Source organism: Ilyonectria robusta (genome assembly GCF_021365365.1).
Source record: "Ilyonectria robusta strain PMI_751 chromosome Unknown BGZ61scaffold_68, whole genome shotgun sequence".
Taxonomy (NCBI): Eukaryota; Fungi; Ascomycota; class Sordariomycetes; order Hypocreales; family Nectriaceae; genus Ilyonectria; species Ilyonectria robusta.
Window position 1 is genome coordinate 1 of NW_025764502.1, and position 111,652 is coordinate 111,652.

The 111,652-nt window shown below is 45.2% G+C and overlaps 27 protein-coding genes across 27 annotated transcripts; 12 read left to right on the forward strand and 15 right to left on the reverse strand.

The window, feature by feature from the left end:
- Positions 1-15,484: 15,484 nt before the first annotated feature.
- Positions 15,485-17,999, reverse strand: BGZ61DRAFT_573662 (uncharacterized protein; the record flags this gene model as incomplete). The annotated part of the gene is made up of 6 exons (XM_046256137.1): positions 15,485-15,520; positions 15,598-16,323; positions 16,533-16,606; positions 16,641-16,927; positions 17,119-17,685; positions 17,923-17,999. 6 exons carry the CDS (start codon positions 17,997-17,999, stop codon positions 15,485-15,487), a joined length of 1,767 nt encoding a protein of 588 aa, XP_046094053.1.
- Positions 18,000-26,051: 8,052 nt separating this feature from the next.
- BGZ61DRAFT_487257 (uncharacterized protein) lies at positions 26,052-26,618 on the reverse strand (the record flags this gene model as incomplete). The annotated part of the gene is made up of 1 exon (XM_046249947.1): positions 26,052-26,618. One exon carries the CDS (start codon positions 26,616-26,618, stop codon positions 26,052-26,054), a length of 567 nt encoding a protein of 188 aa, XP_046094054.1.
- A 2,492-nt stretch (positions 26,619-29,110) lies between these two features.
- BGZ61DRAFT_374168 (uncharacterized protein) lies at positions 29,111-29,272 on the reverse strand (the record flags this gene model as incomplete). The annotated part of the gene is made up of 1 exon (XM_046242311.1): positions 29,111-29,272. A coding segment is annotated over one exon (162 nt), but the record flags the coding sequence as incomplete, so codon positions are not given.
- Positions 29,273-31,445: 2,173 nt separating this feature from the next.
- On the forward strand, positions 31,446-33,344 carry BGZ61DRAFT_594841 (major facilitator superfamily domain-containing protein; the record flags this gene model as incomplete). Its single annotated transcript, XM_046256870.1, has 4 exons — positions 31,446-31,664; positions 31,713-31,870; positions 31,937-32,081; positions 32,169-33,344. The coding sequence occupies 4 exons, from the start codon at positions 31,446-31,448 to the stop codon at positions 33,216-33,218; spliced, it is 1,572 nt and encodes a 523-aa protein (XP_046094056.1). The 3' UTR covers positions 33,219-33,344.
- A 642-nt stretch (positions 33,345-33,986) lies between these two features.
- BGZ61DRAFT_500691 (uncharacterized protein) lies at positions 33,987-35,685 on the forward strand (the record flags this gene model as incomplete). The annotated part of the gene is made up of 4 exons (XM_046251601.1): positions 33,987-34,183; positions 34,246-34,576; positions 34,616-35,017; positions 35,068-35,685. The coding sequence occupies 4 exons, from the start codon at positions 33,987-33,989 to the stop codon at positions 35,683-35,685; spliced, it is 1,548 nt and encodes a 515-aa protein (XP_046094057.1).
- Positions 35,686-36,883: 1,198 nt separating this feature from the next.
- Positions 36,884-37,735, reverse strand: BGZ61DRAFT_573691 (beta-lactamase superfamily domain-containing protein; the record flags this gene model as incomplete). Its single annotated transcript, XM_046256138.1, has 2 exons — positions 36,884-37,522; positions 37,703-37,735. The coding sequence occupies 2 exons, from the start codon at positions 37,733-37,735 to the stop codon at positions 36,902-36,904; spliced, it is 654 nt and encodes a 217-aa protein (XP_046094058.1). The 3' UTR covers positions 36,884-36,901.
- A 1,058-nt stretch (positions 37,736-38,793) lies between these two features.
- Positions 38,794-39,448, forward strand: BGZ61DRAFT_573695 (uncharacterized protein; the record flags this gene model as incomplete). Its single annotated transcript, XM_046256139.1, has 4 exons — positions 38,794-38,901; positions 38,959-39,032; positions 39,101-39,172; positions 39,222-39,448. Exons 1-4 carry the CDS (start codon positions 38,864-38,866, stop codon positions 39,446-39,448), a joined length of 411 nt encoding a protein of 136 aa, XP_046094059.1. The 5' UTR covers positions 38,794-38,863.
- A 1,729-nt stretch (positions 39,449-41,177) lies between these two features.
- Positions 41,178-41,942, reverse strand: BGZ61DRAFT_374139 (uncharacterized protein; the record flags this gene model as incomplete). Its single annotated transcript, XM_046242309.1, has 1 exon — positions 41,178-41,942. One exon carries the CDS (start codon positions 41,940-41,942, stop codon positions 41,178-41,180), a length of 765 nt encoding a protein of 254 aa, XP_046094060.1.
- Positions 41,943-43,922: 1,980 nt separating this feature from the next.
- On the forward strand, positions 43,923-44,497 carry BGZ61DRAFT_374135 (carbonic anhydrase; the record flags this gene model as incomplete). Its single annotated transcript, XM_046242307.1, has 3 exons — positions 43,923-43,980; positions 44,051-44,273; positions 44,368-44,497. Coding segments are annotated over 3 exons (411 nt in total), but the record flags the coding sequence as incomplete, so codon positions are not given.
- A 432-nt stretch (positions 44,498-44,929) lies between these two features.
- On the reverse strand, positions 44,930-45,973 carry BGZ61DRAFT_405674 (uncharacterized protein). Its single transcript, XM_046243140.1, has 2 exons — positions 45,302-45,973; positions 44,930-45,253 (listed from the first exon to the last, which is right to left on the reverse strand). The coding sequence occupies exons 1-2, from the start codon at positions 45,932-45,934 to the stop codon at positions 45,059-45,061; spliced, it is 828 nt and encodes a 275-aa protein (XP_046094062.1). The 5' UTR covers positions 45,935-45,973; the 3' UTR covers positions 44,930-45,058.
- A 1,326-nt stretch (positions 45,974-47,299) lies between these two features.
- Positions 47,300-48,068, forward strand: BGZ61DRAFT_374140 (uncharacterized protein; the record flags this gene model as incomplete). The annotated part of the gene is made up of 2 exons (XM_046242310.1): positions 47,300-47,945; positions 47,974-48,068. The coding sequence occupies 2 exons, from the start codon at positions 47,300-47,302 to the stop codon at positions 48,066-48,068; spliced, it is 741 nt and encodes a 246-aa protein (XP_046094063.1).
- A 7,887-nt stretch (positions 48,069-55,955) lies between these two features.
- On the reverse strand, positions 55,956-56,549 carry BGZ61DRAFT_468129 (uncharacterized protein). The gene is made up of 2 exons (XM_046247845.1): positions 56,506-56,549; positions 55,956-56,449 (listed from the first exon to the last, which is right to left on the reverse strand). The coding sequence occupies exon 2, from the start codon at positions 56,310-56,312 to the stop codon at positions 56,052-56,054; it is 261 nt and encodes an 86-aa protein (XP_046094064.1). The 5' UTR covers positions 56,313-56,449; positions 56,506-56,549; the 3' UTR covers positions 55,956-56,051.
- Positions 56,550-58,253: 1,704 nt separating this feature from the next.
- BGZ61DRAFT_468131 (uncharacterized protein) lies at positions 58,254-59,096 on the forward strand. The gene has a single exon (XM_046247846.1). The coding sequence runs from the start codon at positions 58,297-58,299 to the stop codon at positions 58,867-58,869; it is 573 nt and encodes a 190-aa protein (XP_046094065.1). The 5' UTR covers positions 58,254-58,296; the 3' UTR covers positions 58,870-59,096.
- Positions 59,097-59,305: 209 nt separating this feature from the next.
- Positions 59,306-59,560, reverse strand: BGZ61DRAFT_374174 (uncharacterized protein; the record flags this gene model as incomplete). Its single annotated transcript, XM_046242312.1, has 1 exon — positions 59,306-59,560. A coding segment is annotated over one exon (255 nt), but the record flags the coding sequence as incomplete, so codon positions are not given.
- A 1,260-nt stretch (positions 59,561-60,820) lies between these two features.
- BGZ61DRAFT_468133 (oxidoreductase) lies at positions 60,821-62,152 on the forward strand. The gene is made up of 4 exons (XM_046247847.1): positions 60,821-60,940; positions 61,001-61,080; positions 61,150-61,379; positions 61,454-62,152. The coding sequence occupies exons 2-4, from the start codon at positions 61,034-61,036 to the stop codon at positions 62,080-62,082; spliced, it is 906 nt and encodes a 301-aa protein (XP_046094067.1). The 5' UTR covers positions 60,821-60,940; positions 61,001-61,033; the 3' UTR covers positions 62,083-62,152.
- Positions 62,153-65,667: 3,515 nt separating this feature from the next.
- On the reverse strand, positions 65,668-65,996 carry BGZ61DRAFT_299006 (uncharacterized protein; the record flags this gene model as incomplete). Its single annotated transcript, XM_046238667.1, has 2 exons — positions 65,668-65,758; positions 65,824-65,996. Coding segments are annotated over 2 exons (264 nt in total), but the record flags the coding sequence as incomplete, so codon positions are not given.
- Positions 65,997-67,757: 1,761 nt separating this feature from the next.
- Positions 67,758-70,425, forward strand: BGZ61DRAFT_468144 (uncharacterized protein). The gene is made up of 7 exons (XM_046247848.1): positions 67,758-68,005; positions 68,062-68,130; positions 68,190-68,732; positions 68,786-68,974; positions 69,034-69,305; positions 69,356-70,186; positions 70,244-70,425. The coding sequence occupies exons 1-6, from the start codon at positions 67,854-67,856 to the stop codon at positions 70,042-70,044; spliced, it is 1,914 nt and encodes a 637-aa protein (XP_046094069.1). The 5' UTR covers positions 67,758-67,853; the 3' UTR covers positions 70,045-70,186; positions 70,244-70,425.
- Positions 70,426-70,472: 47 nt separating this feature from the next.
- BGZ61DRAFT_468145 (uncharacterized protein) lies at positions 70,473-71,627 on the reverse strand. Its single transcript, XM_046247849.1, has one exon. The coding sequence runs from the start codon at positions 71,125-71,127 to the stop codon at positions 70,804-70,806; it is 324 nt and encodes a 107-aa protein (XP_046094070.1). The 5' UTR covers positions 71,128-71,627; the 3' UTR covers positions 70,473-70,803.
- A 1,279-nt stretch (positions 71,628-72,906) lies between these two features.
- Positions 72,907-74,952, reverse strand: BGZ61DRAFT_205837 (heterokaryon incompatibility protein-domain-containing protein). Its single transcript, XM_046237958.1, has one exon. The coding sequence runs from the start codon at positions 74,931-74,933 to the stop codon at positions 72,975-72,977; it is 1,959 nt and encodes a 652-aa protein (XP_046094071.1). The 5' UTR covers positions 74,934-74,952; the 3' UTR covers positions 72,907-72,974.
- A 15,963-nt stretch (positions 74,953-90,915) lies between these two features.
- Positions 90,916-91,731, reverse strand: BGZ61DRAFT_374138 (uncharacterized protein; the record flags this gene model as incomplete). The annotated part of the gene is made up of 1 exon (XM_046242308.1): positions 90,916-91,731. The coding sequence occupies one exon, from the start codon at positions 91,729-91,731 to the stop codon at positions 90,916-90,918; it is 816 nt and encodes a 271-aa protein (XP_046094072.1).
- Positions 91,732-93,357: 1,626 nt separating this feature from the next.
- On the reverse strand, positions 93,358-93,618 carry BGZ61DRAFT_301235 (uncharacterized protein; the record flags this gene model as incomplete). Its single annotated transcript, XM_046238686.1, has 1 exon — positions 93,358-93,618. A coding segment is annotated over one exon (261 nt), but the record flags the coding sequence as incomplete, so codon positions are not given.
- Positions 93,619-94,562: 944 nt separating this feature from the next.
- Positions 94,563-94,877, reverse strand: BGZ61DRAFT_487272 (uncharacterized protein; the record flags this gene model as incomplete). Its single annotated transcript, XM_046249948.1, has 1 exon — positions 94,563-94,877. One exon carries the CDS (start codon positions 94,875-94,877, stop codon positions 94,563-94,565), a length of 315 nt encoding a protein of 104 aa, XP_046094074.1.
- Positions 94,878-98,852: 3,975 nt separating this feature from the next.
- BGZ61DRAFT_300249 (uncharacterized protein) lies at positions 98,853-99,302 on the forward strand (the record flags this gene model as incomplete). The annotated part of the gene is made up of 2 exons (XM_046238679.1): positions 98,853-98,912; positions 98,937-99,302. Coding segments are annotated over 2 exons (426 nt in total), but the record flags the coding sequence as incomplete, so codon positions are not given.
- A 934-nt stretch (positions 99,303-100,236) lies between these two features.
- BGZ61DRAFT_374200 (uncharacterized protein) lies at positions 100,237-100,401 on the forward strand (the record flags this gene model as incomplete). The annotated part of the gene is made up of 1 exon (XM_046242313.1): positions 100,237-100,401. One exon carries the CDS (start codon positions 100,237-100,239, stop codon positions 100,399-100,401), a length of 165 nt encoding a protein of 54 aa, XP_046094076.1.
- A 1,451-nt stretch (positions 100,402-101,852) lies between these two features.
- On the forward strand, positions 101,853-102,558 carry BGZ61DRAFT_487274 (uncharacterized protein; the record flags this gene model as incomplete). Its single annotated transcript, XM_046249949.1, has 3 exons — positions 101,853-102,030; positions 102,065-102,309; positions 102,433-102,558. The coding sequence occupies 3 exons, from the start codon at positions 101,853-101,855 to the stop codon at positions 102,556-102,558; spliced, it is 549 nt and encodes a 182-aa protein (XP_046094077.1).
- Positions 102,559-102,872: 314 nt separating this feature from the next.
- Positions 102,873-103,923, reverse strand: BGZ61DRAFT_573759 (uncharacterized protein; the record flags this gene model as incomplete). The annotated part of the gene is made up of 5 exons (XM_046256140.1): positions 102,873-103,126; positions 103,177-103,452; positions 103,508-103,560; positions 103,613-103,739; positions 103,807-103,923. 5 exons carry the CDS (start codon positions 103,921-103,923, stop codon positions 103,073-103,075), a joined length of 627 nt encoding a protein of 208 aa, XP_046094078.1. The 3' UTR covers positions 102,873-103,072.
- Positions 103,924-104,255: 332 nt separating this feature from the next.
- On the forward strand, positions 104,256-105,969 carry BGZ61DRAFT_468157 (uncharacterized protein; the record flags this gene model as incomplete). Its single annotated transcript, XM_046247850.1, has 5 exons — positions 104,256-105,124; positions 105,170-105,227; positions 105,261-105,277; positions 105,410-105,713; positions 105,825-105,969. Coding segments are annotated over exons 1-5 (1,385 nt in total), but the record flags the coding sequence as incomplete, so codon positions are not given.
- Between the last annotated feature and the right edge of the window lie 5,683 nt (positions 105,970-111,652).

The window sequence follows — 111,652 nt, forward strand, 5'->3', positions numbered from 1 at the left end:
GAAGATTATAAGAAGGTTTACCTTAAATAAGCAGTAGGAAATTACCTTTCTTTTAGTATATTGCTATCTTAATATTATTAGAAATGAAGATAATAGCAATAATATTAATAATAGCAATTCCAAGAACAATTATAATATACAATTATATAAGTTTCTAGATAGAGAGGGTAGCACCGGGAAATCTAGGGTTATTAAGGTATTAGTAAAATTATTTACTAGTAAAGGCATATTATATAGGCTGCTAATAATAGCAATATCGGAAGTTATAGTAGTATATATAAATAGCATAACTATTTACTCTACCTATAGAATATAATCTAGTATATCTAGCAATATTAATATAGATAATAATAGTATAGTAACTTATGTAGATAGTAATGCTTAAAGAAAATAAAAAGAAAAATAGCTGCTTATTATTAATAAGATAAGTATATTAAGCCTATAAATACTCTATAATATCAACAAGCAACTTTATGCCTTTTGAGGATTAAATAATAACTTTAGTAGAATCCTAATAGTATTACTATTAGAAGATTTCTACTAGTTTTGCTTGGTGTAGAATAGGTTATTATTAATACTATAATCTGCTCTTAGGATTGTAAATAAAATAAGGGCATATATACTCTAGGCTTGATTTATTACTGTTATTATACTTATTAAATAGGTTTATATAGTAGGGGACCTAGAGCTGTAATAACTGCTAACTTAGATTTAAAAGGGAGAGTAAGATAAGTTTAATATAAAGCTTCTTAATAGCTAGTACTTTAGGAAAAGACAAGCTATACTATAGAGCAAGAGTATTATAGTAATTATACCGCTTAATAACACTAGGTAGTATCTGAATATAGATGCTATTTTAGCCTTCTAGAGGAATAAATAAAAGCCAGTCTGGATATTTCTATTTAAGTATTATTAGGGCAAACTTAATATATTACTAGTAATAAAAAAAGAAGCTATACTTATAGCTAGTATCGGGGATAATAGTAAGATCTATATACTAACTATATTTATATTTATGCCTGGTATACTAGTTATAATAACTATAAATATAAACCTAGGCTTTAAGTTTATAAATAATACTAAGTATATAATACTAGAAGTTATACCAAATAGCAAAAGATTCCCAGGCTATTAAGTCGCCCTAAATATCATCCTCTACTTTAAACTAGCTACTAGCATTATCTTATTATTTAAGTTAACTAAGAAGTTTAAATTTAATAAAATACTACTAGGCATAATCCTACTTACTCCAATAAGTACCCAAATACCAATTAAAAAGAAAAAGAGGGTTAAAAAGAAACCTTGATAGAGGCATAATATAAGCCACCGAGAACTTCCCTATACTGCGGTATTTACATATACTAATTATAAAATCCAAGGCAAAACCCTTCTTGAAATTGTACTAGAGCTATAAGAAACTGGAATAAAGCTAAATACTAAGACTAGACAACTTAAGCTACGAAAATACAATCCATATAGCCTATATATATAGCTATTGCAGTATAAATTGCTAGATAGTATTATATTACTATTAAAGGCACATATAGAGGATATAATCAGAAATAGAATACTATAGGAAATATTTAATAGCAAGGCTAGACTAGAGCAATTATATAAGAGAATATTAAATAAGGCCCGGTTATTATTATTATACCTATCTGCACAATACAAGCAATAATATAATTTATAATTTAAATAGTAAATCCAAGCAATAGTTAAGTATATATTATTATATAATGGGGGTTTTATATTAATTCCATTACCCTATTATTCTGGCTCTTTTATGTAGGGGACGATAATATCCCCCGCCTGGAATGTCTAGTTTGCGTTCTATAATAATGATAACGTCTAAAGCGGGGTTTGCAGCACTAGATATCCACTACAAACCAAAAATCCCATGTAATTCTTAATAGAAAAATCCCAGCCAATAAAGACTTCTTTACACTTGATCTCGGGGGGGCGAGGGTGGATTCGAAGTTCATTCATATATGCCAAATGAGAGTGGGAAGATTAGGACTATATATACCAAATGATAGTGGGAGAATTAGGACCATTAGAGGGACCCGGATGTGGTATTAATCCGGGCCAATAAGAGGTGCAGTTGGGCTTTCGAATCGGGTAATTTTGCAGGGGGGGGGGGGGCCAAATTTCAGGGGTGAAAAATCCCAGAGCTTAAGAAGACCTTTCGTACCGAAAGGCATAGGATAGGATAAGATAAAGGGAAAACTGCAATAAATATTAATCCGGACAGATGCAACCCTCATCCCAGAAGGCGCCTCTTTATTTCCTTCATGATTGAGAATAATTATTGCCCAATAAATATCCTAGATTGAGGCACCGAAGGTTTCGCGTTTGTGGATAATTTCTCTTGGACTTTCGTAGGTGGCTGGAAAAAAAAGCAAGCAGGTCGGTTGACGATTAGATATGTCAAACGGTCCAGGGGAAAATCAAAGTAAAAGGGGCTGCTATATCACAACTCTAGCCATCGTCATCGTGGACGAGCGATGAAGTGAAAAGGGTTGCGAACCCAGAAGATTGTTGAGGATTGACAAATTGTGCGTGAGGAAATATTCTGTTGCATTCTCGGAAGATAGGTCGCCGGGCACTTTCACTTGAAGAAAAGCGAGCACGTGCTCGAGAACGCAGACGAAAGCAGAGGCTCAAGCAACAACACCTAAACCAGCAGATCGGATGTGTTCAACACTATTCGCATCACTCTACAGCCTGCCAGATGAACAACGCCAACGATACACTCCTAGTTACCGAAAGTATGGTTTTGCCTGGTCCGATGAAGCTTTCCCCTATCATCGTTGCCCTTCGCTTTCTCTTTTCTCATCCTCCCGCTCAAATGATTGACATTTTCTTCTAACTCGACTTTAGTCGGAACGAGCATGCTTCATCCTCGGGAGGCTACCCTGTATCCAGGCAGCGAGCTGGAGGAACCATCATGCCCAACCTTGACATATCCCCCTGTACCAGTCTCCAGGCTGTGATCAATTATGCAGCCAAGTATTGCAGTAAGATGGAGAAGCGGACTGACAGCTATGCCAGCCTGGGGCGACAAATCTTGCCTTATGTCTCACACCATAACCCGCTTCTCTCTTTTGCTTCGCGTCTGATGAACAAGTTGCTTGCGGAGAGGGACTTCTCGAAGCAAGAGATCTGCCACGTCTTGCTCAACTGCGAGCTGCAGGAGGGCACCCGTGTTGTCAGGGTTGTTGATTGCCGTCCGTACGAGCAGCAGGGACGGTCTCTTCGCCTCCAGGGTGGTGATTATGATGACGCCGAGGTTGTTGGGATATATGATAAGTATCTTTCTCGCCCTCCCCTCCACGAAGAACTCACCTATCTTGACTTTCTAGCCAACTGGAATACAAGCAAGAGGGACGGGACAAAGTGGACACGTTGGGGTCGTCAAGCCAAGCCTCGTGTTCTATACTACTTCCCGCGGTACAGCTCTAACCGTCAACATGACCAATACGATGATTTTTGCCGCGTCAAGCTGATGCTGGCCCATCCACATCGCGATCCCAACTAACTACGCAAGGTCGACGGTGTCGAGTACGCCACTTACGCACCTGCCGCCGAATTCTATTACGGGAACCACTAGCACCCTGACGATTACTACGGCACAGCCAACACCAAGGAATGTCGACCAGATCCGGATCAGTTCGAGCAGGAATTTCACGAACCTGACCTTGTGGAGGAGGACTGGCTTGAGCTTGCCCGCCAGCTTCCCGACTGCCCACCAAGCCAAGAGGCAATAGATCTTCTTGGCAGACGGGATATCGACATCCAATACGGTTGGACACCCCACGTCGGCCGCTACGCCGACCCAGGAATCGTCCAGGGCGATTACTGGCGCCGGCGGATTGAGCAGAACCGTCTCGGTATGGATGTTGAAGACCTTCCTCTAGAAGCCCGCGATACGCTCAACCGAGAGCAGCGGGTAGTATACGATACATTTGTTGGACACTTTCAATGCGGCAGCGAGGAGCAGATTCTGCTTCACGTTAACGGTGGTGGCGGGATAGGCAAGTCCTACATGGTCAAAGTCCTATCTTCGCATCTTCAGAGGCTCGCTGGTGACCGGCCCAGTCCGATCTGGAGAACTGCACCCACGGGTGTTGCAAGCAACCAGATCATGGGGACAACTCTATACTCCCTTCTCCGGCTACCCGTTGATAGAGCTTTTACAGAGCTATCGCCAGCAGATGCTAATGCTATCCAGAAGAAGCTGCGGGACGTTCGGTATCTCGTGATTGACGAGAAGAGTATGCTGGGTCTGCGCCAGCTTTCGTGGGTTGACAAACGCCTCCGCCAAGTCTTTCCCGGCAGAGCAGCCGACTTCTTTGGCGGCATGAGCATCATCCTCGTTGGCGACTTCTTCCAGCTCCCGCCGGTTGCAAACAAGCCCCTCTACTTTGATGGGCCACTCAAGGACCTGCATAAGGTCTCTGGCCAGACGGCATATAGGGCCTTCAACCACACTGTCTTCTTAAAAAAGGTCCAGCGGCAACAGGGCGACGACCAGGCTAGCTTTCGAGTTGCGCTTAAAGAACTACGTGGTTTAAAGCTATCCATAGAGTCATAGAAACTTCTAAGCCAGCGTGTGCAGGCCAAGCTAAGCCAGTGCGAGGTAGATACGTTTGATGCTGCTCTTCGTATCTATAGCAAGAAAGCTCATGTTAACGAGTACAACTACGAGCATCTCGTCCGTCTAAAGCACCCAGCAAACCAAGCCATGGCGAAGAACATTGGTAACGGTGCTGACAAGGCAACATCTGAACAAGCTGGCAACCTGGCTGGCCAGTTTCCGGTATGTATAGGTGCTCGTCTCATGCTAACCCAGAACATCTGGCATCCAACAGGCCTAGTTAATGGGGCCCAAGGAACAGTATATCACATCGGTTGGGCCCCTGGCGCTGATACGCATCGTGACCCGCCATCTGTCATTATGATGGTGATGGATAAGTATACCGGGCCATCATATCTAACCACGGATGATGGGCGCGAGGTAGTACCCATACTTCCAGTGAGGCGAGACTTCTTTCTTGGGATGTCCGCCTGTACACGAAAGCAGTTCCCACTCATGGCATCATATGCCATTACGGTTCATAAGTCACAGAGCATCACAGTGGACAAGATGGTGACAGATCTATCTGAACGGGACTTCCAGACAGGGCTCAGCTATGTTGCTATGTCTAGGGTCAAGATATTAGACGGGTTAATGATCGATACCTCATTTGAACGGGCATCTCTCCACTATGAGAAGCTACCTGATGGCAAGTAGAGTTCCATCATGTGATTCACGCTTGAGGCTCTATAAGTCCTAACAGAGTAGCAGGTGTTTTGATGAAAGTCCGCGACCAGGACCGGCGCAAGAAACAGCAACTTGACCAGCCACTATTCCAACCTCTTTTATCTTGATGACGTCGCCATAGTACAGTGTGGGCGTAAAAAGGTCACGGTCATGTACGCACCGCTCCGTGGAGCGCCAGCACATAGCCAGAGTTATTAGTATGAAATATCATGTCATAGAGATATATCCTTCGGACTGTATTACACCCTCCCCACCATCGGTGAGGGTGTCAGCATATTTTACAGCGCTTCTTTGCTGGTTTGATCAGACAAAAAAACAGCAGCTAAGCGACGATAGGAACATCTAGAAGGGCTTGAGTGCTTATGAAACGGTTTAATATCAGCTATGAGTCACGCCAAGAGTTCCGGATTGGTTACGCATAAGATATTAGGGTATTACGTACAATAAAGAAAAGTGACCACATCAGATTTACTCCCTTTTCCTGGTCGCCATCTCGTTTAGGCGCTGGTGTAACTCCGCCTGTTCTCTTTCAATCCTGTCCAACTCCAAAATCCGTTGCCTGCGAGCTTCAAGTTGTGCATATTGGTCCATTAGTAATGCCTTGTTTGATGGTTGTGGGACAAACGAGGCGAGTTCGGCGGGGTTGAAGGCGGAGGCAGGCTGCTCGGCCCCGATAGCTGACGTGGTAGCCGCTCTTGTATTGGGGGCAGAATCCGATGGAGAAGTCAGCGACGCGTCTAGCTCCGACGGCCGCTGGACAGGGCTCGATGGCAGCTCTGGCGGGTCAGGAGAAGGCTGCTGATTGCTGTCCACCTCGTACTTGAGTGTCTCTGGCGGCAGCTCGCTATAAGGAGATCGATCCTGTTCGTGCAGCTCTGCAGCAGTGATTTCCGAATATCCTGCCTTCTTACTGTCTTGTTCCGTGTTAGCCAGCTCCGTTGTTCGGCCCTGGCTCGACAGCCCCGCTGCTTGTGGCAGTTGAGTCAACCCTCCAATCTCAGTCAGTGACTTGGAGATGGTGGCCGGCAATTCAACCCTTGCTTTCACCTCTAACTCCGGCACTTGTGGACGAGATGCATCTTCTTCGTGTCTCTGGCCTGAAGTCCCAGCTTTTCTCCTTCGCCACTAGAAGAACATGCTAGCTAGGAACAACAACACGCCACCAACAACGCCCACAACGATACCAGCCAGTGACCCAGAGCTCAGTCCATCTGATCCTCCATGAGGTGAGCTTGAACGGGTCGCTGTGTCAGATGAAGTCCCAGATGTTTTCGTGACAGAGGTCTCCGAGTTGGTGACCCTCAGCGACCCGGACTCGATAGCTGAAGTAGTTGAAGCAGAATCGGAGGCGGACGAAGTAGAGTCTAGGCCAACACCACCGCCATCGCCAGCAGTGTATTGGAATTGAGCGAGGGAGCCTACTTCCCCAGATTTATTATCGATCACCTCGAAGGCGTAGAGAGCAGAAGGTAAGCCTTGGTCCATAGTGAAGGTGAACGAATCACCTTTAACAGTTGCTTTTGAGGCATGTGAGGCATGTCATATCGAAATATGGGGGTTAGGGATGACGGGTGAGTTCCGAAAATAAAATTTGCTCGGAACAGAGCAAAAATGATATGGACAATAGAGCAAGAAAATTGCAATCGAATGAGACTAGTCCCATATTTTTCCCTATCCTGTGGAATAAGTTATCGTGGTTTGGAATATTTAATGGATTGAAGTTTGACAAGTGGGTCTTGATACATGCACCATCGATGGTGCAAATATCCTCACGTGACTCGTGCACCACCGGTGGTGCAACTATCATCCGTTATGTAAGAGGCATCATGTGTGTGCAAGAGATATCTCTTTTCTATCTACAGAAACAGCATCTAACGCAGTGATACAGCAGAATAGGCTAATAAATGCAATATCGTGTTGTTGTTGCTATTCCTGCGGTTATCGTATGAGTGACTACTAAGCAGGGATGGACATCGAACGAACGGGAATCGAATCGATAGATTCATTCGATGCCAAGTCTTACGAATGTCGAATCGAATTTCTTGGCATTCGATTCGATGTCGAATCTGCGGCGTGCCCATTCGATTCGCATCGAATCGAATGTGACATGTCCTGTTCGATGTTCGAATACATCGATTCGAATGTGGGGCATCCTATTCGACATTCGAACCGTACAGGTCACCATATGATTCGACATCGAATCGATCGCCCCCACCCGTTCGATCGAAAATCGATCGATTCGGTCGAACAGAGAGACGCGATGTGCGAATCATGACCAAGGGGTGGATTCAGCGCGATTCGCAGACGCGTTAAGAGGCCCCTGGCACTCTCCTCGACGCGAGAAGTGCAACGCGATCAACACTGACAACAATTCATCTTAATGCTAAGATGTGTTAGCAAGTACATAACATGACCCTAAAAGCCCATAGCATACTAGGTACCCTGCAACTACAGCAATCATCCCTGTCACGACCCTGTCTAACCGCCCCCCAGCCCGGAACGGATTAACGCGCCGGCCACCGCGAATTGCCAACAGGTTTACCAGTTGGGAATGACTCCCATGGTCACAATCCCGACAAACAACCCACCAGCAGGTGCTTTACAGGAATGTAACGGACAACCCAATTTAATCTTGTAATAAAACACTGAGTCGGTTTCTATGAGGAATATATATTTGTCGCGTGGGGGGTTGAAGTATGAGTTATTGTTGCTGTAAAATACAACCTCCCAAGTTAGGAGGTACCAAGGTCGTCATATAAAGTAGGTGGGGCTTACAGTAGTTTTTAACGCAGGAGTATAGGGTATGTTTGTCCCAGTAACAGGCCGCTATACAGAGAGGGGGATCACCAAAAACACGCCGCTTTTTCTGCAGAATAATAGGAAGGAAGCAAAAAGAAAAGAAAAGGAAACCAAAAAAAAACTGTCTCCGTATTTCTCTCTACTAAAAAGTTTTTACTGATGCCAGCTTTGGCATGATCAGATGAATATGTCCGGCTCGAAGTTTTCACGCATTGGCGAGTATGGGATTCATGATCTTCCTGCCCCCCTCTTTAACTTTTTGGTTGTCTCGGGGACCTGCGCCTAAAGCCAGCTTTGCCTGTGAACCGATGTACCAGCGACTTCACAGGTGCATCCACTTAGAGCCTCAACTTCAAGTCCCCACCGTTCCGCCCCCTCACGTGAACGGTTTACGAAAATCTCAAGAATCCATTCTGAGTTGACGCCAGATTGGAATGAGCACAAATGCAAAGCCGGTATGGGGACTCGGCTGAGGAACGGGATGGCTTTTTTTCAAGGTTGGCCCGTAGTGATGCGTCTGTGCTTGTGGCATGAGCCAATAGGAGCCTCTGACGCAAGTGGAACAGGGAATATATGGAATCTTACCCCGCCGTCTGTGGACCTAATCAACGAGACCCCGATTTGGCTGGTTGCCAAGTACTGAGAGCTTGGTGGAGCGGCACTTGGGAGAATCTCCGTACACCAATGGTCGGAACAAAGTTTGGCTTCTTACATACAATGGCGGCTTCACGCGCGACTCTCTCGCCTTGGGCGCGCCAGGTCGTCGTTCGCGCTGCTCGCGAATGCATCATTAATCGCACAAGACTTTGCATGTTTAGCGGCAGTGGAGATGTCGCGAATTTCGCGTTGACGACAAAATGGGCGTGATATACGCGTGTTATTGGCCTCAATGCCTGTCCAGTCAGTGATGGATGGATGGATTTAAGTTGAGCCTCAGTGCAGTCTCAATGGCTTCCAACAACCTCGACCCACGCGACCCATCTGTCCGACTAGCTAAACTAACTGCATCATGATGTCCTCCGAACCATTCTCTTTGAGCCCTTCGTCCTGGAATCAACCAGGTGTGATGGAGCGCGATGAATTCTCTTCTTCGCCAGCCGCCCCGTCTCCAGGAACCTCGTTACCAACGACGCCATCGCTCCGTCCTCGCGGGACTGCCGCCGATTTTATTCAGGTCGATTGGACACTCTGGGGCCGCCAAGAGTGGGCCAAATGGCCCGGATTCGAGCTTTATACTGGCGGCCAAGACACGAGGGCATGGTGGCAACAATATGGGTATCGCGTTAAGGACCGTTCCACCTCGCGGCAGGGAAATAAGCTGAAGTGGATCTGCGCCGACTGCTTTGCCCGAGGTTTCAAGAAGAAGTCGGACTTCTGTTTCGTCTGCTCGACAGGAGTCGCCATCAGGAAACACCTACTCAAAGCCCACGGGATTCTTGTAAGTGTGTGCCTCTCATCTACGGTTTGATAACGTGCTGATTTGGCAGGCCCCGAACAAAGTTGCCAGCCCCGTGGGGGGCTCATTTCTAAATGACAGGACCATCACCGACTTCATCGATGCCGACTTCAATAATCCCCACGACCAGTTTCTTCTCAGCAAGCTGCGTGGAAGATTCAGCAGCAAAGGCCTCCGAGTACTCCTCCTCGACTGGATTACCTACCATAACCTGCCGTTCAACATTGTCAATACCGAGCGGTTCCAGCGGATCCTTCTCTACGGCAATCCCCTCCTTGATGTGACCCACATTCCCTCTGCGAAGACGCTGCTTCGCATGCTCGAATCCGAGTATAGGGGTGCCGTTGGGCCGGTAACCGAAGTATTGCGCAGCGCTCGATCCCAGATTCATTTCTCCTTCGACGGTTGGACATCCAAGTCGTACACTTCGTTTCTTGGGATCAACGCTCAATTCATTGATAACCACTTTGTCCAACACCGAATCCTCCTTGGGCTTCGACCTCTCTCGGGCAGACACAACGGTGCTTCACTTGCCGATGAGGTCGCTGATACGCTCGCATTCTGGCAAATCAACAACCCGGACAAGGTTGGCTACTTCACGCTGGACAATGCTGCCAACAATGACACCTGCATGGACGATCTTGCCTTTGAACACGGCTTCTCAGCTGAAGAGCGACGGATCCGCTGCGCTGCGCATATCTTCAACCTTTGCGTGCGGGCAATGCTATACGGTTCGAAGCGAGAGAACTTCGCGGCAATCATCGCTGCCGATGGTGACGATCAAGATGACGATGAGGAGCTAGTTGATCAAGCTATCGACGAGGCCCTGGATGTAGAAATGGAAGACGGCACGGATGAAGACTTTGAAGCGAACACTGCCGTTGGTATCCCAGAAGAGGACTTCCTATCATCCCACCCAGCCCCGGAGGAGATCAATGGAGCCACTTTCAGGGAGTACAGCCAGAACGGCGCCCCAGGAATGCTTCACAACATCGGGATTCAGCTGCGAGCGACTACACAGCTGTACGAGCAGTTTCTTCAGTCTCAGCGCAAGGAATCCGGCCATGAATCAACACTTCACTGGGTCTTCAACAATGCCACCAGATGGAACTCGGATATGCGGATGATGGAGAGGGCCCTTCGTCTCCGCCCGGCTCTCAATACGTTCTTCAATGACGTTCAGAACCGTTGGGAAACTGAGGGTCTTTGTGACAAACCGAAACCGGCAGTTCTGCAATACCGCTTAAGTGCGTACGACTGGAAGGTTATCGAGGTGCTTGTCAAGCTTCTGAAGCCTTTTGAAATCGCCACCAAGCAACTTCAGGGCGACGGTATTCCCGACGCGAGGTCGACTTGCGGTAGTTTCGATGAATACTTCCCTGTCTTCGAGATCCTACTTGACCACCTCGAAGGAGCTATCGAAGGCACAATCTTTGAAGAAGTTGAGGATCCAGTGAGCAAGGAGAAGAAGGACGTCGAAGTCGCCATCTACGACGGGCTCGATAGCAGAACCCGTAGATTGCTCAAGGTCTTTATCAAGCTCGGATGGAAGAAGCTGCACAAGTACTACAACTGTCTGACTAGCGCAGCTTATGTCGGCGCTGTTGTCTTCAACCCGGCGAAGAAGTGGCGCCTTCTCGATCAACTGTGGTCTCGAGTGCCTTCTCGTAAGGCCAAGGGTTGGCGATTAGAGTACGAATCCCAGCTCTTGGAGATCTGGGAGAGTTACAGGGAACGCGAAGTTGACTACGAAGTCTTCGCTACATCTGACGAGGCCTCAATGGATTACATTGAGCGGAGACTTGCCAGGAGTGTAGCTGGGTCGCCATGCGCCCAGGGTTCGTCCTTGGCAGTGTCCAGTGCCCGCAAGAGCACCCGAAAGACGAAACACACGACAGCAGGAGCGACTGCTGATGACGAATATGCTTGGTACTGTGCTGAGGATGTTGTCAACAGTCACCACTACAGAAGCAGGCCGATTGACTGGTGGAAAATCAACAGGAATCGGTACCCGCGACTGTCTCTGATGGCGGTTGATATGCTCACCATCCCATCGTCGTCTGCGGAGAGCGAGAGGACATTTAGCAGTGCAGGACGTATGACGGCACCGTTGAGAAGTCGGCTGAGGAGGGAGATAGTGGCGATGGCTCAGTGCATTCGATCATGGAGTAAAGCTGGGATCTACACGCCTTCACTGCCGCTGGTTAGCCTCAGTGATGATCAATGGGTTGACGCACTTGCGTCGCTGAGGGGGACGAGTGACATTTAATCTGCCTAGTACCTGCCTTTGCACAATTGACGATGTTCTGCGATGTCTTATCTGAAGCCGTGATACCTTCTAAACCCGCTCTGCACCTCTCACCACTCTTCTGTCGGGGTATGACGGCATGACGGCCTGGTGATGATGACGACGGTCCATTTGGTTCTAGGTCCTATTGGTGTTTCGGTCTCCGCCGGGATTAGTTCTACGTTCGATCGAGTTCGAATCGAATTCGATCGAATCTTGGCATTCGATAGATATCGAATCTACGGAAGACATGTTCGATTCGAGTCGAATCTACGGCACAAGAATTGTGGCGCGTTCGATTCGATACGAATCTGCGGGAGATGTGTTCGATTCGAGTCGAATCTACAGGACAAGAATTGTGGCACGTTCGATTCGATACGAATCTGTGGGAGATGCGTCCGATTCGATTCGAATCTACGGGGTCACATTCGATTCGAACGCCAAGGCTTGGCGTTCGATTCGATAGATTCGTAAGATGTCCATCCCTGCTACTAAGCCTGCTCAACCCTACATGTGAACTCAGCTACAACGTTGTTGAATCAAGCCATTGGGTCACCATAACTATTCTCGTAGATTTACGTTTTCTTTCTCTTTCTAATGATATATAGAAATCACAATTTCCTGTCACTCTTGTAAATGTTAGTTGGGGGGCGGGGTTCCCACCTCCGTACCATTCCTCCTGTAATTCGAGATCTCTTTCCGCAGCATCCCAGATATCTCGCATGCCTCGCCGCCCTGAGAAAGGCTGCTTCGCCATCTCTATCCCTACATTCTGTTCAACCCGCTCGTTCTCAGCCCTATCCCAATCAAGATAACTCATCTTCTCCTCTGTAGTCCAGTCCCTGAAGCTATTTCCTACCTTGCAACGAGGCCCCATTCGCTTGTAGTCAAGGCACCAGTTATACTCTGTTTTAGAGTAGCGTGTAGGCAGACCCTTGGCCTTCCGGTATTGTTGATTGGTCTTGACAGCTCCCCGATCCAATGTAGCATACCAGGCCTCTCGTGCTTCTTTGTATCGTTGGTAGATAGCACGGGGGTCATCAGGTTGTAATGAGGGCACTGCTGCAGTGACAGTTGCTGGCCTGGTTGCTGGTGGAGATAGCACACGAGTTGTTGTGTGTGTTGTCGTATGTGTCGTTGTGTATGCTATAATCTCAGATACCACAGAGTCTCCTGATGGGGATAACGGGGACAGTGAGCGAGTTACAGAGCGAGTAGATGTATGTGCTGTTGTACGCGTCGTCATAGAGGTTTGGGCAGGAGCCTGCAATAGCTCTTCGTAATGTAAGGGGCATGATTTCGATTTCCTAGTGTGGCCTTGTACACCACATCTCGAACACTTCGGTGGTGCCTTTGGTTGTGCTGCTTTCTCAACAGCTTCAAATGCACAAGGCTCATGTTGTGTGCTTGTTGGTGGCAGCGTTGAACGAGCTGCTAGACGATCAAACTGCTTGTGAGGCTCAATAATAAGCTGGGGGGTTCCTGAGCGTTGGAGATGCCAATGTGAATGGAAATGATATAGTTGAAGGGGCTGACTCTGCACCAGTAAAGGCTGAAGGGTGTGAGCACAAGGCAGACTGAGGGTCCTAGAGAAGGCCCCTGTACACGCAGGAAGTTCGTTCAATAGTCGTTCCCGTTGAGCCTCAACCTTCCGTAGGGCTTCATGCGAGATCCAACCACGGATATTGCTGTACAATACCCCAGATAGCTGAAGAGGTACACTGGTATGCTGCTTAGCCTGGTTTGCTTCGAGCTCGGTAAGCTGGTTTACTAGAACGAGCTTGATGATCCTCCAGGTCTCGAAGAGGTCAACTTGCGAGTTGTTGTTCATATGAGATTTGACGAGCTTATGAATACCCTCGCACCGTGATGTAACATATTGCTCAAAGTGAAGGTATTGGTTAACCCACGCCTTGACAAACCTCTGCTTATAGGGATCCAGCCAGGTCTCTATGATATAGCCCACCTCGTTGATGTAGTCAGGGATGTAACGCTTCTTGAACTTCTCAAGCCTCTCGTTGTAGATATCCTCAGTCGTTGAGGCTACAATCTCATGCCAAGAGCCATAGAACTCCTTCCAGTCTTTCTGCCCTTGGGCTTCGGGTTTATCTCGAGTGAATACAGGCATACAATGGGTCAGAACTGCCTTGTTGATGTGCCATAAGCATAGCATCGAGCTTGACTCGGGGAAACAAGAGGAAACAGCATTCATACAAGCAAGGCAGCGATCTGTAAGTATCACAGATGGAAGGGCTGATCCACAAAGCTCATATACACTCCGTAACCGACCAAGAGCCCAGATGAAGTCATCCTCTTCCTCGCCACTAAGGAACGCAAATGCAATACAGAAGGATCGATGACAAGCATCAACACCAACTATATCGAGAAGAGGCATCTTGTACTTATTGGTCTTGTATGTACAGTCCAATAGAAGCACCTCGGGATATAATTTGAGGTATCCCAGTGACTTCGGATGTGCAAATAACACAGCTGTAACTCTGCCACTCTCGTCAAGGTGAATCTGACTCCAGAAGCCCTCGCTCTCGAGGTGGTCAGCAAGGGCATGCATATGGCTTTGACCCTTAGCAAGCTCCCGTTTGCCCCGTGCAATACAATTGTAGATATCTCTCTGTGTAGCAAGTGTATCTGAGTTCATGCGTAAATAGGATCTGATCTCCCTTGGCGCAATGCCGGCATTGGCAAGTTGATGGACAGTTGATTCCTCTGGACCGGATAGTTGACGAAGCGTTGGATGTGCTAGTTGGCTGAAGCTTGGTTCATGATTGTGTTGATCAAAGCCAGCTCCAGGACGATGCCTCAGACTCCATATAGTCTTGCACAAGCTTTCCTTTGCTGTGACAGAGAAGAGGCATCCTGTACGTCGTGTTGTAGTATCCCGCTGCTTCTTCTTCGAGGGATTGAGGGAAGGAGTACGCCCTCCTCCACGGTCACAGTTGAAGTGAACTGTACTTCTTCCATTGGGAGTCTTCCTCGATCTTCCGATCACGAAGGCATAGCCTCGTGGTGCTGCCCAAGCATTGATTGCTGTACGTAGTTCCTCTAGTGAGTTGAATTGGCCTTCAGGAGGAAGGACGTCATCAGGGAAGCGAAGGGAGGTGTCAATTGGGTTCATCTTAGCAGAAGAAAGGCACGGTAAGTTGGATTGATACCGCAGAAGCTGTTGACCGTTGAATTGGGGGGTCAATTTGTAGTATGCTAGTTATCCCTTTTTGTCAGACAATTGGCTCCACAGGGATCATTGATGGCACCAGTCAATTGATGAGAATTATCTAAAGAACAAAAGAAATTGAACAGCCATGTGTTCGGGCAGAGCTATTTAAGCTCATGTCGTTTGGATTGGAATCCTTGATGCGACAAGTTGGATGTGAAACCGGATACACGACCCCAAAGTATGAGCCACGTCTCATACCCAGTCGCACGAACCTAGCGGTGATATGCGACACTTTTCAATATGGCCAACGTGGCCTTACATAACGGATGATAGTTGCACCACCGGTGGTGCACGAGTCACGTGAGGATATTTGCACCATCGATGGTGCATGTATCAAGACCCATCCCAACCAACCAAGTCAAGTAACTTGGTTGTTGGACACACTGATCAGTTCGACAATGAGGTCCACACGTCGCAGATCGCCTGGTGTATGGGTTGGTGGCTGCTGAGAAGACACAAGCCACGACTCGCCGACGAAGGCCAAACGGTTGAGGACATACTCCCACATCCTTGTTGTTGCCCATTCCGGATATGTCTGTGCGTCCTGCCAGAGACGACGCAGGGCTGGGGTGTTGATGAAAGACATTGTAGCACCCGTGGACATTGGACGTCTTGGATAGGCCTAGCCCTTCTCGCTGCACTTCAACGGTCTGCGGTTCCCCCTCCCGGGTCCGCGTACGTTGCGTTGACGTCCATCTGTCTCCCCAGAGCACTGGCTCCTTCGTGATAAGGGAGGAGTCATAGCTAAATCGAAGTCCGCGGAGTGCTGTTGCCATGACTATAGTCTCTGGCAATGAGTACTTCAGGCCGGTCTGCGCCTTGATGTGCTCGAAGAGGAAGCAGTATCGATTAATACTGGCACGGAGGAATCTAGCCATCGTTTGAGAAGGAACGGCAAAGAACGGCTCTTCCGGATCATCCTCTGACGTCTCTCTCGGTTGGGGTGGAGCTGATGAGAATAGATACGTGATACGCCGTAGGAGGGCTAGCGACACTCGGTCCTCCGCCCGGATGCCATAAGTAAATTGGTGCTGCGTCAGTTCGAGGGGCCGCACCTCATTATCCGTTTCGTCCTGATCGACTGTGGGAAGGTTACGGTGGATGCGGAGCTTGCCGAGCCTGTACGCACATTGTACCCGGGACTGATGGGCATGCGCTCCCCTCGTGGAGTTGTGTTGGTCAAGGAGATATGATGGGTCCAGGGCCATGCTCTCAGTATGGCGGTTCTAGAATGGATACTGCTTAGCGGCATCGAATGGGACCTTGATGAGGTTATAGAACTGGCTGTAGACGAGGCCGTTTTGAAGCTCCTAGCTTCCTGGTCTGGGAGTGATTGTTATATCTCTAGTATCGCGGAGCGTCACGAATGGGTAGGCGGTACGGCGAATAGGTGGGCTACGGCGAATAGGTGGGCTACGGCGCTTCCCTGACTTACTACGACTGGCGCCCTCTTCCTGGTCATTGAGACGATTCTAAAGCTGACTCCATTGTAGCCGGCGACGCCAGAGCCTGTCCAAGCAGCATCGGCGCCAGAGCAACACACGCCCATGCGGTCCTGTCTCGGCGGGCGTAAGCTGGCGGCCGATGTCGATGTACGTGGCATGTGGGTCAAGGTAGGTCTCGTCGACGGCAGAGTCCCAGTGACGCCGCCACTCCTCAAGCGTTGACTCAAGCGTGGGCCGCATCCATGTCAGCTTGGTGTTCTTGGCAGCCATGTAGAGCCGCAGGCCAGCGTACTCAGGGAAGGGAGTGTTGGAGATCACAAGTGTGAGGCGACCAAGTCGGTGGCAAGGTGTGGAAGAAGGTGGAACATTCCACAAGAGATCGTACCTGTATATAAAATAGTAGGGTTCTCCTACTGCACATTTAGTATGAATTAAGCAACTTGAATCTTCCTATTTCAACAGGGAGCGGCCCTTGCCTGGACTTCTTCCCAGAGAGCCGCAAGGTATCGAGACTGCAGTGTAACGTAAAAGTGCTTACGGTGTGGCTCAGCGGTATAGTTGGAGGAACAAATTCACTGACCGCGCCGTATGGCACGCCTCAACCTCTTTGGTGGACTCCAATCGCTGCTTGAGTCGACGGTACCACTATCGCTTGAATCGCTTGTGGCCGGGTCGGAGTCGATGGCATTGCCGATTGTTGTCAATTGACGTGCCAGTTTCTGGTTCAGACTCTGGGCTGCATCGACCTCAAGGACAGCACCTGGATCCACCATCGACGTGGATGTTTGCAATGGCGATTCGATGTTCATTGTCTCTCTTTGAAGTTCGGGTCCTGATTGTGCAGATACGATGAGGTCGCCGAATACCTGGTCAAGCTCCTTAAGCGTACGTCCTCTGATCCGATTTACTAAACGGAGGACTGGCGGTTGGCCTTGCTCGGCTAGCGGATAAATGTAACCGCTGCGGCTCCCGGGCTTTACTGCGCGACCAATCTTGAAAGAGTTTATGAATATTGTACTGCTAGTGTATTGTAAAAGGCTCTCGGGTGTCCAGTGGAAACGAGGGTCAGAGGGATCGCAATCTGGTGTCCAGCTAGATGATCCGAATTGCTTGGCGGTAATGGCGTTCAGTGCTTCTTGCAAGCTACCATGCGTTGTAATATAGCGCTCCTCGTCTTCTATAGAATATGTCAGAATTGTTGGACGCTGGAGCTGCTGGAGCTGCCTGGGTTCTGATGCGATATATATAAGAGAGACCCAGGTAAGCCGCCGCTTGAGGTTCTTATTATAGCTTTCCTTTATAGTTAAGATGAATTTAGTATTTAAAGGCCAAGGAAGGATCTAATGCATAAGAAGGAGGAGATGACTAAGTTTCATGAACCAGCCGCCCGCCTCCGCATAGCCTAATATATTGCTAATCAGCTTGATACTACGTCGGACAGCAATACAGTAAGGCATTGACTGTTAGCTCTGCTGCTATTCTAAGTGACTATTGCAGAAGTCAAACCCAAGAAGATTATAGATAAGGTTCCATATATTAGGAAAGCGGATTTTGTTGCCTATTAGGAAATAGGGTTGGGTATGGTTGATATTGCGACGACGGTTGTAGAAGTAGCTCTGAAGAATATCATAGCAATATGGCGGAGGCTGAGTTGCAGAGTATTAGGCGGCTGTCTCGTCTGTGAGGTCCGAGCCGCTCTTCCAGTCAAGACTTTTCCTTGCTGCCCGCTATATGTCATACTGAAAGGATTCGATGACCGTACTGTGTAGATACTCAAGCCAGATGCATCGGTTCTCTGGTGACTGTCGTACGGAATATTGTTGGGCCCATCTCTGCGCCTGCTACATCTGCGCATGGACGTCGCGGATATCCCGGGTCACCTTCCACTGACGACTATATTCGCCCTGTAGGATATCATTACCCACCATCAGTCAGTCGCCAACTTCTTTCTTGAAGCGCCAATTATCCCAGTCAAACTTACCCGGGAGCCACCAACCTAGCCCGTACCATGCCCCACCACCCTTTCGGACGCACCATCCTTTCAGACTAACAGCTGAGGCGATTCCCACCAAAAACCCACCAATTGAATTAACCAGGTAGCTAAACAATTTTGAGGTTATATACAAATAAAATATACCATTTTGTAGAAAATTGACTCTTCTATTCATATCGTCGTTTTTTAATGACCCTACCCGATCTGGTGGTAATTTAAGGCGACTCCGGGACCGTCGCGACTTGAATTATTAAAGCCATCTCCATATCTAATTCCACCTCCTCCTCCAAGTCAAGTTCCACCATAATAGTCAATCTGCCGTCTACAACTTCCATAATCCCTTCACCTTGGCCCAGAGCCTTGCTAAGGGCAATGAATCGCCTATTCGGGTTCGGTATGGCCCTTTTCTTCTTTCCTCTTTCCAACCGGGCTACCTTCTCCTACAGGCTGGCAATTTAGACTTTATGGGCTGCAATGAGTTGTCCTTGGGCCTTAAAGCCTTTAGCTATAATATTATATCGTCGTCGAGTGCTAGGGGTTTTGTCTTTGCCCAAATTACAAATTTGACGCCCGACTTTTAGTATATTATCTAAGCTTAAATAAGAACTAGATTCTAGAGGCCCACTCTCTAGCCTCTTTACCTTGTCTTCTTGAATTTCTAGATGCCTCAATGCCTTAGCCCGGGAGACTGGCCAATTCCCAGTTACTCTCCAGCTGGATAATACATTCTTTGGGGTCATCCCGATCTCCCGTGCCTTGGCATAAGCCCGTATAAAATTGACTTTATTAACAGGTGCGGAATCCATGAGAGAAGCCAACTTATCAAGCTCTTTTCGATATGCCGTCTTCATGGGATTAAAAACTCCGTTATCCAATGGTTGGAGGCTATGAGAACAGTGGGCAGGGAGATAACAACAATAGATGTTATTCAAAAAGCACAAAGTCATCCACTCGTCCTACCACTTTATGTTAACATTGACCTTTGGGAATAGAAGTGAAGAACGTACCGTTGCATGACTTCTATGGCCGTCTATGATGATAAGTCTGGCATTAGAGGCATCTGCAGGCTTAGTCTGTGGCATATATACCTCTTCGAGCCACCTAACGGCGATGTGGTTGTCCGTCTACCCGTTGGGTGAGGTTATATAATGCCAATCAGCTATTTTCCGAAACTCGTTCAAAAACCACTGCGATTGGAGTTCCTTGCCCTTAAAAATGATGCCAGGCCTAAGAGCACGCCCGTCTGCGGTGATAGCCTCAATGAATGAGGTCCAGGTACGAGATTGGGAGCCCTTAAGAAATGCCTTCTTCTTAGGATCTGCACTTCCAACCACCAAACTGTCCAACCCTAATGGAATCAATCTAATCAGTTACATCCATGAATAAAGGCATGAATACCCACCAAAACCGGACATAATACCTCCCTCGTCTATGTTAACGGTGTTCTCCGGTTTGATCCATCCATATTCCTTTTCTCGGATATCAAAGTACCAGTTCACGGCTTTGGGAGTGAATGAGTCAAACCTGTTAGCTTCTTGACGTTTTCCGCGCTTGGTCTTGATCTCTGGATAACGATTGATGAATCTGGCTACCCAGTTGGCCCCCAATATCCCCTTGTCGTTTTGTTGATTCAGGAGGGCCACGACGCAGGCACGAATCTGACTGTGAGAGGGAGCATAACCCAAAGACTCTTGACGAAGAATCCAGGAGACTAAATGAGCTTCTTGATTCTTGGAGAGACGTGCTTTTGGCTGAATCTGATCGGCTAAGGCACCCCGTCCGTTGAGTCTATCGGAGACGGTCTGCTTTGGCACTCCCCACTTCTGACAAGCCTTGGTGAGGGATAGACGCTTGTTTGTGACGTCTGATATAGCGTTAGCAATTGCTTCTTCTGAATAAATGTGTCGAGGCCTTTTACGAGTCATTGTGATGATATTGTTGAAGATTGAGAGAAAGAGGGTTGAGTGAATTCAGGAGGAAATTTGGTGGCTGTCAGCCAATATTGCAGGACAGGGTGCGCACGTTCCCCAGAGTTCCAATCAACCAAACAAATTGCGTATAATGATCTTCAGTCATTTTTATAATCGTTGAAGGCGACGGCTTGCGAATAACTTCAAATTTGAGCCTAATCTCTATAAGTGATGTGGTTGAGTTTTATATGGGCTGGTGGATTTTTTGCTGTTCGAAAGGGTGGGGCGTCCGAAAGGGTGGTGGGGCATGGTAATCTTTTGAGGTTTTGCACAAGCCAAGGCCCTCTCGTTCAACCTCACGGTCCTGTGGCCGGGCATCTCGTGCAGCAATTTGCCGGGTCGACTTCCAACGATCTCTCCATAGTACTGACTCTTTGGCGATGATTCCAGATATGTTCAGACGCAAGCTTCGAAGTGCCAGAATCATAACAATAATTTCAGGTAGGGAATATCTATCTGCAGTTTGGGATTGAATGTACTCGAAGAGAAAGCAATACTTGTTGATAGTGCCGTGCAAAAAGCGCGCTATTGTTCTTGATTGAATGGCAAAAAACGGAGACTCCCGATCCGGGGGCAGCCGATCACAGCCTATCTGTATCGTCGGCTGAAAAGGATCGAAGTATAAGACGATACGCTCAAGCAGCGCCAAAGATATGCAATCTTCAGCTCGAACCCCGTAAGTGAACGGGACAGAGACACCGTCCCTGCCATCCAGAGCTAAGCTCGCTCTTATATGCAGCTTGCTCAGGCAATAAGCAAGTTTAAGAGAGGCCTGGTTGGCATGGCTCCCATGGGTAGATCTCTTACAATCACCTAGATATGCGGGATCTAGGGCTATCTTTTTAAGTTGGCGGTTCTGGAATGGATATTGCTTTGTGATATCAAAAGGAACTTTGATGAGGTTGTAGAACTGGCTGTATACGAGACCTTCGAGAACCTTACGGCTCCTGTCCGTAGGCTTGATGGTTATATCCACCGCGTCATGCATTGCAAGCTTAGGGTATTTGGCGAGATGGAGGGGAATAGATCCAGGCTTGGGTAGCTCCGGATCTTTAGGTAGTCTTTGTTCAGCAGAATGCGTGGCATTATAACGACGACTCTAGCCCTGTTGCTGTTGCCAAAGGCGCTTTAAATAGCACTGCCGCCATAAAAGCATATTGGCCTCGGCAATAGAGCTAATTTAAGGGGTATATTGACGACTAATATTAATATATATAATATAGGGGTCAAGAAATATCTAGTCTATAGCAGCATTCCATTAGTTGCGCTAGTTATGGATAGTCTGCGTAAGATCGGCATTCATATAGGCAAGTTTTAGGTTCTTAGCCCCTATATACAGCCTTATGCCGGCAAATTGGGGGAATACCGCTGCATAAGATTGGACCCCTTATTAAATAGTACTAAGGTATCTTTACTGAAGAATATAGGAGAGTATATTAGTCTTCCTGCCTTAGCTGAGGATGTTGGTATTTACATTCCCATCCTTAAGGCGCTCCGTGGAGATACCCTCTTATTGGGCATAGGAATTAGATTGGGCGATATAGCGGCATTTAGGTATGTACTGGAGTATATTTGGGTTTTATATTGCTATAGTAATAGCTAATAATAGGACCTAGTTGTACTAATATGAGTAGTGCTCCTTGGGAAGATAGGTGTATTTGAGTGGATTATCCGGAACGTATTAGGGATATAGAGCTGGGAAGAATACTCAAATAAATATATCAATTAAACCTTGGATCCGCCCAAAGTAATAGTTGGGTATATGGTATAGGGGTTGTTATCGCTAGAAGGTTTCCTAGGAGTAATAGTTAGTTTAGGTAAAATTGTTGCTCGGGATATCAATCTTAAGATATATATTATTGGTGTAGTTAAAGATGGCAAAGGGCTGTAGATACTATTAAATATCTAGTTTAGTAATAGCTAAGAAAGAGGGAAAACTACAAATACTATTAATATTATAGGTTTTCTAAATTAGGTTATTTACAAATAGCTTATTAAAGCTATATTTTATTAGGAGGCAGAGGCTTAGCGGTATACTGCTACTAAGAGATCCTTCCAAGACAATCTAACAAGCCGTCTGATAATTATAATAGTATGGGTCCATTAGATACTCCGCGGCTGGATGAGTGTTGCTATTGTAGGCGGCCTCAGCCTGAAAGATATAATTAAGAAGATTAGAAGAAGAATCTATAACATATGGGAGTGGATGGTAGTTATAGTTATTATTAATTAAGCTGTCTAGCCAAGCCATAATGTCGTCTAGAGAGTTGTAGGAGTAATGATATTCGTTCTTAGCCAATTTCTTATGATTTGTTGTGTATTCTTAGCTTAAGTAGCTTAGGTGGGCCGCCCATTTTTAAGCAAGGTATTTTTTAAGTGTGGGAATTAAGTTATCAGGAGTGGATAGGTATTGATAAAGATACTTAAAGGACTTGCTACTATTATAATATTTATTGTTTTTATTATTGCATTTATTAGCTATAGTTGTAATTAGTAATTAAGGTAAATCCTAAGTATAACCTTAAGATGTAATATAAGGGGAAATAATATAAATACCTTAAGCTGGTAATGTTAATATATAAAGGTTTTTCTTAACTGCTTCTAGGAGTTCCTATATTTCCTTATTAGTTTGATGCCTTCTCTCTCTAGCTAAATAGTTTGGAAGTAATATATTATAGATCTTATTATTTTCTTCTAAAGTAGCAGATATATAACTAGTGGTGCTATTTATATTAGATAGACAATTCTAGTTATTATTTCAAAAGATATTATAATCCTGATCCTATAGGAAGTTACCAATTAAAGAAGGGTTAGGATTATCTGAATTTTTGGGATTGCTTAATGGTAGTATAGCGAAGCTATCTAGGGCTATAGGAGAAGCTGGCGTTTTAAGTTCCCTTAATGAGGTAGCTGGAGTATAAGGTACGTGCTGGTAAAACTTTATATAAAGCTTTGAGTCTATATCTTCTTATTATAATTGGCAGTGGTAATATATTTTTAAGTATATGTGTTGTACTGCTAGTTGTTCTGCTTCTATTTATACCTTTCTAGGTTGCTCTTGGCGTCTTAATTGTTATTTATTGGATATGCTTATTTTGGAAAAGATAAGGGTAATAAAAATAGAAAGAATAGGTTATTAGATATAAATAAATACAGTAGTAGTAATATAGTGAATAAATATTCTGCTAATTAATTTAGTTGTAAATAAGTAAATTAAGTTATATAATAATATTGTAGGGAATAGCTAAATATAGGTAGGGACCATTGCATTTATATGAGAAGATGAATAAATAATTATATCTTATATAGAGGAAATTACTGGTAACTATTCTATTACTGTAGCTTTTAGGGGTTACGGCAGTGTATAATATAGTTAGCATCATAATAAGGGGCAATTTCAGCAGTTATTTTCCTCGAGTAAAGAAAGTTTAGTAGCTTGATTATATAAAGGTAGGACCCAAAAATCATAGCCTGGGCCATCAACAGCACAATCTTCCAACAGCCTTGTTAAATATGCATAACTACACCTCTTTTTAATCTGCCCTAGAGCAGCCTCCGCCTGGCGCCAGATAGTATTGGGGAGCACGGAAAAGTTTTGCACGAGATTTCGTTATAAATATACTATCGTCAAGCCGTCTTAAATTGGGTGAAGGATTTACTATATTTATCCTATTGCGACGTTATTACTTTTTCCTAGGCAATAAGTTTCAGACGACCCTGCTATTATACTCTATATAATATAATAAGATACAAAACCCACCAGGATACAAAGCTATTCCCTTCTTGAATATTTCTAAGCTAAGACTTTTCGAGCGGGTCTGTACTATTCTACTTTTGATTTTTTCTAAGCCAAGACTTTATAGTGGGTCGACGCCTTTCCTATTCGGAATTTATCTAAGCCAAGACTTTCTTATATCATCAACCATTTTGTCGAGCTTCAATCCGACAATTATTTCAAACTACAATAACTTACGCCATAAGGTAGTAAAAATTATGGGACTAGATGCATTCGGTTATGATTTTATCGCTCTATTATATGTACCAATTTTACTTTGTTTTGGAAAAATTTGGTTCTCTGAACAACCCGTCATTCCCTGACCCCATGATCTCCATATGATGCTGCTGCTGATACCTATGGTGAGATAGATGGCTGGCAGTACGCAGACGGCTCCGATGTTCCTATCCTCATCATAGACAGCATGCAACAGGAGGAGCCGTCCGTTGCCGAGAAGGCGCAAACAGACCACATCGTCCCAGATACCGATTGAGGTTTGGAAGAGAACCGGGTCACGAGTACCGGTATCGAAGAGCTCGTCGAATCGGCGCAAACCCACTTTAGGCACGACTCCAGCGACGACTCCAGCCTTCCCGGGGGTACCTTGTCAGACGAACAGGACCTCTGCTTGCCCGGGGCTCCCTGTGCTTCCAATCCTGACCCAGAGGATGCCGACGGCGACGGTGAGGTCATCCATAAGACGACGCCGTCCGGAATGTTTCCCCTTGACGGGCCAGCCGCTTTCGAGGAGGCCGATAAACTTTCATTCTTAGCCGACGCTATCCAGAAAAGTCGGGCCCGGGGTGATGATGGGGCTGAGCCGTGTGTGATATAGGTACAAGTTGCAGGAGGGCAGCCGTTCATCCTGGTGGAACTAGGTGCGGACTTTGCAGGCGGCCTTTACGAGGACTTCTTCCTGCGCACCTTCCCGAAGCTTTTTGTGAAGGGTTCTAATAGTGTAAATTACAGCTATATAGTCCTCATGCGTTTTACATTCGAGCTGAGGAAAGAAGAAAGAAAGAAAGAGAAAGGGACAGAAAATCCTGCGACAAAATAGACTAAGTCGTCACCGGAGCAACAGTGCTCAGTCCAGCAAGAGGACAAGGCACTGCCTTGTCCAGCAGGGCCTAGCCCGTTACACTTTTCCCCTGGGGGAGAGGCGGCCTAAAGGCGCTGTATGTATCGGACTGCGGCTAATAACAACCTGCTCGGATGCTATCGAGCGCCAGCCAAACCACTCGCTCAGCGACTGGTCCAGATACGTGCTGCAGCGACATAGGGGCTGGTTTTCCACCAGTTCCGTCTTTTGTTTTCTCGTTATTAATATCTTCCTCTGTTCTTCTAACTGCTGTATCAGTATAGTGCGTATAATAAAGAGCTCTTTCGAGAGAGTTATTGTCACATAAGTAAGTCACAAATATAAAGATATATCAATTGATAACTTATATAAGAGTCCATGTTGAATTGAACTATCTAATGCTAGGTACAGTTATATGTGCATTTTCTATCGCGCTCGGTCTTGCTAGATTTGTACCGTAACAACAAGTATCTAAAAGCTAAGGAGAAAGAGAAAGAGAAAAACAGCAAAGTCCTAGAGGTAGGAAAATATCAGTGGGTACCGGGCTTCCTGGCCAGGGCGCGAACAGCACAAGACGTGCCACCCTCGTGCTCATCCCGTTACGGTTGGTTGGTCGTGATGGCTGCCGAGGGGTAACCAGTCGCCTCAGATAGCTTCCGGTAGCCCTCTCAACTGGTCAATAGTGACTCCAATCTAAAACCCGTTGTCGAACCTCGGCGTTAGAGTAAGCCTTAGTAAAACCTCCCCATAATTTGCCGACCAAATTTCATAAAAAAAGCCATTGGCTGGGTAATCGTCCTTAGCCGCGTAACAAGCAGCCTTTACCAGCGCCAATACAAGCTCTCGTGGCCAGTCGTGAATAGGAAAGTGCTGGTCTCCAGCCCAAGCCTCTATGAGCCAACCATCATTAATTTCGCTGGCATGCGTAGACATGGGGTTGGTTCGCGTAAATAAACGCCAAACAATCATCCCTAGTTCAGTGATGTCTTTTGCCTTTGTTGGGATGTGTGCGTGCAGTTTAGATGTAACCAATGGCGTCCATTGCTTGATGACAACAGTCCATCCTCCGCCCACGAAAGTTCTGCCAGTTAAATCGGCCTTCCACCTCGATTCCAAGTTGGCACCAGTACTGCCATCTCGTAGCACGAGCCCTGCTTCCGGCGCGGCATGGGTCTCTGCGGTGCTAATGTCTGTAACTGGAATAGCTGGCAGTGCAGTAGCGATAGCTGCAAATAACAGAGCAAAGCATCTGAGGTGCATCTTTAAGACTTGGCGGACTTGATCGGAAATTTTGCTGTAGTTTATAATAGAAGTTAATGAGTAATAAGATAGTCTTAAGAGAAAAGTAGGTCCTCTTACTCTCGAGGAGAACTGATTGAGTGATTGAAAGCAACCTGTATTTACCAGATAGGAAAAGTATTATATAGTAGGGAATTGATAGGGGGGCATAATGTTTTTAATACAGGGGCATGACCTTACGGGGGCATGACTTTTTACAACACCCTATTAGCTGATTTTTCCCCGACCTATAAATACTTTCTCACAAAGGCGGTGTAACTAGCTATCTTAACAGCACCTTTTTCTTACTTGAAGTCTTCCTGACCCTCTGGATCTTAACATATCGGGGCATATTAAGAGGTCTTACTTTCAACTATAAGATAAACGCTCTATTGCTCGCTCGTAGGAAAACATCCGACATTCTATTCTCTAACCACTATAGAAGGAAGAATATCCTCATTACTGTTAACTAGCTCCCATTGACTCCTCGTCCTCTGGATGCTAGGCTGCATCCTCCAACCACTAGTACGTACCCTTGTTATTCTTCCAGATCCGAGAGTGGCTAATTAACTATATGTCTGGCGCTAGGTTGATGTACTAACCTAACTACTGGCCTGTATGTTACTTAGTTGGCTTGTTTCTAGCGCAAGCTTGGCAAGTGTAGATTTATTTTAAATTTCAGCTGGCCGACCTTATATATACCCTATTGGCTGGCTTGCTAGTCTATTGGCAAGCTGACTGGCGGCTTGGCTGCTCCCGCCAATTGCCAGTCTTATAGGTATAGGCTGTGTAGTATTCTTTGGCCTGCTACGTAGGGTAGTGGCAATCTTAGGGTTGAGGATGCGTCGGTATAGATCTTAAGATGATGATTCTTATAGTTGCTAGCGTGGATGAACGTCCCATTTGGTAAAAGATATTGCAGATCCCAACTTTAAGTAGATCTTATAATAATAAGAAACTCTAAGCTTGATAGAAATAGAGTAGTTATTATTGCACTCTAGGAGAGGATCTGGGAAGGGATTCTTATTAGTAGGCATCGCCTTATAGGCAATATGATATTGCTTGTTAATTAACCCTAAACCCTTCAATAAAATCACTATTTAAAGTTCACCCAGGTAGTCTCTACTTAGCCCTAAGTATTCGCAGGCAGTAAGGATCTCATTCTATGTATAGGTATCGTTGAAGTCTCGTTCTTAATTTTTTATTATATTTTGTATTGCCTCGACAAGGCAAAATAAGTAGCTTATTCCATTTAGAAGATAGCTTTTAATATTGTTATTACTTATTTTTATGCTTGAAGTAATACAAATACCAAAGTTATAATATTTGTAGATGAAGTAGCATGCCTACTGGGTTCTTACAGGCAAGTAGGTGCTATAAAGATAGTATAAGATAGCTTACTGGTTATCAAACTCCTTGTAGAGGTCTCTCTATGTCTTTTTATAAGTCTCCTCAGTCTTAGCAAAGAGAATAAGCTTCTATATTATAAGAACCCCTTAGTAGCTATAAGAAATTGCATCGGCAGTTAGCATATAAACTAGCTGCTTATTTATAGTACTAAGCTCAGCCTATATCTAAGGGGTAGAATCCTCCTATTTGCTAGCATTAGAACTATTATTACTCTTCTAATTCTTAACCTACTTCTACTTTAACTTAAGTAGGATGTTTAAATTGATACAGTGAATATAAAGCTGTTGCTATACATTAGGGAATTAATTATTTAGGGTAGCTTTTATAGAGTTATTAAAGTTAGTTACAATAACCTCCAGTTTCTGGATAAAGTGCTGCTATATAAGCTGGCAAATACTCTTAGTAAGAAATTAAAACCCTTTTCTTTTCTTGTTGTTAATTAGACTGAAAGTAGTATTAAAGATAGTCTCAAAATAAGTCTAATTAGTAGCTTAAAATAAGAGAAGCTTAAAGTAATTAGTATTATATATATTATTAAAACTAATAACCTCAGGGAACTACTCCTATATTTAGAAGCAGTAGGGAAACATCCAGACAAGGCTAAGTAGATAGTTCGGCTAATCATCAGCCCACTTAACAAGGTAGGGAACCTCCATCTCATTGAAGAGCTTAATTAATGCCGCAGTAGGTGCATAGCTATTTAACTTGTCCCAATTGATAAGGGCGCGGGTGTTATAGATATCCCTCTATGTGAACTGCAATTCGGAATGCTGCTCTTCGACCACTGCATATATATCTCGGGCCCGGATATTAATACAACAGCTTGTCAATTCAATTGTTATTCTTATCGGTAAGGTAAGTCGCCTATATAATAGGTAGGCAGATAGCTTAATACTGCGTCTATAGTTATATTAACTATATTCCGGGCTCGGGTGTTATTGTAGAAGCTACTTGCCATACTCTAGAGCTTTAGCAATTACTATCTACTAATATCTATACTTCCAAGACTTCCTTTATTGAAGGCCTGTGCCTCTTGGAGCCCGTAGCTGTCCAAATTGATTATACTAAAAAGAGAATCTTATCTGCCGTCCCTTATAGGAATAAGCATTCCGTCGAACAATTCCAAACCTATTATTTTTTGTAAATACATTAACTAAGTTAAAGAGAGCTTTAGCTAATAATGCTAGGTTGCTGGGAATTAGTAGGTTAGGAATTGGGTTTGGAATAGATAAGGGGGATTGTCGGATAGGTAATGCATTAATTGCTTCAAGACTCGGCGATACCTATGGCATCTATGTGGGTGACCTGCATTGTAGAGAGTATGGCGGAGGAGATTTATAGGCTTTTAAATTAAGCAGTAACCAACCCTATCTCTCTCGCCATGCGCGCACTTATTCACACAACCGGGCAAGGTCAATAGTCAGTCTCCGGCCTTCTCCAACAACCTCTTATACTATCTTCATGGCAGATTTAAACTCGGTTCTCGTTGCGGTTCAGGGCCGTTGGGCTGACTTTAGTAGGGAGTAGGGAGGTAAGGGATCGAGTTCAGAGCCCGGAATAGGCGCTCAAACTCGTTAGCTTCATATTCGCCCCGACGGGAAGTCATTTTGGAGGTGAATCTCGTAATCGAAACGCAGGTCCCACGCAGGCTCGTGGAGACCCTGCGAGCCATGGGGCTGTGGGAAGGTTGAGAAAGTCTATAGATAAGAAGCAAAGAGATTGCCTAGGGTATCTTCATCGCCAACTCTGTAATATTGACTGATATCCGTCGCGATACTGCTTGCAGAGTGTGGTCAGTTTGCAAGTAGCAGAGGGCTAAATCTGACTTATCGACTTATTCGCTGTTGTTTTTCGCAATGTAATTGATCGCTGGGGCTAGAGCTTCGCAATCTACAAAGCCCTATACGTCGTTCAAGCAGTAATAGCCCAGGTGAGGATATCATAGAGGCAGTTGAAAGTTGGCTGATTAAAGCAGGAGAATACATCTATGCGCCTGAAGCAATTATAGCCAGTTTGGTAGCTAAAGTAGAAATGTAGAGAGCTTGAGGTACTTACAGTATCGGCAGCGGAATCCAAGTTACACTAATAAATAAAATTTAAACGAATTATAGCTCATAAAAGTCATGCCCCTATAAGGTCATGCCCCCGTATCAAAAACATCATGCCCCCCTATCAATTCCCATATAGTAATTCCATGTCGGCAAGATGACAATAGGCGGAACTGAACCAACCTTAGCTACCAGTTGCTAAGGGTCAGCTTACGGTGTATACATTCAGCAGTCCAATAGTCCGTCGGCCATTTTGCAATACCGGCCAACGAAACTTAAACGCCGAAGGCAATCGGAAACTACTCATAAGATTTGTAACTACCTCGGAAGTATTTATCAAGGCCCATGCTGGAAGTATAATGCGTAATGACCAGTAAGCTACAGGCGAAGCTTTCTAATAGAATTAATTTAGCTAATCTAAAATCGGAAATATTCAAGCCGAGCATACCTATTAATAAGTAATCTTTACGAGAGATACGTACTAATTGCTGACTGTTATATAACCGGGGTCAGGCAATTTAGTCTAGGATTTGCCGTAGTGTACCTACCGTTATTACCAAAGCGTTATGTGCGTATGCCGGTTACTAATCGTAAAATGGTTACCTTACCCCCTAACCAAGAGGCCCTTGGTAGTATGGCCATACTACCATTTCGCCATTTGTATGGGGTGATCAATGGCGTGATCTGAAATTTGGGGTGTGTCCGTAACAGAGATCCCAAACTACCACTTCTGAACTACCAATTCGCACTAATATCAACCAATATGTGCACAGAACGCTCTTTTCAGCCAGCCTAGCTACATATAGAAGGCAGGAGGTGTCACTACTGTAAAATCTAAAATCTCATTCTATCTTCAATCTCAAAAAGTCCAAGTAGTATGAAGCGTCTAATGCAAGTTAAGCGCCGAAGGCAATCGGAGATTGAGTCTTACGATCTGTCATCGGTGCAGGGGGGTTTACAAATTAAGTGCCGAGAGTCGTCGGAGGCTCCTCTAGCAACTAATAATTACTACGCAAATATGCGGAAGCGTTTACTAATCAGGAGCGCCGCCACACGACCAGGAACGACCACAATCTACCCGAGGGCGGCCGGAAATTCGTATATGGCCTATTATTTGACTGAAATTTGTCATCTCGGGCACAAGATCTGCCGACGACCCTAGACCACCTTTCTAAAAACGATTTTCGGTGCCGCTCCCCCGACCTGATCCAGTTTTCGATCAAGATTCCCGACTAGTTGAGACTCGCGGTCCTTGTTTCAAGGTGTCGGGCAAGCTAGAAGGCGATGTTGGCATTAGCAGTGCGGAAGAAGGGAGCGGGTGGATGACAACGTCACTGTAGCAAACCCTCGAATGGGCATGCCTGCTTGGAGATGGATCGTGACTCTACTGGGCATATTCTTCGGAGCCCTATTATACGGCAAGTGCTTTGCCCCCCCGCCCTCCCCCTTATTTGTTCGCGCGTCCGAGTCGCAAACTGAGAAGGCGGTATCAGGTCTGGGCATGACGATCGCCGCTGACGTTCAAGCTTCGGTCTACGAGACTCTCGGGGACATTGAGAATCCGGCGTGGGTTGGGGTGGGCTTCCCAATGGCTTCGGTGGCCGTTATCCATCTCTAGGGTCGTGCCTTCGGTCTGTTTAACGTTAAAGCCTTGATGCTCTCCTCAATCGCAATTTTCGAAGTCGGCAGTGCTGTATGCGGCGCGGCTCCGACGTCGGATGCGTTGGTCGTCGGTCGAGTGATCGCTGGAATAGGTGGATCAGGAATGTACTTGGGGTAAGTCCGTGCTAGAGAAGAGGGCGGAGATTCGGCATCCAATGTATTTGTCTGACGTGCACCTAGAGCCCTGACATACATATCTATCTTTGCGACCAAGAAAGAAATCCCTCTGTACAACGCTCTCATAGGGCTCTCCTGGGGAGTTGGGGCAATCCTTGGGCCTGTAATTGGCGGCGCGTTTTCGGTCAGCGCGGCGACATGGCGATGGGTAAGTAATCAAGCACTTAAGTGGACGTCGTATTATTATTATTATTAAATACTTTTTTTTTGGACCAGAGCTAAGAGTTGCTGTTAGGCGTTTTACATAAACCTTCCTCTCGCGGCCCTATTCGCTCCTGTTTACTTCTTCGTCTTTCCGTCGTTCAATCCCAGAAAGGACATTTCACAGGTCGAAAAGTTGCAGGAAATCGACTGCATTGGCGCGGTTCTTAATGGGGCGGTTTTTGTTCTGTTTATAATCGTCGTCACTTTCAGTGGTTCGACGTTCCCGTGGAACTCTGGGTCCGCAATTGCGCTGTGGGTTGTGTGGGGAGTTTGCCTCGTTACCTACGTCTTACAGCAGTACTTCAGTATCTTGACGACGCCGGACCGACGCATCTTCCCCTTGCATTTTCTTGGGCCCCCGTCCCTTGTCCTGCTCTATGTTACGACAGCAGGTGCCGCGGCCGCCAACGGAATCGCCCTATACTATATCCCCCTGTTCTTCCAGTTCACCAGGGGTGATACGGCGCTCCAGGCCGCCGTCCGCCTCCTGCCCCTCGTCATCGTCTTTATACTCTCCGTCATGGTCGCGGGAGCTTCTCTCCCCTTAACTGGACGCTATAGTATCTTCTACGTTGTTGGTGGGGCTTTGGTTATTGCCGGTGGCGCTCTCATGTTCACTGTCGATGTCGGGACGAGCACGGGGAAGATATATGGTTTCGAGGTGTTGCTCGCTGCCGGGACCGGTCTTCCTTTCCAGACCGCGTATGCCGTCGCTGCCAGCAAGGTTCATGAGAGAGACCGGGCTAATGCCATCGGCTTCATCAATGTGGCGCAGATTGGTACTGTCGCCATCTCGCTCACCATTGCCGGGTCACTCTTCCAGAATCTCGGCTTTAATTCGCTCAAGTCGGCCTTTGCAGGCTACGGTTTCCCCGACGACTATATTCGGTCGGCTTTGTCGGGGACTGTATCCCCTATTTTCTCCTCTGCCGATCCGGTTGTGGTCGCACTTGCGGTTTCGAGTGTGGCTGACACAATACGACGCATTTTTGGGGCTGTCACGGCTGGTGGCGCTGTCTTGTTTGTCGGCGGTCTTCTTATGCCGTGGGAGAAGCTCGACCTGGAAGCTGTTGCTGCGTAGGTTCTGTTCGTCGCGTCCATGATTTTGTTCACGCGCGGTGTCACGGGCGGACTGGAGAAGTGGTTGGAAGGCCGTTGAGGAGTGATTGAAAGGCTGTTGAGGAGTGGTTCCCAATTAGGAACAATGACAGATAGGCTGCATTGTACTGTAGTGTTTAGATTCCTTCATTCCCTTTGTCGTCATTTAGACTAGAGTCACACGATCCGACTAGGCTAGGAGGTGGTTGCCTTATAATTTACAATTCTGCGCCTTTGTCTCTGTGGACTTGACGTCGAGTTGTATCAGTCTGCTAAACTTCGTGGTTCTTAGATAAAACTCAACTGGTGATTGGTATTAAGCATCTATCGTGATCTCCAGATAACTATCTCCTCCTCGTCCTTCCGTCGGAGACACTCAATAGCTCTAATCGTAGCTGTTGATAATCGGTTCCTCTTCTTGGCCATCATGTCACCCGTCCTACTATGCAACCGCTCGTTATCCGCCTCCGTTGGCGGGATGCCGTAAATGTCAAGTGCCATTCGTGTAAGCCGAAAGCCAGCGGGATTTGCTACACACCCAGACATTGTTATCCACTAAGGGTGGAACGAAGTGCGACCAGCCCGAAAGTGGACGGTCCGCAGGATCCCGACACTCGTGCGTAAGCACGAAACGGAATGAGTACTTAAGGAGGGGGACCCTCCCGTTTTTTCGTCCACAGAAGGTTTCAAGAACAGCCACTGATATACCCACGAAACCACTTCAGATCGGCCTAACTGACAACATCTAGTCATGCAAGGTCAAGGAGAAGAGGGCCTTGGCCAGCGTCACAAGGCCGTCATTATCATTGGAGGGGGGTTTGGAGGTATTGCTATGGCCTGCCAATTGAAGAGAAAGCTAGGATGCACCGACTTCTGTCTGCTGGAACGTCAATCGGGCATAGGAGGCACGTGGTGGATCAATACCTACCCAGGCATAGCCTGTGACATGTGAGTCTTGTCTCCCCAGCCACTACATAGAGGTTGAAGGGCCCTACTTACGATGCCACCAGTCCTTCGCCGTTCTATTCCTTCTCCTTCTCCCAAAAGCCGGATTGGTCAACGTTCTATGCACCAGGCAAGGAGATTTGTCAGTACCTTGAAAAGGTAGTCCACGACTTCGAACTGGGGGACAAGCTGTACTTGGATACAGAAGTGTGCTCATGCAAGTGGAACACCAAAATCAGCCTGTGGGAGGTTACAACTCGCCAGTTGTTGCCAGGCCTCGGGGACCTCTCCAGTGCGGAACAAAAACGGATTCTAGAAACCAAAGGTCCTTCATCAGTCTTCTTGAACGAGACGACGTGGACCTGCAGGCTCCTTATCAGCGCTATCGGGGGCCTTGTTGAGCCCGCTCCATAGCCCGCCAACGTCGTCGGCAAGGATAAATTCCAAGAAAAGGTCATCCACTCGGCAAGATGGGATTCAAACACTGACTTTCGCGGGAAGAATGTTGTGGTCGTGGGAACTGGGTGCAGCGCTGCTCAGTTGGTTCCGCGGTTACTTAACAGCGACTACGGGGCCAGCCACGTCACGCAGCTCATGAGAGAGCCTCCATGGGTGCTACCCCATGCCACGCCTCCTCTGGGTAATCACTTCTACGAAAAATGGAGTCCATTGCTATGCTCGTACATACCAGCCTACATACAGGCATTTAGAGCCGTGGTTGCCTTGGTCACTGAGCTTGATTTTCAGCTCTTCGGTGCCAGTCATTCTAGCAAGCGGAAAAGACACCATCTTGAACAAAAGCTACTTCAGCACATAAGAAAAACGGTTCCGAGTAAAGTAAGCGGTTCAGCTTGGTTGCCAGAGCCTCGCTAATCAGGGTTGAACAGTACCATAACATATTGACGCCAAAGTACTCCATAGGATGCAAGCAGCGTATCTACAATACTACATGGTTCCCTTATTTACACGACTCGCGAATTGAGCTTACAACTCTGGCGATGGAAAGTGTTGATGAGAATAGCATAACTCTACGTCCAGGTCCAAAGACCCATCCGACAGAGAAGAGCCTTAAAGCTCGCAGGGTTCCCGCCGACATCATCGTGCTCACAAACGGTTTTGCCGTCAGCCAATGGTTCCATCCTCTTGAGGTCGTGGGAAGCAAGGGGACGACCTTGGAAGGGGAGTTCGAGGAGCGAGGAGGCCCACAATTGTATCGTGGCACAGCTCTTGACGGGTTCCCTAATCTATTTCCTCTCTTTGGCCCCAACAGTTTCACAGGGCACAGCAGCGTCGTGCTTGGCCTCGAAAACCAAGTAGATCATGCCATCAGGCTGATGCGTCCTGTTCTTGCTGGAGAAGCCAAGACAGTAGAGGTAAAACGGTCTGCCGTCGTCAACTACAATGAAGAAGTACAGTTAGACTTGGGAAAGATGGTATGGAACAGCGGTGGCTGCTCCAACTGGTATGTGGCTTCTAATAGCCGCAATTCCATGTCATACCCGTAAGTAAACCTAACAAGTAGCTGCGTGCACATCTCTGACTGCTTTGCAATCTAGGTACTCGATGGCCTACCAAACCATTCGCTTCATGTTTCCTACGTGGTCTGACTGGACAGTCAGCTGGACTCGGAAACGCCAGAGTGTAGGATGGCCTAGCCTTCTTTGTGCTTGTTTGGTTCTAGCTCTGAACTTGGCTACACTTTCAGGGAAGCCTTTGACTTCCATCTTGAGATATTTCGCCGGAATCCGCAAGGCCATTACTTCACTGTTACGAGACAGAAAAGAAGTTGTGCCGGATAAAGGATGGCCGAGGTGACCCTCTATAGAACGACGATTTAGAACTTATGGAAGATTACGTTTGGCAGACTCGTTGACTGTGGTTGAAACCATGCTGACGTTATTGACGAAATTACCCCAACAAGTTGACTGGTGTTTACCTGGTGGGTTGATTGAGCATGCCTAACGCCCCCACCCCCAAGGGAGAGGTGGCGTACCAACCTGTGACCGCGTCACTGGTATAAAGAGCGGCGGGTAGTGCTAAAGGACTGCCTTAGTAACATGCCAGGTGTAACGGGTCAGGCCCACTTGGCTGGCGGCTCTGCCGCCAAGCCCGAATTCTTCTCCACAGCGCCATCGAGTTGATTCTCGAATCTTCTATATTAAAGAAGATATAACGCGTCTTCACGCACCCAGTTTGTATTTAGATTCTTTCCTTTCTTCATCTTGAAAGTAAACAGCATAGGGACTAGTTAGTTGAATCAACTCACTAGAGGCCTTTCACACCAGGGGCAAAGTAGTGCTTCAGAGGAAGAGGACGAGATCGCAGCAGCATTCATCGCCGCCAGGCATCTATCAGCCAGGATGACCGACGGAAGTTGACGCTGATAGAGTGACCTGAGGTGTTCCAACGCCCATGAGTAATGTCACATCGTATCACTAAGGCGGCTCTGGCACGCGGGCGGTGTGACCCACGGGATCAAACTTCGATGCAACAGATCATTAGGAGAACCTCGCCACAGTTGATGAACAGGACTATCTCTAAGGAAGGATAAAAACAAACCAACTTCAGTCATTCATTTTGTTAGAAATCAATAGCTTCAATGCAGTTAAAATCCCCCATGGCATGTAACTGAATCTGCCCCTACTAATAACTTGCCGTTGCCGGCACAGTCATGGACCGAATTGCATGACCAATCCATCGACCCTTCCGTCACCGTCGTCTTCACACAATCTCTTGCAACACACCAGGCGTCAGCCAACAAACTCTGTCCATGACGCCTTCCGCCTCAAAGGCATGCCTGAGAGCAGGTCCATTCTCGGTAAAGTGCGTCCACGACTCGTAATGCATAGGGACCAAGACGTCTGCGTCAATATCTCGAAATAGCTTTGCTGCTTGTTTTCCATCCATAGTGATCTGGATCGGTGTGGCAGAGCCTGGGGGCGGAATCATGACTTTGCCAATGTTCAATACTGCGACAGAGATATGATATTTTTCCTTCATCTGGGCCAGTTCCTCCAGATATACCGTGTCGCCCGAGAAGTAGATGGCGTTCGGCCGTCCATCTGTTAGGCCAAATTCATCGGCCAGGATAATGAACCCGGTACACTCGCCTCCAGGCAGGTGCTGGCAAGGGGTGCCAACTACCTCAAGCTTCTTGCCACCAATGTCGAGTCCTACTTTCTCCCAAGGACGGAGACCGCGTACTCCCGGGCGCGGAGCCAGTTTATTTGCGCCGTCAATGGTAGTCAGAACCTTACGGCCATCGAGGAGCAGACGGCCCGGCTCATCGAGATTGTCGGCGTGGTCTTCATGGCTGAGAAGAACCACCTCGATAGGAGGCAACTGCGCAGGACTTAGTACAGCCTGCTCCGTATTCCTCAGGATACCGACACCAGTATCTCACTCCGTGCCAGCGGGAGAGAATACAGGATCTGTAAGCAGGTTAATGCCTAAGGCTGGGAGATGGAAAATGGCTGTCGCCGTGCCGATGTGGGTGATTCCAAAAGGCGTGGACAGACGGACACGAGAAAGACGCTTTGCCGCGTGGTTGGCCATAGTTGTTATAGCTCAGGGGATGAAAAATTGATTCGAGTATAGGATGAATACTGATCGCCTTGACATTAATTTTTTTTTTAAGAACGTCTGAGTGTGGGTGAGCACGAGTAGTCGGTACATGTATGACTTGCTTACTATGCCCTATACATCCCTCCACCGCTGGCTCGGATGGAATTATGTCATAACGACCGGCGGCAGACATTCCGCCCACCAGCTTTGTAAAGGTAACGAGCCACACCAATCGTTTACAGTATAATTACTTAAGCAATAAAGTTTACACCCGAGCGAGTTCGGACTATAGACTCCATCAGCTGATATGATGATTCCTCATCAAATCTAATCAATAAGATTGCTCACATTGAACTTCTGGCGTCTGATCCCTGGCGAATTGACCCGCTGGTCCCATCAATTTCCCCACTTCTTCTCACGCTCTTTCTCAGCTAACGCAGTCAGCCTGCACCAATTCCCAAACCGCCCTGCCACTAGCGCTTATGTCTTCCTGCACTTTGGAGAGTATATCGTTCAACGCCGGCATCCCCAACTTCACCGACGCCGTGTACCTTATATCCGAGTCCTATTCGGTCAAAATACCACGTTCTCCCGACGCAAGCCGATCCATCAACTTCACTGGCCAGGTATAGAAAGAGATAGTCTCCGATCACCTTCGGCGCTTAAGTTCCACGGCCGTGACGCTATGGAATCAGCGACGGATTAGTAGCCCTTGCAGCATCGCCTTATGATAGCTATGGCACTTCTATAATACTGATTACTAAAGAACAGAGGAGTCTCGGATGACTCGGGTGGATTGTAAAGTCCGATACAGTGCAATAGCACTCCCGATTAGTGAAAGCCCTTGTAGGCTCCCCTTGTGATAGCTATGGCACTTGCGTAATGCTAATTACGAAAGAATGGAGGAGCCTCTGGCGATCCTCAGCTTGGTTATTGGTGTAACCATCCTTCACTCGGAACAACCTATATAATAGAACTCAAATCTCCTGTTTATATTGGCGATTTGCATCATCACCAACCTCCAAATCCTGTTAAGAATTGCTTAGTCAATCGCCACGCGCCAATAAACTAAGGCTCATTGAACCGATATATCACCGCATCGTTTTCAAGGAAGACAAAATGGCCGAGACTGTTGCTGATCTTATTGCGGCCCACGAGTCTGTTATCGCAATGTTCCATTTACAAACGAAAAGTGCCTAACGCGATAAGAATAGACCCCAGGAGTTCGAACCGTTCCCGACTATCGCCGACATGAACAAGGCATCCAAGCCTCGCCTTACCATCGTCGGTATGTAACCCCGTTGGTCTGTTTTCCGCTTTGTCTGGAGACTCGCTCACCAACTTCAACACCGGTAGTGGCCTGTGTGGATCCTCGGTGTAGCATTGACCAGTTCATCGGCTTGGACCTCGGAGTGTCGAATGGTGAAAGTAAGTAAAGAAAAGAGAGTCGGCCGCAAGGAGACTAATCAGGAACCAGTGGTTATGGTCTCGCGTAATGCCGGTGGCAATATTCGCTTCGCGGTACGGGATATTCTCCTCCTAGACACGAAGTTCGTAGTCGATGAACTCATCGTCGTTCATCACACCGATTGTGGCTCGCTGATGTTTACGAACGATTGGATGCGCGACGCCGTCAAAGCGCGAGTAGATCAGAGTCATTGGGATGAAATTGACCAAATTAACTGGGGTGCGAATACGGAGTAAGTATTAAATCTATTACGGTGAGGAAGTTTGCTAATGCTTGGGTACAGCATGGCGGGCAGTGTTAGAGGTGATCTTGAGTGGCTTCGTGCCAATAAGGTTATCAGGGACGAGCTTAGGAATACAGCCCGGGGTTTCCTCTATAACATCGAGACTGGAAAGGCCGAGGAAATTAAACTTGCTTAGTTATTATGGTTTATAATGAACTAGAAGTAGCTAATCAATATGTCAATTTAAAGGAGAATTGTTTTAGTACTGGTTTCAGTTACTGTAGTAAATTATGAGACGGAGTTTCCTCCGTTTATGGGTAGGAAGTGCAGCCATTCTAGCCTTCTACACGCGATAATAGCCGATACCTCTAGCAAGTTATAACAATTCTGGATCATTTCTTGCCTGTAACACACAAACCACTGAACTGTCTCAATCGAACCACAACCCCGGATCTAGTAACAGAGGTATGGAACAATTGAACAGCTGTGGGCTCTGGTCAGACCAAAAGGAAGGTCTGGAGCAATGGTAAAAGTTGTACGAGTCAAGATACGAGACATCTACCTCGGGGAAGAGGGGCACGGAAATCAATAGATGCGAGAACTTAAAGCAGCCACATAGCCGAGGGGACCAACCCAGGATCACGGTATAGATATAGCCAACCGATCTCCCGAGGGTAGGAGACGGCCAGATTTCAATTGGTGTCGTCAGCCACTGCTTGGTTGACAGTGTGTGCAGGTGCTGTATGCAATGATCATTCCTCCATTGTATTCCTCTTGATTTCCCAGCCCCAGGGCACGCCGCGTTACATTGCCCCATCACATTCCACGTTCTCCCTGTCCCGGCACACTCTAAACGTCACTGTCCTAACCCCCCGTGGTCCCGGCACATTAGATTTCCCGTCCACACTTTGTCTTACCTGGTCTATCCTAATTGCTGTCCGCTCCTTCAACGGCGAGTTGCTGACACAATAGCCAAAAACCCCATTTATTTTCTCTCACAATTTTTAGCATTTTTCAAACCCAATGCTTCCATAGTTGACCAAATTTTCAAGCTGTTCTTACCCTCTCAACGCCTCTCCGTACTACATTCAAAAAAGTCTCACATTTAGGGAATGGGGTTGATCTCATATTTTTAATCTAACTAGTAAGTTGAGAGACTATTACAAAGCATCCTTCGCCACCTGATCTCTATTCTTAGGGAAAGCCGAATACCTACGTTGATAATTGCCAGATACGTCAGAGCGAAAGTTGCCACCTATTGCCACCTATTGCCACGAGGCTTAGCAATCAGCTTCTAACTGATTCTATACCGAAGAGAAAGGATATATAAAGCTTGCCCTGAAACCTCAAGACAGAGGGGGAAGACAGAACACACAATTTTTTCACCCTAATGTTTAACAATAATCCACAGCCACCTACCTGCTCAAATTCACCAAACCTCAGCACAGAACACATCATAATGGTAAATACTCTGTTTCGCTGTCAAGCTCTAGCTCGACAGCTAAAGTTCGCCTACGGGGCGTGTCGAGCGTAGTTGCGGTCGGGATCTGAGTTTGGCGAGCGCCGGTGCTTCGCGAAGTCATACTGGCCGGGTGTGGGCAGACAAAAACGCTTGGGTTCCATCTTACACACGTGTAATCACAGGACAGCGAGAAATAAACGTCAGAGCAAATGTCATGGTCTACTCTTCTTGCAAAAGCCGAACAATTCTTAGCCACTCCACTAGGAAACTAACCGATTGCCTACTGAATCTCGTCGCATGCAGCCAGCGCACCCGCGAACCTCTCTGCGAGATGAATCCCCTCCAACTTCCTACGGAAGTCTTCTTTCCCCGTACCCTTGCCATCGAACCCAAAAGCAAGTCCAAACTCCTTGACATCGTTGTCGAAGGTGGTCTCCGGCTTGTCCCTGCATAATCCACACATGGTCTGAACCAGTGCATCGGTGAACCCGACACGTGGAAACGCCGCGACAACCTCCTTGTACTCTTCTACGGAGACGGCGCCGCCGGGGAAATTCGGCCCAAGGAAATCGGCCATGATGCCAAAGTGCACAAGAGCAACTTCGGGCTCCTTGTACGGCGCGATTGACGCTACCCCATGCAGCGCGATGGCGTCCCAGACCATTTGCAATCGTCGGCCGCCCTTGTCCCAGCCCTCTTCTGTCTGAGAGTGGGCGATTATGAAGTCGCGGGCGATATTAGCCCCGTCGACCTCAAATCGCTTATCCTTGGAAACGAGGGACTTGGTTGTGGCCCAGCCCATGTCATGCAGGATACCACTGAGGACAACCATCTCGGTGTCGACCTCGTCGGCTATCTCAGCGAACTGCGGCAGCTTCTTGCGTAGGAGTAGCGCGAATGCGGTACTGCGGAGGCAGTGATTCACCGTGATTGAGGTGGTGTGCCGCTTGGCATAGTCAAGCGCGGCAGATATGATGTGTGAGTTGGGAAAACGTATCCCCGAGATAGGGAAGGACGGAAAGGAGGTTGGGTTTAACGACGCCATGGTACCGTCTAATCAATCATTCGAGATGTAAATAGTCAAAGATTTTTGTGACATCTGCACACAATCATGCAATTTTGCAATGATTCCACTTTCATTCCGAGGAACGCATCCATTATATTAGTATCCATCGCTTACACGACCCAGCGCTTCCTTTCATCCACACACAGGCGGCCCCGTCATAGTTATGTCATGACGGATAGCGGCGGAGACGTTCTTCTACACCGGCTTTGTAATTGTTGCTGATTAAGTGCGGCGCCATTGCATTAGCAACAAAGTTTGGCGCCGAGCAGGGCCGGAGTTTAGACTCCATCGGCATGTATCGAAAGCGCTGCCGACTGCAACTCGGCCAGCCCGCCGACCTGCAGTCGACAGCCGCCAACCCCAACCCTTCAGGCGCTGACATGGATATACTCCTGATCCTGTGGAGTGATGAGGAATCAATCTGCTAAGAAGGTCTTAGAATGAAGCCCACTACCTGGTCTAGGTGGATGACTAGTATGCAAGGTGGGGCCATACTGTAGTTTGGTATTGTCAGATCTCGTGACTCCGTAAGTGGGGTCTGACGGTCTGAGTTGGGTGCCTTTAGCACAGGGAAATGTACGATCAAATGATGCCCAGATAGGCTGATTGAATTGATGATAATTACGACCTTAATAACGTCGTTATGACTGATGGATTGACTGTTATTGATCATCTTGATCAGAGAGGGATTTCCGTTATCTACGGTCTCCGAGACCCCCGCTTCCTTAGTCATCCGGTCGGCCGGATCCCTCCGTCTGACAGGTATCCTCCGAGCATTACCAGAACTTAGTATAATGCGTCCGCGGTTGGCAGGCGGCTTTCCCCACAATGCCAACGGGTAAAGCGAATTACAGTAGTTTTTCCAGGGTTACATGCCGACCCTGGAGAATTCGATTACATACCGTAAGTCACCACAGCTTCCATATGCCCTGCTTGGAAGGATTCTATTTGATCTAATCACTAAATTTCCCAGGCCCCCTTAACCTCATTGCGACGGTTAGCAGTCATGGGTATGGCTTTACCTTAAATCTGCATGGGGAAGGGCTGATGCGGGAGAGCCTGTTGAGGTTGTGAGTTGGAGCTGCCCACCGCGAGACGTGGAGCGGTCGGGTGGCGTGTAATCCGTCCTTTTTTTCCCTTTCTTTAGTCGACTGAGACAAATATGGGAGAAGGGTCGAACAGGAAGCTCGAAAAAAGGGACCCAAATTATCGCCGTAACTACAGTCCATTTCCTATTCACCTCGTCTTTGATTTTTTGTTTCTTTCGGAAGGTCGGCTCTGCGGCAAATATCGGCGGCCCTAGTTCGCCGATGGTGCGGATATTAAGCAGTCATGAGAGAAACCAGTTAACTTCCGACCGCCCCCAGAGTTAAACATAACGAAGCTAAGAACTGCGATACGGGACTTTTGTATGAGAGGTGTTCAGTAATCCATTCAAGCCAACCATGATCGTGCCGTAGAATAGCAACAAGTGCCGCCAGCTATCTATCGCGGAAGAGTAAATATATATGGTAATTCACGTTCTTAGTGACAAATATATAAAAGGCATTGTCCCTTCAACTGGTGAGAGGGCTCTGCACACATGCACATAAACCATTTCAGAGCAGTGACCACAGGAGATTCCATTGACACGCCTCTGCTTCGACAGCGAGACGTAAGCTCTTCCTGAACTATTAGAACATAACTTTGGCAACATGGATCGCAAGCCCGCCAACTACCAGCCAGCATATCGTCCGACGGTCGATGAGCTGCTCCTGCGCAACAAGTACGACTCTTTGAACCCTAGACTTTTAACCCAGATACATGTCTCACGCCGTGTATAGGAACTATGCGCCACCGTACACAAGCCTTGGCCTGACATGCCGGAGTTACTGGAATGGACTTCGCCATCTACCGTCGTCAGTGCGTATCCTTCCGCATTAGCTCTAAATTTCTTTCCTCTTAAATTAAATCTCTGCAGTTGCCTGTGCCGACCCTCGCTGCGACCCTCAGCAATTCATGCAAGGGAGGAGGGGCGGTAAGTTTCGCGCTTATTCTTCCTTCAGGCATGCTTCCTTGACACATGATACTGAGTTGAGGATCTACAGAAATTGCTGCGATTCGAAACCTAGGCGGTCAAGCCGAGATCAGCATCCACGATGTTGCTACCCTAGACAGTGAATTCCGGTTCAAGGAGCTGGTGGTTGTTCACCACACTGATTGTGGTGTCACGCACATGACAAAGGATGGAGTCTATGCGTATCTGAAGGAGAATCTCCCTGACGCTACTGCTGCAGCATTGGAAGCATTTCCGATCCGTATCTTTTCAAAGTTCGTTCCCTGCTCCTCCGCTCCTCGCTACCAGCCACACCCTTCCCTCAATATCTTTCACTATGACATAATAATAATCGTTTTGCGGCTTTAGCATGGAAGAGGGCGTGAGACATGACTTGGAGGTTGTGCAGAAGTCGCCTTATCTCCGTAAGGAGCTGAAAGATTCGGTCCGAGGGTTCGTGTTTGACATCAAGACTGGACCTTTGAGCCCAGTTCTGTGAGCTTTACAAGAAGGAATCTGGGAAGTAAATCGCAGATGTGCCTGAGGTTGTTCAATAAGTCCAGAAGTAGGCGATGTTACGACGTTCGTGTTACAGCCCGGCGGTGGCCTGCGTCAGGACCTGGGGCGGGGTCCTAGGACTGGCTATCGCTAAAAACCCGGCTCCTCGGTTATCAATGCAACTTAATTACCTCAATCTACTCTAGCTACTATATATTGCCTATCAATACATTGACCGGATTCAAGATTTACACCCAATTGAATACTAATCCCTTGACAAGTCATATCACATGCGTAGGGAGAGATATTCCATGTAGGACGAATGGGACGGGTTGCTCCGCTCAGGAGCCCAGTAAATCTGACGACATTATCGCCCTCTGCAGCGAGTGCGCATACTAAATTCCTCAGAATCTCAGAAGTATTAAACGGCGTGCCGCAACAATCGTCGACATTATTGACGACTAACTGAACGAGTGACTCGACTAAGACGAGATCATTGGTATCTACCAAATAGAGCAAATAATTCTCTTTTCAATTTTTTTTATAAATTGAAAAGTCTTAGCTAAGCCTCATCCGCAAGCTCATCAATCGAACTCATCACTCCGTATAGATTCTTGGCACGCTGGGCATCCTCTACCACCTTGTTGAACTCTTCAACTCCAGTGCCTCTCCCATCGTAGCCCCATTCCATTCCATAGTGCACAACAGTGCTGTCGAACGTGTAGCGTCCCCTGTCCCTGCATAGGCCGCAGAAGATCTCCTTAAACTCTTCCGCAAAATGCATGCGCGGAAACGCGTTGCAAATCTCCTTAAACTCTTCCGCAAAATGCATGCGCGGAAACGCGTTGCAAATCTCCTTAAACTCTTCATTCGTCATGGCCCCTTTCAGGTTCGGCAGGTCATCTGGCAGCCCAAGGAGGTGCAGGCTCGGCCCAAGGAGGTCGCCATGAATGCCGTAGTGAACAAGCGCGACTTCGGGCTCTTTCCAGGGCGCAAAAGCCTCCATCGTATGCAGCGCGATGGCATCCCAAGCCAACTGCATGCGGCGGCCGTTTTTGCTCCAGTCGCCATCTTTCTCCAGCGTTGTGTCAATAAAGTCGCGAGCGAGGTTGGCACCGTCGACCTCGAAACGCCTTGTATTCGTCACAAGCTCCTTCGTTTTAGTCCAAGCGAGGTCGTGGAGGAGACAGCTCACGACGACAAGCTCGACGTCAAGTGCATCACCCAGCTTGGCAAATTCAGGCATCTTCTTCTGGAGGAGGAGGCAAAAGGCCGCACTTCGCAGAACGTGATTCAAGACTCCCGGGGTCGAGTACTTCTTCGCATGTTTGTAAGAAGATAACACAAGGGGAGTTGTGGGGAACTGTATCCCGGTCAAGGGGAAAGAAGGGAACGGGTTGGCAGTTGACGACACCATGGTTGTTAGTGTCGATTGCATAGAGACGAGAATATCTGAGTCGGTGACTAGAGATATGATGAATGTGTGCGACCATTCACGACGATGGAATGGCAAGGTGCCTTATATAGGAAAATATTGGGTGGTCGGATCTGACTAATCAATAAAGGGGCATGCGGATGATCAGTAATTATTCCGTCCTTAACTTCCGAGGCGCATCGGAGCTTAGGTACACATCATTGATTAGTGGCAGGATGCGTGCGCGGCATTTGCAGGTAGGTCAGTTTCCGAACTAGAGCGGTTTCAGAGTGGTTTATTAATATCAGTGACCAGCTGGTCTGTAGCAGCTATTTGAATATAGGTGCCTCTCAAATCCTAAGTGTGCGCCACCGTTACGCGGCTGGCTTTAAAATAATTGATGATAGCTAAAAGAAGGATACTGCCCTCCCCCATGAATCTGAGTGCGGTATAGAGCGGCAATACGGCTAGTAAAAGGAATTTGGAGGGCAGATATCACAGGGGGGGCGAAACCCCCAGTGATTGGTCACCTGAATTATGGTCATACGTTTTTTAAATTCCGGCCATGTACGGAATATATACATAATCAGCCCTGAAGCCATGCAAATTGATAGAAAATCCATTGGTTACAAACCAAACCATTAGCAATAATCATCATTCCGAATATCCCCCTCTGCATTCAGCCACCGACTTGTGGACTAGTGGACGGAAACTAGTTCCGACATGATTTTCAGGTACGTAATCTCCGCCGCGAGCTTCCGGAACTCAGCATCACTCGGGCGGATTGTAAGTCAGATGCTGTATAATGGTAGCTCTTGATTAGTAAACCCCCCCTGCGGCCTCCTCTTGTAATGACAACCGCCCTTGCTGACTTTACGTGGCTGATAGCGCGGTACACAGCCCTAGGCTCGGCAATGATTATGACATCTGCTGATAAAATATCCGGTACAGGTGAAGCTCACTCTCCGAGATGCTTCGGATCTTGCTTCAGCAGCGTGCACGAAAGCCGCGTGCGCAAAAGCAATATGGTGTACAGGGGCTGGGGGATTGCCTATTTGGGTAATACGTCTGATAATAAGGCCGGCCGACCCGGACGAGCTGTCATTGATTATTCATCGTAGAACCACGTCCTGCTTTTCGAGAGTTCGCATTGCTTAATCATAATTGATCATGATTACCAAGATGCTGGCTATGCTTACTAGTCCAATGAGTCATTACAGTGCAAAGCTCCATCTGTGCTCGGAAGTAATGTTTTCGCTGGCGTTTAAATAGGAGTCTTATCGTCGTTATTAGTCGCCTGTACCTAACAATACGAGCCCTTTCGCCCAAATCGCCATTACGCAGCTGTTACCGCGCGTCCAAACAGCTTATTCCGCAGGAGACAATAAAATGGCAACTCCCGACCTCGCGACAAAAGTCATTGCAGGAGTTACGGTTGTTGACACGCCGATTGTTCGAGCTGCCCAGGGGTATGCTCGTGCTCACGGTGATGACTTCGCGTTCAACCATGTGATGCGATCATGGATACTCGGTGTCGTCGTCTACCAGAAACTCCACGAACAGGGTGTCCTTCCGCAGATGGACTTGGAGGCGCACGCTATCAGCGCTGTGTTCCACGATCTTGGCTGGGACTGCACAGGCGAGCTTGTTTCCCAAGACAAACGCTTCGAGGTGGACGGAGCGGAAGCCGCTCGTAACTGGATTCAAGAGGAGCAACGGAGTGGAAGAGCGGAGCACTGGGACCATCACAGGACCCAGTTGGTTTGGGATGCCATTGCTTTGCACACTACCGGTACGATCGCCTTGTATAAAGAGACGGTCGTCAAGGTCTGTGCCTTTGGGATTAGGGCCGATATTCGAGGTCCGAATTTCGATAAAGGTGGAACAGTCTCGTGGGACGTGTTTAATGCTGTCAACGAGATGTTTCCCCGCCTGGATTTGGCCGACGGGATTCGCCGAGTTATATGTGGCTTTTGCCGGACCAAACCCGAGACTATATATGGTCAGTATATACCTTTTCTTGTTTTACTGGTATGTTCTTAACTTAACTTCTGCGGATATAGACAATTTCCAGGTGGATTATGGCAGGGAATTTGTCGAGGGCTATAAGCCGGAAGGAAGCCGGCTTCTTGATATTGTTGAAAAGACTTTTAAGTAGGTAGTTAATATTAAGAAGATTCTTGTTTTTATATACCTTGTGCTTTTAGTCTGTACTTTTAGTGTGTTTATTTTTTATAGTTAGTTAAATTATTATTGTTCTATTTTAGAGAATTTTATAATATATATAACTTAATAAGTGCGCAATGTAGATAAGTATGCAATACACTTTTCTTAACTATTAAAATAAGAACTAAGATAAAAATATAACTAAGCATCTAATTTATCAAAACTAATTATTATTCTCTTCCTTAGATATCTTAATAATAATCTGATAGGTTCTTATATTATAATCAGTCTTTCTGTAACGGTCTCAAGGTAGTGTATTGCACCTAGCTAGGCCACTCTACAGAGTATACCAAACTTAAGGAAAGAAGAAGAAGAGAAAGAGAGTAGAGGAGGTCCATCCATAAATATACTCGTCATGGTGGCTTAAAGGTAAAAGTGGGCCACGAAAGGCCGAGGGTTCCCGAGGCCACCTACGGGCACAGCCCGTTACACTTTCCACAAGTTCCACAGTAACTTCCCTTCAGTTATGCTGCCTCTCCTTAACCTCTACTTCTCGATGATTTAGTTATTATCTGCGTATTGGCATCTATCTGATTAATTGTATCCCTTCCCTTATGTACAGTTATCTTCCCTCTATTCTGCAGGCGGGTTTATTTTACTCTATATCGCTTATTAAGAGCTTTATTTACCTATTGTCACAGGCTGAAGCCTTAGTAAGGGTTCCGGCATGTGACGGTCAAGGTTCCCAACGTAGTCAACCGTAACCTGATTGGTTTATGTTGGCAGTTGTAACGGGGCGTAACTGTTACGACGCACGTCGAATAATGGTACGATTGGTTGGATCGGCGTGGCAACGCGGGACGGAGTAACCTCGAGCCGAGGGCCAATAAGGATTGGAGCGCGCTTTTTCAGGATCGCCACGATCTGGGGAGCTTCACGATCCATCAAGAAAGGAAACAAGTATATAGTTTCGCTCATTCGCACATCTCCTGTCTATCTAGTCCTTCAGCTTTCAATACAACTTGATTACTCAAGAATACTTCTTGACATCATCAGACGTGATTCGCCACTCCACGCTCAGTACGTTACGCCCCGTTTCAACTGCCAACATAAACCAGTCAGGTTACGGTTTACTACGTTGGGAACCTTGACCGTCACACGTAATAGCAGGTTCCAATATATACTATAGCAGTTATATTGCTCGGTGACACCAAGTCGAGGCCTGGCACTAAACTTAGGTCCGCGCTAATACAGATACAGTTACAAAATATGCTTTAGAGATATAGCTAAATGTTGGAATGAGACCTCGTGTGGCGGCATAATATGCCTGATCCGGACTTCCGGATCCGGACAGCCTGATCCGGAACGCCGGATGCGGAACGCCGGATCTAGTTAACAACGCCGGATCCGTCTCCCTTTGACACCCTGATCTAGATCCCTTTGAGTATAAAATAGGGCCCCTATGACCCTCAATCAATGGAAAAACAACCTTCTCAATTTACATCACTTGATCAATCACTTCTGCTATTGCATATAGCAAATTGCGTATCCAACACTAAACTTGAAATTCCTTCTCTTTGATCAATTGCCGTAATTAGTGAGCATTTTCGATCGTATAATATGTCTGTCGTGTCAAACCACAGTGGCCGAATCTCTTCTCCACTATTCAGATGCCGCGCCATTAGTCAAGCTCCGTGCCTGCTCGGGAGATAAATAGGCCAACTCCGTGCTTGCTCGGGAGATAAATAGGCCAAATACGTGTCTGGGCGCAATAGCCATACAGTCTAACGGGCCTTGGCAAATATGGTTGAATCGCTTGCTTCTTCGGCGGCCCTGGTCACGAGCTGCGAATCCCATCCAGCAGTTTTTCCCGCACATCAGTTTCCTTACGGAGTCGCCGGAGACCAAACTTTTCTATTTGGGATTCACACATACTCAGCTGGGCTCTCTCTCGGCGTTATATCTCGGTAAGTCAAGCCGCTTTTCGCACCCGGCCACCTTGTCTTGCCCTCCCCGACATGCATTCCCAAGGCCAGCGTCTCGCTCATCGACAGCAGAATGGCGACCAGAGCCAAAGCTTAATATTCCGTCATTTTTATCCACATCTCAGTCCAAAATATCAAGGGTTGAGAGCCGTTCGCCAGTATAATTAGCCTTCCTCATCCAATCCGCAACGCCATTGACGCGGGTGGGCAGTATCTTATCTAGGAACTTATAGTCCCTTTGAATTAAATCCTTATTCCCCGCGCTAGCTTTATATAAGTTCTACCAGTTAGTAAAGTTTTTGCCATAGGTCTGGAGTAATATTTTATTGTTCTTTATACTTAGAAAGCTAATGTTAGAATAGATCGTGCGCACAGTCATGCACATGATCAGGTGACCTCGGTCACTTGAGTGACCATGCCGAGCACAGCCCGAATAGGAAGGCGGTCAACTGCGCATATAATACCCCTGACTGCTGCGGGGTCAGCCTAGATGACAATATGCACAATACACATACATGTGGGCTCTCAATGACTAAGATGCTATGCATGCTGCCTAAATCCAACAATTAAGAGTCTCATACGCAATCATATCTACCAGCAATTACCGCTTTAGGCAGCAGGCTGTCCACGAGCGCCCGACGAGCAGTCGCCGAAAGCATGGCGACCGCCACAAGCATCGAGCTAGTCACAGACGAGGATTGGATCACGTGGTTCAAGACCCTGAAGACTACAGCTATGAACGAAGACCTCTGGGACTATCTTGACCCTGAGAAGAAGAACAAACCGGAGCTGATCTCAAAGGCCCCAATTCCACCGGATATCACTCAATTCAAGAAGAAGCCAGCGTTAATCACTCGCTCAAGGCTCGCCGAGCAATCACAAGTCTCTAGCGATCACACCGAGACCATTACGGCCGTGACCGATGATGAAGACCCCACTCTTGGTGATGAAGACGACATGACGCTAAAGGCTCAAGATGTCAGCGAGCTGCCCGAGAAGGGTCTCCGAGTGTACAACGCCTTATGGGCCAACTACGAACACCGCAATAAGCGCCACAAGGAATTCCAAACCAGAACAAAGAACGTAAGGAACTGGGTCCTTGAGACGCTTGATGAACCCCTCTCTCGGCATCACTGCAAGCCAGAGACCAGTTTGCCTGAGTGGATTCAGTCAATCTATGACGAGTTTGCTCTAGCAACCGAACAGCGGAAGCAGAGGGCTCGCCGAGCATACCGCGAGATCTTGGGAGAACCACTCCAAGGAAAGATCAAGACCAACACTGCTGCAGCCGATTGGCTTAAGCGATGGCGGAATGCTATCAACGAGGCTCAGGATGTTGGCCTCCAAGAGGCAATAGAACCCGATCAGTGGCTTGGAGACCTCACAACAGCTCTTCAGTCAACGCACCTACAGGCTTGGACAGATGCATACAGCGTCATGCAGATAGCTCAAGTCCGAGCAGGTACTTTAACAGTCGGCCCAGTCATGGCAGACATTCGCCGAGAGATCGCTAAACGGCCGGAGACCCCACGGCGAGGAAGAGTGAGTCAGGGAGCCTTCCACGGCGGAGGAGGCACACAAGAAGAGGCCGATAGCTCGACGAATGCTCGACGAACAAACACCAAGAAGAGACGGCGTCAGAGCATTGGATCGGATAAAGAAGCCAAGTGCCCAGCATGCTGTCAACTCCATCCACTATCACGTTGCTTCTACGCCTTTCCAGAGAACAGACCTGACTGGTTCGAACCGCGGTCCCATGTAACCGAAAGGTTCAACAAGCGGCTAGAAGAGAACGAAGACGACCTAGTCGGACGGATCAGAAAGATCAAGCTAGAGAAATCAGCCTGACTACGACCTGTCGGCACCTGTACAGCGAACGCAGCCCTAATCATCAGGGATTGCATGACGAACGCTGAACTAGTAGCCGGCATCTACTACGCATTACAAAACTGTGTTCTCCTAGACTCAGGAGCAACCCTGCATATCTTCCGAGATACAAGCCGAATGAAAAACCTGCGAGCAGCCCAAACCAGGAGAACGAATAGCCCTAGATTTCCATCCGATGACCCCAGGCTATGCAGGCTATACGTCTGTATGGATCTTCACGGACCGAGCAACAGGGTACTCATGGGACTACTATGCCGACAATCGCTCAACGCTCGCTATCCGCACAGCGATCACTCACTTCCTCAAGATGTTGGAGGTGCAATACTCCATTAAGGTCAAAGTGTTTGAGTGCGATAATGAGATAACAGAAATACATCCGCAAGTCGCTGAGCTGCTGACCGCTCGGGGAATACGCGCCGAGCCTTCGGCCCCGAATACTCAAGCACAAAACGGGGGGCAGAACGCATCGCTGCAGTCATCATACTGAAAAGCCGCGCAATGCGTGCAGGAGCTAAGTTGCCTGAATATCTGTGGCCGGAATCGATCAAAGCTGCTACCTACCTTTATAATCGTACACCCTCAATTCACAGAAACAGAAAGACTCCGTACGAGTTGTTCCATCGCCAATTCCGCGGCGACCACTCAGCGAAGCCCGACCTCTCACACCTTCGAGCATACGGCTGCAAGGTCTTTGCATTGACTGCAGATGCACAATTGCGAAGAAACCGGCTTCAAAGGCAGGCTCCGAGGGCGTGGATCGGCTTCCTAGTGGGCTATACGTCAAGCAACTCATTCAGAGTCTGGAACCCCTTGCATAAGGAAGTCTTTACAACAAGAGACGTCTCATTCAACGAGCAGCAACTGTTCGACGGACGGACAGAGAGTCTTCGAGACGATTTAAGGCAACAGAACCTCGAAGCTATCCGACAACGCATCGAAGAACTTGTAGCGATACAAGCACAAGCTGAGCAGTGGCTATCACAGCCACCTGATGAAGAAGCAGATGAAGTAATAGGGGAAGACAACGATGACCTGTTTGGAGAACACTCGCCGAGTAATTGCGAGGCTGTTGGCAAAGTGCCCGAATCTGAAGGGGCATATGAATACACCACAGCTAAGTTTGAACCTCTCCCAACACCTCCCCTATCACCGCCAGCCGCGTTTTTCCACACCTTGGCCTCTGGTCTAGGTGTGAAGGGGCGTGGGGAAGCGGCCAAGCACGAGTTGGAAGCGGGTACGCAATATGCTCCGAATAAAAACAAGGAGAGCTCCGCATACCAACTCGCAAATCGACAAAGTGAGGCTCGGAAGGTCCAAAGTGATCTCGCCGATCGACCAGCGAAGCAGCGTGAGTCTTTCAAGGCTGCGTTTCTAGCTGGGAGACTCCAGTCGCCCAAGCATCGCACGAGTAACCGCAGAGTGTTCGGCGAAGGCCTGGCCAGCCCTAGGCGAGCACTCGGCGGGGGAAGACAAGTCTGCCCTCAGATCACGAAGGATATAGGTGCGCAAAAACCTCCGAGATTAGAGAGCCCTGCGTCAGCAGTGGCACAAAAACCTCTACAGATGGAGAGCCCTGTATCTGGGGGGGAAAGGCCGCCATGCGTAAATACACCGTGGCGTCTGTTGCAGACCCTTCCCAGCTCGCACGCGACTATAGCAAGCCATCCCTACCGGGAGGCTCTTCTTGAAGCAGAAAGAATACATTTACAAAGTCATGCAGATTCCCAATCGTGGATCGAAGTCGCAAAAGCCTCGGCTAAAGGCCGACGAGTGCTCGGCTGCCACTGGGTCTACGTCTATAAACTTGACAAACACGGCAGATTCGTGAAGATAAAAGCGCGCCTCGTTATACGCGGCGACCAGCAAGCGATCGATGGCCGAGAGACCTACGCAGCAACTTTGGCGGGCATGTCATTCAGAACCCTCATGGCCCTAGCCAACCGATTCGACTACGATATGTTGCAATACGATGCAGTCAATGCATTTGTACATGCAAAGCTGGATGAGGATATTTATATGCAAATGCCTGCGGGATACAGGAAGCCAGGAAGGATTCTGAAGCTACAGAAAGCTCTCTATGGTCTTCGGCGATCACCACTGCTGTGGCAAAAGCACTTCGAAAAGGGCTTGCTGCAAGCAGGCTTTCGCCGAGTGCCTGGCGAGGACTGCTGTTGGCTTCATGGAGATATCATCTTCTTCTTCTACGTGGATGACTGTGTTCTCTGTTTCCCTAAGCGCATCAAGAGCAAGGCAATGTCGCTGATGGCAGAACTACAGACAACGTACAATATTGAAGGAGGCAAGCCACTTCAATGGTTCCTAGGGATCGAGGTCATCCGGGATCGCAGAGCAAGAAAGCTGTGGTTGTCACAGGCTGTTTATATCGATAAAATGCGCCGCCTGCTCCCCGAAGACTCGCCGAACCTGACGACGGTAACCCCCATGATTCGCGAAGAACTTCTGCCACATGACACAATAGCGAGCCCCAGCAGCGTCAACCTATACCTCAGGAAGGTCGGCACGATCATGTACGCGGCAGTGATGACTCGACCAGACATAGCTTTTGCTGCAAGCCGACTAGCTAGGTTCAACCAGAACCCCGGACCGCAGCAACAAAGAGCCGCCGACAGAGCCCTGCAATACCTCATACAAACAAAGGGTCTCTGCCTTGAATACGGAGCTGCGGCCGGCAGTGAAGAAGACGGACTGCAAGTTGCCTCAGATGCTAGCTTCGCCGATAACTCAACGGATCGTCGGAGTTCTCAGGCATTCGTCATGAAGCTCTTCGGCGGGATCACTTCCTGGAGAGCCAACAAACAGGATACAGTTACAACGTCAACAACAGAGGCAGAGCTCCTGGCGCTTTCCCAAGCAGCCAAGGAAGCTCTCTTTGCAAGCCGACTTATCTCTGCATTGAAGGTTGACCTGAACTCTCCGACTGCTCGCCGAGCAGCAGCAACACCAGCAAGGATCACAATCGAATGCGACAATAAGCAGACTATCCGCCTTGTCACTGCAGAACTAGTACAACTACGCACGAAGCTCAAGCATGTTGACATTCACAACCATTGGCTACGCCAAGAAATCATCGAAGAAAGAGTTAATGTCATCTACACGCCTACTACCCGAATGCTCGCCGACGGATTAACGAAGAACCTCTCAGGAGACGGCCACTCGGGCTTCCTCAAGCAACTGAAGCTGATCGACTTGACGGATAAGATTGAACAGAGAAGAACTGAGGAAAGGGCACAGGAGCTATGAAGCAAAGTGCAGCTCCGCGGCAGGACCGCGAAGCTGAAGGGGCGTGTTAGAATAGATCGTGCGCACAGTCATGCACATGATCAGGTGACCTCGGTCACTTGAGTGACCATGCCGAGCACAGCCCGAATAGGAAGGCGGTCAACTGCGCATATAATACCCCTGACTGCTGCGGGGTCAGCCTAGATGACAATATGCACAATACACATACATGTGGGCTCTCAATGACTAAGATGCTATGCATGCTGCCTAAATCCAACAGCTAATCTTAATATTGGGATTCTTAAGAAGCTTTATTTAAGTAGCTACTTATTATACTTCTATAAATAAGTTGATATATTAAGTAGATTTTATTATAATTTTAATAAGAATATTTATAATATTAAGTTTATTAGTATATATAGTAGCTATTTTAAGATTTAGCTTATTAAATTATTTAAAATTAGAGAGTACTTAATATATATAGCTAGTAAAGTTATTAAAATAGATAAATAAAATTATATTATTATTTAATAAAAATTAAAATATATATATTCTATTAATATTAATTATTAAAGTTATAAGTTATTATAAATTCTTAATATATAAATTAAATTAAATAATAATTTATATTATTAGTAACTTAAGCTAGAATTATATAAATTCTATAGATACTTAAAATTATATTACTTAAATTTCTTAGAAAACTTATATTAAATTCTTATCTTATTTTTATAGTAATTAATATAAAGACTAAAATTAAAACTAAAATTGCAACTAATATAATCCAGCCTGCTATAGACTAAGTATTTTATATTTACCTTCCTAAAAAGCTTAAATAAATAGATATTCTAGTAGGTTTCTACTTACTCCCCTAACTTAAAGCTATCTATATTCACAAACATAAAATAGAATCTAGATGCTACAGCCAGAAAGACAACAAGATCATAACCTTGTCGGGCAGGGTTGACGACAATCTCAACATTAGCAAGGGCTGCTAATTTAAGGGACGTAGTCGAGGTCTTACTCCTAGTAAAGACGAGGAGATGATACTGCTTGGCGGACAGCAGGTTGATGACTGCCTCTGACTGACGGCCAGACCCAACAATAAGACCGGTCTTCGACATGGCTGTATACAAGACACAGGGTTTGGTTGAGAACGCGAGTATTATTTAAGTGAAAATATCGGCCGTGGAGTTTGGCATAGCTAAGATACTTATGTCTTCACGTGGACTGTTCACTTTTAACCGGAAAATCGCATGGGCTTTGGTTGTCAATAGGTACTCGGGGTGGGGTCGAACATAGGGAAATCTGCCTTACCACCCTAAATTATTACAACCATTTGTCAGCACCATACGTACTCGTTGGTGCCCTGCCCGGCTCGTTAACGAAACAAAATAAAAAGTGACAACGGCACCTACCTAGCGAAATAGGAGAGCTTCGGGAGCCAATAGGTGCGCACCCGGGCGCGCATTTAAATATTTTCACGTTTTCAATAATAACCAAACAAAATATTTATATAAAATTCCAAAAGTTCGTTACAAGATATATATTAATACAATACATATTTTATTATTTTAATCTTTTTAGAAATAGATTTTTTAAAAATAAATATTAATTATTAAATCGAAAAATATCTTTAATACGCACCCAGGTGCGCGAATTTTGATAATAATGACTAAGCTTGAATTTTAGCAACTTATAACTTTATAAATTTTTAATATATATTGCTTGTAGTAATTTACTAGCATAGATATTGTTATTGTATATATTATAGAAGATTTTATATAATTATAACTATTTTTATTGATTTTATAGAATTTAAAACGTGAAAAAACTTAAATGCGCACCCGGGTGCGCACCTATTGGCTCCCGAGAGCTTCTTGTCTATTACGTAAGCGCTTGTCGTGCCACTCCCAGACCAACTGCCAAAATTGGCTAGATATGTCCGGGCCCTGAGACGGACAAAAAGAGGCCTGACGAGAAGGCTTCCGAGGCGGGATGGTGTGCCAATGGTACTTCTTGGCCCCACCCCACTTGAGCCGTGTTCTCGGAACGAACGGAAGTGATATGATGCGGCGTCATGCGGCCGTCATCGCGATCCCCCGTCGTGATCCCCAGCAAGCCAGGTTCAATAACCCCTAACCTCCGGACGAGGTCGGCATGCTTGCTTGCCCCACAATGCCAACGGGTAGAGCCCTTTATCGAGGTGGTCTTTTGAGCATGGAATGACGAGTGGCGGCACACCCCCCTCGACTAGCGGGTCTCGGGTGATAGCATTCTGACCTTCCTCTGCGTCACTTGAGGGGTCACGATGCAACGACCAATCAATCACTCAAGGAACGTGCCGATGTCATTCGGGCTCTCTACATAGAAACTGATCTAATCAAAGCATTCGGACCGATTCCCTGAAGCTTACAGTTTGTCAGATGACCTGAAGCAACGTTTACCCCAAGACGGCTGATGTTTGCCCTTATGGTTTAACGCTACAGCGGCTAATGTTATTTAGCCTTCACGAATACGAGTCATCAACTCATAGACCTACCTATCTGGACCCCTATGATAACGCACTATCAGTCTTCAGTGTTGCATTTAGTCCTCCCTGAGGTACTGCACTTGCCGCCACTTTATGAAGAGAATTAATTATATGTAACACCATATTATGTTGCACATACTTTACCTAACTGCCAGTTTCGGCTCCTCCTGAGCTATTATTAAATGAGTTGATCTCAATTGATGCTTTGGTCGTGTGACTTATGGTCTACGGCATATCTACTACTCAAGCTAATGCGACTGTGAGTTTGTCGCTTACAGCTTTTGAGTCCTTTTTGGGTTCCAGTTTTTTATTTGAGTTTTTTAGATTGATTTAATTGCTATTAAAGTTCGTGTCGCTCCAGAAGCTAATGAATGAACACACTATCGTTACCTTAGTAGCAATGCTACCCTGTGTAGCAAGCCGCAGCGCAATGACAATACCCTAGCGATCGCTTATTCATTCTTCACCATGCTGAGGCCTCAGTCACACCTATAAAAACCTACCGCAGGCGACGCTAGTTTCAAACCCAGACATTGGTATGTATTCCCCAACACCAATACCAACTACTACTACGCATGAGATTATATCAGCGTAAGTCGAACTTCACGATGTCTGACTTCACCAAGAACGGGCTTTTCCCTTCTATCAATGTTTCGTCCCTCAACGATGTAACATCTGAAGAACGATCTAGCGCCATCGACTTCGTCAATCGCAATAACTTTGTCTTCGAAGAGTTCAACGTGGAGAAAGTACTATCTACGTTTCTCCCAGACGGCGCCGTGTATCATATTGGTGGCGCAGTCCGCGGCAGGGCTGAAATGAAGATTTTTCTTGAGGACTACGCAAAAGTCTACATTCATGGTATCAGTCGGAATGCAATGAACCACGTTGTAGACCGTGATGACGACGGTGTTATGGTCAGGTATCATCAGCACTTAGTCAGGTATGCCTGGCCCAAAGATACTGAGAGCGTTACTGCTGGCGGGGATTTGTTAAGCGATGACGGGCTGCCGTCGACCTGGTTTTTCGCAACCGTTATCGACCGCCTGCGGAAGACGCCCGAAGGCTGGAAAGTTTTTGAGCGACACCTTGGTCCTGCGTTTAGAGATAACAGACTTGAAAATTCCAACGCTCCTCAAGCGATTTAGCTTTAGCCCGAGTAAATGCTCGGTTGGGGGGTGGGGGGCCTCTACATTACGTATCCTGTCCGTCCTTAAGTTGTATCTGACTTCCTCTAGCACCAAATCCAGTATACTACAGATCAACCTCAATGTCAAACATGTGTTCACTGCTCGGGTCGGATGGATAGGCCAATCTGTAGATCCAGGGTTTTGTGTGATCGAAGACTGCATTCGCATAAACCCGGGTACTCTAACATAACTAGAGAGCTATGCAGTCGAAGTTATCCGCATCCAGCCTCTTTCAACGACCGTCCGCTTCGGGTCGCCCCCTTGTCGTCTCACGGTCGCTCCCATGTTACCTGTAGACCCTATAAAGCAATGAGGCCGCGGCATACCCTCGTCGTTGATGTATTTGCCGGCACTATTCCACGCAGGCACACTCTCTGTCAATCTTATCCCTATCCTAGTTTAAAATTTTAAGCGTTGATAGCCGTTCGCCAGTGTAGTTGACCTTCTTCATCCACTCCGCAACACCCTTGACGCAGGCGGGCAGTATCTTATCCAAGAATTTATAGTCTCGTTGGATCAAATCCTTATTCCACGTACTAGCCTTATATAAGTTCCACCAAGCGGTGAAGTTTTCGCCATAGGTCTGGAGTAGTGCTCCGTTGTCTTTTATACTTAGAAAGCTAATTTTAATATTGGGATTTTTAGGAAGCTTTATTTAAGTAGCTACTTGCTATATTTCTATAGGTAAGTTGATATATTAAGTAGGTTTAGTTATAATATTTATAAAGGTATTTATAATATTGAGTTTATTAATATATTTAGTAGTTATTTTAAGATTTAGCTTATAAGATTAATTAAAATTAAAGAATATTTAGTATATATAATTAATAAAATTATTTAAGTTAATAAAAGAAATTATATTATTATTTAATGGAAGTTTAAATAAATATATTTTATTAATATTAATTATTAAAGTTATAAGTTACTATAAATTCTTAATATATAATTTAAATTAAATAATAATTTATATTATTAGTAATTTAAGCTAGAAGTATATAAATTCTATAAATACTTAGAGTTAAATTGCCTAAGTTAAAAGTAAGTTAAGAAACTTATACTAAACTCTTATCTTATTTTTATAGTAGCTAATATATAAGCTGGAATTAAAGCTAGAATCCCAACTAGTATAATTCAGCTTACTATAGATAAAATATTTTATATATATCTTCCTAGAAAGCTCAAATAGGCAGATCCCCCAGTAGGTCTCTACTTGCTCACCAAACTAGAAGCTATCTATATTTATAAATATAAAATCGAATCTAGATGCTACAGCCAGAAAGGCATCGAGGTCATATCCATACCTGGCAGAGTTAAAGACAATCTCAACATTAGCAAGGGCTGCTAATCTAAGGAAGTAGTCGAGGTTTTGCTCCTGGTAAAGATGAGGAGATCATACTACTTAGTAGACGACAAGAGGTTAACAAGCGCCACTAACTGGCGGCCAGACCCAACAATAAGACCAGTCTTCAACATGGCTGTATTTATCGAGCGTATTGAAAGATCTAAGTCACAGGATTAGATTGAGAATGTGAATGTTATGGAAGCGAAAAACACCAGACGAGGATCACAAGGGATGATTAAGATACTCGGATCTCTTCGTGCAAACTGCTCTCTTAAAACTAGACAATAGTACAAGCCTCAGCTGTCAATAACTACCGGTAATCAGGGAGGGGGAAGACGGGGGGACATTTGTCATTGCTCGTCATTCATCAAGTTACCCTACAGGGGCGACTGCCGATTGCCGTTAAATAATTATCTCCGTGTTAAATTAAATGATTACTCAACTGCCTTTCATCCCGCATCATTTCCATTTGTCATCCTAAATTCCCGGGCCCATTTGTCATCCCGACGCCACTCTTTAAGTTCCGACCATGCTCGGAAGTTAAAATCAAGCGGCAAACCTCGGAGTGGCTAATACATATGAATTGACGGATATGCGCCGTTCGCAAAATTCGAAAGGGAACAGGATTAGGAACGCAAAAAGATATAAAGATACCGTCACTGGAACGACGAGGAATCGGATCTCTAGGTATAAGTCAACCCGCCATATCCCATATAGAAACAGTTCTTGCATCCTTATACCAATCAGTCCTATCAATTAGCACCAAACCACTACCTCACCATGGCCAACACAGCTTCGTTTAAGAAACGAACAGTCCTCGTCACCGGGTACGTATCCCAACATTCCTCCGTAACCTACAAAGTACACCCAGAAACAAAATCTAACTTAGTTTGTAGTTATTCCGCTGGCGGGGCTGGCAACGCCCTGGCACTCGAGTTTGCTGCGCGAGGACTGCGAGTCTTCGCCACTGCGCGATCGGAGAAGTCTCTGAGCAACTTACGGGAGAAGGGCATTGAGACTTTTGTGTTGGATGTCACGGACTCTGCCAGTATTGCTTCGCTCAAAGATGAGATTAGCAAGCTCACTGACGGCCGACTGGATATGCTGTTCAATAATGCAGGCACCAGTACGTCGTGATCCTTTAAGTCGTCTGGCGGGCTGTCTGCCGTATTCCCCTATTTCCACTAACCTTTGACATAGTGTACGAAGCCCCTGCTATAGAGGCTGATCAGAAACATGTTCGTGCCATGTTTGATACCAACATCTTTGGTTTATTCGAGATGGTGTCAGTCTTCACACCTCTCTTGCTAAAGGCAGTAGTTGGTTCCCAGACTGCGCCGGCCATTATCAATGCCGCATCCATCCTTGGAAGATTGCCCTATCCGTTCGCTTCGGCGTATAACGCCACCAAAGCCGCTGTCGGTTCGTATTCGGACACTCTCCGACTCGAACTCAGCCCGCTCGGCATCAGGGTTGTCACTTTGTTCATGGGAGAGGTGTCGACTGCTCTTATGTCTCCAGGCAACGTCAACTTCGGTACCGAGAGCATATATTTCGAGGTGCAAGACAAGGTGAGAGAGCGCAGCGTGAGCCACACCAAGAATGCTCTGGCTCCTGCGGACTTTGCTCGCCAGGTTGTGAGTGAGGTTCTCCAACCAAAGAATCAATACGTCTGGAAGGGTTCAAATGCCTTCATTGTCTGGCTTCTCGATATCATTGGACCAAGGGCTGTATTCGACGGGACAATGAAAGGGCCAGTTGGATTTGCTGATTCCAGCATCATCAAGAAACTTTTTGACAGAGGCCAGCGAGGGGCGGGTGATGCTTGAGGGAGACTCTAGGTTCTAGACCGAGGGAGATTAGATGATATACTGTCTTAATTATTTATTTTGTTTATCCTCATATAACGTACATGATAAGCGAATGTCCCAGACAAGCGAATGTCCCAAAAATCCCTCGATCTCTCTTTCTTCCATTTGATCAATTAATTTACCACCACCAAACATGTCTCAATTTAATAAAGAGGCTAATATCCTTCTTGCTCTTCAAGCCCTTCAAAACAATCCATCATTAAGCATCCGACGCGCTGCATCAATCTACCATATCTGTAATAAAAGGCTAGGGCGCCGCCAGAAAGGCATGCAGTCTCGACGCGATATTGTCCCTAAGTCACGCAAGCTATCCGATCTAGAGGAACAGATCATTGTCCAATTCATTCTCGACCTAGATTCCCGAGGGTTTCCCCCGCGACTGTATGGTGTTGAAGAAATGGCTAACCGACTGCTCGCTAACTGCGATGCGTTACCTGTCGGCAAGTGCTGGGCTTCTAACTTCGTCAGGCAACAACTAGAGCTTAAGATGCATTTTTTTCCTAAATACAACTATTAAAGGGCTAAATGCAAAGATCCAACTATTATTTGCAATTAGTTCTAGCTTATAGAGAATATAATTGCAAAATATAATATTAATCTAGCTGATATCTATAACTTTAATAAGACTGGCTTTATAATAGGTATAATTGCAAGTAAAATAGTTATTATAAGTATAGATAGGCGTAGAAACTCAAAATCAATTTAGCCTAGAAATTAAAAATAGGTTATAGTTATTTAGGCAATTAATATAGAAGGCTAGGCAATTCAGCTATTTATTGTAATTATAGGCTAATATTACCTCGCCAGCTAGTACTAGAAAAGCAACCTCCTGAGTAATTAGGCTATTGTAATAACTTAAAATAGCTAAACTAACAATAAGATAGATCTTAAATAGCTTAAATACTTTAACTAGTATATAAAGAATTAATTAACTAGTTGCTATTATCTTTTAATCCTTAATAAGCATAAAAGTTACTATTCAGTTGACTTTAAGAAATATTATAAATAGAATAATATTATTATACTTTATATACTGCCTTATTTATCTTATCTACTTTAACTTCTTAATATTAGGTGCTTTGAGCTACTTAAAAAAGCCTATAGTTAAGAAATTAAGCAGTTAATTAAATACTCTATAACTTACATTTTAAAGACTAAATTCTTCCCAGTCTTTTATACTGCCCACCAAGCCGCTATAATAGAGAGTAATATCAAAGGGGGTTTTCGAGGAGCCGGATTTGCTCCTTTAAACCCAGAAAATGTTATATCAAAGCTTAATATGCAGCTACAGACTCCAACACCAGTTAAGGAGGAGGTCAGCCTCCCTAACCCTTGGGTCTTGAAGACCCCAAAGACTGTGCTTGAGGCCAGCTTGCAGTCCGAATACCTCAAAAGACGAGTTAGGAGGCATTAAAGCAGCTCTCCGGCATCTATTCTTGAGGCGCTCGAGTTATTTTCTAAGGGAATAAAGGCAATAATGTATCAGATAGTATTATTGAAGTCTGAAAACCAGATCCTTCAACAGGCAAATAAGACCCTTAGTAAGCAGCACAGAGCAAAAAGAACACGCCTACAGAATAGAGGGAAGATAACTCTAGATGAGGGAAGGGATGAGATAGATCAGAGAGACGTTGATGCGCAGGTAGTGGCTGAATCATCGAGAAGTAGTGGTCGACGAAGGTCGGCGCCGCCGAGGGAAAGGCGCTGTGGAACATATGGAAAGGCTGGTCATAATGCAAGGACCTGTCAGGCTATAATTGAGACCTCTGGAGAAGAGTATAGCGATTAGTTTTAATTGATTGATTATATTGTTGTGGTTTTATTGAGGTTTTAATCTTAGAGGTTGGGAATTTTGGGACATTCGCTTGTTTGGGACATTCGCTTATCATGTACGTTACTTTAATAACGTTGAATCATTCTTTTTTTCACTGAAATAATGATAGATGCCGCCTAATAATTAGGATGAATGTAAGCTATAAGTCCCAAAGCCCCGCTGTCTTTAACTTACGATTCATTATGAAGTGTTTCGTAGCCACAGAAATTTGCTGCATTTACACTGGCTTATCAGGAGCAGCTAATGGAAGGTCAAAAATTAATTCGTCATTCTTCTTGCCACCACCGATTCACCGCCCTGCAACCTCAATATAGTCCATTACTATGCACTATTGGGGAAGCGCCCTAATCTAAAGGGCTTCAATACCTGTTTAGGTGCTCTAACTTTGGGAAATGCGTGCATGAATCGTGATAGCCATCATGGACAGGAAGAGAGTGCATTCAAAAGCACGCAAAAAAGCCTATTAATAAATCTTATCCCAAAATAGTGAATGATACCCTGGTCCTCTCAAGATCCATCTTATTCATTGCCGGCCTTCTTGTGCCGAGAAGCAATTGCCTTAACAGGTAGGAGCACAGGTAATATAGCTATGGATATATGAATACCCTGCCGGGCGAGTGATAAATTACACCGACTGCTTTACGTGCTCATCACGCCCACCTTACGACTTATGGCGTAATTTGTAACCCATGTGCCTGCCAGCATTATGTCGCTGCCAACTCGGTCCTCCCTTACAAGAGACCAATATGATGTAGTTCTGTTAAATCTTCCTTCAGTCGACCGTTGTGACCGTAGGACTTACAGGCCGTTGAACATCTAGCCAAAGGTACAACTGCCATCATGTACCAGGTAGCTCTCTTACGTTCACAGGTCAAAGCTATACGGCAGGCAAACGAGATGCTAAGCAAGCGCCGGAGGTCTAAAAAAACACATATACGGCTTGGGGGGTTCCCTAACAGTTCAGGAAGGCAAGAGTGACAATCTCGCGCCGTTTACCTTCTTCTAGATGCTGGCCCACGATCTGCCTCTCTTCATCTTGGGCTTCTCTAGCCCCGTGTCCAGGGCCAAGGACACGCTACGCAACCTTATCGACACGAGCGAGTGTATAATTAACATCACCTCGAGGCGGCTAACACGGCGAGCGTAAAACACGTCATTCGGCGTTAGACTTGAATTTGACAAAGAGGGGAAGGGCACCGGAAAGGAAGAATTCCGAAAGCTGGTAGACGATATCCATCACGCGGAGAAATTCTCCGGGTTATTGATTGTATTTGACAATATTCAGTAGCAGGTCTGAGCTAAGCAGGCTCCTTACACCACTCACACGTACAGTGACTCAAATAGGCTTGTAATGTCACTCGTTTCGAGCCTAGAGTGGCACGACGACACCCTCTGTTGCAAGACTCTCTGGCTACATGTAGGGTTAACCTGAGGCACAAGAGAGCGAAAGCGCAGTTCCTTTCCGTAACCCTATGACGCGTCCGATAAGGGCGGGCGGCGGCGGGTTCATGGTGTTGAAAACTACAACGGACAATAGAGAAGCTCACTGCACGCTAGCACTGCTTTAACACTACCCTAGGTTGCGGAATGAATTAAAGAGAAAGACATGATTTAAGTGATCTTAACTATTGAAATAGCTGTCCGCTCTATCAAGGGTGAGCGAGTTGCTGGCACAAATTAAGTGATCTTAATTTCCTCAGCCTTACCAGTTTTAAATCAAAGAGGAAGCCTCTAGCAGTGCTCTTAATCTCTTGCCTGATAACCTTGTTGCCACGCAGCCACTCCAGGTCGCCTTTAACACTAGCCGCCATGCTACGCCTCTTAGTAATTATGCTGCTGTAGAAGTAAGCTTTTAGAGCCCTTACTCTGTATTAGCACCCCAGTCGATGTCTTCAATCTCCTCCCAATGAGCCTTGTCTACTCGTGCCTTCGTACGCTCACGCAACTCTTCGTTGGTGAATTTTAGAGACCCACAATCGGTATGGTGGACAATAACAACCTCGTCGATACCGAACGCGGTGTCTAACAGTAGAATGTCTCAGGCAGCAAATCGGACATTACCGCCCGCATTGCGAGAGATGTCACACTGAGTGGATAGGATCAGGATGATGATGATGAAAGCTCTTGATTTCTAGCTAAGGGACGGGCCTAGAGCCCGTCTTTTATACATGATGAAGACGGCTGCTGCCGGAGGCGGCAGTCCGTCGCCGCCGCACAGGGGCCGGGGCCCTGTGGGTCCCGGGGACCGGAATCGTGGTCATAGGGCCGGCGATGTGGTCCGAGAAAGGAAAGTCGCGTTGTCTAGGAAAGCCGGAAATAAGGTTATTATACGTCTCAGGATGACCCCGAAACGTGATAAGAGACCATCACCACTGTATCAGCACTGTTAGCTTCCCGAATTGGGCCTCTTCTCATTACAACTCACTCTCTCCGGTGCTACTTCCGACGTTCATGCCGATGAATCTGTCAACACTGCAGCGAGGGTCTATGCAGGCCACTAGATAGCCAGAAGGGCCTTCAATTAGCCAGAGTTGAAATACAGGCAGAAAGGGCGGAACTCGCCGACGATGGTGAGGCGAGGTTTGGACCCGGGCGTGTTAGACTCAGAGATGTAAGGAAATGGCTCAAAGTCCTTCGGGCTACGCTCCCTGCACGTTAGAAATCCGTTAGCCTGGGAAAGGGGAGAACAGACTTATGGGCCGCGAAAGCATCCGCAACGGTCTTTGCCATGGCTTCTCAGAAAAGTTATTCAAGATCGAATAGCGGCTCTCACGGTGGTATTGGTTTAAGGTTGCCTTTGAATAATAATACGCTGCGCAGGTAGCAAGATCTCGACACTTCTAGCCAGGTCTTGAGAGGTTTTGTATTCATTCTGAACGTCTAGTATATCAGCAGGATGGATTGATTGAGACAGCTTGGTGACGATCGAAGAGCTTGATTTCTATCTAATTGACGGCCTGAAGGGCCGTATTTTATCGAGGAATTGGAATACAATAGATGTCTTAGTGCAGGGATCGTGATCAGCCCACTGATAGCAGGATCAGCTGTTGGGCTGCTAGCAAGATCAGCTGTTGGGCCTATTAGTCCGTCCGGGAAAATAACAGTCCATAAGAAACATACGAAAATCGTCTGCTGTTGACTGCCGAAGTCGGCGATGTGATATCTCTGTTCCGTCTGACATAGTACGCCACCTTGATTAGAAATACAGTCTGGTGCTCACAGAACGTTTGTATTCCCTCGCGCATCCACGTAAGACCTAATGCAAGCCACGGCGGACGCCCAAAGCGCGTCGAAAGTTCGAAGCATAGTAATGGCTGACAAGGTGAAGGAAGAGTAGTGGGAGATTTGCGATAACCTCCGGTGTTCCACGGCACAGATGGGTGGTTAATAATCACATGCTACGGGCCACGATAGCCTCCGATTCCAAACGCAGAAAGGGACGATTAATAACCGAGTACGGATTACTCTGCGTGCGCATTCCGGCGAGCCGATGGCCTGCCGCCAACCATAGTTGGCAGAGCCCGCACACCTTTATCGCCGTAAAGGTGGCTCAATCTCACAGTCTAGTGCAGGCATTATGTCACTGTCCCGTGGCTGTGGAGTAGACGACAGGACGTTAACTAGACGGAGATCGTTATGTGGAGACATTTTGGTTAAGTTCCGAAGCCCATCGGCGATAATTGAGACCCATCGGCGGGTCTTTGGCCCGATCTGGGGTCCCCTGGATCTCCTTCATCTTTGTCCCTCTTTGTCCCTCTCTGTCCAACCCGGACACTATTTAATTTTGCATCGCTGTGTTGAAGGTGCTTGAACCCTGCTGAATTCCTGGGGCATCTCACTCTACTTGAGGCCGTTGGAGCGCGGCAGCCTATCGTAATCTCCACTGTCTGTATCTATGGAAATACACTTCGAGACAGACACAGGCAGTGTCTATCCTGTTGGAGAACCCAGTACCTCCGCACGGAAGATGACATCGACAGCATGTGAGGCATGCAGAGCGGCCAAGATCAAATGTCGGCCGAGCGAACAGCCTGGAGTTTGCCGCAAGTAAGACGAGAATAACGTGCCGATGGCAAAAGATGAACTGACGGATCCATATCTAGATGTCTTGAATCTAAGAGAGAATGCATCTCACGAACAGGCCCACGCACTCGCCGAAGAAGGACGAAGTTGTATGTCTCGGTCCACTACTCTGGGCTAGTTCGGGTACGAATACTGACTTGATAATCAGCCTTGGTGGTGCGGAGCAGCCTCGACCACCGCCCGCAAGCCGCGCATCCAAGACTTTCACCATCGACTTTGACGTGCCGTCTCTGCCCGAAGTCGACGAGAACTTTGACGCGTTACGTGACACTCACGAACAGTTCATCGAAAACTTATTTCCTTCTGAGCCGGACTCGGACTTTAATGATCTCCATTCCTCGCCGATGACATGCTTCCGGACGCCGCTGTCTTCTCACAGCCATTCCATCCAGTCCCTTCATGCAAAACCCCAATTCAACCTCGAATCTGCCGACGACCTACTAAAATCGTTCCGTGTAATGTTGCCTTATTTCCCCTGCATTGACCTTAAGCCCGAAGTAACGGTTTTGAGCCTTGCTGCCTCTCGGCCCTTCGTTCTGCTGGCGATCCTGGCCGCCGCGTCTGGATCGCGGACTCTTCAGGGGCATAACCTTTACGATGAAGAGTTTCGCAAGGTGTTGGGCCTCAAGGTTGTGGCTGGAGGGGAAAGGAGCATTGAACTTCTGCAGGGCATGCTCATCTACTGTGCTTGGTGATAGATGTCTCACAACCTCATCTCAACGAGTAAATGGCTTACAACTATAGGTATCCATTCCATCTCAGGCCTAAAAACAGGCAAGCTTTTCGGTATGTCCGCATGGCAGGGGATATGGTTCGCGATATGGAGCTCGATCAAGAGTTGCCCGAGCTCAACGGCGGTTTCGACTCTGAGGTGACGAAGGAACAACTCGAAAAGGTCCGCGCATATCTCTCCTGGTTTTACGTTGTATCAAAGTACGTCTTCCACTAGAACTTCGTCTACCGGTGAGCCGTTAACTTACAACCAACCCTAGCTTCATATCCGCCTGGAGGAAGATGGACGTGATGGCACCATTCACTGCTTGGACCGCTATTTGCTGTGACATTCTCCAACGGTGCGCAGCGGCCGACGGCGACTTCGCCTTGAGTTATCTCGTACGATTTGCGAGTTACACCAACGCCGCTAAAAGCGCGATCCATGAGAGCACGGCGCCAAGTGAGCAACAGAGCCAGCTTGTGTTGTTCGGCCTGGAGGCCCAAAGTCGAGAGCTTCGACAGTGCATGCTCCCTCACATTGCTCGTTCTGGTAAGAATCCTCCAATTGCACTTGCTGAAATAAGGCTAATAGCCCAAAAGTGCCAGTGAAGTTCTCGGAGCTGTTCTTTAGAATCTATCTTGCCGGCGGCCCTCTACTTCGCTTAGGACAACCTAAGAACAGGCCCTCCGGGTACATTCCCCCTTCAATACCAAAGCTCAAATGTTGCGTCGCCGAAATCAGGACGATGTTCGACTTCGTCTCTGACCTAGGGCAATCGGCATTCAATGCCTTGACTTGCAGTGACTGGCTAAAGTTCATTCTCACCATCATCGCCGCCCTTCGTCTCTCATTTCCTCTTACCGAGCTCCCCGGCTGGGACGACGCCTGGGCGAGAAGCGAGTTACGCTTTGACGAATTCTTGACACACATGTGCGAAGGATCTGACTTGATCACGATCAATACCCGGGTCGACGTCTTCTCTGCCGGTCGCGTCGTCTTGCGCGTCGTCAAGGACAAGTACGACCGTCGGATTGCGCTACATACCAAGGTAGTAGAGGCCGCCATGGAGGCGACAGCGGCGATGCCATCATCTTCGGGGATTCAGGGATGCCCGGTGTTTGACCATAGCGTGAAGGCTTATATCGCTGCGTGGGATACGGGGTTTGATGTTGGTAATGTGATGCCACCTCCAACACGACATGCAGAGGGCCAGCAGGCCGTGTCTCACGATTGGTGGGCGACTATGACGATGGGATGGGCATATAATACGACTGGGAACAATGAATGACACACTTGGCCTTGGGACTATTCATTATCCCAGGGAGCTTCGTCTAGTCTGGAGCAAGTTTGATCGCCCGGTGAGATACGCATATAAAAATGCCACCAAGATATTTCGACACAATACTGCGCCACTTTCACCAAATCTCTCAGTATGCGAGCATTTCTCAGTCTGAGAAATTCTTGTTCTGCTAATCCGTCCAAATCAGGTACCCAGACTACCGACTGGATCTTATCGTCAGGATGAGCCTTGAAAGGAAGTTTCCAGTAAGCCAGGGGCCGTTCTATCCATCGCCCACCGGAAACTAAGTCGTTTTCGAGGCTTGAGCCATGTTGAGGTGTGACTCTCATAGTGCTGAAGTTCAAACTTCTCAGCGTCGAGGCCTTAAAGTGTCTAGTATAGTGTGAACCCATTTAAAGTGACGAAAATTTTCAGCATTATGTTAGAAAACAGCGTGTGTTAAGAATCTTATTTAGATCTATAACTCCTCAGCTCTAAAACCTTCTACTAGCAGATAATATGCAGCCAGTATTATCGACGCGTATTGATCCCTCGCTTCGGCCACCGGCCACCGAATATCGACGGCAAGCCGGTGCTGAATGTAGATAATTGGCACGTTATCCTGATGTTTAATATTGCATACGATACGACCGTATTCCCTGGTGAGCGACATGGCGTCCGGCTCGCCAGCTGCTACCAGTTCCTGTATTACGCTGAGGCATGACCTGCTGAGCTTGTGGATGCTGAACGGAGGAATCCCAAAGATGGCTATATTGAAGAACTCTTCGGCCGCAAAGTCGTCAAGTTCAAAATTGGCAAGAAGCCACAAAAGTCCCTCTGCTGTATTGTTGAACCATTTAAGGCAGGATGATGTCCCTTAAGATCAGTCATGCGATTGATAACATCCTTTCCGGCAGCTTCGTGCATTTTATCCGGAGTATGTCTGAACCTTATCTTGTCGATAAATATATGCATGATATGTGAGAGTTCTGGGAATTTCCCAAGCAAGTCGTGTACAGAGCGCATCGTGTTTTCGGTATCTGTACAGATGGAATTGATTCTGGAGAGATCACCGCCGCACAGTTGCTGCATTTCTCCCCATATCAACTTCACCCAATTCTCCGCTGTGTGCTGTTCTTCTCCCGTGTCAAACGTTTTCCAGTAGAAGGCTGGGCCGTCTGGTAGTTGTACCGAGATATTAACGATTCTGTGGCCCGATACATTATCGGAAGCGTCAAATATGATGTTGAACCATTCTGAGCTGGTAATGCGTTTGAAAACCTCATGATAGAGTTCCTGATAGAAATCGGGCAGAATTCTCGTGATAACGGCGCGGCTAGGAGGCTTCCAGCCAGGCTTAATGCGAGTGAAGAAATAACGCCAACGGCGGCTCTCGAAGAGGCTGAAGGGGCGGCCGCCGGCGATTACAGCAGCGGCGGCATCATAGGCGAAACTGCGACTCTCGTCTTGCGAGATATGCTAAATTCCGACCTCGGTTATCTTCTTTTGTATAGCTTCAGAATATGAGGGAAGATAGCCAGCGTTATCTTGAGCTTGACGCTCTTGTCGCTGCTTGGCTTGCCATTTCTCACACGCAGCGAGATGCTCTTTCGGCCTCCCAACAGAGGTCGCTGCAAAATCCTTCTGGCAGCGACGGCATCTGTACCGCTTGCTTTTCTTGGAGTTAGAGCGGCCGAGATCGATAAACTGTCGCCAAACGAAGGCAGCGTTAGCATTGGTGGGCGCCATCTTTTTGGCGATACCTTCAATTGGGAGAGAATGGTAGAGTGCGTTGAGCTGCTAAGCGAGCAGAGTTTTTGTACAGCCCCGTATTTGTACGATGTGACCCACAGATTCCCTTATTAGGAATATCATGGACCCTCATTGTACGTACGCAGTACGTGTACGTACTTTTTCTTTTTGTACGTATGTATGTACAACCGTGTTGTACGAAAAGTACAACATCACTAAGTCCAGCAGCAGCAGAGGCGACGACGAACCACCAGCAAAAAGACCTCGGTTTTTCAATCCCTTCGAGAAGAACAGTCGTCTGCCAAGCTCAATACCAGCCTACGCAGCAGCTATTGTGGGTGACGAGTACCAAGCGTGGCAGACGGATCGTGACGCCAGCGACGTCAACGTTCGTGATCTAATTGGTTACTGGATCACTAAGCAAGGCAGATATCCTCGGTTATCCAGGATGGCATTGGACTTCCTGACGATCCAGCCGATGTCAGCCGAGTGTGAGAGGTTATTTTCAGCTGCTGGCAAGATGGTCTCGGGGTTGCGTACGAACCTAGATGCTGAGATTATCGCCATTTGTCAGGTCTTACGCTCTTGGTACCGTGCTGGCCTTATCAAGGACCTGGATCCATTGCTTAAGTCACACCTCGAAAGTAAGCTGGATGCCGGCTGTGGGACTCTAAGCGACGACGAGCTGGCTCTTGCTGAGTCAAAATGGCTATTCGAGGGCGAGGACAGCGCCAGCGAGGTTGACGATTCATCACAGCAGCAAGAGGCTGAAGAGTTAGTGTCAACCTCTGAAAGTGAGGCTGAATAGGCGTCGACGAGGTTGTGAATAGCCTTAAAAATCCACTTACAAAAATCCACTTATAAATCCACGTGTACATCCATTCCACTCCGGTCGAATATGTGTTACATCCACTATGTAATTGCCTAATAAATCGTACATCCACTCTACTTAGTCCAAAAGTGGAGTGGATGTAGTGGTTTCGAGCCTTGGCGAGCATTGCCCTCTTGGCTTCGGGAGAAAACCCATGGTTGCGCGGGCGATTGCCGCTGACTTCAACTTCAAAGTCGCGTCGTTGCGACATCAGCATCAAACATTATCTACTCATATAAGGAGTCAAAGCAGCTGCAGTACATAAATTCAACCAAGTTCGTCCTTCACAAAATGTAAGCTCAGCCGTGTTTCTTCACTATCGATTAGATGGTCCCATATATCTTGGAAAGATTCCACGCAAAGTTCGCTGGACAGATTCATGAATCTTCTGACTGGTCTGGCGATTGACCTGTGCCCTTCTCCTCCGTCGGTCTATCCAGCTCAACAAAGTATCTTCCGGCATATCCAGCAGCTCGATATAGCGACGGTTCCTTGAAAGAACAACCCGAATATAAATATCTGTAATTTGAGATGCATTCTCCATATTGGATAGTTCAATTTCCAGATATATCTCAGTGTGATTACCAAATCCAAAAATGTAACGCTCTCCCTTGCACTGGTGGTCCAATTCTTTGAGGTGAGTGAAATCCTGGGTTATGACTAGCCTATGTAAGGCTTCCAAGCGAAAAGGTTCCGGAAAGTGAAAAACACGGCAATCGATAATAGGGCGCTGCCAGATAGGAATGGGACCTATGGTCGACACCACTGCCTTATAATCAAAGACGACAAGAAATGCCCCAAGCGATGGAATCCTAATGTGAATCATTCTCTGATCTTCTTCAGAATGGACCAAGAATGGCTTGATGTTGGTTGTCCCAGTTTTCTGTTCAACTTCGAATGATCGTTGGATATTCCTAGCCCAAGGGGCTATTTGATGCGAGGGGTATTGGAGAATAGAAGTGAATTGACCTCCTATCGGTTGAGGTGGGTAAGTCCCGATTATGGTATAACCATTATTCGGAATGGGAGGGCATGCAAGGGCTAGGGGCAATTCCCGAAATTTCTGATGTTGCTCGGAGGGTCGTCGAATAACTAGCTCCTTCGGTTCCGCCTGCTCCAGGAATTCTTCGGAGACAAGAGCCGGCCTGCACCAGTTCGGCCGTAGGTACTCTCCCTTCTGAGGTACACCATGCATCCGTAATTGGTCGCAGGCGCTTGTGGAGACCAATGGTATCGCCACAAAAGACTGCGAGTCGTCTTCTTGAATAGACCATTCTCTCTCCGAGCGAGGCGCGCAACCCAAAATAATGTACACAAGTTGTTTATGTGTCAAGTCGGCCCGCACAGGAACTTTCATCTGTAGCCCCCTTTGGTTCATCGTGAATGAAGCTGAATTGAAGCCCTTAAGTGCACAAGGCCTAATATCCCGGCAATTCCTGAAAAATGAGGGGTGCGGCGCAAGAATGGAAGCCGGGTCTAGGCGCCAATCACTGCATAGTTCTTGATACCCCCAACTGAGTATGGAGCTGTCGTCATTGACTCTCATAATCTCTTCTTGCAGCCTTTGGAATGCTTTAATACCTTCTCCATAGAGCATAGGCATGTTAATATCGAAAATGCCAAGGAGACAATAGGCCAAATCTTCTGGCCGTGTCGTTTCCCTTTCAGCCACCCAAGACATTCTTTCCGCGATACTTGCGCTTGATAGCCTCTCGTATGCGCCTCCAGATCCATTCGTAGGTCTGAGATACAACGTCTTGATGCCTGTGACGCTCCCAATTATGTCTTGAAGTAGTGCCTTGGGAGAGATTGGTTTCCAACATTTATCATAAAAGACGATTTCAGTTGGAGCAAGTAGCTCTTGTAGCGTCCAGCCTCTCTTGAACCAACGGCATCTGTGAAAGGCGGACCCCTCGTCGGTGTGATCTTCGTTTGCAGACACATCGGCAAGGTGAGCAAAGCATATGGCTGCATATTCGTACCATTTGAACATGGAGTTGATGGCTTCTTGCAATTCAGCGCTACTGGATTTGTCGATGCAACAGGTGTCGATCCAGACATAGCTGAGTCCATATTCCAAGGTTAATCGGCAGGCATTTTCTATCTTCAACCATCCGGCTTTTGTCGTTAAATCGGTGACAGTATCAGCAGCTCTCATCTCCTGGAATGATATTTCGTCATTAGCCCATGTATGCGAGAGAATTGCATACGGTGGGACTTGATTCTCGTCGTCTATACGGTCAAGTCGCACAGATTTCGCGTCGAGCAGCCACATGACGACGGGAGTGGACGAGTCCAAAGTGCGCCAGGAAGCTCAGATGTAAATGGTTCGCATCGTTTTGGGTTACAACAACTGATAAGTTCTATTGCGTCACATATATACTCCGCCACCCATGATGGATATCACTCAGGCAGCTACCGATTGATGCCCGATGGCGTCATTGGGACTCCGGGCGGCGACAGCACCACGGCACCGCCTTAGCAGGGCGCAAGGGGCTATGGCAAGGCAGATTGATGAAAGTCTAAAAATATGGCAATATGAGCGAGTTTTCCATCACAGGATGACCCTAGTGGATGATGGGCTGGAATGACGATTGCATTGTCTGATCTCTGATCTTGTGTCTTCCTTGGGTCCCCTCTTTTCCCTGTCTGGAGACGATCCATTTTAGCAGTGCCGCTTATGGCGACGGAAGAGTGATTGTAGCCACGAATGCCTGGGCGCCATCAAGAAAGAGAAAATACTTATTGATTTGAAAAAAACACACTTTGAGATCTTGATTTCCTTGACACCTTCTCATGTTTTATGAGAAACAATGGCAATATCATTCTGCATCCGACGCATCTTTTAATTCTCCTTCTTTCATCGCACCATGTCGCCGGCACTAGCAGGGGTGAACATGCTCAAGGTCTCCATCGGATGCGAGAGGGGTGACAATGTCGTTTCGTAGATAATTTAAGGTCTTTCGTTTTATTTCTTCTTAATCTTCACCCGAAATAAGTATCGTAAAGAGTACATGCGAAGGATTATAGATAAAATATTCATTGAACCCCAAACAACCTCTGGAGTTAGTATATCCATATGGTATCGTTATGTCAGGCTGGTGATCACACACGTATCAGCACCAGTTCGTCTCCAGTCCGAAGAGACAAACGACAGACCAAGGAAGAGAAAAGGCTTGAATAAATATACTTACCATGAAGCTCACGCCCCCCCGCAGTTGCAGGGCAGTCCGTCCATTACCCATCCAACCTGCCTCCACTTCACGGGCCCAACCCGCCCAAGCCCTTCAATACACCTGTGCTGGCCTAACCGCGAATCCGCGGGCATCCTGCGCGTCCGCCGACCCGCATCTCATGTGTGGAGATTAACTAGAGTGGGGACCCACAACTTCGTCCACAACTTCGTCACCCCCGCCTCGTCCTACATGCATCTCAACCCTCACTTGTAACTCGGCTATTGCATCGCCATTTGACCTCCAAATTGATCAATTTTTAATTATACTATCTACAATGGATGGAGATCGTGAATATCTCTTCAGATCTGCAATGCTGCAAGCCCAACATGACACAGTCGCAAATGCCGCACAAGACCACGGTCTGAAGCGTACGACTTTGCAGAGCCGAATTGATGGCTCTGTAAATATTCACAAGGCGAAGGAAGTGATCCAGAGACTATCAAAGGATCAAGAGACTGAATTAGTCGAATGGATCCTCCAAGAAGAGGTAGCCGGCCGGGCTCCTAGCCACGGTCAAATCCGTGGCTTTGCACAGCTCATGATAAGCTGTGCCCAGTGTGGGAAATAGGCGGTCCATAATGGGCTCTTGGACTGGACCGCCTATTCAGTCCAGTCCAGTCCAGCAAAATTTCTGGACCAGGTGGTCCAGTCCAAGGTCATAGGACCGCCTGGACCGCCCATTCAAGGCCCATATTGTTAGGTGAGTAAATAGTGCAATCTGATTGGTTGAGTTTGGTGGAAAATATGATTATTTGACCAGCCTACATACCTTCGAAATCTACCCTAAAGCAGACATTGCAGAGTAAGAAGTTGGCCGTGTGGCAGGCTGGCTGCGCAGGCAGCTGCTAAAGCATACCTAGGCACAACAACACCGAAACTTCATCGCCATACCAAGTTTTAGTCTGACCTTGGTACCAGTCCAATTATGGCAGGCGGTCCAGTTCAAGGCCTCTGGACTGCTGGGCGGTCCAGTTCAGTGCTTCCTGTTACATAGGCGGTCCAGTCCAGGGTGTCTGGACTGGACTGAACCGCCTATTTCTCACACTGGCTGTGCCAGCGATGACGAGCCCATCGGCCACAACTGGGTCCCCCAGTTCATTGAACGCAACCCGGCCATAAAAACGAAGCCCTCTAGAGCAGCGCTCGCAATAGTCCAGACCATTAAGCGGACTATTAGTCCAGACCATAGTCCAGACCAATAGTCCGCGGACTATTAGTCTAGTCTGTATGTCTCGGGCCAGACCGATAGTCCAGTCTGACTCGTCCAGACTGAGCAGTGGTCCCAGTCTGAGAATTCCAGACTGACCAGTGGTCCTTGTCTGAGAATTCCAGACTAACAGTCAGACTATTAGTCTGACTGTAGGGTAGTTTCGTGGCTGAAGGTGCAATCACCAGCCACTATCAACCTAATTCTTCTCACTAATTTGGTAACGCCACCTCACCCTTACGGTCGCACCTTGGCACCCCGTAAGCCCTGTAGATGTATTATGACTAAGGAACGCGTCCCCCAAAATTGATGTTTTTATCAATGCGTTTATTTTGTATTTGGTATGATTAATCGGAGTGTTGGGTTCGCGCACTTCAAGTCTGCTACTCCTACATATTGAAGGAGAAAATCGTTAACTACAAGTCTTCTGCTCTAGCAATTTCCCTCTAACTATAATACTGCTATTACGAATGCAAATCTCTTGTCTACTTGCCGCCTAACTGAATTATATCTTCTATTAGTAATCCTGTTAGTACTCTTGATAATGCTATTAACTATCTAGATGATTCCGACCTTAATGTAGCCACTTCCTCTATAGTACCTTCCTCGTTGCTGTTGACTGATAGCTTTCCCCGCTAGATGACATCTCCCATCTGGAAGTATTGTTGAATAGAAGAGGGCAAGATATTACCTATAGCCTGGGTTGATTCCAATAGATGGAAATGGTGGCATTGCTAGCCCTACTTCAATAAGAAAAGAAAGAAGAGATATAATTACTCTAGTGGATCATCTACAATTATTGATTATTTGCGCAAGAAGCATAGAATCATGGTCTTCGGGAGGCAAGATAACCGCCGAGCGACGACTTAAAGCCGCCTTGGAGATATTACTACCTTTATAACTAATGATATTCTTATCCCCTTTAAGAAGCACAAGGCGATAGCAGAGGGAGATGTATTGGATTAAGCTACCTTGCACGAGTTATACTACTGCTATATAGTAGTTTATAGCCTCCCCTTTGCTTATGTTGAATAGCCTGCCTTTTGTAACTTTATCTACTATCTTTACTTGGTTGTAAATAACCTCCTCCCGAGGTCTGCTAATATGGTTAAAGCTGACTTACAATGGGATTATGACAACAAAAAGGAGTTTGTAAAGTAAGCCTTATAAAATGCCCTTTCCTCTATTTATATTGTTCCTGATAATTGGATATTTCTAAATTGCTTAGGGGTTATTAGTTTTATAGTTTAGTTTGTTTCTGAAGATTACGGTCTGTAGTCCCTTGTAGTAAGAATAAAGAAGCTGGAAGGATAACATAGCAGCAAGAATATAGCAGAAGCTATCATGGAGTTTATATGAGAATATGGAATAGCGTCTAAAGTTGGATACTTTATGATGGATAATACTAGCAATATAAATACCATAATGGACAAAGTCTCCGATGACTTGGAACATGAGTTCGATGTTTTCTACGACCCTCTTCCTTACCGACTTCGCTATTTGGGCCATATCATTAATCTGGCTGTAATGGAATTTCTCATAGGAAAGCGACCACCCACAACAGATTCCTACCATGGACCGTCCGACGAGGAAATTGAGCAATGGAGAAAGCGAGGAGCGATAGGCAAACTTCATAATATCGTCGTCTACATTACTTGGAGCCCCCAGCGGCTTCAAGCGTTCACTATCCTTAGCGACGGTCTTAGGTTACGGCGTGATAATGATACTTGTTGGAATTTGTGGTACAAAATGGTCGAATGGGCTCTGAGGTCTAAGGTCAGGCAATCTATCACCATCTTTTGTGCGCAAGAGCCGGCTCTGCAACAGGATATCCTGACTCCTTCCGACTGGGCAACTTTGACCGAGACTTGCAAATTTCTCGAGCCGTTTCAAGATGCCACAATGGCCAACGAAGGCAATCGAAATTCCATATGTGACGTTCTGCCAACTATGGATTATCTTCTTCATCACATTGAGACGTCCAGGGAGATCACCGCAGTCCCCCACTTGGCGACCATGATGGAGACTACCTGGGCCAAACTAGCCGACTATTATAAAGCGACAGAGGATTCTCCAGTATATTCAGCAGCAACGGTCTTAAATCCCTCGCTTAAGTGGGCATATATGGAGAAGACTTGGGAAGATAAGAATGAATGGATCGAGAAGGCTAAAGCCCGTGTAGAGCAGCTGTGGAGCAAGACATACAAGCCAACCACACCCAGTCCCATTCTCCGTCAAAGCGGTGCACAAGAACCCACTACGAGACGGCTGAATGGATACAAGATCTAGATGAAAGAGCAAAAGGCCACGATTTTGAACATGGATGATGACGAGTACGAAGTATACTGTCGCGAACCTGTGATGATGATATCGGATCCTTTGAAATGGTGGCTCGAACTGGCTCAGCGAAGAAGATTCCCTAACCTGTCCTTGATGGTCATCGACATTCTATCGATTCCGCCTATGTCTGCTGAGATAGAGCGACTCTTCTCTAAAGCTAGACTGACAGTCACCGACCAGCGAGGATCTATGAATATTGAAACTTTAAATCTTTTGGAATGCCTACGATCCTGGGATAGGAGCGCTCTGATAGCCCAGTTGGAAGTAAGTTTTACATTCTGTGAGGTGTACATACCATTTTCTAAGTAATGAATTCTAGCATGGCTATGTTGCTCCGGCAGCTACGGATACTATGCCTGATGTTTAGGAACTTTGTGGGTGGGCTAGCGGAAGAGACATGATCAGGTAATAGTGTATTAGTTATGTAGTGGGTAGCTTGGGGCCAGAGGTAGAAGGGAGAGCTAGACGTTGTTTATGAGGTCTAGCCTGTTAGTCTAGACTGTAGTCTGTATTGTAGTCTGGTCTAAAGGCGACAGACGGACTAATAGTCCAGTCTGGGCATCTCGGCTAGACTGCTGGTCTAGTCTGGGCATCTCGGCTAGACTGCTGGTCTAGTCTGACTAAGTCGGACGGACTAAATGGACAGTCTGGGGAGTTTAGACGGACTGATTGGACTATTGCGAGCACTGGTTCCAAGCCAAGAAAATTTTGACCTTAAGGAGGCGCTAGCCAGTTTAGTCCATAACCCAGCCGCCTAGCGCAACCAACTCGGCCTATTTTTAGCCTATTTTAGCCTTACCGGTATGACTTGGTATACCGGTAATACCAAGTGGATGTCACAGGTCTTTTTTGGTGCGGGGTCGCCCGCCGACCCCGCAGATTACCGCCGTGCCCTTGACATCACCCCAAAAGTACGGATGCCAACTCCGCAACACCGTTGCGACCGAAATACTGGATATACGAGGGTGAAAGCTATACCGTCCGATAGCGCCTATTCCGGTGATCAAATGCACGTTCTTTCATATTGTGGAGTCGCTTGGTTCAATTGTTATGGTGGTTTAAAATTTCACCCGCCTGCACCGGCCTAGCCCCAGGTCACACAAAAAACAAACATTTTGCACCAAGTCAGTCAATAAACCCCTGATTTTCGATCTACAGTAATACCTAATTACAGACTTCTATACTAATTCCTGGCCTTCCTGTCGTTCCTAATGGATTTGAATACTTTGTCAAGCGAATTAGATTTCCGTTCCGCATCCATTTGCTTCGCTACTACGTCCTCCGCGATATGCTCTGCTGTAGCCCGCCGAGTAACCTCGTTAATGATCATCTTTCTAGTAGAGAAATACTGCTTTTCAGAGGATGGTCGCTAGTGGGTTCTCCAGTTGCGTTTAAGGCTATCTATAGAGGGCATTCTGCTTAGGCCGTAGCGCCACAAATGTAGCAGATCCTGAACTGTCTTAACGGCTTGCGGGAGCTTATAGCTCGGGGGTTGAGATCTTTCTACAACTGACTGACTGGCTTCCCCATTTCCCTGACCCTGCTTTGGCGCAGCTGCAGTTTGTGTGGGAGGAGTAGTATTAACGGGTCGGGCCAAGGGCGTAGGAGTAGTTTCCGGGGATATACGGCGCCTCTGCTAACGCAGTTCATAGCCGGCGTACACCTCCTATTGCAAGGTAGCCTTAGACCTTCTAGGGGTCTACGTGACTGTAAAGGAACTGCCAGTCAGGTTGTCTATCTTGGTAGCTAGGATCTGACTAGCCGCTATTAGCTTAGTGTACCTCTGTTAAGCTAGTTGCTTAGCTGTTAATTGCTAGGCGGCTACAGTTTGAAGTTAAGCTATAACTACCAGGACTGCTTTCTAAATGACTGTGATATATAATACCTCCTGCATATGTTTGCAAGCGTCCTTGATTTAAACTGCGAACGCTGCGAATTCCGAATAGCGAAAGACTAGCTCTTTAAAGATGGGGTAGAAAGGGTAGTGCTTGCATAGGAAAACCGCGTCCTACAGGACCACTTCTCGTAGCCACTCCAGTAGTTCCAGAAAAGCACCGGCAGCCATATTGGGTTCAACGCCGAGCTTTACGGCTTCCTTCGAACCAGGGTCATCGTGTGCTGCCTTCTACTTATCTAGTTTAGGCCAGACCTACGCTAATAGGGAGGCAGGCGGTCGCAGAGTAGCATGTGGCATAAAGTAGGTTCCTAACTACTCTGGATCAAAGTCGGCTACTGCCTGCATAAACTTGAACAGTAGGGAGGTAAGGTAACAGCTAGTTATCTGATCCCTGTTATTCTACCTGCCCGCCCGGCAAATCTATAAGCAGTTAGTTAGAGTAGGTATAAAAGTAGATAGGATTGTGTAATAGGTAGGGGGGCTATGTAAGCGTAGCTACTTTACTATAGCTAAATATGCAATTTTAGCTAACTTTAGCCAAACTTGCAATTCCTCTATATAAATTTCTATAATTTAGATATACCTAGTGCTATACTAATATCTGCTATATCTAGTTGCACTATATACCTAATTTTCAGCTACGCCTGCAATATCTGCATTCTGCGTGCTGGCTATTCGAGGCGCGTAGCTGACTTTGCTAACCTTGATACCTGCCTTCTCATAGAAGCAGGAGGTCTAGTTACAAGCAGTCTAATATAAAAGAGGAGCTATATAATAATTAGGAAGTATTAGAAATAGAGGGTGAAGTTATGCAGTAGCATAACATAATACTAACCTTTTGGCTCCTTTGCTGACTGCTATAGGATTTTTATCCCGTACTAGTCTTCGCTTTTTCTAAAGACTGGAAATTTCTCAGCCTTTTCCGCCTGCCAACGCCAGAAGAAGAAGAATGCTAAGGCGCCAATAAGATAGGATCTCGGATCTCGGTAGCGGAGGGCAGCGCTATATTCCATCCGCCTGTGTTGGTTTGTCTTCCCGCTATTTATTATAACGATTAGCGCCTTTGTAGTAAATCCTTTAGTTTTGAGACCTTTATTTGGAAGGCCGAGGCAAAAGCAGTCTGCCAGTTCCATTAGGAGCTGGTTACTCAACCGTAGCAACATGTGATTCCCGAACAGAAAGTCAACCTGGGTCCGTAAGGCGCTGCCGATAGATATCCGATCTCGTTCAGCCTAGGCTATGGCGGTGTGGTTTGGTATCTGCGCCGGCGAGTATATATCTCTTAAGGTCCCCACGCCTCTATCAATATACTCTTTTCACTTCTTAGACCACATAGTAGCTAGGATACTGCACTTAAGAGCTTTTAACGCCACACCTTGTAGCCGCGGCGTAGGGTTGATCCCCCTAGTTTTCTACTCATTGTAGAGCTTTTGGATCGCTAAGATGTACCTATGTATAGAATTATACTGCAGTTTAAGCTGGGACTTGAATATTTTGAAGTTAAAGTTAGAGCTACTGCTACTATAATTGTCCTTACTACTAATATAAATGGTGTCCCCTAAAATGGATGTAAATGAGCTGGGATCCCGGGGGCCAGACTGCTCTATAGCAGTAACTGCTTAGCTTACCTGGTGTATATTTCCGTTGTTTCGCAGCCTTTTTTGCTTCCTGTTCCTCGAGGTAATATTTCCTTTCATAGGCAACCCTCTTTCCCTTCCTTGGAGCCCGGGATACTACAGCCTCTTTTATAAAGAGCAGTAGTTTGCCTTCATCGACAAGTTCTCCAGGCAGCTATTGACTAGATGGAATTGGGTCCTGTGGAGGCCATCCTATAGGTATAGCAGGCCAGTTTTGCTCATACCAGTCCTACTTATCGTTACTAGAAAAATCCAATGTAAAATAGAGCCTCCTTTGTATATATAGGTATTGTAGATACATCTGCATCTATCTGCATATATATACTAACCTGCCATTCCTTCTGCTTGTTAAAATAGAAAGATTTAAGTTGCTTAATTTATACTAAATATATAGTAGGAAACTACTATTTATATACAGGCACAATCTCTTATAGAATATTCCTCCTTCTTCCACATCTTATTACTAACTTAGTTACCTTATACTTATAATCTCTAACACTCCCACTCAAGCAAGATAGTAGGTACTTAAATTATTTAAGATCTTAGCAATCTCATTAAAACCTTAAAATATCTTTATGGGTAAAAAGAGAAAAGAATACTACTAGATTTATTAAGACTTAATATAGTCCTAGGCGCATAGGGAATATTATCTTAGATATAACAAGGCTCCTACTATAGCCTACCTCTATATTATCCTTAATAAGCACTATATACACTCCTAATACATTATACTTTCTAGCTTCAGTCTACTAAATACAGCCCCTAAGCCTTTAAGTTATCTTTTACCAGATTTATTATGCTGTATTAGTAGCATACTAGGCTATATTAGTAGCCTTAAGTTCTTAGTGCTTATTAGTAATTACTATAGCTGCTTATAGTATTAAGATTCTATAGTCCAGTTTGGGACTTACAACCCATACAGCTTTTAAGTTGTTTTTTACTGGATTCATTACGCTATATTAGCAGCGCTCCCGGCCATATTAGCAGCCTTAAGCCCTTAATACTTATTAGCAATTACTATAGCTACTAGCAGTACCAAGGTCTATAGTTTAGTTTGGGACTTATAACCTATATAGCTTTCCTTCCCGGCTTTAGTCTACTATATACAGCCTTTAAAGCCTTTAAGTTATCTTTTACTAGATATTTAGAAGACTTAATTTAGTTGGGAATTGCAACTTATATAGCCAGGCTCTTATTAGCTTTCTAGTAGTAGTTAGAGTAAGTTAGATAAGCTGCTATTATATATAATAATTAAGTAGTAGACTCTTACTAAATTCTTATATAGTGGGCTAGGGTAATATATATAGAATATAATCTAGAAATTGCATAGCTTTATAGTGTAGATTCCCTTTCTAACCTAAATAGCTTTACTTATCCAGTCTAATAACTCCTAGAGCCTTCTAGAATAAATAAAAGCAATTCTTTAAAAGTGCTTTTATAAGTCTATTAGCTACTTATTTATTAGTTAGGATGTAATTTATCTTAACTTCTCTACTAGCTATTTTTTCTTATATAAAGTACTTCTAAATTGTAATATACTTTATATAGAAGTAATATTAGGAGTTCTTAGCTATTACTATTACTCCTTAGTTATCTCTATAGATAATTATAGCAGCAATTTAATCTATAGCATTTAAGCCGTCTAGTAATTCTTTTAGTAAGATTTACAATTAGATAGCTTCCTTAATTGCCTATATCTACCCTATATATTCAGCTTTATAAGTAGATAGCACCACAAATTATTATTACTTTACAGCCCAGCTTATTATACTACTACTAATATTAAAGATATATCTTATAGTAGATCTTTAAGTCTTAGTATCTTTAGTTTAGTCTGAGTTTATATAGCCTGTTAATAGATATAGCTCTTCTTAGAACTTAAGCTTGAAGTTGTAAGTTTCTTATAGGTACCTTATTATACACTTTACTATAGCTTTATAGGCCTTAATAAGCTTTATAAGATAGTAGCTATATAGAAACACACTAAATACAATATCTAGTCTAGTCCCTAGCATTGTATATATTAAACATCTAATTACTTTAATATATTAGTACTTGCAATTAGAGTGAGTTTTATTATTATTAGTAGTAGTTTTTAACTTTATTATTACTATAGAGGTTGTAATTAATTTAAAGTTTTATAATTTAAATTTCTTTAAGACTTTCTTAATATATCTCTTTTATAAAAGACTTAATTTTTGCTATCTGTAATTTTAAGTAATTAATATCCCTAGGTAGAAATAGCAAGGCCTTAAATCTATTATACTAAACTGCTAATTTAGGATTTATTTAATTATTTTAATATCCCCTTTTAATAGTCCTGCAATAAGTAGGTTATTTATATAAATAGCAATATAAATTTAGCCTTTAATAAAGATACCTATATTAGAAATAAGAGGCTGGAATTCCTGCTCTTAGAGGAATAATAAGAAAGTCTAATATTATATTCTAGGTAATTACTTCAACTTATATAAGGCTTTTTATAATTTCCAAACTCTTCCAGTTCTATTATTAAAGCACTCTAGCTGCTTAATATAAATTTCTTAGTTAACATTCCTATAAAGAAAGATAGTTTTAATATCTATTTATTTAAGCTTAAGGTTAAGTGCTATAGCTATAGTAAATATTGCCTTGTAGGTTATAGGCTTAATAACTAAGGCAAATATTTTGTTATAGTTAATTTCTTTTTATTACTTAAAGCCTTGGACTATATAGCATGCCTTAAACTGCAGGATTTCTCTATTAGCTTCTTTCTTAAGTTTAAATACCTACTTACCCCTTAGTGCCTTCTAGTCCAGTGGCAATTTTACTAAGATATAGACTCTATTCTTCTTAATAGAGTCTATCTTAGTAGTTATTCCCTTAAATTAATTCTTTTACTAAAGGGAATCTTAAGCTTCTTTTATCGTCCGAGGCTCTACCTTATCTTCTAAGGAAGCTATAAGATTGACGTAGGCGTATATAAGGTTAATGAGAGTATTGGTTTCTAGGAGTAGGTATCTTAAAGGGAGTTTTGCCTTAGTCGATCTTTATGAGATTTAGAGCTCGTCTCAGTCTATTGCCCCGGCTGAGTTATAGCAAGGCTTAGATGTTTGTATGTAAATAGTATCTGCTTCATCCTCCAATATAATCTTCTTAATCTATAGGGTGGTATTGTGTTGTAGTAGAGATGCTTTTTTAGCTGAAATTTCTAATTCTGGGTATAAGGTAGGTCCTTTATTTCTTATTCTCTTTAATCTAGTAGGTATTTCTAGTATCTTATAGAAGCTAGATTTGTTAAAGATAATATTATTAGCAATAAAGACTTAATTATTATCATTTACAACAATATAATTATTAGAGCCTTAATATCCAAGAAGTTAGTATTAAATTATCTTTATATATAGCTTTTATCTCTTAATAGATAGTAATATTGCCTATCTATTTGCACCAATAATATAGAGGTAAGAGAGGTCTAACTTATCTTTAAACTACATCTTATAGAGTATCTTATTTAGGGTCTTACTAGGACTTCTATTCTATATATACATAGCTGTATAAAGGATATAGAGCTAGAGTTTTCATAGTAGGTTTAATTGCTTAAGTATAAATATAACCTTTTCTTAAAGCACTTAATTAAAGGCCTCTACAATCCCATTCTACTTATGCTAATTAGTTGCAGTATAATAAATTATAATGCCCTTATTATAGTAGAGGGTATATAGCTAGTTATTGTAGTTTTCACCACCCTAGTTGATATAAAGGCAATAGCATTAATATTCCAGTCTCTTATATATATTGAGAAGATGTTTAAAATACCTTATAAACTCTAACTTTTCCTTAACTATATATACCCAGCTTATATAAGTAAAGTTATCTACAAAGACCGCCCAATATTACAAGCTATTATATACTATATCTAGAAATAATCCTGTAATATCTACATAGATATATTCTAGCAGATATATTCCTTTCTAAATTAACTTTTAATATAAATACTCTTTCTATTTTCCAACTATATAAAGTTCGCAATTTTCTCTGTGTAGAATTAGATGAATGCTATATACTATTCCTCTTAGGGCATTAATTTCTTTCTTACTTAGATATTTAAGTTTTTTATACTATATTTAAAGTTTGGGGTTACTAATAATAAGTAATATTAAGATAGTATTAATTGCTTCATCTAGTTAATTCATAATATAGATCCCTAATTGTATAGTTGCTATTAAGATTACTTAGTTATTATATATTATCTTAATTTAATTATTATTAAAAGAGATTTTTACACTCTTCTTTATTAAGGTAGATATAGAAATAAGATTGATATATCTATCTAGGGAGTATACTGAGTTATTAAGTACTAGATATTGCAGACTGTTAAGTTTTTTTAGCTGTAGGATATAGTTTTCTAGGTTTTAAGGAGTAATTTATATCTTGCTAATTTTAATTATCTGCCTGCTACTTTAGGGATAAAGAATACTAAAGTTTTCTCTTTTATAAAAGGTATATATTAAAGCTCTATTATCTAGTATGTATACTTACTTAAGTAAATTACTTAACCTTTAATTTTAGTATGCTATAAGCTATATAATAGGTTTGGTATAAATAGCAAGAGTATTTATAACTTTATTCTAATTCTTATATTTAGTTTAGTTCTTAATTCTTAGATAATCTTAGTATTAGTTCCTTCTAAATTGCTTAATATTTAGGTATTTCTTAAGCTCTAGATAAAGTAACTAGCAGGTATTAGAAATATGCCTAAGCTTCTTATAGTAGCTACAAGTTGTAAAATTCTACTTCTTAATAGTAGAAACTATAATAGCATGCTTAATTGCCTCTTAATTCTAGTCTTGCTATTATATCTACTAATTATATTCCTCCTACTTAGTAGCTCTAGTAGCTTCTTTAATAGTAGTAGTTATCTTAATAATAATATCTTTAAGGTTTTATTTAAATAGTAAGCTATAACTTTAAAGAAATACAGTAAGAAACACTTAATACTTAAGTCTAAATTTATTAAGAAACTTATCTATTAGTTGTAGTTATTTAATCTAACTAGTTTTATCTAGTTAAAGAATTTGGTTTTGGGTCTTCTATAATTGCTAAGAGAAGTTAGATACATTTTTGCAGTTATCTAGAGTAAGCTAATTAAGCTTTTATTAGAGGTTGTAGAATATACTATTACTCTTAAATTTAAAGTGCTACTCTAGTATTTTAAGGATATCCACTAAGTTATTAAGACTTTAAACTTCCTATTTGGGATGGAAATTAAGCTAATATTGAATTGCTTTATATGCCTATACTTATTTATGGTATTAAGTGTCTAGTTTTTCTTTGAAGTTAACATCTAAGAGATTGCTTTAAACTGGTAGGTTTTATTTTTTCTCTAGGAAATTGTTATAACCAGATAGAGCTAATAGGTCTTGAATTTCCTTATTTCAGTTAATCTAGCCTTTAGAGGATTTAAGCTTAGTAACTCTAAAAAGATTTCTACTTAGGTTTAGTTCTTTGCCATCTAATATATTAAAGTAGTATAATAGGTTAATATTATTAGCTTATTTTTCGATAAAGGTAGAGGTAAGATAAAAAGTCTAAGATATACTTCTTATAGATAGCACCTTAAGGTATATAAGATAGTAGGGACCTTCTCGAAGTAAAGAAAAGTATTTGGAATGTAATGGAGTTAGTAAGAGGCTAATAGAATCAGTAAGAAGCGGGAAGAATCAGCAGAAAGCTGGTAGAATTAGCAGGAAGCTAGTGGAATTAGTAAGAAGCTAGTGGAATTAGCAAGAAGCTAGTGGAATCAGCAAGTAGATTCTCTATTTAAGTAGCAGGGAGATAAAGAGCTGTAATTCTAGTACAGTTCAAGACTGCTATTAAGTCTCCGCTGCAATAGAAGAGGACTATAAGGTCCTAGTAAGTAAGAGACAGGTAATTAAGTAAGAGACTTAGCTTTAAGTTTAATTTAGCCTTCCGGGCTTATAACCTATTGAAATAAAAAGATTTAAGTTGCTTAATTTATATTAAATATGCAGTAGGAAACCACTATTTATGTATAGGCACGATCTCTTATAGAATGTTCCTCCTTCTTCCACATCTTGCCACCGACTTAGTCGCCTTATACTTGTGATCTCCAATACTGCTTAGGCTTGTAATTCCTCAACGTATTTAGCAGCGTGGTACTTTCTAGATCCAGTAGGTAGTACTTAATAGCCGCCCTAGCTCTGGGATCCTTAATTGCATTCGAATCCGTAGATTCCATTACGTTATAGTAGCGGGTTATGGTTGGTCGGTAATAGGGATAATTAATACTCCTGTCAAAATAATGGTAATCTATCCAAAAATGAAGGCCCTGCACTGCCTTTGGTGGCCACGGACCCTCAATTTCGGCCTGAAACGCCGGTCATCCGAGCGAATCCCTATTGAATTCTAAAGGACCGGGCCTTCAGATTTGAACAGGGATTCGTATGGGGGCCGTGCGGTCATTCGGCGACCGGACGACCGTCGTCGGGCGCGAAGACCTGTGACACCAAATAAGATATATTAAATATCTTTACGCTTATTGTGCATAATATATAATAACCAGCCTTTTATAAGAGTATATACTATAGTTCTACAATACTTATATCTATCTTGCCTTTTTTTATATACCAGTAGCTCTACAGCCTTCTGCGCGGGCATAAGATGCCACCGTCTGAAATGCAGCTCCCGTACCCATTCTCTTCTGAGCGATAGCTGACTTTGTTTGCACAACAGGACTTCGAGAATCTCTTTTCCACTCTCGTCGTTAGTCTGTTGCCGCTTTCTACCCACCGCGTCCGATTGACTAAGGTCGAGTATACTTTCCTCTCCGAGGATGCTATCAACAACCTTGGATCTCTCAAGTTCTCCCAGTCAAACCGCATGGAGCATCGCCCTTCCCTCGTTGTTGTTGCTACTGTTTCTGTGACGGGACAAGAGCACGAACGTGGTCGGGTGCGACTTGGGTAAAATGATTGTTTACAAGGAGAGAAGAGATTCCTAAGGAAAGCTCTGACTTAAAGCTATTTACACAATATTCATAAAGTGAGACTATTCATAAAGTATGAAAGTCACATGATCGTTCCCTCACAGTTTCCCTTCCTTGGATAGGTCGCATGATCGACTTCCCCTTCAATCGTTGTCGTTCTTGTTGTCGCTCTTCGCTTCATGCTTCGAAGCTTCATCGGCGTTGACACGCCGCCGCTTGGCTCCACCAAGGTCTCGGCGCTTGCCGGAGAGGTCATGATGAAAGCCAGCCCACCACCTTACAACTCTTCCAATTGGAGAAATAATAAAGATTTCAAGATAGATCACAATACAGTCTGCTGTGTACATTTATGATCCCCTCGCGGCGCGGCTCTCAACAAACATATAAGATGCAGACGTGTACACACACACACACACACAAAATCGGCGCCCTCCCTCCAGACATTGACAAATTCTTTGCGCAAGGACATTTACCCCACATTTTGGCGCTGACACAGTGCGCCGCTGTCAGCTCTCTGTACTGAGCCAAAATCGGGTTCAACCATCTAGTCGATGTGGCAGCTTGCCCATAGTCCACAGCTGGGCCGGATTTTGCCGGTATCGACTAGGCACTGGTACTGTATCATAAAAGAGGCGCAAATGTGTGGCAAACAGAACCGACCATGCCGATCTGGACGCCCAACCGTCTTCGAGTTGTTTGCATTTAATTAGGCTCTCGCCGACGGCCGCTTGCAACGGATCCCTAGCCTTGGCAGACGCGCCATGTAGAGTCTCGGAGAGTACATTATATAGTGATAATAAAGGGAAGAACTTCACGAAAAAAAAAATACGCTGAGCATAGGCATCAAGATATTCCAAAGCCAGAATTCAATTTTTCCCGTTTGCACTTCGCCAGGTGCTCTGCTCTAGTCCCCTATCAACTCTTCTCTTACCTCATCACCCAGGCAGACAAATTATAATACTGCAATCCACTGTGCCTGTGCTGCGAAGACAGTCGTGCCCTGCCACGTCTCCAGTATATAGCGAAATCCAGCTTGGCTCACATTATCGGCGAGGCACCGAAGGCGGACCGCGCCTTGGTCATCTGAGACATCGACAAGGGAGAGTGCCATGAAAACCCTCGGCGGCTTGTTGAACTTGCGTGGCGGGAAATCGATTGTACCACTGCCCAGATTCACTAAACCGCTCTCCACCTTCATGTCTTGGCGGTATGCAATCCAGTTCACAGTGGATCCAAACGTGACCGAATCCAACGACGTCTTAGCGTGGATGGTAAAGCCGTTTGGGTCGATACCGTCGGCAAAGCAATTAAGGCGGGTAGGATGATCGTTGCTCTGGTCGAGGTGACTGATCCAGACAAGGACTTTGGGAGCATGGTCGAAGGAGGTATCGAAATCAATGCGCGTAGGCTGATCGGGATCACTGGTGGACCACGTGCCGACCTGCCAATCCCGAGGTTTGTTGCTGGGGACCTCAAGCCAAGTGGAAATGCTGCCGAAGACCGTTGTGTCTAGCCAGGTTCCCATAGTGACCGTAAATCTCCCCTTTTTGATATCCTTGGCCACCACTTCAATACGTGGATTTGTGTTCGTCCCGATGTCAATCCAGGAAAACCCAACTGCGATCTTGGGTAGCTCTGGCCAAGGAGGGTCAAACTGGATAGAGCGGGAGGCAGTCGTAGGGCCACCACCTCCAAGGGGACCTCCATCAAAGAAACCTTCGTCATGGTCCCCGTAAGGATGCGTCGGTTGGTCGGGAGGTAAAGCCATTTTTTGACGTGTTGATCTGGGCGTCACCACTCAGGAGAGGTAATGGGATAGGTGATAATTTAATAAAGTAAAGAAAGTACGACGAGAGAAAGGGTTCCTTAAATAGATAGAGCAGTTCACATGCTACGAAAGGAATGCTGTACCCAAAAGTCAAAAACTACACAGTAGTAGTATGTAGAGAGAGCGATGAGCATGTGAAAAGACCAATAATCATGTGAAAAGACCAATAAGCATGTGAAAAGACCAATAAGCATGTGAAAGGAATGATAAGGTGTTTTAGAGATGTTGAGATGTTTTAGCTGTTGCCGCGACGTGGAGGTGTTGAAAGGAAGGGTCTGTGAAAGTACTGTGAGATCCTTGAGCAGGTGCCGTCAGGCGTACATAAATTGGTGCCCAATTCAGGACGTCCTGAATTATGAACCTTAGAATGAACACACAAGCAACAGACAATACAACAGGTAAGAACCCCCATCAAGAATTCTCCCAGTAGTTGAGATATTGTGACCCCAGTCAATCCAACAGGAGGTTCCCCGTGGCCAGGTAAACGTCAATATTCGATTCTCTATAGTTACTGCAGTATGGCAATTCGGCAAAGTTTTGAAAGCTTATATGTGGGTGATGCAGAATAAGGTTCGACGCAACCCAAAAGGCGACAACCCTACCACCGGTAGTTGCAATGACTCCCTAATATGAGGCTCTGCTTGTGCGAGCTCCCGCCAGGCGTGCCGCCCTTTGCAAAAACTTCCCAGATGCCTCAAACACAATCAGTTCGCTCGTAAGCGTAGGACGTATCATGCAGATGCTGGTCAGTCTGTGATTCAGCAGAGGCTGGGGGTGGCATATCGTCTTTAACGGCATCCCCATACCTTCTGTCTGATGTGGAGGCATGTCAACCGTCTTGTTTTCACATGTTCGAACGTCCGACATCTAACCAACCATGCAAGGCGTTGTGACTTAATACATTTCATGTGTGAGAGAGGGGGCATGTGGATGAATACAGAGTAGTATGGTCATGGGTAGCCTCACCGTCTGCCCGGCAGCGACACGAGCTGGTAACACCTCGGCTGGCACAGACTTGGTTGATTGCCAAAACCAGCATAACACCACGCTTTGACACGTCTTGCACGGCCTGTTACATAGACAGGCCCGCTTCTAGAAGAGGTCATAACGAGGTACACCACAAGGGATCACAACGAAGTACAGTACGACACGAGGGACCACAACGAAGTGTGCCCCAACGAAGTGTGCCCCAACGAAGTGTGCCACAACGAAGTGTGCCACAACGAAGTGTGCCACAACGAAGTGTGCCACAACGAAGTATTGTATTACCTTATGTGCCGGTATGCTGGAGCGCTCGGTACCTCTACATAGCCTATTCATGCAGGAAACCGTACCTTACTGTACAGCCGGATAAAACCTCTACTCTTCTTTCTAACCGCTTGGGCGACGCTCCGCCGGCACCTACTCAGCGATACCAGTCTGGAAACTCGCCTTCGGCCTCCAGCCGGATGAAGACACAAAGGTCCTCTCGGGGTGGGGCAGTAGGGGTTGGTTGTCCCTGGCGATGAGGGGAGGTTTGTTGTTGATGATGATATTGGCGGGTAAGGGGCTTATCCGCAGGCGGGGCGAGGCAGCAACGCTGCTATGGGTAGGCGCAGAAGTAGGTTTAGCACTGGTGAGTGCCTGGTTCCAGGAGTTTAGGAAGCTATCGGCGAACTTTTGTGCGATTTCTCGTTTAAGTCCAGTGGTGAATTGTTTCGCAGCTTCTTCGAATTTAGCGCAGAAGGCCTGAAATACCTTCATCTTAATGTTGTACTCCTCTGCGTGCTTGCGCGCGAGCCAGTTGGCTGACTCGATAATGGAGACTTGTTGCATCAAGTGAATGGATAAGATCATGTGTGTGAGAAGCTCTTGATATTCCTCCTATCTAATGAGGGTCTTTGGGTCAGTCTTATAGACAAGAAAAATGACGATGACCTCGGATGACCTCGGACAGCCGAGACGCTGCGGATGCTTCGGGGTCTTTAACTTTATCTAGCTATTGACTTGAATCAAGGAAAAGCTAGGTCTAGGACTCAATATGGACTCGAGATATACATTCAATCTCTACAGTCTCGCCTTGAGGACGCCCACCTTGATAAGAGCATCGACCAGCTGTTCGTCGGTGCCGACCTCGGTCGCATTTGGGATTTTGCTCACCGCCAGCGGCGCGGGCCCCTCACCGTGCTCAATGCCGACGATGTCTCCCCCAATGACCTTGAAGCATGTGGAGTGTATATTGTCAAAGTCAAGCTTGTTAATGTCGGTGGCCATGGTCAGCTTGTACGGCATGCCGTCGAGCGGGGTCTCAAGCCGGACCTTGTCGTTGGGGAGGAAGTCGTGGCGATGAGCAACATGGGGGCGGAAATTGGTGCTCATGCCGTGGCGAGCAATCAGAGCAATCGCCGCCAGGAGATGCTTGGAGTACTTCTCTGCAGGCTTGTCCTGGTCCCCAATGTAGGGAAGATCGTTGTACCTTTGGTCGAGGGGCAGAGGTCAGCGTTTGGAAAGTCTGAGAACCAAGCCTCCCTCCTCACGGCCTTGTCCGGTTATTTTATGTCAAGAGTATCTGTACCATTTGGGCCAGGGGCTTCGGGCGGGGCATCTTCGATTGAGGCCGTTGCATTCTCTTTACTCCATCTGCCCTAGATTTTTGTTCTATCCAAGTCGATGAATCAAGCTAGATCATCCCCGCCAGAGTCCGGTCCTGGTACCATCTCAACGATCGTATATTTATATATTCTTTTTTATCTCTAACTGTTTCACCTGTTAGTAAGAGTACGAGTAGTATATTAGTTATCATACACTTCCTCTTCGCGCTCATATCCCAGCTTCGGTACTCGCTCGGCCTGTGTCTCTTCCGCCTTGGTTGGAGCTTTGTCCCCCGAGGATAAGCTATCGGATGGAGGTCTTTCATCAACGAACTTTTCCAGTGCTATTAAGAGTCGTTCTACAAGAGATGATTCCACATCCTTCCCACCGAGACCAAGACTTCCATTGGACGTGACTGGATTCTTAGCATCGTTTGGCTTCTGCAGCAGGGGGCTGTTGGGGGGAGTTGGTTGCGAAGGGGAGGGTTGAAATGATTGGACCCAATGGGGAGGCATGACGAGGGGGGGTGGAACAAGAGATTAAGTTAGAAGCCAGATTAACGTTGTTGGTGTTTGGGTAGAAGATGGAGTTTGTGGGTGAGTACCTTTCTCATGGAGAGGGCATCTGGACCTTTTGGTGGAGAATCTGGCATTCTTTTACCTTTTGGAGGCCCTGCTCCGCCCTCCACGTCGCATTCAGCGGAGTAGCATCCGTTGCTGCCGCGGCTATGTTCCGGCCCTCCTTCAAATAAGGTGCTTGGCGGGCTTTCCAGCAGGAAATGGTGTGCGTTGAGAGCTGGAAGCTCGATTACCCCCTCGAGGCGTAGCAGTGGCTGCTAGTCCGCGTCATGCATGTACACGGCCCATGAAGACACCATGAGCCATTTCAATTTGCGAAAGGATCTTCACAATGCCCATCTTTATATAAGGTGCTAATATTTCTTGTTACGTCAGAAAATTCCATATCTATCGGACAGAATGAGAGTGATCGCTGAAGGTACTGCCAGTCTTGCGAGCCTCTCATCGCTGCCACAAGAAAGGCTCGGTCGGAAGCAGCTTGGTCCTTCACGGTCTAAAAACACTCGAAAAGGGCAGGGCTGGGCTGGAATCGGCTCGTCAGCATGTAATTGGTAATTGAAAAGCGGGCAGCGCTTTGATGATCGCGATGCTACGTCGGTCATCCTCATTGGTAAGCCACTGATCGCCTTGCAGGAAATCCATCTACCACCCACGTAGCGCTAATGCAAGTTTTACCATATGAGTTTCATCCTGCACTTGGGTAATCCATAGCTCTCGTCATCGGAATGTTCCGACCCATCCTACGCTGGTGAAACGAACTGGCGCCGGGACTAAAAGCGGCACATTCTGGGGGCCGTGCATGCGGCCTTGCTACGCCGCAGTGACATCTGCTGTCTCCCTACATGGCACTTCTTTATTGGTGGTGGCCACTTTGGTGTTACAACAGCCCTATCGCTGATCCACGAGGGCGGAGTCAATGTCAACCGTTGAGCCGCTTCTCCTCCGGGATGACTATAGTCATAACTGTACATGCAGATGATGGTCAAGGTCATGTCCCTTTGGCGACAAGGTGAACTGTACAAGGCTGGGTACAAAGAGGTTTTGGTTGCTGCGAGCTGGGCGAGGGGAGCCCTGTCGCCTACAACCCCCCCGGTCCCCTTTGTGCGATCGCGTAATCAGAGATCATAGCGCATCAGACCAAGCTCTGTGGCCCCGCGAGAAGCGACTTGTCATATGCTAGTGTAGTGATCAAACATGCATGCACTCCACCGACGCCATGGTTCGATTTTCATCCAGACAGCCAACCGTTGAGGGGATTCAGGGTCTACAAACCCAAAGAGGCAAGCCGGGGCGGCGACTGCTGATAACGCCTTCGGTTTCGAAAGTGGAGGAGACAAGGGAGACACCGATAATTTACACACCCATCGAGAGCTTCCCCGCCCCTGCTTCCAGTTTTTACTACGCAAATCCCTCTCATGGACACCGCGGAGATACGAAGGAAAGGTCCGAGCACCTTGTGTGACACCCCCAAGCCGCCCTGGTCACACCCTGGCTTGACGCTTATCACATGTTGATATGGGCCGCCCTCCCGAGGGTTTGGGTTGGTTAATCGCCTCTAGAACGCTGGCCACTCACAAGACCAGCTCCTTGACGGCATGACCGATAGAGGCAGGAACCTTGAAAAGGGGATCGAGATGGGAACAACCCATGGCACGGACCTGAAGGTAGGTAGGTAGGGAGGGCAAGAAATTAATATTCTGTGGGACAAGCCTGTTGCCCCTTGTCATTACGCAAGGCTTTGACATTCCCCTCCGAGGAATCTCCACGGCATTTTGTCTTCTAATGATTTGCGGATAGGGAGTATCGCTTGATGGCTTGAGGGGTATAGGCGTACCCGTGTATTCACAGCCCCTCCACTGGAGACAGGCACTGCGTTGGGGAGTAGTTGAGCGTACCCAATACCGGAAGACGATACTGGTTTGGGTCTGTCACGCATAAGCTGACTTGCTGGACTGACTCGGTGTGGCGGAGAGTCTTCCACTGGTTACGGCCATCGAGTCCGAGGCAAGAGCCGCGTATCCCTATGTCGAAAGCCGGACTGTAGCCTCTGTGCCGTCTCACCTGAGGCCTCGATTGCGCATTCAGATTGCTTTGAATTTGTAGCACAACTCTGCAAGTTGGACGACTATTTGGACCACTTGTGGGTTGTTTATTCCGCCAGAGAGGGGAGGCTCGGGAGCTTACCCTCATAAGGCCGGAACGCTAAGCTACCTATTTACTCCGTATAGTTCAAACGATTTTGCCTTGTCCGCCTTAGAGCCCCACACTTTACCCTCACACTGATTGGGGGCAGGCTCGCAATGTGGTCATCATTGTTTGTTTGCAGAAGTGTATCTGGCCATAAGGAAGAGCTACTGTTTGTTGAAAATCGTTACTATTAATTGGAGTACAAGGCCGGAGGTGCCCCGCTTTCACCTGAGAAACCCATCAACGCCGCATGTTTAGCAATTATTGCCGCTGTGGCTGATACCCATGAGCTGATACCCATGAGCTAGCTACTGTGGCGGGGGCATTGTGGCAGTGCCAAATGGTGCAACTAACGCGTTGAACGGCGAACGAACCGCGTTCAGCCCATCACCAGCCTCCCCAAGTGACGCAATTCACCGATTTGCAGGACATTTTGAGTCCCTATTGTATTGTCCTGCGATTGTATTTCAGAAGATAGCAGTTCGATGCCATAAGCTCCTTCCTAAGCGCCATCATATTCCCACCACCGGGTTCTGCAGGTACGCGCCTCTCCTGACCGCCGTAATTGCGGTAAAGACAGTGCTTACTAATCTCGATATCATATTTTCAGATTCGTACGCAACAATCCGGCCAACAGATCATACGGCAAATATACGACCATATCAAGCGTCTCGAAGACGAGGGCCACTCTCTCCGGATGTTGTGGGTTCCAGCAGGAGAAGAGGATTTCGCGCTGGGACCAAAAGCCAAAGCAGCAGCGCGGAAGGCCACAGAAGGAGAATGCAGACCAGATGTGCCACCGCATTTAGCAAGATCCACAAGAATAAGACTAGCGATAACCAAGCAGCGGCAAATAAGAACACTACCAGAAAGAGTCGGGAAATACTCGAAGCAGATAGATACGGCACTGCCAGGCAAGCATACCCGTACTCTATATGACCCGCTGAAGAGGAAGGAAGCAGATGTACTATCACAGCTCCGCACCGGAATGGTGAGACTTAACAGCTTTCTGTGCAAGATAGGAACGATGGAATCGGACACTTGCGAATGCGGGCTAGCATCAGAGACAGTGGAACACTTCCTATTCCGCTGCGCAAAATGGACCGCGCAACGGGAAGGCATGTTGCGATGCTCACAGATAAAGATGGGAAACCTATCATACTTCCTGGGAGGAAAGGCGGCGTCTGACGGTGACAAATGGGCGCCAGACATGCGGGCAGTACGGGCGACGATCAAATTTGCCATTGCAACGGGGAGGCTTGACATGGACCAGTCAGTAAAGTGAAATTGTGGGGCTTCGGGTGATTATGGAAGAACCGTACGAAGCGAAAATAGCTTAGCGCAAAGGCCCTCTGGGGTGTGTCCCCCCGGGCGAAATAAAATCCATCCATCCATTCGCCGTTGAAGACGAAGAAAATGAACGAAGGCAGAAACACCCCTTCCGGTAGCAAAGTTATAACGCCCACCCGAGATAGCAGCACCGGCCGCGATATCATCCGCGATATTGATATTGATCGAAACTACAAGCGAACCGTCGACACCACTGCCATCGCCACGGCGCCCGAGCCCAAAATCACCGAGCCTACCCCTCCTCAGAAAGAAGAGTCGATTGATCCCCAAACACTCCAAAAGCAACCCGAACCAGATTCCATCGCCGATCTCCAAGAAGACGTGCCAGCCGAACCTAGTGCCCCGCGCGATGTCCTTGCAGATCTCGGCGAAGGCGAGATCGAATCGTTCGACACTCATCGTGTCGACGAAGCCAATGCGACAGTAGATTTCTTGGTTAAGTAGGCGAACGGCAAGTAGACTTGGGAGCCCGAATGGAGCCTCCAGTATCAAGTGCCCAAGCTTATTTACAAGTACTGGGACAGTGTCGATAGACGTGATACTGCCACTGGCCTGGATGTGTATCACGTCTTCCGCGTCCTCAAGCGGGCTACGCCGCCCCAGGTCAAGAAGAAGGACTTTAGGTACCAGGTTCAGTGGGTGGGTTATCATCGTAGCGAGTCAACTTGGGAGTATGAGAGCAAACTCGCGCAGATTGCGCCGGAAGAGCTTATCAAGTTCCACGCCAAGAACGGGTGTACTCCAGAGGCTCCGGCCCAGAAGCCCAAGCGGGGGATTGCTCGGGGTTCTGGGAATCCCAGGAAGAAGGCTAAGGTTGATGATTAGCGAACTGAGCACTGAAATGATTGGAAGACATCACACAAAGCCCAGAGCGCCAAAGGACCACCAGTCGACCGCCTTGCCGTACTTCTTCCCAAGCACAGGGTGCCATGTATTCGACCGTTCCAAGCATCAAGTTGCAGCTCTCCGAGAGACAGGGCAATGGCACCGCTAATTCGATACCTCGTACTCGATACTGGTCGGGTACCCCCCACCGAAAGGCTATTCTGTTTATTGGTCCAGGGTTGGGTCTGATGCTGCTCCCTATGGATGAACGCGGCCGTCAACATTAACCTTCGATGGTTTGTTTGCCCTGTGGGGGTTGCACGGATGGAGCTGGTTGTCCGCCACCGTTGCCGCCGAGGTCCCTGACTGGCTCGAGGCTGAGGAGGATGAGGCTCACCACTAAACGGCGTTTCGCGATCCGGAATAGACGCCCGGTCAACCGGCTGGGGCCCCAAGCCTTGCACCCCACCCTCCCCTTCCTTCGCATCATGCTTTTAAAAGTGTCCGTATGCCCTTGACATAGCCTACCTCGAGCTTGCTTCTCCCTGTCTCTGATCTAAACCCCTCCTCTTCCTTCAACTTCCTTCAACGGCATAGATCTGCCTCTTATAAACGCCGCCGCCTCGCGCCACAAGGACACTTTCACGTATGCCGAGTTCCCCGTCGGTGCCCATTTCATCTATTCATCTAGCTCTTCCGACACGAGGCATGCCATCACAATAGCCCTTTCTATTCTCCATAATCCCCAACCCTCCCTTATCTACAGCCTTTTCGCTCTGCCTCTGCTCGTCCCCTAGTACAGACATACTCAAGGCCGCACTGCGCTCCACTCCTATAACCTAAGCATTTGGTGAGCTTGCCTATTCTGGAAAGTGGCCACCCATAATACCATTCCCAGTCTAACAAATACCTACGGCAGTCACTTCCAGCAACCATGTGCGACTTCACGAAAAACTACTATATTTACACGTCCTGCATGGATTCCGGGACTTACTTCTGCAAGACCTCTACTGATGGAAACCGAAAACAATCTTGCCCCAAAGGCCCTCATGAGCGCTACATCATGATTCCTGAGAATTGCCCGCTGTGCTGTGGCTGAGCTAAGCTCACGGATTTTCGACTCCATGGCGGCCGCTCCCTTGCTTAGCTCAACAGGAGCTCTCACTTCTCAACTTCTTGTCCTTCTTACTTATGGTCCATCCCGGAACACATGCGGCACTCCTGGCCGGCAGGGTGTCACTTGGTGGTGGATTATCTCATCTGGTACTATGGTATTCCCTGGGCTCTTTTGAGTAGGTGTTCGGCCACAACGGTTTTGGGTTGGCCTGGGAAATGTCTTCATTCTACTACGGTCGGTCCTGTTGAATCTCGGCAGCACCTCCAAGCGAGGAAATATTGGCGATTGCGGAGGCCCGTGATCGAACACGCCATGGGCCGTGACAAGCCGAGGAGGGGATATGGAGAACAGGTTACACTGGGTGTGGATCAAAGGCCCAGGGCGCCACGCGGAGAGTTCAAGCTGTAGCTTTGACCTCTCTTCAGAAAGTCCACGAGAGGGGTCCTTGCGTTTTCTCACCGTTTGCGCACCGCTCGGGCACTACCCACCATGTGGGCATGGCGAGACTTTTTTTCTTTATTTTGGAAGAGGATGGGAGTACAAGAAGGGCATTCTACTGGTGCTAGGCGATATTGCGGCATTTTAAGAGGTTTCTGTTCATACCTTCATACCCAACGGCCGGCGTTACAGTGTGTTCCTGCACGTCTATTAACGGGCTTTCCGGAGGGGAAAAAGTTAGGGATTATTGCATTTAATTGATCTGAAGCAAGTCTCCAGACCTGACGCATAATAAGTTTGTGGAAGATTGGAAGAACCATGACGGTGTTACTTGGTGCGTTGACTGACGTCTTGAGCGAGTAATACCCTGATGGTCTTAACTCATCCTGTCCGACCATATAGTCAGTGGGACTGGTCCTCGTACGATCCATTCGGTTTAACCCTGTGCCTGCTCTGATTCCTCAATTGTTCTGCGACGACGACGTCAAGGAGCTGTCGTTGTTGCATGCGGAGGGAGCTCAGAGCCGAGCCCATTGTTGGTCCGTGTTGAGGCGATAGCTTGGGATTGGATGGGGTCTGTATTATCTCCAATATACCGTCCCCGAAGAATGACTACTTTCCCTGCCAGTAGCGACGACAAGCAGACTCTTGCCTTTGCCATTCCTCCAGTCCAAAAGTAGAGATAATTGCTTTCTTACAAAGGACATCTGTTATGGCCAGGCTCGACCCTGAGCTGGTCCGCTCGGTAGTTAGTGCCCAAACCAGCCCGGCATGCCCCATAGAAGCGATGCTGCATGAAGACTACTATAAACTATCGCCATCAGTGTGATGCTTCCGCAATCTACGCTACTTCATGTACAATGAGGTTTGGAGGTGTCATCGGTGATTTTTGATTTTTTTTACTTCTGCGACCCCCCGGGAGAGGGACAGCGGAGAACATGGGCGGAGATTGGTTGGTGGGTTCGACGGAGAGGGCGTAGTACAGCGTGTGTTACATGAGAAAAAGTAAAGTCGGCTTCCCAGCCGAAAGAGGCGACAAGCAGCAGACAAGTACAGACACAGCTAGGGCTGGACTGGACTGGGCTGGAGCTCGACGGGCTGCCTCGTCTGGTGTTCTGCTACTGCGAGACTTGATGCTAGGGAGTCTAGCCTACCAGAACGTGGGCCAGCAACGTGATTATACCCCGGGAGATGTTTCATCGTACAGCCTCGACACGCGGCATCGAGAGGGTGAGCGACACGAGGATACGGGGTCAATGTACTAGGAGCATTCACTCCAAGGGCGGGCACTGGAAGGATGAAAGACCAGGAGCTCATGTGCCTAAGGTAGCTAAGGTCCCCGAAGGTGAGGTCCGGTATCTGTACCGAGTACGCACTATGGTAGAGGGAAGGCTAAGGATGGTGGGATCTGAGATGCAGCCAGGTAAGTGGAAGCCACGCCAGGCGGGAAAGGTAAGGAGAGGTTCACGGGGTGGCAGGTAGTACTGTGCCTTCCGTGCATCGTACATCGTACCTACCTCCATCGTACGTCGTCCCTCCGCGAAGGATCCTGCAGCCCTTTGCTACGTCGCTTAGATCGATGTCCGTGAGTCCGTGAGTGGAGAGGACCAAAAAGCGCCCGGCAGCAGACGCCAAGAGGACACACCCAGCGGACATCCAGCGACACCCAGCGACACCCAGCGATACCGGTTACTACCTTAATAGGCCCCAACGGCCGTGCCGCTGCAGATGCGGCAACGGGGCTGCCCCTGAGGTAATAAGAAAAGCCCCATGCTTCGCTCTGTCAACACACCTACCTTCACCTTTGACGTACCTAAGGTAGGAGTGCCCGCCCCGTCTCCATCCCGCCCATCCTACGTCCACCACGCCCACCAAGGCCACTCCGCCCACCACGCCAAATACCACTACCAAGGCTACCCAAGTCAAGCTACGACGCCTCCGCTCCAGTTTACGGCAGCCTATAGGGGTCACTGTTGCAAAACCCCAAAAGCACGTTCACAACAAGTGAAGTGGGTCTGCATAAATAAACATCCGCCCCACAGTACATTGAGCTATGTACTTTTACGCACAACCTTATTGAATTTAGACTTAGTAGACAACAGCAGCAAGAGCAGCGAGACCGCAGCGAACCAGCACGGAATAGCATCATCCCTTATCTCGGACAAAGTCCCTCTACAAAAGGGCTAACCGCCTCCTTTATTGACAATATTAACGCTCAATTCTCTTCCTCCTCTTCAATGCTGTCTTCCTCGTCCGGCTTGTTGAACTGCTACGCATGGATTTAGCCACTGAAATGTTGTTACAGGTTAACCCACTTACAGTCCAGAGTCGAGCAGCCTCAGCGATGACCTCCAGCGCCGCAACCTTTCGCTCCTCAAGCGTCATTTCACCTGCTTCACCGCGGGGAGCCAAAGCAGGAGCGCAAGCTTGAGCGGCAGCAGGGCTATGGTTGATAGTGGCACCGCAACCACGCAGCTGCTGTGCTGCACGATGAGCAGCAGAGCGCCAGCCATCGCCTGGATCTTTATTTGCATCGTCGATCTGCCGATTCAATTCCCAGAAGGCACGCACCGCAGCGACAGCGCCGGTGGGGACCTACACAGCAGCTGATTAGCAACTCATTAGCCGGAAACACGTAAAGGCTCCCCACAGGCCTGCAGGTATGGCCGTTCCTTGCGCAGTCCCAGCAAGCAGCACCAGTATCTACCCCCCGTATGTCAGCCCGGCAAGCTTATATGAAAGAACGGCTACTTACTGTTCTGAGAGGTACACTCATGCCCGGGGCTCTTTGCAGCGCGAGTAACACAGGGGCGGCAGGGGAAGTCACGCGCCTCGCCGATGGGAGGAGCCTTCTTCTTCTGCGTCTTCTTCTGCGTCTTCTTCTGCTCAAATAGGTATATTAGTAGTGGTCTATTGATTGTAGAGTAGCTGGTCGGATTATATAGTAACCTTGTTCGCGGATTTACGGGCGCTGGGCTGGGTGTTTTTGTCGTTGCTATTAGGTCGGACCCTACCCGCCGCGCCCACGCCATCCACGCCTGCAGCGACTGGATCGGCAGTGGACATTATGATGATGATGTTGATTGATAGCGCCACGGAAACGATCAGGGGAGGCGCCGTCAACTACTTGGACACAGTGATAAATTAGAATGGCAAAGAAAGATCATTTATCAAAAGGTTACTTGGGGCCTCCCTGAATCGGGTTGCGTCTAAGCTATTCCTAATGGGTATTTTCCACAACTCCACTTGCGGTGCTAGTTCGCACCGGGCCAGCCACAGAGCCGCTGCGGGGCAGTTCCGAAGGTCAATCGCGTTTGCTTAAATAGGGGTTCCGCCCTCTAAACCCCCCTATTCCTTGCCCCAACACCACGTTATCGTCCCTGTCTTCATCCTCATCTCCAATGCTATGGCACGACCACCCAATCCAATCGATGAGCACCGCGACTATGTCAGTTTGCTGTACCTCAATGGCGTCTCGCGAAGCCAGATCCAGTATAAGCTTCGGAAGCATTACCATATCGCTATTAACCTCAGCACAATCTCCCGTCGGATAGCCAGCTGGGGACTTCCACGTCAGCAATCACGCACCATTGAGACACCAGAGCTTATAGAGGCTATCCACGACCTGATCCTTCGCATTGGGCTTAGTGAAAGGCAGACCTTGAGTGTCCTGCAGAGGCAAGGCTGGCCCATCACCAAAAGAGGACTCAAACATATCAGACTCCACCCGGACCGCCGCTGGATACGTCGTATTAATAGCGATGAAGAACAGCTTGCTTTGCTGAAGAAGACGGAACAGGTTATTGTTGAGATGACGCAAAGGTCTAATGTCATTGCAGGATATGGAAGACGTTTTCTGCAGCCCTATCTGCGCCAGCAACAGCAACTCTGGATACCAAGAGATCCCCTCTTTGAGATGTATAAAATCATATTCCCGAGCGAGGTTGAGATGCGCAAACGGATGATGCGGAGGAAGAAGGGACAGTTTCTGGTCCCCGGACCAAACTACCAGTGGTGTATTAACGGTCACGACAAGCTGAAGGCATATGGCTTCCAGATATACGCTGCGATCGATGCCTACTTACGCAACATTATCTGGTTCTATGTCGGGCCTTCTGCTTCGACTGCCTTAAGCGTGTTGAAACAGTATCTGGCTGCGTGCGACGCCTACAACTTCCGCCCGTGGTATCTGCAGGCAGATAGGGGTAGCGAAACGCCCTTAGTTGCAGCAGCCCATTGGAACTTCGCTTTGGCCGCTGGCGGATGCGTGGAATGGAATGGATAGGTCTTTCAACAGGGTAAGTAATTGAAGGATTCCTATAAGGCAGCACCGAGCACGAAGAACGTTAGGATTGAGAGTTGGTGGGAGCGTATACTTCACATCTCTTCCCGGCAGTAGGTAGACTACTTTGGAGAGCTTGTTAGGGATGGGGACTTTAACGGCGATATACTTAAGGACTAGATTGCTATCTACGCTATCTTCAAAGATATACTGCGTTAAGAGCTCTTTGATTTCGTAGAGGCGTGGAATCTACATAAAATACGCCTCTAGAAGAACCGGCCTTATGTTATTTATGGCCAACCCTGGATGAATTACTATTACCCTAATCCAAGCAAGGCTTGCAATTGGGGAATCTCCATCGATTGCACAGTTCTAGGTGAGTTAGTACGGCCATTGGCTAATATCGATATTAGTATATATCTTAAGCCGGAAATAAAGAACTGGTACTGCGAAGTTCTTAGGGAAATGGGTTATAATAAAGTAATTCTTAGCAATTACCAGGAGCCTGACAAGTTGCGCCCATTTAAGCGCTTCTACCTTAGCCTTCGAGATAGAATCATTCGGCACATCAAAAGTAGTCAATAGCCTCTACTAGCCTACTATAGAGCCCCAACTAGAGGAGTTGCTGAATATATAAGATTCTATATCTATCTGCACATTAAAATATCTAACTATATATAGAAAGCATTACTTGCACAAGCAAATCAAGCCCAGCAAGATGAACTTGTAGATATAAAACCGGCAGAACAGCTACTTATTGAACTTGGTGTTAAAGATGAAAATAGAAATGACATTAAGGGAATAAGTAATAACGAGGGGGAGGATGGCATGTCTAATGAGGAGCCCGAATAGTCAATTTTTTTCTTTTCTAGGTTGAGAGGCAAAGGTTATAAGGATCTTTATGCCTTTAAAATGTATAGAGCGGGCTAGGGGGGATTCTTTAATGGCATTATCCTCAAATTATTATATTCAAGCTTATTTAATAGATTCCGGGATAACTGCTAACTCCAGGTTTATCTACTAAGATTAGTATTTTGCTAGGTGAAATTTTAACTGGATTTCTTACAAACTCTATTAAAATACTTATCTTATTGCTATAATTAATCTTATACTTTTTGCCTATCTTATACTTATCTTCTTTTTTATTAGAGGCACTATTAAATACTAAACTATTAATGGGATCCTTAAAATTACTTAGATTTATTATATCCCCCTTTATAACAATATTATTAATAATTTTACTACTCTTATTAAATACTAAATTTGGGTAGGAGGAAGCTAGAACTATATTTTCCTACTTAACTTGTCTTTTATTTTTTGCATCCTTTTCTTTCTTAATTTATATTTCTTACTTAATGTACTTTTTTAGCTTAGAAGCTAGGCTTAAGTTTTCCTATTTAACCTTTTATTTCTTATCTTTTTTAATAGGTATTAAGTATTTATCTAGCCTTAATAGAGTAATTAGCTCCTGCTTATTAATTATATTAGCTGATATTAAAATAATAAGTATCTTTAATTATCTTACTTAGTTATTTAAAAAGTATCTAGAAGTAAGTATACTTAATAGCATTATATACTTATTAATATTGGAAATAGTAATAATTTTCTTACTAAAAAAGAATAAAGTATAAAAAAGATTCTAAAGCTTTTTATTAGTTGAATTAATAATACTTAAGAGTAGGTAAAAGTAGTTAAATAAGATTTAAGTAAATAAAAATTAAATAAGAAGATTTACTAAGCTAAATTTAATTATTATATTTTTTAAAGGTAATATTATTTCTGGGATTTCTATTATAAGGTTATTAAAGTATCTAGTTTCTAAGCTTATAAGTAGAAGATTAATATAGATTTATTAGTAGCTAGTATACTACCTTATAGGCTTTTTATTATTACTTTTAGTATTTTAAATAACCTAACTAGCTGCTAATATAATTACTATAAATTGCAAATAAAGAGTATTACTTAATAGCTTAGAGGAATATAGATATACTTATATACTTATAATCTTTTTATTAAAAATAAATATTATATTTAGGATTAGTTATGTGTATTTAATATTAGAAGATAATACTAGCTTAAGTTTATTATATATAAGCTAACTTACTAGACTAACTAGATATAGTAAAGAATTTTCTATTTTAACTATCTTATTATATAGACTAGGAAGAGCTAGAATTCTAAACCTAGCTTAATATTAAGATTAAAAGAAGTTAAATAAGTTATAATAGCTATAATAATTTTTCCTAGTATAAATAATAATAAAGAAATTATAATACTTCTTTTTAACTTTAATATAATAAATATATTTAAGGGGAATATCTAGGTTAGCTATTTTACTAAAAGAGAAATTCTAAAGCTAGAAGAAATAAAATAGGAGAAAGATTTAAATTAAAATTAAGAGGAATTTCTAATATTTACAAAATATCATAATATTACTTATTACTATAATAAATAATAAGTATTAAGCTAGCTTAAATATAGAATTGCTATACTAGCTTGCTACTTATTAGTAGTAAATTAACTACTATAAGCTTTATAATTTTACTTAGATATAGATTATATATACTTATAATAAGAATCTTTCTTATAAGAAATTAATAATATTATAATAAATCTTTAAATTTATATTTTATAAATTTAGGCTTTAATCTTTAATTTATAAATAAATATAGTTTTCTAGTCTTAGTATACTTATATATATATATTTTCAAATCCAGCTTTACTTAAAGATTAAAATAGATAAGTAGCACTTAGTTAATTAATTTATTTAAATATCTATCCTTTAGTCTAGCTCTTATTTATACTAAATATAACTTAGAGTTACTAGAGTTAAGTGAAATTATATAGTGTAATATTATTATAGAGGTGTTATTTATGTAAAATAAATTTTATTAAAAATAATAGCTACTATTAGTTACAAATTAAATTTAAGTAGGATATTTAGATTTAACTTCTAGAGTTAGTTAAGTTTAAGAATTAGTAAGTAAGTATAAAAAAGAATTTCTATTCCCTCTCTAGCCTCTCTTTCTTTCTTTTTTTAATAATTTTTTCTTTTTTTACTTTATTTCCCTCTTCTCTTTTTTTTAATAAGAATATTAAAATAAAGAAATAAAATATAATAACTATATTAATATTTATACTTAAGAAAATTATCTAGCTCTATAAATTATTATAGCTTTTTATCTATTTAGGCTTTATTAAAAGAATGTTAGATATAAAAGTTTGGTATAAATAGAAATTAAGTAGTCTAAGCTTTTATACTTGATTTTAATATACTAGATATATATATTAATTAGTTATAATTTAGGGTTAGTTTTATTATAAGTTAAGGGTTAGTAGCTAAATTATAGTAAATTTATATTAGATAATTAATATAAATAGAAAAGTTTAATAAGCTTTTATTATTTTACTATAGCTATATTATATCTATAGTGTATAGTATATACAATATTAAAAAAAAAAAAGATAAGATACTTATAATTTTACTATACTATTAATAATACTATAATATTATATTAGTAATATATAAAGAACTTAAAAATAGATAAGTATATAATACTTATTAATAAATACTAGCTTCTACTATATAAGATATATTAATATACTATAAATTTAGATAATAGCATTAAGACCTATTTTAATTATATATATTAAATTAAGAGATAACTACTTAAAAATATAATAAATTATATTAATATAAACTTACTAAATAATCTAGTTATAATTAAACTACTAGCTAACTAAAGTAAACTAATTTCAATTCTTAATATATATAGTAATTTTAGCTACAATATATACTACTATATAATATAATTACAGAAGAATATAACCCATTATTAGACAGAATTATAATATAGCTCTAACAGACTAAAATACCATACTATACAACTATAAATATAAATACTAATATAGCGCGTAAGATACTAGATTGTTAGAGCTTATAGCAATAGCAATAATATAATAGCACTGGAGTCTATAGCAATAAATAGCATTATAAATAGGATAATTACTAATAATAAGATAGAGCTACTAGAGGAAGATACCAAGAGAAATAAGCATAGCAATAAGTAGAAGGATATTAATTATAACTTAACTTAAATAAAGAAAATAAAGTAAGTAAGGTACTTTAGGGATTGGAGTCTAACTGAAATCTATAATATAGCTTAGGGGATATAAGCAAAGGCTAGTAAGGTTAAGATAAGAGTCCTTAAGGATGAAAAAGCTATAAGAAAGCTGCAGCTATTTATATAATTAAATAAGAGCTTTAACTAAGAGGTAAATTACTATAGCTAGCAACTAGAAGGTATATTAAAGAAGATATTATAGTGTTTTTATAGCATCTAGCTAGAGAAATTAAGTAGCTTACTATTTAAATATATAGTAAAAGATAAGTTACAGGCTAGCTATTAATCTATTAGATATTGCTACTTAAAGTTCTACTAGTAAGTATATAAAATAGACTGTAAGAAAGTAGTAATATAACTAGTAATATACTTTATAGATAAGTAATAAAGCTTAATAGCAGCTATAACCTACAAGCTAGAAAATGAGTAGCTAGGCGATATTGTTAGATAAATTAAATTATATAATAATAGCAGCTTCTTTAATAGAAGCGATAATATAAGTAGCAAGAGTAGGAGTAATAAAAAGGAGGATAGTAGAGAGTAAAGGCTAGGATGCTATAAGCTAGTAGTTATAGAGATAAAAGTACTTAATTAAGTTGTGTTTTAATTTATAATAGCTTCTATTAAGGTATATGTAGGTAGTAATATATATAGTAATGTAATATTATACTTCTGCGTAGCAATAGGCATCTAAAGGTATCTACTAGGCTATATAGAGGCGTATCTCTTTATAGATATACTAGCAGTATTATTATAGCTTTTTTATCTTTTTTTTTTAAAGGCTAAATTTAAGGATGTATTGCTAGAAGAGATATATATAGGGGTAGAGGTACTTAATTAGTTCTAGTAAGAGTATGAGATATAGATATATATAGGTACTTATATAGTAATAAATAAGATTATTAACTAGATAGTATATAATAAGAAATATTATAATAAGATAGGCAAGCTGCTAATAATATACTAATCTAATAATAATAAGGTATTAGTATATAATAGAAATTATATACTAGTGTATAATTTTTAGTAGGTAGCTTATAAGATTATAATATAGGCAGATAACTTATTAAATAAGATATTAGGTGGTATATAGAATTGTATTGGACTTAGAATAGATATAAAGTAGATTGCTAATAGTATATTATAGCTTAGCGCTAGCTAGTTATTTACAATAAATAATAAGAATATATAGCTAGATACTAGGCTGGGTAAGGTTATGCATTTTATAGAAGTATCTATATTTAATAAGAAGAAGAACTAATAGAAGCAAGCTAGTATATAGAAGTAGATATAGTAGCTATATATATTTCAAGAAGAATTAATACTGCTAATATATATTTAGAAAGGGCAATTAGAGCGTGGGCTGGAAATAGTAATATTATAGTATTATAATATATAATAGTTGCTATATAATATCTTTTTATATAATAAATAGGTTATACTTATAATAAACTGTAATAAGATAAAGATAATTTGCAGAATTAACTACAAGATAGCCTAGTTTCTACCCAACTATATTGGATAGATAATAATTATATATATTATATAGCTTTTACTAGTAAAAAGAATATTGCAGTATAAATATAAGTTATTAGAATTGCAGGAGAAGTACTTAGAATTTTTATGGAGAAATAGCAATTTAAATTGCTAGAATATAAAATAACTTAGCTTAATTATAATATATCTACTATAAGTAGATATTAAGATAAGACTTAGTATTAGGCAGTATTATATAATAGCAATTAAACTTAGGTAGAAGATCTAAGAATTAATTATAAAGTAAGTTAAGGGGATAGCTAGTAATAATAATAATAAGAATAGTATAGAAATAAACTTAATAATAGGCAAGGTACTTAATATAAGAGGTAGCTGGAATATTATATAGGATTTATAGAGTATATATAATATAAGGATAGCATAATTATATTATACTATATATGTTGGTATACTAGGTTGGCTATTGCTTGAGATAATTGCAAATTATTGGGAAATTAGCTAGTTGTAATACTAATTCTTAATAAAAGGAGATAAGGCCTAAGTAGGGTAGAAGTATAAGATACTAGGCAATAAAATAGCAGCAGTAAGAAAGAAGAATAAGATAATATTAGATAAGAAAAAAATTAAGTAGCAGATAGCTAATAGGCTATAGATATTAATAGGCCTAATATTAATATAGCAGTTAGTTAAGTAGAGGGAGAGTATACAGGCAATTCTATTACTATATAGAGAGTAGTTAGCTATATATATACTACTAACTGATGCTAGCAAGAACTTGCTATTTATAATTCTAGCTATTATATGTAATAGTAGCAGCATAAGTATAGTAATTATACTATTTGCTATATTAATAGCAGACTTAGTTAACTAGGTAAAGTAGATAAATATAGAT

Excerpts from the sequence above, each read along its gene's own strand:
- BGZ61DRAFT_405674 (XM_046243140.1), bottom strand. The coding sequence starts at position 45,934 with ATGCAATCGACACTAACAACCATGGTGTCGTCAACTGCCAACCCGTTC. Across the intron at positions 45,254-45,301 it reads TTGCGGAAGAGTTTAAGGAG|ATCTTCTGCGGCCTATGCAG; the intron begins ATTTGCAACGCG and ends GAGTTTAAGGAG.
- BGZ61DRAFT_468129 (XM_046247845.1), bottom strand. The coding sequence starts at position 56,312 with ATGTCGAAGACCGGTCTTATTGTTGGGTCTGGCCGTCAGTCAGAGGCA.
- BGZ61DRAFT_468131 (XM_046247846.1), top strand. The coding sequence starts at position 58,297 with ATGAGATTATATCAGCGTAAGTCGAACTTCACGATGTCTGACTTCACC.
- BGZ61DRAFT_468133 (XM_046247847.1), top strand. The coding sequence starts at position 61,034 with ATGGCCAACACAGCTTCGTTTAAGAAACGAACAGTCCTCGTCACCGG. Across the intron at positions 61,081-61,149 it reads CGAACAGTCCTCGTCACCGG|TTATTCCGCTGGCGGGGCTG; the intron begins GTACGTATCCCA and ends CTTAGTTTGTAG. Across the intron at positions 61,380-61,453 it reads GTTCAATAATGCAGGCACCA|TGTACGAAGCCCCTGCTATA; the intron begins GTACGTCGTGAT and ends CCTTTGACATAG.
- BGZ61DRAFT_468144 (XM_046247848.1), top strand. The coding sequence starts at position 67,854 with ATGGAAATACACTTCGAGACAGACACAGGCAGTGTCTATCCTGTTGGA. Across the intron at positions 68,131-68,189 it reads CGCCGAAGAAGGACGAAGTT|CCTTGGTGGTGCGGAGCAGC; the intron begins GTATGTCTCGGT and ends CTTGATAATCAG. Across the intron at positions 69,306-69,355 it reads CCCTCACATTGCTCGTTCTG|TGCCAGTGAAGTTCTCGGAG; the intron begins GTAAGAATCCTC and ends ATAGCCCAAAAG.
- BGZ61DRAFT_468145 (XM_046247849.1), bottom strand. The coding sequence starts at position 71,127 with ATGCAGCAACTGTGCGGCGGTGATCTCTCCAGAATCAATTCCATCTGT.
- BGZ61DRAFT_205837 (XM_046237958.1), bottom strand. The coding sequence starts at position 74,933 with ATGTGGCTGCTCGACGCGAAATCTGTGCGACTTGACCGTATAGACGAC.